We start from the raw sequence: 141,554 nt of genomic DNA, 5'->3' as shown, positions 1-141,554 counted from the left end.
TTGTAGTCCATTCTTCAAGTCAGATTTGTAGGCAATATGTTCCAAGTTAGAAGGGATGGCTCGAGCTCTGTCAGCCCGTGCCAGTTGAGGATGTGCTCGCGGCATCGCTCCCCACTTGGTGTGAGGATGTTGGGTGTAGGGCAGGGGGGATGGCTGGCAGAAAACGCGCTGCAGGCCTGTGGGTGACTCCCTCTGCCCCGAGACACAGGCTGACAAAAGCCCCAGTGTAACTAAGGCGTGGGCTGTGACACAGTCGGAGAGGGAATCTGCAGCAGACCCGGCACGGGAAGCGATCTGGGAGGGGAGAGGCTTGTCTTTGTTCAGCACAGCTGCAGCTGTAACACAGCCTCACAGACCAGCAACTGTCATCTTCACCCTTTGTTTTCAGATCTTTATTGACACGATCCCAAACGTCATGTTTTTCTCTACAATGAAACGACCATCAAGAGACAAACAAGACAAAAATATTTTTGCAGAAGATATTGACATTTCTGACATTTCTGGGAAGTCAGGTTCTGTGCCTGTCAACTTCTACTCCCCGCTTACCAAAAATCCAGATGTGAAAAATGCTATAGAGGGAATCAAATACATTGCAGAAACGATGAAATCGGACCAAGAAGCCAGTAATGTAAGGCTTTTTTTGTGCTTCATGATTCATTTCTAGCTTTCAGGTTGCTACATCTTACTTTTTTGGCAAATTATCCCTGTCTTACAAAAACACTCCAAGCCCTGGTTTGGCTCTAGCAGTGGATGGTCTTCTCCCCTTAAGGGAGTCAACAAGGAGCAACAAATAATTGTCATAGATGTTAATTGAATGTTGGATTCCCAAAATAATAGACAAGGAAAAAGTGTCAGTGCTAATGTTTTCTTATGTGCTATGTGAAGCCATAGAGATGGAGTGTCTGTGAGTAGGAAACCAGTTTCAAGAACTATAAGCAAGTTCCAAAACACATTTCTTCTGTCTCCCACTCAGGCATCTTGCTCCTGTAGTAAGAAAGATCCTACTGCTTTTGAAAACCCAGGAAGCAAGGCAAACTCCAAAAGCCTGGTAGTGTTATGTGAGACGTGTTAAATGAAACTTACAAATTATATTTCCAATTCTGATAAGGTTTTGTTTTATTCCTGAATACAAGTAGTCCCTCCAAATGAAGTATGTTATGAGCTACTCTGATTACTGACTTTTTCCACATTGCAAGCCAAAGGAAGGATAAAAGCATATAGAGTCACACATGGCAGTGTTCCCTAGGAAAACCCAGCTCTGCCTTCTTCTAGCACATTCAGTACAATTAACCCCTCTTTTATTTCAGCTTTCACAGCTCTTGCAGGGATAATTCAGTCCTCATACTTCACCTTCCTAGGTGGTCATACACCTCTCCTGTTGAGCTGCAGGCTAGTCCGAAGACAGGAGAGCTCTCTGAAAAAATAATTTGACCCACTCTCTTGAAAAGGAGGTGCTTCCTTCCCATGGGCAGGATTTACACCACAGAGTTTGTTCCTGTGACCAGATTCCTGGAGCATGTGAAATGGCTCTGGCTGTAGTCTCATGTTCCCCGTGACTCCTTTGCCTCTCTGCAGACAAATTGTTGTCTTCAGCAGGGCTGGCGTGGCTTCAACATCTCTGGGCTCCACTTCCTCCCTGGCTTACAAGGAGGGTCTTCAGGTTACCAGCAAATGCCCCCTTCGGAAGTGGAGCCCAGCCGTTTGTGTCATCTGGGCACTAGTGATATATCACTTCCAGGGCGTTGCAAAAGTCAAGCTCCCTAAATAAACTAAAGGTTGTGGCTTCTGAAGGCTATCACTTCATTGCATTCTGAGCCACCTCAAAACCAGTGTCCTCGAGATAAATTACAACAGCCTCTTCTACCTGTGGGAGAACCAAAGCACAAGCAGAAGGTGCTTTAGGCCAGCACATGTCACTCCTTCAGGTGGAGTTCCAGGGTGGAAATCATGAGCCCTGCTGTGCTTGGTGCCTTGCACTCTTCATCTTCTTATTGTGCTGGGTTCCTGCCAAAAGAAAAGGTACAGAGAAAACGGGGTTCATGGTGTCCCACAACTAGAAAAAAGACTAAGACTACCAAGAAGGTTTTACAAGGCATTAGAGTGTATGGAAAGCAGGGATTAGGGTTAAATGAATAGGAATTGCCTGGATATCCCACAAGAACAAAAAAGCAATGGAAAAATAAAAGTTATTTGGGTCAAACTAAGCATTTGGCTTTCAAGATTTTAAACTCTCTCTCAGAAGCAACAATTGGCCTAACAATTAAGCTTTTCAACATTTTTTTAAATGAAATTGTTCAGCAAACTGGCTGGGTTTCCTGTTAGTTTGGTGTTGAAACTTGTATTTCTAGGTTGCTTAGGCTTTCTTAACCACTGACCTGCTTCTCAGAAGAAAATGAGCAGTTTTTGCATAGCAATAATAAAGGCACTTAAGGAAGAGCCTTCCCCTTGTTCAAGACAGTAAATTACAAGAATGCTGTAACAAACAGGGCTCTGCACAGATTTTACCATCTCCTTTGTTTCTTTCTCAGGCTGCAGAAGAATGGAAGTTTGTTGCAATGGTGCTTGATCATCTCCTCCTTGGCATATTTATGCTAGTTTGTTTTATAGGAACATTAGCTGTATTTGCTGGTCGCCTTATTGAATTAAATCAGCAAGGATGAACATCAGCTGGAAACTATTTGCTGCACTGAACATCCCATAACCATCAGAATCTGGCCAGGTTCACTGACAGGAATCAGTAACTACTGGGAAAGAGCAGGGGTAACAAAATGTAAGGCCCCATACTTAGCACTTCTGAGCTTCTGCTCAGAAGCATTTAATTGTCAAACAGAAACACTTGCATTAGTGGTAAAATTGAATGGCTGTCAGTCAGGTTTTGATCCGTTTTACTCTTTATTAAAAATGTTAATATATTAATAAAACTGTCTGACTTTGTAAGCAACAGATACTATTCCAGTGAAGTCAATAGCAGTGTAATAAGCTTTAGCTGAGCTGTAAATCTGTTTCCAACTTTGGCATTCAAGCTGGATTTAATATCTGCTCTGTGGCTTTTGCATAAGCAGAGTCGCTCCTCTGATAACACTAGATAGAACCGTCAGCAATATCTCAAACTCCATCCTTAAGCACTTGATTTTCATGCACAAATCTGAACTGCCTGTCTTGCATGACTCTACCTGTAGAAGCTCTTGCTGCAGCAAAGAGGAGAGACTCACTTGTTCTTTACTGCGGGAAGGATCCAACCTGTTTCTAGAATAATCTCCATATTCCTGAGCGGCTCAGCGCTCGCTGCCAGGCACGGTGCGGCTCCCAGCCGTGCCCGAGCGCGACCCGGGGACGGGAGCGCTCCTCCCGGAGCAGCGCGGCAGCGGCCCCAGCTTCGCTCAAAAGTTGAGCAGCAGCTCGCTCTGGTGGCCACAGCAAAGCACTGCTGCCTCTGCCCAACACCGCCGCACTTTGTTTACTCCGCATTCGACGCAAGCTAGAAGCCTCTCTGCCTTCAAATAATGCCGTGTGTGGCATTATACCAGCAGCGCGGCCTCTTCTTCTCAAAAATAAATAAGGATAGGTGGGGCAACTGCGACAAGTTACTCATCTTTTCCAGCCGGTTGCTCAAGCCAAGAACACTGCTTTGCTAACAGCTGTAAACAATTTGCAGTGAGTTTAGTAAAATAATTCGTGTTATGTTAAAACGTGTCATGCTTGCAGAGGACAGGCATTTGAAGCACTAGAGGGAAAATGAGGCACTTGAGCAACATTCCCAGCATTGCGTAGTGTTTGCTGGACGATGTTTTGGTGACCTGCAGTCCTAAGCAAACAGTTTGTCGGGGGTAAGAGATAACTTGTAGCACTCTGCTCCGCTCTTACGGTTTAAAGGATGGTAATCTTTGCGTCCCTGGATGATCATTAACCCTGTAAGCGAAGGCCAAAGAGGTATTGCTGGGCGCCACCTCTGCTGACAGAGGGAATGTTCGCTGCGGCTGGCTTTATCTCCGGTGGGAGTTCCCAGCTCCCAGCCCCTGGGGGGAAGCAGCAGCTCCCTGCTCACGATGAGCCACGCTGCAGCCTAATGGTGTCTGGAACTTAATTTGAGAGCCTCTGATTGGCACTGAAATTGACAGAACAATCCTCTTAGAGCAGCATGTGGTTGAATCTTAGCATTAAAAATAAACATCAAGTAACAAGATTCATGGTGAGCACCCACATCTTTGTTCAGCTTCCCCAAGGCAGATCAGAGCCTTGGCCTCCAAATTCCCCCTATCTGTGTGCCAGAGTGAATGTGTGCACGCGTGTGCCTGCCTGCCTGCTTCTCCAGCTCTCCTTATACACAGCTAGGTACCAGTGCTTTCCTTCCACTTCCTCAGAAAAAGGTTTGAAACTATTTATTCAAAAGGTTTGAAACTATTTATTTATTCAAAATTTGTCATTTGTGATGGTTTGACCTGTTTTATAGGCATAGGAAATCATCTGCCTTTCTGTCACTTTGACTCTTGATGAACTACTTGTGTCTCAAAAGATGTGACAGCAGGCAAAAATAAATGCTAACAACTTCCCTTCTTAAGTTGAAGATTCCAGGCATTGTACTCTGACTCTCCAGAGTTCTCCAAGCATCAAATAAGCACGTTTTTCTTGCCTTTTTTTTTTTTTTTTTTTTTTTTTTTCTGCTTTGAATACTTGGACTGTACCAGCCTCTGTTTTCTCTTCCTAGATTACCTTTATGATACAATTTTCTCGCATACCACTTGCATACTGCTAAGATCCCCTGTTACCAGTATCCATCCACTGACAATACCCTTACCTACCTGCAGACTACCTTTTCTCAATTGCTACTGTCTTTCAATGTCAGCCCCTGCTAAAGTAGTAGTTTTGGAGCTTGTAGATGTTCTGTCACAGTCACAGAAAATCTGCTGCACACATGTAAGTATGTATAGTCTAATGATTTCTCATTTACAGCTCTGTAGCCCCCCCTTCCAACCTTAACACAAACTTTCTCCTACACGGGTTGGATCAGCAGCCCCAGGGAGATGACCCTGGATAATACTTTGCAACCCACACATGCATCTCTGCTGCCTCGTTGCCTTAAACAGGCATATTTCAGCCTGGAGCTTCAACTAACAAATCTCATGATAAGCAAAGCAAGAAACAGGCATCACACATTGTTAAATTTCTCTAACAAGTATAAAAAATAATGACACACAAACACCATGGTGCTGAAGTAAGCAGACCTCATTTAAATGAAAGCAGACCAGGGACATCTGGGTGGGAAGGTGCTGCTTTTAGGGTGATAGTACCTGGAGCAGTTAACTGGCATCTTCTTGCTACTAAAGCTGCTTTTGTTTTTTGAGCTTGTTGATAACATCATATTTATGTCCTTAGTAGAACAGCTTCCTGGAATGTCTCCATCTTTTTCAGTTTGGTTCTCTTTCCAGTTTTCAAACCATTTGGCAATTAACGTTCCCCTTCCCATCCATTTAGCTGACCTTAGCTACTCTCTACTGTGCCACGGATATGTTACTCTCAGAGATGCAGTCACTGCCAAATCTCTTTCCTCTTTGGCACTTGTGCCTTTCAGGAGACCTGACTCTTCTGAGAGGGTTATTTGAATTTTCACAGTCCCTTATCTCGTACCAGCTCCAAGGGAGCGGTTTCACCTCTGCATGAGTCTGTAATCAGAACAGGCTGCTGCTCTCCATCCTCACTAGACAGCTGAGCTGAACTCTATGTCCTTATTCTGTCTCTTCAGCCAGTTGGATCTCGGCTCTGTAAAATGTAGTTGAGCTGATCAAGAGAGAGAACAGAAAAATGACACTGAACACACCGAACTCCAAGCACTTGACTATGAGCTCGTGTGCCAGGTGTTATCATTCATCTGCCACCAGTGCTTGGGTCTCACAGCCTCCTTCAGTTTGAGAGTTTTTTAAAAATCAGATTGTTGTTTCAGGCAATTGCAAGACAGTTTAAGTACTCTTTTTTTTTTCTCCAGGATAAAAATTGCTGCCAACCTCCTTGCTGTGGCAGTCTCCCCAGAGAAGTGTGAAAGCAGTGTGAGTTTCATCAGCCTGCTGACTCAGCAGTTCCTGTTTCCACAGCTGAGGCAAGCCACAGCGGGTAGGGACAGCAGGGCAATAGAGAATGTGTAACACAGGACCCACATAAGTGCATAAACACTGTGCTGCTGCTGGAGACAGGGAGTACATTACCTCCCTGAAGGGTTTGTTTTCTGGTACGGGGACAGGCAAGATATCACCTTTAAAGTCACTGATAGTTGAGCACATCAGAAATGCTTTTGACTTTGGACACTTCTAGAAGGTTGCTGTCCTTGGCTCCAGTCACAAGACCTCACATTTTCATATGTTTACTAGTGCTAGATAAATTCTGGCACAGCCTCCAGAGCCCTAGGCATGCTGCTGGCTATAAATTACCTCTCTTTTTCTTTTCTTAAAAAATTGTGAATCTGATACAAAGTCTCCCAAGCTTCTGTCACCCGAAGGTTGTACAGATACTGACTTCTAACAAAACTCTAGAGCACTCATCTCTTTCTGGAATTTAAATCCCAAATACAGAAAAGGCAATCATGCACTGCTTTGCAGAAGATTTTCTAAAATGATCACGCTTCAGTCCCCGACAAAGTCTAAGAACTGACACAGCTATGGAAAAGAGCCAACCTGTAGACAGGCATTTCCATGCCCACTGTGAGAGCCATGCTGAGTCCTGCTGGCTGCAGGTGGGTTATCTAGAGCAAGGACAGGACAATTTCACTTGTTACCATGCAACAGGCCAGCCTGACCAGCAGGCAGAAGTCCAAAGGAGTTTGTAGGCTACTGCATTACAGTGATGATGGATCACTCAGTGGATTCCCCAGAAAGGGTCAGCTCTTTCCCAGCAAAGGTTGTCACTGTTTCCTGTCATCCCAGCACAGATCTCCCATTGCAGCACATCTTCCCAACTTCTAAAAGCTGAGCAGATCTGTATCAGTGTATCTATTTATCCCATATGGAGCCTGGATTAAACACATTACATGGTATTTCCCCAGCATGCAGACAAGAGGAGGCTGTTTACCTCTGTGTGACTTTTCAGCTAACCAATGACCCAAATACAGTTTGCCATGCTGAGGAACCTCATGTGGATCTGTGACCCTCTTTAGAGAGTTTTGGGACTGTAAAAACAGTAAACACAGAGTACCTGCAGTTTTATTATCTGTGAGCACTGAAATTTTTGCTTGCAAGCTAATCTGCATTTTGTGTACAGGTCAAAAAAGGGTACACATAAAAAATGGTACCAGTTTCTGTGTTTTCTTGTAATGCTCCAAGCACACAATGACACAGAAATGGAGACATGACCTACATAAAAGCCTGGCAAGGTTTACAGACTTCCAACTGAAGACAGCCCAGTAATGCCATTGCTCTTATGACAGCGTGTCTCACCATAATGCTGTGCCTTCAGGCAAGAGCTCATCTCCTGAGGAAAACATGAAAGTAAGTTGCAGCAGGTTAACTTAGCACACAGGTTACTCAGTCTTTGACCTTGCTGGGACATGTTGCTACACGTGAATCAGGAGCATATTTCAGTTCTCCAGGACACCTGTCCCTAACATTTTTATTTTAGATAACAGTGTTATATAGCTGCTGGGCTGGACCTTGTCTACACATGGAGTAAACAGAAACCATCTGAACACCTCCAAAATGTGAAATCCTACAGAGACAAAAGCATATGAGGTCAATGTTGGCTCAAATAGACACTCAGGACACAGTTCTTGCACTTCAAACCTTGTTCCTATCTGCACAAGCTACTCCATTACATGCACTTGGGCATTTTTCCATCCAAAACCCTATGTGTTGGACATAAAAACATTAACAGAAATTTCGTTTGTAGAAAACTTCGTCAAGCTGAGGGGGGAAAGGGAACAGAATCTATTGCTTGCCTGGCAAAGCAATCTCTGCATGAGTTAATTGAGGTATGAAACACAAATACCTTCTGGGGCATCCTGCAGAGATGGGTAATTGACCTTCCCACATTTCAGTATACTGCAAACCTTTTCAGGGAAAAAGCAAGCATCTCTTTCCCACTGTTTAATTACGTTTCTGCTCCACCGTGTGTCTCTGCCTGGTGCCTTGCTATTCCCCAGGCACCACTACCCGTTCCCCGCTGGCTGCCATCAAGGCCATCGAGGCAGGTCGGGAGAGCAAAGCGCGTTCTGAGCCCTGTGTGCAAGGGGAGCCCCGGGAGCAGGGCCGGGCAGGTCGGGAGAGCAAAGCGTGTTCTGAGCTCCGTGGGCAAGGGGAGCCCCGGGAGCAGGGCCGGGCAGGTCGGGAGAGCAAAGCGTGTTCTGAGCTCCGTGGGCAAGGGGAGCCCCGGGAGCAGGGCCGAGAGGAGCGGGGCTGTGCCGAGGGCCGGGCAGTGCGGGCGGCACGGGGAGCAGAGCAGCCCCTGCCGTGAGGGCACGGCCGTGGAACCGGGGAGCTTTGAACGGGATGTGTCCTCGGCAGAGCCAACGAAGTCAGTCCAGGCCCTCGGCACCTGGGGACCCGAGCCCATCTCCCTGGAAGAGGCTCTCTGACTGGTGTGAACTCCCACTGGGCACGGGGCACAGAAAGACGGACACGGCCATCACCGGCACCCCGCGCCAGCTGGGAAGGGCCATCCCACGGGGACCCCGCTCCGCCGGCCGGGCCCAGGCCACAGCGCGGGGGGCGGCCCGGCCCGGCCGCGCTCTGGGGGCCGGGGCATGTGCGGCGGCGCGGGCGGCGGGGGAGCGGCGCCCCAGAGCCGCGCCGCGCCGCTTCCTGCCGCTATAAATAGCCGCCCGGCCCAACATGTCCCGGCCGCCGCAGCGGCTGCAGCGCAGGCGGGACCCACCGTGCCCTCCCGCCGCCTCGCCCGCACGGAGCGCGGTAAGGGGGCTGCGGGAGCCGCGCGGGGCGCCCGGCGGGGCGGGGCGGGGGTCTCCGGGACGGGCAGGGCTCCAGCGGCCGCCGCGCTGGGGCTGCTCGGCTCCCCCGGCCCCGCGGGACGAGCGCCCTGCGGGTACAAGGGTCGGGAGCCGAGTCTCGCCTCGTGCCTGTCTGCTCTTTCTCTCTTTTCTTCCAGACTGCTCTGTCTTGGGCCGGACGCGTTCCTCCTGCCTCCCGAAGCCGTGCTGGCAGGCTGGGATCCCTCCCTGCTTCCCCTCGCATTCCCGCTTCCCCCGGGTTGGGCGCGTGCCCGCGGTGGCGGCTGGCGCTGCCTCTGGGCGCTCCCCGGCCCCGGGCAGCTCGGACCGTGCCTCTGCCCGGGCTGCCAGGGACGTCCCTGCTGGCATCCTTGTCCATCTCTGCTGCCTTACAGCCACGGCTGTGCAATCCTGGCTGGCGTGTCAGGGTGGGGAGAGCCTCGCTGGGCTGTGTCTCACGCTGGAGCCGTGGCACACACCGCTGCCTGCACGTGGGGCACCCACGCTGGGCATCCTTGTTTGGTCTCACACGCAGGTGTTCGTGTCGCAGCCTCCCTCAAGTGCTTTCGTCTGCAGCGGATGTTGATGTGGACCGTGTAGTTAGGCTGTGCGGTAGAGTCAACAAAGCAGGTCTCTGCCCTCTGAGCTGGCTCTCAGGGGCTTTTTGGAAGGAGTCAACTTAGGGAACCTCAAGTGACCAGTCTTCAAGTTTGAGCTTGTCTTGCACTTTGTTTGCCTCTGCTGCTCTAATGGTTGTATTTCATTTTCTAAAGAACGCCTTCTGGAGTGCAGGGCTATGTGCCTTCTCAGAGAGAGGTGTTACTCAGCTACCACATAGCCTGTTTGAGCAGCCTCTCTAAAGCAAACGTGATAACAGCACTTGTCTCTTGCACCAAGGTGTGCGTGTTCAGGAACCCACCACGAGGTACTCCTCGTGAATTACTCGGGAATTACTCCTTTACTCCTGAAGTGCGTTCTCAAAGACAGGGTTGTAATAAGCAGCTGCTCTCAGTTTTGACCTCCAGGGGATGGGCAGTGTGTTTTGCTTCTCATTCACACCCTTTTTAACTCTGTCAACCTTCCCCTCTGTTTCTTCTGTCCACTAGCTCTTCCAAGCCTAATTTGGGAGGATGGTGCAGAGACCCAGGAGGCCACGTAAAAAAAGAAAAGGTCCTCTCAGAGCCTCGGCTTGGGAGCCTTGCCTTCAGTGAAGGTGGGAGGCATGGCAGTGCACTTTTTCAAGTGCTGTAAAGCACGAGGCCAGCTGAGCTGGCATGTACTTTCCCCTCTGCTGTGAGGGGAAGGAGCAGATGAGGAGGAAATACAGCTGTTCCAGAGCACTTCTGCCCCCTGTCCAGCCGGAGCATGTGAGGGGGGAGGACCTACGCAGAAAGAGATTCAGGAAGAGAGTATGGGAGGTTGGGGAGGGGCGAGGGGAGGAGAGGAAAGCTACAAATGGGGAAGAAAAGCTCTTTATGTATGCACAAATGTTATTTAAAGATCTGTTTAGCTGAAGCGAGAGCAAATAGCCTGAAATTATGAGATTGTATCTCTTGAGTCCCTGTTATTGTTCCTCCAGAAAGTGCTGCTTTTCATTCCTCAAGTATTATGTGTGTCTTTCTGCCTTACTCTTCTCGGCTCTTCAGCATCCTCTGACCTCAAGCTGAGCAGGACGTTGCCCTAAGCTTCTGCCTGTCAAATGTGTAGTTCTGTGTGGTACATGAAATGATTATTCCCATAGTTGGTTAAGGCAAGTTTCTGAGGAATGTGAAGCAAGAGGCATGCCAGTCCTGTGGCTGGCCTTGACTGGAGTGCAGGCATTTTGGGACAGGGGCTGTGCCTGCTCTATGTGTTATCCTTGGCAGCTTAGGGATTCCTGCCTCTGCTCCTGTCCCTCCCACCCTTCCCTTATGTCTTATTGCTGCTCACCTGTTCCTCTGCCTTTGCTGCAGCTGCTTCAGCCTTTCCCAGTTATCTCTGGGGTTGTGCTGAGTAGCTCAGAAGTCTGAGTAAAGAGAAGAGAGCTGCTGCTCCCTTGTCTGTAGAAAAGTTCCCTCTGACTCTCTACTGCATCCTGCTTTGAGATCCCTCACCCCAACAACTGGGAATTAAAGCAGTTGAAACTCTCTAGCTATGTCCTAATTGCTGCTGCTGCCTTCCTATTTCTTCTGAAATTGCACTTCCAGCTTTCTCCAGGATTAGTTTACTCTCTGAATGGCATCAGGTAGTAAGGTATGGTCTTTGGGGGCTGCGTAGCTACGAGACCACTAAACCTTTTTTTTTTTCTTAATGGAAAACCCAGTCACCTACCCCAGCAGGGTTTCACTGCTTTTACCTGTGTAGTACAGGCAGAACTGAAAGTGTGCATCTAAGAAAAGGTATTGGCTATGGAAAGAGCAATTTCCCACCTGTGATAACAGTATGATCTTTACATCTGATGACATCCAGACCCCAAAAAGGCCACTGAGAAGCACAAGCAATGCTAAGCCCTTTGAGAAGGGAGCATGCTGCAGTATTTCTCTTCATTACCTACACTGCATAAAGTTCTAACAGCTATTTAGTTTTGTACCTTGCTTACATAAACACCCATCTGCTTTGTGGGGAGAAAGGAGTGTATGTTGGTGTTGTCTGACCATTGTGACATGACAGGAAGGCATAGGCTTCCTTTGGAGCATACGTGTTGTTGATGGTTTACATGTACAATTTAGTAAAATGTCTTTATGCAGCAGCTTTGGAAAATGTTCTATGCTTTTAACTACCTTGGGTGTTCATCTGGTTAATGGACTTATGAATAGAAACCATATGAAATAATGATACAGCAGAAGGGCAGGTTTCTTTAAAGTTTATGCTTTTGCCAAGGTAAACATATCTTAATTATGGTTTCTTTGCAATAATGAAGTGTTATCAAAATTCAAATCTAATTAAATACTTCTGTGTTCTTTCTACTGATTTCTCTTATTCTTGACTCCATTTTCTTTCTCATTTTCTTCATCTGGTGCACTCTGACATTTGGTTTATGGGATCTGTTATGAAAAGGACTGTTTGCTGTCTTGGTTCAGAGTCCATGGTGTTAGCTGTGTTTGAGTAGGGGTGTGGAGACCCAGTATATGGGGAAATAATTAAATTCTGGGATGGTAGAGCAGATTTTGGTAGTACTGAAGAAGTGGATACTATAAGTAGCCACAGCTCTTCACGGCAGCCATCTGTCCTGTGTGCAGTTAAGACCTACTTATTTAGTTCCTTACTTCAAAGAGGTATGTGAAAACCTGTTATTGAATAATAACTGCTAAACTGTTAGTTGGCAAATAGCCCAGAAAAGGCATTATTAAAAAGTAAATTTAATAAAGATGTCTATAATCATGCTTTAGTAGGCTGCTTTGTTTAAAGTAATTTGTGTGCTTGTGGTGACCAGGATGATAATGCAGTGTTCACCAGGTACACTCATGCATTTGTCTGGGTATCTGAAGAGCAGGAAGGAGAAGTAACAAACTGTTCACTATGTTAGTACTCTGTTGTGATCCTCTTGGGGACTGCTGCTGAGCTGAGAGTGAAATCTGAATAGTAAAAAGGTTATTTTTTTCAGTGGCAATAACCCTGAACATCAAGGCCCTGAAAGGTACTGGAGTTGCTCTTCATCCCTGCAGGCACACAAGTCTGCAAGTGCAGCTGTCCTTGGGCCTCGTCCAGCACGGCTCACACAGATCAGTCAAGAGTGTCTCTGAGGCTGGAGACGCAAGTGGCGGGGGGGGAGCAGTTTGGTCTAAATCGGAGAGATCAAAGGAATTCAGAATAGAAAGTTTTTCCTAATACCTGGAAGGAGATAAACGGGAAGCACAAGGAGTAGTTTGAGAGTCTGTTTTGTAACGCTTAACTCAGCCATGACTTCATTAGTGTTCTTCATTTGGATTCAATTACACATAAGTATGCTTTGGAGTTAAAATGTATAGTTTTGTAATTCCTTAAACTACTAATGTTGTGGGAGCAGAAGTTTCTGAGTTTTAATGTGCACCTCTCATCTTTGATGTGCTCAGTGTGTGTGTATGTAGCTCCCACCATTTCCTTCTTGGGCTAAAGCCCATGAGAAGGGCCCTCCTGTGTGCCCGTGCATGCTTTCATGAGAGCCCTCTTTCTGTTTGCACTAGGCTTGAGCACGTAAGTCCTGCTGAAGAAACTACAGGATATTCTTTAACAGGAACTAGTACAGATGTTAAAAGAAATGCTCTTAGCAGCTTCAGTGAGCCCAAAATAGCTTCTGCGTGTTTCTCTTATGATAAGGTCAGGAAAGAGGGTGATTGCCTCTCCTTCCCTCTCTGTAATATTTTGAGTGCTGAAATCCTCTTGCCATGAAGAGCAAGCAGTGTGGAGCAGGCTTCTGTGTATTCTTCTGGACCCTGACTTTAGGGCCAGAAGTGAGCCCTAAACAGAAATTGCATTCCTTGGCACAGTGTCCTGCTTCAAAGAAAAATTTCCACTGAGGTCCCTGGTGATGAGGGGGGCTAACCACTGAAACTGGTTGTCCAGAGGAATTGTGGAGTCTGTTATTGGAGATGGTCTATAAACTGGATGAGGCCTGAGCAGTCTGCTTGAAGCCAGGTTATCCCTGCTCTGAGCTAGATGAGATCCAGCAGTTCCTTCCAGCTGGCTGTTTGCCATGTTTGTGCATTACGGGGGAAGCATGGCTGCCTTTGTCTGTCCCCAAAACCGGTGGGAATAAATGTAGTCTTAAAATATCTGAAAATGGCCTTGAGAATTCTGAATAAAGACTTCAAAAATTGAAGTATGTAGAGAAGCATAGTGTAAGGAGGTAATTTTGGCGAGAGTCTCATAACAGCAGGTCAGTAATAGTGCTGGGAGAGGATCATAAATCTCCTGGCTGGCAGACTAGTGCCTTGGTAGCTAAAAGATTTTGTCTTCACATAAAACTACCTCCTTTCCCTACTCAACTATTTTCAGATCATTTGGCAACAGAGACTACACTTACCTGCTGAGAGATATTTTTTTTTTTTTGCCTTCTCAGTCATGTTCATAGGGAGTTTTAGTACTAAAGAAAAATGTAGTGCTTTGACTTTTTCAGAACGTAGAAAATTTGATCTGGAAAAGAATTTGGTGAAATAAATACAAGCGCTGCAAAGGAAATTTTTAGAAAGTGATGTTATTCCCAGTTAGTTGCACAACAATTAATCTCATATTTTTTAAGAGCAGAAAATAACAGACGAAGCTGTACACTGAATCCGAGTTTGAATCTCTCTTTGTTTAAAAAATAAAAATCACTTGAAAACTTCCAAAAATCTGGAAGCTAAGAAGAACACAGATCAGCATTTCAGAGAGTATCATGGAAGGAGTTAAGCTGTGAGTTAACTGCATCTGTGTTTCAAATCCAAATGCTACGAACAAGGCACCATTCAGATCTTCAGTTATAAGTTATGCTGAATTCGTTATGCTGCATTTTATTAAATCTGTTCAGAGGAGGAGAAAGAAAATCATGTCAGATGAAAAAAATCATTACTCTTGTTTTGGTAGCTTGTTTTTTAAGTGATGAAGTAGGATTTTTTTTTTTTTTCTAGCACTTATGCAGGTCATCTGCTAAGTATTAGCAGCTGTGGAACTGTGGAGTTGCATAAGCATAACTAAAAGTCAGTGGAGCCTTGCACCATTCTGCAGATCTGTCCATTGCTTATTCTTCACAACAACAGATCAATTTTGTAGCTCAGTTGACACAAATCCCTAAATGTTAAGAGGGCATCAGCGAGCATGGCAAGTTGGGAAATCCTTTAAGTCATGGAAATCAGATAGGATAATGCATTATTTTGTTGTTGCCACAACCTGCTGTCCAGTTAAGACATGTGCCTTGGTGTTCTGTGAAGAGAGCTATGTCAGAGTAATGCCCTGGAACAGCTGAGCCTGCCAGCTACATAAACCTGATTTGTCTGGGCAGCTTTGCTTGGAACTTGGGTATGGGTGCTATGCCTGGCTGCTGTGGGAGCAGGATAAGTGTGAGTGCTCACACATGTATCCCAGATTAGCCATGCTTCGTGATATGGCTGAATACAACAGTCTCTTTTAAGCATTAGAAAAGGCATCTTTGCATGTATGGAGCTGAGAGCCTGGAATGTCTTGGCAAGGGAGATAACCTGCAGTGCACATGAGAGTGTGTTGGCAGCAGCAGCAGCCCGAGGCTGGCAGGTCCAGCCTCTGCCCCCAGGTTTTTGATACTGGTTCAGCACATTGCAGGATTTGCTTAGCAGGGTGCGTTTTTTCCCACTGAACCTGAGGTTACAGAGAGCTTAATATCCTGTGGTTCTGACTTTTAAATCATATAATATGTAGTGATTTTTCTGATCTAGACTCTAGCTTTGTTTTCAGGTTTTTTTTTTTTTCATCTTTTCTTTTGCTGGTTTAAAGATCTCCACAGGCAAGAAAGACTCTGAAAGGGTAAGTACAGTGTTTCTAAAATATTATCCTTACAATACTTTTTCTTGGAAATTAAGGAGATAGAATAAGTTTCAGCAGATAATGTCCCTCTAGACCAGTCCACCTACCTGGTGGCTCAGAGCTAAGCCCTCTTCCCTCTTTCAGGACTTGAAGAGGAGTTTGGCTGAGCTCCCATTTTTTTCCCCAACCCTTCTATTTTTTTTCTCTTTTTTCCTTTTCCCCCACCCCTTTTCCCCCTGCCATTTTTAAAGCAGTGATATGAACAGTTCAGTGAGGATGCTTCCCCAGATAAGTGGTGTGTGTGCTGTTTGTGCTGGGAACAATGGGCAGTGCTTCATTTGCTCGCCTCACCAGCAGGCTCTGAAAATGGTGGGACCTTTAGCTGCCCTCCAGCTGCCTTGGTCCCTGAGGAAGCTGTAGGTGCTTGGAAGCAGATTGCAGCTCCAGTTGAAGTAGCACTCCAGAGTTGCAAGTGTGGCATGGATCAGGAGCATTCCTTTTCCAGTAGTCTGAACAGGATGGTAGCTGTTGAGCAGAGAGATGTGGAGGACAAAAAGTATATGGTGGTGAGGACAAGAGAGGATTGCTTATTCCCCCCCTTGCCTCCCACCTGAGGAAAGATTCCTCAGCTGGTAATTAAAGGGTACTATTGTTTGATGGTCTTTTGGTTCAATTTGATTTTCAGTTTGGCAAATGTGGACAGCCTCAGCCATGTAGTTCTGAGGTCTACTGTCCTGTCTTTGGTTTGCTCCAACTGATCAGTCCTCCCATGACCATCACGTCAGTCATTGCTCTCCTCATGTCCTGTCCTCATGACCCAGCAGTGACTGACCTCCTTTGCCTAACATATTCCCAAAACTGTTTTCTGGCATAGGAATGCAAAGTAGAGAATTTTCAATGTTACTTTCACATTTGAAGTTACCGAGGACAGTTCTCAAAGGAAGTATTAAATGTAAACCAACAAGGCTGCAGTGTTGTGTATGCTGTAAGTAAAGAAGGCACTTGCTCACTGTGAGTGAGCTTGCATGACTCAGTGTAGTGGTCTCTTTATGTGGATCTCTATTTGGTCAGGTGCTCCTTTGTGTATTTCATATTATCGAGTGCCTTGTCTTTAATTTTAAGGAATGCATTTGAGCAGTGCCCTGTAGAATTCATTTCTATTCCAGTGGGATGAAATGAAAAATCAAAGGATAGCAATGTGGTGGTATCCATGTGTGATTATTTCTATTTGAAAGAGAATGCCATTCAAATGAGGCACACAGGCAGCACCTACCAGTATATCATTGTTTATGTCTGCAGGATCCATTTTAAACCATTCCAGACCATTACTACTTTGAAACAGAAAAAGATATTCCTTAAAAGTTCTGCTTTGCCATTCAATAGTCATGATGGCATCTTGGAATCCAAAACTCTCAAATGGCAGCAGGCAGCCCCAAACCTTTGTTTTAATACTAGGCAGAAACAAAGCATATATAATTATCACTTGGAACTTCTTACTGTATTTTCAAATTTAAAAAAAATGTTCCTCATTTGATCTTAACAGGTGAATTAGGGAGGGACAAAATAATTGCTTCATGGCACAGTTTACTTGAAATAGATGATTCTTAATTGAATTGACCAATCGAATTGACCATTTATACCTTGGGTATAAATGAATAACTCATGTTCTTATTTGAAATTAAAACTAAACCAGATAATGCTTTTCAAAATGAAACATCTTACTCTGAGGAGTTGCTGCATACTTACACTTACTTGTACCCTTAGGTAGAGCTAGAGCAATATTTATTTTTTCATTTAGTGGTTATCCTTTTCCAAGCAGCTCTCTGCAGGATCAGTGTCTTCAAGTTTTATTATAGCTTTTCCTTTTTCTTTTCATTTGTGCATCCTTAAAAAAAAGTCTGCACGCTGTCTGGTGTCAAGAGGAAGACAGATTAACTTATGCTGCTATAGGGAACTAGAAAATGAAGTGTTCCATAACTGACAAACAGCTTGAGATGACTGGACAAGTTCCCTCTTTATTCATCTAAAATGTGCCAGTTGTTTAGCAGAACATCCCTGATAATGCGAGTGAATTGCAGGGTAAAACCCAGTTGGATGTCGTCATGTGCAGTACTTAAATGAGAACACTGAGGGATTTTGTGTTTCCAAGGGAAAGAATTGTCATTGTTGTCTTCTGTTTTGTGTTACTTGAAGTTCCCCAAGAAAGTTTCCTCTTAGGAGAAATAATGGAGCTTATAGTAAGAATGGTTTATGACTGCTCTTTTTTATTTAGAAGCTTTTGTACTTCTCAAAAAATGTTTGTTCATCATCCACTCACTAATTAGCCAGACTGGGGAGGCACTGAAGAAACCATAGAAATTATACCACATGATATCTAATACCAGAGCATTTACAGCTTTCCAAGGCCTTTGCTCCAGGCCATCCACTGAGACATGGGCAGAAGCAAATGAGAATATAATGGGGAAACTTGCAAGAAGGGAAACTAAAAAAAACCCAAAACCACCCAAAAATGTATTTTCAATTTTTTCCCTTTAGATAGAAATAAAGAAATGTCCCGCTGCCGCTTCTTAATGAGGCAAGGTTTTATGCCCTAGGAAGTGAGAACAAAGATACACAAAAAAATCCACTCTGAACTATCAGAGGGGTTGATAGGTGTAAGCTGGGCCCAGTGCTGTAGGTGCTCAGTTTGTGGTAATTGGGAGTGGGGCTGCTGCTGACCCTCACCCCCAGTGGGTACAGCTGTGCAGGACAGGTGAGTTAAATATTGGAGGTCATGAGCCCTGGAGTGCCCAGGTGCACTGACCACCAAAGGGAGCAGAGGGCACACAGGTGCAATGCATGAACATGAGGGGATAAAAGGCTGGGCAAAGAACAACATGGGCAGATGCCTGGAGCCTTCTGAGGTGGTATGGTGCCACTCTGTATGCATTGAAGCCTTCTGCTATTGTCTGGTGATATCTGTGTATTGTGACTGCGACGTGCTGTGGCATGTGCTGTGACACAGTCCTGCCCTTGGTGTGTGGTTGCTGTGAAGACCATTGCTGAGATGGCACCAGTGGAACAGGATTGCTCCAGACAAGGTCAGGACAGCATTTTTCAGGACTTTCCTTGGAGCTGTTTTCTGTTGGGCTTCTGGTAGAAGCTTTCTCTTCTTGTCTGGTAGACACTGCTGGTTATTTTTGGAAATCACCATTCTGAAGGTAGGATGGCTCTTCCTTCTGCTCTAAAGCCCCAGTGCCCTTGGCATCTTTGCTTTAAAGTTTTGCAGGGTCACTGTTATGTGATTGTGCTGAGGAGGAAAAAACTCAGATTATCTGCAGGCTTGTTGGGTGCATAAACCTGTTCTGTCAAGTGACATTGTCAAAAATTGCAGTTTAACTTTCTGTATTAAGTCTGGCCTGTGCAGGTTCTGGATTCTTCATTTCTCAATGAAGCATGTGACCCTTGGTATCACCATCATTTCCTCTAACATGCATTGAATCAGGATTTTAGACCTTTCCACTAGGGAATAATGTCTGGTATAGGACAAGTGTAAAAGAACTTTAAAATAGTTCTTAAGGGTTTAATTATGGATATAGCCTTTGGGACAGCCAAGGGTCTTCAAAATCCAAATTTCCCAAAGTGATGCAAAGTGCTGGCTTTGGCATTTGAGGCTGAGAGAATAGTCCTTGTCCCATTTACCAGCAAAAAGCCCAAAGTTAAATATGTCACAAAGTTCACTTAATTCTGAACTAGAAACATCAAGTGGATATATACAGCCTGTATCACAGCTTGTGTAACTGAGCTCCTGCTGGCAGCATGTAGTGACAGGGAACAGGTGAAGAAACACCTTTAGACTCCCACAGTGCTTGGGGATGCTTTGAGGCATTGCTGAGAGAGAGCCAGGAGTAGGAGCTGACAATTCATCCTCCATAAGGAACTGTGCTGGGCCTGCTGGGACTTGGCCCGCAGACCAACTGGAACCATTGGGCTCTACCAAAATGCCTGTGACTAATCTTTCCTACCCAGAGGGACCCATGTTTTCAGGCCAAGCAGGAGGGGATTTAGGAGGTCTTTGATGCTTTTCTCTGTGTTGTTCTCTTAGGTCACTGTCATGGTACAGCCTCTCAGGAAAGCCAGCCAGCTTTGCTGAATGGTCTAGAAATTGGACTGCAAGGCATTTCTGCTCTTTTAGCAGCACTTTTTAAAACAGCCATGCTTCAAATTACACAGTCTGGGGTTTCTGTTAAGCATAGGTTAATGCCCTTGGAGCCATAAGCCATAGACGTAGCTGTGAATTTAATTTTTCAGTTCTCTACTATATACTTGGCCTTTTGCTAGTGGGAGAGGAAAGAAGAAACAAAACACATGTAGAGGGGGATGCAGACAGATGATTGCATGTTCAGTTATAGTTGTGTATTGAACTTCTGCTAATGAGGGAGACCAGGTGCCGAGCTCTTTTGAGCCAGAATATCATACTACTGCCTCTGCTTTCAAGCTCAGCCTTCCCATTTGGGCTATTCTGTCAGTTCCCAAGTGTGTTATGGGAGTTTGTGTCAGAGGTCCAGCTCCTGGTATTTGTCTGGCTGTGGGAACAATAGGATATTCCCATACCCTTTTGAGGTAGAGGTGCTGGTTTGTCTTGTAACTGCAGTCTCCTGATAACTGACTCAGTTTCAGCAGTTGATTAAACCAGGTTTTAATGAATGGCATATAGGGTGTTTTGGTTTTAAATCTGCAGTTTACTCTCTAAGCCAGGTGAGCTGTGACTAGACATTGCTTTCTGTCAGATTAAGCATAGTCTACATGCAGTGAGTTGGTAACCCCAGGTCTGCAAGACACAATTTCCTGCTCAAAGTGGCATTGCATGACTTCCATGCTGAAAGGCATCATGGAGTAGTCAGACTGTCAGCAAGGATTGAGGCTGTTCCCTGCTGGCTAATGAGTGATCCTTTCAGACCAGGGCCAGTGGTGGGCACAGTGGTGTGAGCCATCACTTGGATGTGTCCCATGTGGCTGCCCCTCACATGTAGGTGAGATATGGGAATTCACAACAGGGCTGAGTTTTTTTCAGTGTCTAAGGAAACAGAGAATGTTAGTCTTCAAGGCTGTTATCTGGATGCTTTTCATGGACTCTGCAATACTCTGTCACTTTTTAAACTACTGCTCTCTGAAATCACAGTGGCAAGCTCTCCTTATTCATAGTAATTACACTGATAATTAAATAATAATGTGATATGCAGTGTATATACATATTCATATACTGAGCCTCCCTTTCCCCTGTTTGGTTTGTTGTTTTGTTTTTTTTTTTTTGGCAGACTACAGTTGTCAATAAATCTCAGTGAAGCACAAAGACATTGTCTGATCTTGTTCATGACCTGATCTTGCTCACCTTACTTGGATACAGTTCAAATCAGTATGGGATTGCTGGTACTTGTAGCTAAGCAAAGAATAAAATCTCCTCTGTTACACAGCAGAGAAGCTGATTCTATTTTATAATTACCCAGCAACTATGCAGAGACTCCCATCTGTGGCTATATTTGGCATCCAGTTATTCCTGATGTGAAATATACCACCCATGGGAAGAATGCAAGAAATAGACTAAAGTTCCCAAAGATTGGGGACTTGCTTTCTCTTAAAAAAAAAAAAAAAAAGGGGATGTGAACTTTGGCTAGGAGATTCAGAATGTAAAGGGGAAATAAACTAAGCATCAGTAACAGCTTGAAATTGTATGGCCTGTGAAAAGATGAAAAACTGCTCTTATCAATGAATATTGTTTGTGTGGCTTTAAAATGTGTGATGTTCTGGTAGATCATGATTTCCAAGGTGTAGATTTGTTTATTTGCATGTACATATATGTATCCATGTGTATATATATGTACACAGATGTTTGTGGGAAGTTTGGATATAAAATATCACTCCGATTCAAGTGTGGTCTTAAAACCAGTTGATGTTTTCTACTAAAATAACTAAGTATATAAAAAATTGTCATCAAATATTCAGCTGAATATTTGAAGACTTTCTGACTCATGTGAATAGCTGAAGACAAGTTGCTCAATAATAGATATATTTTAATTTTTCCATCATAGCAATGCTTATGTACTGACAAAAGGTACTTGAAGCCTAGGCATGCCATTGGAAAATACAGTAAACACACTCTAGAAAAACAGCTAGGCAGATTTTACTGGATAAAGAGTGTTGAAAATACCCTTTGGAAAGATAATATGGATTGTATGATATTCTTTGATAGGGCCAAAGAGCTTGTGTACCAAGCCTATTGTATAAATAAGCTACAAACTAAGAAATCGGGTTGTATGTGAAAATAAGTTTTAGAAGCCACAACCAGCAATCTGATTAAAACTTCCTTTTTTGTTCCTGAGAACATACTAAGGTCATTGGAAATAATCTACAATGATATGAAGGCACTTCCACACAAATAGTTCTCAATTTAGAAGTACACCTAGTTACCTATACATGTACATGTATAAATAATACATATGCACTGCAGAGCATTTCTTCAGGAATCTGTTAATGTCTATGTCAAAGGAGCAGGGAGGACAAGTAACTTTGAGAGCAAGGTTTGTCAGTTCAGCAGCTTTTGCTCAAGAAATACATAGGCATTTCTAGGCAAAAGTAAGTTTTCTTTTTTATGTGGCTGTCCTCTGAAGAGATAGCCTGTGGCTAAACGCAGGGGTGATGGCTGATAATGTCATCTCATGCACATAGCTGTGTAAAGTGCTTTGAGTTTGAGAGGGGGTTCACTGTTTTCAGACAGGACTGGAGCAGTGTAAAAACTCATCATTTTCCACAAAGACCTGACTAGAGAGTGGCAATCTGCCAGCACATTTTTGATCATCAGATTTTGTTCCCATTCCAGATGAGGGACAAAACAGAGTCTCTATTTTTCTGGTATGATTTTCCCCACCCCCAAGGAATGTGTTAATATTTCATCATTTTGAAGAAATGTAGTGGGCAGCATTAAATATTTACGTCTCTCTGAAGTCACACAGATGCCACCAGGATACCTAGCTCTACATCACACATGCTCTAATTCACCCCAAACACCCACTGTTTGCTAATCTTCAGCCCCCGTCGGTGCCGATAATGAGAAAGAGGAAATGGAAACAGCAGGGATTATATGCTACTGAGAAGTCCCAGTTTCTGGTTGTAATTCTTTCAACAAACTCTTGCAGACTGTGCTCCTGCTTTGAAGTTTGAACACCTCTGTAATAGTGCTTGGCTCTGGTGATTTGGCTGAGAGATCTGGGCTTGGTTGGTTTATTTGTGGTTGTAGGTTCACAGTTCCACGTGATGGTTTACTCTTGGTTTGCACTTGCCTGTGGTGTGCCTGCTCAAAGCTGGGGCCGTGCAGATTGTTTTGCCCAAGCACTGAGAGGTTAATTGCTCAAATTTGCTGGTGACAGATTCCAGATAGAAAACAGTCCTCACCATATCCACTGTTGTGTCTGTGTGTATAGTCATAGCCATATTGGTGAATGGGGTGATTTTCTTATAGTGAATAAATAGGGCCTGTTTTTATAAGGCAGAAAGTGTGTGTTTGTCTTGAATGCTGGGTTTCAGCATGCTCTGTTAGTCTGGGTCATCATGTCCAGTATACTCAGATGTGTGGGTAGTGCAAGTTTCTAATTTAAACCAAAAACTTCAGAGCCCATGATTGCCTTCTTATCCCCATAGCACAGGACAAGCAAATCATTTGTGTAAATAGCTTTACATCAGTTTCTCTTAACATCTTTTTGTGGCTATCTGTCAGGCCACTGTGGAACTTGTTATTGCTGCTGGGGTGGTCCTTTATTCATAAATCAAAACACTGTTTCATCTCGTGGCAAGTGAGGGGAGTCAATTTATGGCTTTAAAAACAACTTGTGCCATCTGCACGGTTACTAATACGTGTCTCCAGGAAGTACCCATGTGTACATAAAGGAGAGCTTCATGTGTGCTTTCCACTCAGAAGCTAAAGAGATAGTTTTGTCTTGTGTATGTGTATATATGTATGTATTTGGAAGGTGAGACATAGCCTTAGTTGCAAGTGGTTGGCTTACACATAATTACTGCCAAAAAATCCCTGTTGGAGCTCTGCTCCTCTGAAAGGTGCCAGCCAATAGATTCCTCATCTGTGACAAGGATGGAGAAATAAATGCTTTGTTTGCAAGGGATGAGATTTATCAGGCTTCAGATGTTTCTCTTCTTGTTTTAGTGGTCTGCAGTCAGAGCTGACAGATGCTCGGGTGTCAGTGGTGACTCAGCAAACCCCGCTGTGCCGGAGCTCTGCGGACACGGTGGGTCCCCTGGTGTCACACAGCTGCCCTCGCTGTCCCTGCAGTGCCTCTGCATGGCCCCACTGAAGGGCATGCAGCACTCTGAGCTTGGCTGGAGCAGCACCCTGGGAGGCTGTTTGCTTTGGGCAGGGATTAAAAGTGGCTGCGAGGCTGCTGCGAGTTACCTGCTGGGTGAGCAAATTCCTCCCATCTAGAACAATCCCAAGCGTCCAGGGGAATACAGAAGTATATTTGCCCCACCAGCAGCTCCAAGCACGGCTCTGGCACAGTCATTGTGTGTGACTAGATCCTCACAGAGAGACTGACACATTAAAAGTGACTTTGTAAACATCGCCCCTTCTTAAAATGGAGAGAAATAACCCATCTCTTGTCAGGGATCCGGGCTGTCTGAAAGCTCCTGGGGGAGCAGCTGGGTGAGGACAAAGAGGCAGTGTGCTGAGAGCAAGCATGGCCACTTCCTGAACTCTTCAACTTCCCCTCAGTGCCTCTGGAGCTCAGGGTCTGGCATGTCATGTCTCTGCACGCTTACCGAGGGGAAGATGCCTAAGCTGCATGAGTCTCACAGTGCTCTCAAGTGTCTTCCAGTGTAAATAATACCTTGGCCATTTGGCCCAAAACCTTCAGTGGGGGCAGAGCAGGTGCATCTGCAGACATGTGTTTGCACATGCTTTCCTACTACAGCTGCAGGAGCTCAGAGGTGCGTGCACGAGATGGGTGTGTGTGTGTCTCATGCAAAAGCATCCATTTTATGGGCTGGTTTGATGGGGGTTTTTCAGTCATGCACGTATTTCCTTTTGCATGGGTGTCCTATGCATGTTTACACATAACATACTTGTATCTTTTATTAGCTGAGGGTAATTTGTTTAAGACTTAGCTGCTGCTCTGTAAATCCTGTTGTTGCTGCCCCTTTGCCAGAGGTCACTACTCTCGCATCTCTGTGGATAGGAGGGATTCTCAAAACTATTGTTACTCTATTTCCAATTATTTTAACCCACTGATATAAATTACTGGAGCTAGTTTGGCTCATTTGATAGTAATGAACTAGTGAGAGGTGGTAAGAAGCCCTGAGGCAGCAGATGGGAATGTAATCCCTGGCTGGTGGTCACCAGGAGGCTGCTCACAACATTGATGTCTTCATCTGGTGCAATTTAATTATAAAGATGACATTTTGGTGGAAACCTCTTAATTTACGTAGAAATTGCATAGAATTCATCTACCATGGGCAAAGAAGCAGCTCTGATTGGCTTGCTCTGGGTCTCTCACTGGCTCTGGGTTTTGTGTGACAGCCTGGGCAGTGGCAGAGCCAGCTTCCTACTAGCACTTGTCTGGTTTTGCCTGAAAGTGAGAGGGGAAAGAAATCTTGTGAGCTTTTGACCACTAGATCAGCTCCTCAGTGTGATCCAGGGCACAGGCTGTGGAACCACTGTGCCAACACACTTGAGGCAGCTGGGGGGTGCAGTGGGAGAACTGAATGGTGGATGCAGGACAGCCACGAATGAGTGTTGCTGCCAAAAGATTTGCATCCCAAATTTGCTGCATTACTGTCTCTTCACTCTTTTCCTACCTTCAAGGTTTTCACGTTCACACTTAGGTACAGCTAAAGCAAATCTGTGCCCCAGCAAAGATCTTTGTAGTCGGTCTGTAAGGGAACCCCTGTGGGTCTGTAACCCACTGCTTTCACCCAGGCCTTGCCAGGCTGATCTGTTGGCAGGCATTGTCTGCTGACCCAGGCATTGTCTGTTGTTATTTCAGCTCTCACTAAATAAAGGTATGCAACATTTATCTTCACCCCTCCATTAGCTTGATTGATGAGTATTTAGTGTTTTCCACAAGGAGCCATCTACCAGCAGAACAGTATCTCCTTGCTGACTCTGGTGTGACCATTCTGCTTCTACTGGGACATGGTAGTCTTCAAACTTTATCTCCAAACTGTGTCAGTGCATCTGGTGGTGCACTCAGGGCTAGATTGCCTTTCCAAAATTTATGTCTCTTTAAAAAATATTCTGATAAAGCACCACCTATTGACTAGTCCTGGTAACATAGTACTCTAGTACAGGACTTTACTGTCCTTCCTTTTGTGGCGTATGTTCAGACCTGTTTGCCCATTGCTAGATAATAATGTGTGTATGTACACTGATACAACTGAGAAAATCTCTACTCTTCTGAAGACGTGAACTGCTTTTCATAGGACTCAAACTTCTGTTTACTGTATTCAAATGAAAGTATTTCTGAAAATTGCTGATGACTGCATCTGTTTGAGTTCATCAATTCACTACCACTCTGAGCATTTGATAAACAAATACCCTTGAACTGAAATTTCCCATGCCTGCAGTGTAATTACATTCTCCACTACTGCATTTGTTTCCCCTTTAAAAAAAGAGGCACACTGAGTATACTGTGGCAGAATCACATTCAGCATTTGGTATTAATATACAGCACAAAAAGGTCCATTGAATCATGGAGTGACTCAGAAGGCAGTAGAAGAGGGCTTTTTGGCTATGCAGAAATGTCAGTGGTTCAACATTAGATCAGAAATGTCTTTACCATGTTTTGGGGGACAGTTGGCTGTTTCATCCGATGTTAAAACGTAAGCAAAGCGAGTCTAGCAAGGTGCGGTGAGGAAGTGTGTGTCACATGCTCCCCCACAGGAAACGAGACTGGAGCTGCTGGGGAAGTTCAGAACTGGGTGACCTCCAACAGATTCAAATAGCACAGGTTAGTTCTCTTCAATCATCTCTTTAGCTATCCTGCAGGGTTCTGCACATGTGTTTTCTCTGATTTCTGGCAGCAGTGGATGAGGAGTGCTCTGTATGGCAGTTGTGGTAGCAGGTAGTAAGCAGCGTGGGATTTCAGAGCAGAACTCTACAGCACAGAAATAGGAAGCTCGTCTGTGGGTTAGCTTGGTTTGTGCAAAGCTTGGAGCCTGCCTTGCAGTACAACAGCAGTGTGGCCTGAAGTGTGGATGAAATCTTCTCCATCTTGTTAAGACTTCTGTAAAATAAGTTAAAGGTCTGGATTTTTGATAGGGGTGTTCAGTGTTAATAAATACCAGAAAGCACTTTTCCAAGTAGAGGTTTAAAGCACTGACTATAGTGAAAACTACTTTTAGTTTGTTTTGGCAGTACCAAATATGTAGCTCTTCTTTGATTTTACTGGCACAGTTTCTCTTTAAGGTTGTTAAGGTGTTCTTTCATTCCTGGTGATTTCTGTTGAGAAATTGCATCACAACTTTTCTGTGCTGGGGAGTTTCAATTCGGGAGCACATTGCATCAGGAATGAAATGAAGTTAGGTTGGTGCTGGAGAATTTGGGAGCTCTCAGAGGGAGACTCTTTAATGGGATGTAGGTTTTGTACTCTAGCACAAATATAGATTTGTTACTTTTAAATTACTGGGCAACTGTGATTAATTACAAATCTTAAATGCAAAGTTGGAGTGAAAGTTACAAAGAAAACAGCATGATAAAATGTATAATGCATAGAATCTGAACTAAAACTAAATCCTGGTGTGGAGTCCACGTGGTGCTGGGAGAGCGTGGGGAAGAGGTGACGGCCCCACGGCCAGCTCCAGCAATGGTGGCTGGAGGCCAAGGTGCCTGCTCTGCACCTTGGGTCACAGCTTGTGAGGCAGAGGGGCTTGCACAGGGGCGGTGGCAGCGATCTCACACGAAATGCAGCTGCTGGAGGTGACAGTGCTGTAACAAAGCCATCCCATGCATTAAAATCAGAGATCTGAGCGTCAGGCAAGAAGTCCCAAAGTTGCCCATACTTATTCCCAAATACTTAAAAATATTTTTCTGGTCATGTAGAAAATCAGACTGAGTTTCACAGCTCTCTCACCCTCTTGGTACCACCTAGAGCATTCATCCTGATGTCAGAGCAGAAACGCCTGTGTAAGATGAAGGCTCGCGCTGGGCCAGGCTGCCGCCGCCTCCAGCACATGGAGCTGGATGCTGCACCTGGCCCTGCTGCGGGGCATGGAGGGTCTTGGCAAGCTGGGAATAGCAGGGCCTGTTCCTGGGCAGTTAAACAGCTCTGTGCCTCAGCCTTGCAGAGCTTTGCTCTCGTATTTTGGGCTTCGGGGCTTTAAATGCAGAGAAGGCTTTGGCTTTAGCTGGGCTCCTCTGCTTCTGTAAAACCAGCAAGTTTTCATAGAGCCAAAGTTCTGCCCCAAATCAGCCCTTCTGATGTAGTAGGGTTTATAGTCTTTACTGGAGCACTGTTTAACTAGGAATGCGATTTAAAAGCAATTTAGTAAAATCCCACAGCAGACATTTTCATTTCAGCCTAATCCTGTCTTGTAGCGACTCATCTCAAATAGATTAGGAGTTGTTTTAAGCTAAATGTAATGGCTCGTAAATAATATATTTGAGCCTCCATGCAGTGGCTTGTGCCAGGTATTTGAAACAGAATTAGGAATGTGTATCAGTTTATTTTTTAAATAAATAAACCCTAACACTTCTGCTCTGCTACCAGGAGTGAACGTAGGCAACCAGGACTGAAAGAGCAGGAGAGTTGTTAAAGAGGGGGGATTTCTGAATGGGCCTTTTCCAGCAGCTTGTATTATGAAATCCAGGGAAAGAATGTTTCTTCCTCTAACAAATTAAAAAGGAAATCTGCAAAAAGAGGAAAGGGAATAAAAAGTACAGACTAAACAAAATGAATTAAAATTGCATTGGAATGAGAGAGAAGGAAACCAAAAAGAGAAAATAATAAAAAATAGAACCAGATGGGGAAAAATTCTGTGCTTAGGAAACAGGCTACTCTTCTCCTGCACTTTAGAAGAAGGAGAGACTGTGTACATGTGTCTGTGCATTTATAGAAGAAAAATTCCTTTTTCTGTGTGTTTTTTAAAATTGCTTTTGTCTTTCCCTTCAGCAATGCTAATATAGTTTGTTGATTTCAGGGTGCTTCAAATTTAGATTGAAGCGTCATTAGAGAATCTTTAATTCTGCAAATAAATAGAATAAGCCACTCAATGTCATCTTAATCACTAGCTGGTTTTACTCCCAAAAACTGTGGCTACGTTGCACTGTTGAACTTGTGTCCACTGTGCAAAGTGGACCATAGCACAGGGTTATTCTACTCTCTGCAAGGAGAAAAGTAGGAGTTAAGATGTGCAACACCAGCTACTGCAAACTGGAGCTGCATAGGGCAGCTTCAGAGAGTTTACAGCAGATCCCCTTGTGGGTTTCATTTTGCCACATAGCATATGCCAGGGTTGCATGGCTGTGAGAGACTGGGCTCTTGAAACTGATTTCTAAATTGAAGTAAATCTGTAAAATGCTGAATGGCTACTGTTCTTACATTTTATTTTAAAATTACTGATTTTTAAAGATTTTGTTGGTTCTAATACTGAATACATCAAATGGTCAAGTGTATTTTTTCTGGGGGTGTTATTTGCAGCACATGTGTCACATCTTCCAGGCTGTTGCCTCTCATTTTCTTCCCCCCACAGATTTGTTTCAGCCTTTGCACGTGTTTTCCTCTAAAAACTACAGAAACCTCCTAATTACAAAGCTAATTGTTGAACCATGTCTGTTACTAGGAGCAGCTGTTGTCTATTAGTCCTACCATCACATCCATGGCTTTTTATGTTTTTCTGTTTTCCTTCCACTGTTTGTAATGGCTTTTGCTATGTATGTGATGCTGAAGTTGGAAGAATGATCTTAAATTTGTTTGAGAATAAACTAGGTCCTCGGGCCTCAGTGAGCAATAAGGAGAACCCAGCCAGTGTGTTTTCCTGTTCTGATTCCTCTTTAGAAGGAGGGGGGTTCTTCTTTCAGTACACTGCCACTTTCTCATGCAGAATTTCTACTTATTCAAGGAAATACATAATGGACGTGTGCTCAGGCTCTGTGATCCCCAATGGTTCACAGAGTTAATAGTTCTTTTCCTTTCTTCTTTGCAGGATTGTGCATCCTGGGAAATGTTATTGCCATTTAACTAACTTCAGAAAGTGTGTTCTGGACTGAATTGACCAGACCTCCCATTCTATGCAAGCATCTCCTGCTGTGACCAGGTACAGAGCCTGTGGGGTTTGCACTGAGGGGTGGGAGTGGGTGGGAGTCATGGTGTGAGCAGCAGCACAGGAAGCTCCTCTGCTCTGTGTCACTCCTGGCCTGTAGGAGTTGGAAGCCACAGAGCCATCTCATGTCTTAGGTTGCAGTGTGACAGTACAGGAGCCATTCTTCTCCAGGGCAGATAAATGGCAGTGCCAGTTTACAGGCATGCTCTGATGTGCCACACCTTTCCTAATGTCAGATTTAGGTGCCTTAGGTCATGTCAGATTTTATGCCAAATCCATTAGCTTTTAACATGTGCAGTGAGTTATTTTCTGTTTGTTTTTGTGGGTTTTTTTTTTTTCCATTCCAGTAGTACAAGGCTAACAGTGAAGAGATTTAAGACTTAGCAGCTAGGTCAGGAGACCTAAGGTACAATATTACCAGGCAAAATGAATCTGTAGCTGTCATGAATTAGAGCAGATGACATGACACTTGAAAACTGCATAGTGAAGCCTGCAACGTTTACAGTTTGGTGCTAATGAATAGGTATAGTATGAAAAGATTCACTGAAACACATGGTTAATAAGAAAGAAAGAACAGTGTGTTTACTTGTTTTTAAATTTTAGTTTAATTAATTTTTAATTTAATTTTTGGTTTAATTTTCTTCTTGTTGCAGCAGAGGCTCCATCAGAAAGCATGAGCTTTAGAAAGGCTGCAGTGTACTGATCTAGAGCTGGTGCAGTCCAGCAGATCAAGTATTTCCTATCTCAAATGCTCTGTGTTGTAAACCCCAAGCATGGCTTCCTTATGGTTAGTGGGCCACATAGAGACTGATGCTGGCAGGGTGCCAGACTGGTTGGGGATTTTGGTTCTCTGTAGACATGAGCACAAAACCATTCAGGGTTTCTTCTAGATTAAGCCTGTAGCTGGTCCAAGTGGGTTGATACTTTGGTATAGTTTCAGCAGTGCACTTTGGAAACCACAGTCTAGAGAAATCTGGGTGCTAGGCTTGGGAGCTGTGAGAGGGAAGAGCTAGCCCCAGGAACAGACAAATGTCTCACTTCGTTTGTGAATCCACAGCTCTTACCAGGCATGGACTGCTGCTGGATGAGGGTTGGTGCAAAGACCAACCCTCAATCTCAACCAGTATTATTTGGAGGAATATTCCACAGGACTGAAAAAGATGATACCACTGTGTGCTCAGTAGTCAAACCTCCCTGTTTGGGTAGGAGGGGGTGGCCTGTTCAAAGAAGGGAGACATGCAGATAAGGAAGATACGAGTATTTATAAACTTAAAATGCAATACTGGGATAAAGATGGTGCATTGTCACTCTTAGCCATTTCACATATGATATGGGATTATGGAACAGCAGTGATGATGACAGCACAAATACCACCTGTGAGGAAAGATTGGAGGAAACATGACTGCTTAGCCCAAAAGAGGAGAAGTTCAAAGAGACATGTAACCAGTTTTCAAGTAACCATGAAGAGGAAAGGAATGATTTCTTTTATGCATCACTTGTAAATAGTATGAAAAATAGTAAATGAAATTGCAGCAAATGGAGGTCTAAATAAAGTACTGGGAAAAGCTTCATTGGCTGTTAGGATAACAAGATAGATGACAGGGACATTGCAGACTTTCCACCAGTGGAGATTTTTAGAGAAAAAAAGAGTTGAATACTGCCAGGAATGATATAATCTATGGTGACTCAGGGGAAGGAAGGGTAGCTGCCCTCTTCCAGCCCTGCTGTCTGTTTTTTTGTATTTCAGTCTCCTTATTGACAGTGACTTTGAATTTTTCTGGTTATTGATGAAAGCTGAATAGTTATTTTAAAGGCAGTAAACATTTCCATATGGATGGTACAGAGCATTTCATACTTCACCTTTCAGGGAGGGAATGGAAAATGCTGTTTCTGAGTTTCCTGAGGAGATCTTTCTTTTGGAAGTAAACAGATAAAATGAGTGTATTATACTCTGCACTGTGGGAAGGTATTGAGTTATTGTTAGCAGCTGGCAGGGTAATGACCAGGTCTGCTCCTGGTGTAAGAGGGGGACCTGGAAAGGCAGGCCCTGCTGCTTTCTCAGGTGAGCAGAAAACTGCTCTTTTACATCACACATCTCGGAAGTCTGGTACTAATGGCAAACTTCAAATTCATGCTGGCTGCATTTGGCTGTGTTGAGCAGCATTCCCTAATAGCAAGTTTTGGTGGATCAATGCTCACCTGAAGTGTTTGGCTGCAGAGCTGAGGCTTTCTTCATGCAGCAGCCCTGGTGCTGCTGTACCCTCTCTGTGCAGAAGCAAGGCTTTTTCTCTGAGTGGTGGTGCCTGGACTGGCTCTCCCTGTGACCCAGCCTCCTGTGAGCCTGCCTGCTCACAAGGGCCTTGGCAGATGTTGAAGAAGAGAAAGATCCCTGCACCATCATTTTTTCAGGACTGCCAGTCATCAGGACTGCAATTTAAAAGAAAGTGGACTTCATGAGAGTCATAATATCTTATGACCTGATAAAACCAATCCAAAGCTTCCTTTCAGCTGTGAGTTTGATCCAGATAATACAGCTCTCTGAGTTTAGGAAAAAAAATTGCTTTTCATTTGGAAGCTTGTGGCCTCAGATTTGAAGTAGCTCTTACTCTCCATCTAATTACAAATTCTGGTTTTGAAAGCAAAGATGTTAGTAGTTACAGGTCAGTCTGCCATATGTGAAATTTAGCCTTCAAATTTACTTAAAATAAGATTTGGTTTTACCCCTGCAAGCTCACCAAATCGTTCAGCCAGTTTGATGGGGGTTTTGGCCATATTTACAGGACTCAGCAGATGTGATGATAGCTTTAGCTGGGGTTCAACAACTGTGACAGCCACTCTCATTACAGGTAAGGGGAAATGGGTTGCCACCCTCCAGTACTTGCTGTTTCAGGGCACCTGCACCGGGCACTACAGCCTGCAGCTACCAGTTTCTTTTCTCTTCTGAACTGCTGGTAGACTGGCACTAGCAAGGAAAAATTACAGCTGTTCTTTGGAGTCAGAGCATTTGTTGAATGTTCTGAAGAGGAAATGCAAGTGCTGAATGATGGTATGTGGCTGCTTTTAGTTTTGTGGGTATGTTTTCATGGCAGTGGTATGTCATACATACTTTTTTTTAGCTTGAACTACACTAAATTACTACTTTCATGCAATAACCTGCATTTGGAATACCAGCAGGAGCTCAGCTAGACCTGCTATCTTGGGTGGAGGCCAATAACCTCCAAACCCAGCTGTTCCCTGGGTCCCAGTGAGTTCCTGTGCCACCTGTGTGGCAGGCTGCCTCAGAGCTGCCAGCTAACACAGAGGTGCCATGCTGGCTGGGCACCACTTCCAAAACAGTGCAAGAGCTAGGAGGTACTGCTGACCCTGGAGCAGCTGGATGAGGCACCTTGTCTTTCCTCAGGCAATGGCTTGTGGCTCCTGACGAGTTCAGGCAAGATGAGTATTTGTCCCTCTTGGCAGACTCACCTTCCTGGCACCTATTCTGGGCTGTGCAGTCACTAGCTGTGGCCTCACATGGGCTGTCACTGCAGTGGCCTCCATGCCCTCCAGGGCAGGCACCCACATGGCACACTGCCTTTGGCTACACTTGCTTCACAGAAATGTTTTGTTGTTGAATGTCTTAGAAAACAGTTAGAGATATAAATATTTAAAATAAAATGCAGATGACTGAGTGGAACCTCTTGGTTTTTACTCACCATGACTTGAGAAACACACTCTTTTGACATGTGTTGACTGAACCAGCTTCATAGGTATCAAGTGGAGGGGTGCTGTATGTTTCCAGCCCGGATAGCTGCAGTAAGCAAGGCAGCTGTACTGTTTTCCCTCTCAGGAAGGCAGTCCAGGACATGCCTTTGTGTAGGGGGAGATTGACTGGTTTGTGTCCTGAGCTGTGACTTTGCCCTATTTTTTTGGCAGAATCCATTAATAATCATTCTTTCCAGCTTCTCCTCTTTGCTCACTAGCTAAGTACTTGCCATGTGCAGCTGTAAAAAGTTGTTTCCAAAGAGAAATAAACTGGAGCAAAAACTTCTGTAATTGGAGATGGGGAGGAAAGCAGATGGGCGTTTTCAATTTGTTGTCCTTGGCTGCTTTTTGTTTCATTTGTGCCATGCTTTAAACCAGAGCCCTTTACAGGACTGTGTGCCCTCTTGCTTCTGCCATCTGTGCCCTCCCAGTCCTAGCTGGAGCAGCACCAATTTGCCTGTGTCCCTTGCAGGACCAGGGGATAATCAGGGCAGTCACCATCAGTCAGAGAGCCCTGTGCTTCATCAGCAGTGCCGTGATGTCAGTACATCAAGGTAGAAATCTCTTCAAGTCTCAGACTTAGACAAGACATAAAAGTAGTTTCCCTCTCTCTCTGTTTTTTTTTTTTTTTTTTTTTTTTTACCCAAACCCCTCATTATTAAACACACACAAATTTTAGTGCCTCTCTAGGTAGATCAGGGAATTTAAATTCCTGCATTGTCTTTCATGTAACATTAGAATTGCTTTGAGTTTGAAGGAACCACAGCCTGATGAAAAACAGAACTGGTACCTTGCCATCTATTAGATAATTGCCAAAACAAGTAGAGAAGCCTGTTTCATAAATGAAATCTTCAGAAGATTCTGAAAGCCCTATCTTTGCTTATAGGGCTTCCAACTGATCAATGAAACCTTAGATTAGTCACAGACAGCTGAACTGTGTGCCCTTACAGTAGGTATTTAAATTGGCATCACCTGCTGCAGATGTGTGCTGTGTACTTGGATGCATACCTGCGAATTTCATGGTCCCAGTATCATCAAATATTCAGCTAAAGGCCCAGGTGTCTAATCTGAAACCTCCAATTCAATGTTATCTCACCTATATTTCATAAACATATATATTGCATAAATATCAAGTCCTGCTGCAAAAGCAGATGGAAGAATTTATGTAAAAATGGCTTTACAAAGCTATTGTGAGTAAAATTTTTATTGTAGCTCTGTTCTAGTAAATGAAACAAAGTGTAATTGTGGTTGGTCAATACTTTGATCTCAGCTTGGTTTGTAATGATATAAATATGAAGAATATTAGTATTGCCTGGATTTTGTTCTTTGCATTTTGGCAGCTTATTTATGAAATAATTGAAACGTCTCTTAGCTGTACCTCTCTTTTCCAAGTGATTTTTGACATTTTTTTCTTGCCAAAAGGCAGCGTTGGAAATACTTAACAGAAAAATTCATCCTTGTATTACTCAGGATGTTTTCCAGATTGGGCCAAATGGAAATTGCTGGTGATAGGAACAGCACATGAGTATTGCTGGTGATTGCACACATGCAAATTCTGATGCTGAAGGCCGAGGTCTCTCCTGTGGAGAGATGTTCAGTGTGCTGTGGGTTAGATTTTGACTGCTTTGCAAAGAGACAAACTAAACCCAAACAGAGAAGGAAGAATTTCAGGTTTGTCCTTCCACTGCTTCAGCTGCAGATGGGAATCTGAGTGAGCAGTCACCAGGGCATCAGACTCCTTGCCTGGGGATATCTCTAAACCCCAGTCCACAGGTCCCAAAAGCCCCTGGGCTGGAGATGACCTTCTGCAGGGCACTCTGCAGGCCACCAGTTTGCTTTGGAGCTGCCCTTCCCTGGGAGTGAGTCTGGAGTAGGAGATCCTCTGTGGGGTTTCTGTACATATTTCCATTAGGTAGCAGGTTTTTTGTCCAGTAACTGGTGCTGGAGGCAGGAAGTGCTGGTCAGCTCAGAATAAGGCATATGATGAATTCAACACATTCATTGCTCAAGTGGAAAAAATGAATCTTTATTGTCCCTTTTGCTAGTCTGCTTTAGCCCTAGAACTTCACCTGGCAGCCCTCATCATTTATCATACTAAGATTCTCATTACTGCCTTAGGATTATATCTTCTTCTAAATCTAAGAAGACTTCTTAGGTCTGGAATGAATCCAGACCTGCTATCCAGATGATAGCAGTTCCTATCATCTAAGGACAGGTGGTACTTTTTTATTTTAAATGAAAAAATTACTCTTAAAATTAAGCTTTTCTTGTAGTTCCAACAGAATATCAGTTTAAAATTTATGGTTTTTAAAAGAGAGAAAATGATGGTCAGATTTAGTAGATTTTTATATATGATGCAAAAGAACCAGACAATGCCGAGATAATGACAACCTTCAGTCTTCTTTATTTAATGGTTCCTTAATGGTTATCTGGTCTGTTAGTTTTGTACAGTCCATCTAAAGGTAGTTTTAAGGTTGTCTTATTGAGCATTTTTTAATAGCAGTAATGTGTTGCTTCCTTTATCTATATCTCTGAAGTTGCAGGAGAAGTTTGCTGCTGGATTCCACCCAGACAGATAATTGGGTGGTGCAGGAGCATAACATTTTGGCTTTCTTTTTAATATGGATTAGAATAAGGCCTCATTTGCCAGGATATTAGGTGATCATGTAATTTCACATGTGCAATTATGTGTTTTCAGTAATATTACTGCTTTCTTTTTTGTTTTTAAATTGATCCTTTTCAAAGCAAAATGTGTATGATAAGATATTTGAGATTAATTTTAATCTCTTATCCTTGATTTACCTTCTGGTTGGGTTTTTTATTGCTTTGGATGCAATTTGGGTGCAAATCTAAAGTTGTGTAGACCATTGAGAACAGATCATGAACTTTTGGCCACGGTATCTTGAGTAGTTTGGGATGAGCTAAGATTGGCTCCAATGTGAAGAAGGAGCAGTTGAAGTCCCAGAGTTTGGGCAGGGGTTGTTTCCTCAAGAAAACCCTCTCATTGCTTCAGATTACTTTTTGTCCCCTCTTTTCCTTTCCCTTTATTATGTCCATCCTGATTTTAAAGTCTCTTCCACAGACTTGTTTTTATATTGCCCAGGTCCTTTAAAAATAATTACTGAAACCATAGCAGCCCACGTGGAAGCTTTCCGAGACACAGTATGAACTCTAGAGAGCCAGCCAAACCCCAGAGGCAGAACTCTTTTCCAAGCAAGGAAAATGGATACTGAGAGTTTCTTGGTGTTTGTGCAAACTGATGCTTTGTTGTCCAGCTTCTGTGTGTGCAGATGCCCAGCATATACTGCCCAGCTTCAGATACATCTGCATTTTGGGGGGGGTTGAAAGTGATACTCATTTATTACTGTAAGCTAGCATGTAAAATTTGTAAGAGTTTCATTTTGTAGCTATTCTCAGAGGAGGATCTAAGATAAAATACCTACTTTGGTAAATACTAAAAGTTTGCAAAGTAATGGTATATTTTGTGTATATTCATTTTTAAGTCAGTAAACTGAAAATTTTCAATGGCTTTATTGGAAACTTGTACTAATTCCTTAGGCAATATGAATTGTAAAAAAAAAGTAAATGTTTTGTAGCAGCTCAGCAGGGTCTACAAAGAGCTTATTTTTTCCTGGCCACATTGCTGAAATAAGCCTTTAAATGGCAGATCAGATGCTGGTTTACAGCCTTTTGAAGTGGAGGTCAGAGAAGGTTTGTGAACACAGGGAATACAGGGGATATGTAGAATGAGTTCTCCTTTAGTACCTACTCAGTTAGTAAGAAGTGGTGTGAGTTTCTGTTCAGTGGGTGGTTTGTGAGCAGGGCACAGAGGGTAAGTTATGGGGAGCTTGTCTATAGGCTGTGGACCTTGGAGACAGATGACAGCATATCTTGCTGGTTGTTCTCCCCAAGTTCATGGAGCAAGGTACCAGCAGTGCTGAGCACAGGGTATGGCATCTCTGTGCCAACTATGGCTGTGGGCCTTGCTCCACCAGCCTTCCTGATCCAAAGGATGGTGTTGTGGGAGTCAGTGCCAGCCTTGCTTGTTGACTGTGACACTTGTCAAATTCATTACTTATGTGCAGATATGATTTGGTGCCTCACAAATGATCTGGTTTAATGACTAACCCCGAGCTACAGTGCAAATCCCTCCACAGGAGAAAACATCAATGGACTTCATGGGATGTACTCTTCTTAATCTCTAAATGTGACCTCTAAAAGTTCAAATGCTTCAGCAAAGTCAGAAGGTACAATGAGTCTCATCCAGTTGCCTCTGAAAACTGGCCTGAGCCTTTCCATGAACTCTAATGAGAATAAATTCAGGCTCTCCATCTCTACCCAGTCCAGTGGAGGTTTCTCACCACTTCGCAGCCTCAAATCATTCAAAATTAACTTCAAGAATGGAAAATTAGATTTTTTTTTTTTAATTAAACTCTCTACCAGGCCTGGTTGCCTGTTTCTCACAAAACTGATTTATGGTTCTTGCTGCATTGAACTGAGGCTTTTATTGACAGTAAACTGGCTCTGAGGTGGTGGTTTTCTGTACTGTCTATGGTGGAGCAGGCTCCCTTACATTATGCAGATCTGGGGCTGGCTTTTGCTTTGTTTTTCCCACACTCCAGGCAGGTCAGTCTTTGATTGCTCCTCTAATGGCAGGTATTCAAGTTACTCTAATTTACGTCAACACCTGGGCTGTAAAAACTCCAGTGCACTCTTGCTTGTGCAGTTGGTCTTTCCCTGATGACTGCCCAGGCCACTTAGCTTTTTGTTTGGGCTTTTGATGTGAAATCTGAGCTGATCTCTGTGCACCATAGTTTTTCAACATTCTCATAGGAATATTGTAATATTTATAAGAGGGATTGGAAAACGATGCTTTAAATTCATTCCACATGTCTTGCCCTTATATGCCTCAGATTTCCCCTTTAGAGATACTTACTATTTTAATATCATTTTATAGATGCTGCCTTTAGTAGAACAGCCACAATTCACTGCATGTTTAATAAGACTTAGTTGATTGTGATGAAGAAAATGCTTGATATGAAAAAAGCCTATTTGAATGCTGAATTGAATTCTAAACCTATACCTACTGAGAAATGAAACAATCTTCTAGTGTGGGAGGTCCTTGATCCTTTTCTGTAAGTATCCATTGTTGTTAAATGTTTCTTGACTGCTGCTTCATGCCATCCTGTTGATTAGAGAAAGATGAATGAAGGCACCATCAGCAATGGTGTTGTGCAGGTCACATCATTATTCATTTAGTGCCCTGGGCATGGAGAGGATGTGGTGTGGGGTATCCCATAGCTCCCAGAATGTAATCTGCAGCTCCTGATGGGCTCTTTTCATCCCAGCCTCAGGACTTGCAGAGATTTGCCCCTCATTCTAACTACTGCTCTGTAGGGGACTGCAGCACACCTGAGGGGGGGGCAGCAGAAGTCCACCAGCAAAATCCCAGAGCTTGCTCTCCACATTTGATTACTTTCTTGACTTTTTTCTATGTGTACTAAAAGTTGCAACAGCTCAAACGTCCAAAAAACCCTACATTTATGGTGGACTAATTTATGGTACTTTTGGCCTGTTATGCTACAAAAAGTGGATAGAAGGGAGAAAATGCTCCAGGTTTCTGTCAATTTGATTCAAAGAGCAGGATTGCTGTCCTGTTACACAAAGTAAACAAGTGGTCAGAGTTGTAACAACCTAGAAATAAAAGTGGAGCAATAGGTGGAAAGGCAAAAGGTAGATATGGTCGTGTCAACATAAGCTGTTTTCCCATGGTAACAAGCTGGGGATTCTGAAGGTCAGGCCATCCCTTTCTGCTTCTGGGTCAGCAGGTGTGGCTTGTGGGAAACATCCCTCCCTGCCCCTGGCTGTTTGCTGCCTGCCAGGCCATGAGTACCCTGCCTGGTGAGAGATGTGTGGTGCTGTGTTGTGAGGATAAGATGGTGGGAAAAGTCCTGGTCTTAAGAGCAATTATTTCGTTCTGATTTAGGACTCAATAACCTGGAGGCAATACTCAGAAATCCCTAATTTCTGAACTAGCCTACCAACAGCTCCTTGAGTTGAAGACAGTTCTGGGGAGAAAGCTGTGCAGTGCTGAGCAGCCATATGGCATTGAGTGATCACTACTACAGTGATGAGACACTGGGAAAAGTAGCCCCATTGCAGAGAAGCTCTTGGGCTATATGCTAGGAGCACTATTTTGTGAACACAAAATGTGCACAAGGAAGAAGAGATGAGGGAATAAGCTGGAGAGAGACATCAGATCCTTACTTGTCCCAAGTGTGTTGTCCCTGTGTGGAGAAGTTGTCCCTGTGGCCTCACCAGAGCACTGGGAGTCAAGTGTGCCTTTCAAGTCACCTACAGCCTGTGAGAATCCTCCTTGGCTGTTCTGGGCAGTGCCTGGCTAACAGCCTCGTGTGTTGGTTCCAGCACTCACCTTGATAACAGGTGGGTGGTGGATGGTGAAGTGTTAAAGGCAGCTCTGCTCTGGACAGCTGAAGGAGAGCTCACAAACAGCTCATCCTGAACCATCACTCCTGTCTGGGAGAGAGGGTGAAGGCTTTTGCCCTAGGGCTTTCTGCAGAGTGGCTGGGGAAAGGGCCCTTCATTTTTTGGTGTGGGGGCACGGATGAGATGGAGCTGGCAGAGGTTGCAGTGTCTGAGCATGTGTCCTCCTGTCCTGAGGACTGGAATACAGCCCAGTAATTAGATTTTTCTGCTGGATTTGGCCCTGGCCTCCTGCTGAGGAGTGACACACATGTGCCTGTTTCAAGAAGAGTAAAATCCCTCTTGAGGTGCCTGGTGCAGCAGGGGCTTTGCTCCAGGTGTCCTTTCCAGTGCTGAGGTGCTGTTCCCAGGACCAGGTTGCTGTGGTGGGGAATGTGGCCTGACCCTTGTTGCCTGAACAGACAGGAGTGGTTTTGTACCACTCCTCTGGGCACACTGGCTGAAAGAAATGATAGGAGTGTGGATTAGATGTAAGCAATTTCTGTTTTCAGTGAATCAGATACTTTCTGCTATAGTGTGTTTGCTCTTACATTATCAGCTTTTCTGAAGTCTACATCCAAACACGTAGACTGACCAAAAGCTTAGCTGTTTTTTCCAAACAGGGACTATGTTGGTTACTAGAGGCAGTCCTTCAAAGTCAGCCATTGCATGTGATCCTCTGCATATCTTGAAAAGTATTTCACTGAAAAAAATAATCTTTTTCAAATACTTGGATTAAAACAACGTTCTGTCACCATAGCAGGCTATTTTTTTAGCTGTAATTTTTTATGGATGTAGCACTGCTGGATTTTCTCCATAAAAGTCTGAACTGTGTTTGACAGATAAGGTTTGCTGGATTCAGCTTGCTGTGGACCATAGGTGCATCTGGCTGTCACTGCTCTGGGCACCTGGGGTCATGTGCTGGCCCAGGGCTCTGTTGACTCACTTGTCACTGACACACACAGTAACTTGCTCTGTTACTGTATTCCTGTGGTGGTAGGAAGTAGATGCAAAGTGTTGAGGGTGTTTTAGGTCTCTGGGAAATTACCCAGTGTGGGCTGCAGATGATGCTGACCGGAGGATCACTGCACTTGGCTGGATGCTCTGGGATGAGGGAGTGAGCATGAGGAGTATGGAGGAAGATGGAGATACTGTAGGGTTGACAGAGCACAGGGGCCTGGGATAACGTGCATAGAGACATGAAAGCACCTGACAGCATCCTCACTTTTTTTTCCAAACTAGTCATGTCTTTTGTTTGTTCTTGTTATTATTTATCTTTATCTCCCTAGCTCCCCAACACCTGCACATTTTATATAACCTCTTATAATGGCATAACTGAGCTAAACTAACTCTGCAGTTTCTTGAAAAGGTATGTCCAAAACAAAACAAAAAATATATCCTCTCTCTGCAGCCTCAGTAGGGCAGGAAAAATGTTCACTGTGATACTGGCTTGACATGTTTCTTTCCCAAGAACTACCCCATTCACTTCTGCTAGAGACCCTTCAGGCTCTTGCTTTCCACTTCTCCCCTTTTGCTCCCTGCTTGCAGCACGATGGTGTTGCATCCCCCACATCTATCATTGCTGAATTGGAAAAGCTGCACTTCCCTATGGGAAATCCCTCCTGTGTGTTGTTCAGCTTGGGCCAAATCCTGTTTCAGGGCCACACACACCTCATCCACTTCCACATGTGCCTGTGAATAAAGCTTGTAATCCATCACACCTCCAATGGGTCTAGGCAGTAACTCTCCATCACTGACAGGTATACCCCCTCTGTCCTGGCATTTTCTGTAAGGGCTGGCATTTTTCAGTGTGGTGGAAAGTCATACTCAAAGTCATACTCATTCTGGGTACTGTGGAGTTTCCTTGAAATGCCAAAAGTCCCCAGTAAAGTAGGCTTCCTCTCTCTGGCAGCAGAATTTCCCTGGGTCTCAAACACTCATAGTAACTTCTCTGTTGGTCTCTCTTTTGGCTGTCCAGATCTCTGCAAATGGTTTTAGGGGTGAAAAGTTAGTGCCTCCTCTTGGTACCACAGCTTCCTCCAGACAGGATAGGACAACTTACATTCTCACACCCTTGTAATGTCCTGTCTCAAAGTCTTGTAATCCCTGTCTTCTCAGCCAAAAACTGTTCTTAAAAGACCACCACTGGAGTTAAAGGACTCAAAAATACTAACAGTAGCATTTTAGATGTCACTTTTTTTCCCTGGAGTTGGTGAGCTTCAGAAGTTTTATCCCAGTTAGGAGAATGAAAATCCAGGCTGTCCTGCTGAGTAAAAGGTTGTTATACAGCAGTCCCCAGTGTCTCAATTAAAACCTTTATCAGATAGGCTTTTCACTCCTCCAGATAGGCTTTTCACTCCTCCAGATAGGCTTTTCACTCCTCCAGATAGGCTTTTCACTCCTCCATGTGCAAGTGATTGAGGCCAGAGAGTCTCCTAAATATTTTTTCTTTACCCTATAGGGGAATTCTTCAGTATCTTCCAGTAACTTCAGGCCCAAAGGGTAGTTTGGTACCCTTGTTGAACTCTTTAGGCACTTAAACTCACCTATCTGTATATTTATTTATAGATTTATATATATATAGAAACTTTACTAAAAAGAGAAGAAGAAAAACACCTGATTCTTTTCAGGGAGGGATTTACAGGTGTGGTGTTGCATGGGAGGAGCACCTTCAGCATCCTCTCATTCCCACTGTGCCACACTCCTGGGCTGACACTTGGTGCAGGCAGCCCCTCTGGCCTTGGGATATTGTGGTGGTGGAACACGGGACATGTAGGCTTACTAATGACTCAGGTCTGCCAAGGAAAGTGGGAGCAGGGGGGTTCAAATTTCATTACATCATTGTAACTGGTTTTGGCAACAAAGTTTGATAGCTCAGTACTCTGTTAAAAAAAAATGATTTATGAAAAAATATTATGGTCTATATAAAACTGATTGTAAGTGATTTTCCAACTACTCTGTAATCTATTTAGGGTTAGCTGTGCTTTTTGTTTTGAGAGCTACCTTACTAAAGTGCTTGGTAGTGTAGCCCAATTTCCCTAAATTCAGATTTTAAAACAAAAAAATTCCCTTCTTTCCTTAGGAGAAAGTAATGGATTTTGAAAGAATCAAATCAACACTGATTTGGAAGTTGGGCCCTTTTGCATAGGGGAGCAATCAGCATTTTAATTGGCAACTTCAGGGGTTTTTCCCCTTAAATTTATATATTCTGTTTTATTTCTATGGTTGTTTGTTCCTTCCTCTTTTTTTGCTTGGAAATTAATCATGCAGGAAATGATTAACCACAGTGAGCTTGTCTGTCTGCCTCTGACTCAATATTTAAGAGGGAGGGCCTTCAAGCAGCTCAAAATGTCTGACCTGATACAAACCAAACACTTGCAGTGTGGTTGTTCACACTGTCTATCCCACAATAAAGGTCATGTTTCTTTTTGTTTCTTTTTAGCATTTGTAATGTTCCTGAAATGATTCCTGAAACACCAAATGAAATCTGAAGTGCCCAAAATGTGTGTTTCACTGCATTCAGTGCAGTGCCGTTTTTGCCCATTGCTCTTTAAGGCTCACTCCGCAGAGCAAGGGGCTCTTTGCAGAATGCGATGTGCATTTCCTCTCTAGTCTATTCTGATTTTTAAATGAAAGGAGTCTTGATCGTGATGCATTGCATAATATTTCATTTTGATGTATTTCCCGATGACGGCTGCTGCATGTGCCTGGTAGTTTGCAGAAACCAGAGCTTTCTTATGCAGGTTTTCTTTACTGGGCATTGTTGGAGCATCTCCAACAGTGCGAGCGGCTTTCTCCAGAGGCGGGCTCTGCGCTCCCGGCGGGGCTGCGGGGAGGCTGCCCCGGACCCGGGCTGTGGCCCCGGCAGGGCAGGCGGTGTGAGGATTGCCTGGAGGGTGCCTGCTCCGGCAGGGCAGGCGCTGTGAGGATTGCCTGGAGGGTGCCTGCTCCGGCACGGGCAGCCCGCAGCCAGCGGGCCGGCTCTGCGGGGCACGGTGCCGCGGCCAGCTGTGGGAGCCCTTCTCTCCTGCTGCCAGTCCTGACCTCGGGGCTCGCTGGCTGATGCTGCGGTCACTGCAGTCCTTTCTGCCGCTCCAGCAGCACTCGCCTAGACAGAACGTTTCTATAGAGCTCCTTAAAAGATGGGATAATTTACACTGGTGCCTCGAAAACACACTAGTATGTGTTTCCTGGAGTTTCAAGTTGCCAATACACCTTCAGCCTTGGTCTTTGGGAACCAGCTCCTTTTCAACAACCCTGCAGCACCAAGCATTATAAGAAACTTGGTTGTTAACAGATTTGGTGGGTAAAACTTATTACTGGTGGATTACTATTTCAGGTATTTTATAGTGTCAGTTGTTTGCAATTTAACATCATAGCCTTTTCTTAAATTCAGCTCTTTCCCATTGACCGAGAGCAAATAATGATGTGAATCCATTGCAGAAGTGTAGGACAGTAACCAAAGCTTTCCTCTAATGGCAGAGTTACACTTAACATCTCAGGACGACCCTCTGCTCTGTGAGAAAGAGTCATCCTGTGAATTGGTGAGGAACAAACAGCTGCAGAGTTCGAGTTCGGCATTGTGCTGACTCAGCTGTTTTGGTTCTGCAGCCCAAGAGGTACTCTCCCAAGGGCTACTCCCAGCACTGCCCTGTGCTGTCAGAGCAAGTCACCAGGTCACTGCATCTTTTCAGACCATTGTTACTCTTCATATAGGCTTATAGTGAGTCAGAAAGAAATAGACTGTACAAAATCTAACAACAGAACACCAAGGATGAGTTGGAGATTCAAGACAGAGGTGCTGTTTCTTCCTGCAATGTTTCAGCTTGAGTTTCTAAAAATATCTTTTTCATCAGCAGAAGCAGAGTCAGAGTGACAAAAGTAAGAGTGAAGAAGTATTGCAACTTTGGTTTTAAACTAAAATTTGACAATCTAGGGTGTTTTATGGGCTCTGAGTGTATGCATGATACGTTTTTGTGTGGGCAGACAGGTTTCTTAGTCACGCCTGTGATCTCTTTTCTGATGGCTCCTAAAGGAAGTGTGTGCTCTAGAGCCCCATGAGTAAACAACCCTGCAGGATGCTTGGGTTAAACTTCAGGCCAGTGTTGCCAGAGTTTGGTTTATTACAGAAGCTTGTCCTGTGCTTCCAAAATGCTTTTTTCCAGCCTGTCTCTGAGGGCTATAGGGCTTGTTCAACAGCAGCAAAATGCAAGCTCACCTAATTTCAATGGCAGCTCAGTTGAGAGTGCCCTTCAGTACCAGAAATACCAGCTAGTGTGCAGTGGTTGAGTACAGGAACATGTAAGATGGGACAGAGAAGAAGGGAACACCTAGTGCATTTCTCCTCACTGCCTTCTTGCAAATCATGTGTGCAGAGAGGGTTTTGGAGAAGCTGGACGGTCTGTGGGTAGTAGCTTCCCCTTAGAGAACTCAGGCTTCAGGCATCACCTTACTTCCTCTTTATGCCACCAATTCCTTAAGAAGCTGATCTAAAACAATCCAGTGAAAAGGGAAAAAAAAGTAGAACAGAGCAGCCCAAGAGGGAAACAATCTCTAACTGACAGGGAGGTAGCCAAGTATGGTATTTTACAGGAAGGGCTTCACAGACCACCTGGCTCACTTGCTGCATTCAGGTCTGAGCTGCCTTAAAGGATTCATTTAAAAGTCTGATATCAAACCAAACTGCCTGTTCCAGAAACTTTCCTCTGACACATGGAGTGCCAAAGAGACTGATGGTACATTATCTAGACTGCTTTGACTTCTTGGCAAAGCAGCGCAGAGAGAAGAATTTCTCTTTTTAATCCAATGAAGCAGTTAAAGGTTTGGTGAAATACCCTCATGGCACAGTTAAGCTAGAGACAACTGCAGCTGTGAAAAGACTTGTGTTAAGAAACAGGATGGTTGTGGTCTGCTGTAAGAAATAATTTTCCTGTTGACTATTTTTTTAAACAGGAAGCTGAAGAACAAAGCAGCATTAGTCTTGGTGCTTTTAATAGGTTTCAGATTTCAAATATTGCATTTAGAATATGCTGATTAGGAAAGGATAGGGCTTTGTGCAGCCTTTTATGTAACAGCTGGAAGCTACAAATTTGGGAGATGGGAATAGAACTAAATTCAAGTGGATCCTCTGAATAGGAAGCTGTTGTTTCTCTGGGGAGCTTAGGTGCTCAGTAATGCAGCAGAGGACTGATGAGAGCAGGCTGGTCTGTTTGCAGGCCCCTGAACGCCGGTGTTTGCACAGCACCCTGTAGGCTTGGCTTCACAGTTCCCTCTTTGCCAGTCACTCTGTCTATTCACCAGCTTCCCCTCTGCTTTGCTCTCTCTTTTGCAGTAACTGGAAACAGTTTCTGCAGTGTGGGAGAAGAAAACCTGCAGGCACTAGTGCCTTACACCACTTTGAACTCCATGACTTTTCTAGATGGTCAGCCAGAGCTATGGGTGATGTGTCTGACTCCTTCCTCCCCAAAGATTTTACACAAAATCCATTAAAGTCTTATTTCAGAAAATATTTCTTCTGAGGAAGGTAACTCAGCAATTTGAGGGGGAGAGGGGGGAGGGAAGGCGGGTTACATCTGTATTCTAATTCTTTTGAAGCATGAGCATCTGATGAGATAAATCTGTACTTCTAAACAGTTTTTTCTGACACACATATCATGGATCATGTCAGATGCCATTACAGACTTCGTAGGTGGTGACTCACTGCAAATGCCATTTTGTTTCATTCAGCACATTTTCATAATGTTCATTTTAACTGTAAAGGGTACTGTACCTGGCATGATGGTGATTTGACAGATACTGTGCTATTATACTTCCCCTTGGTCTCATCTAAGACATTTAAGTTACTTTAAAAAGTAAGAGCTGTGTATGCATGTAAATAACTGCCTTGGGGACCTCAGCCATCAGCCTGGGGTTGTCTGGAGAATTACCCTTGTTCCTGTTCCCACTTTGTTTACCTGTCTTATGCAAACATTATATAAATCATTGTTACTAAAGGTGGCTCAGGTGAATGGCCAGCATGGGTGAAAGCTCAGATAAAAGAGTAAAAGCACATGCTGAAATGTCACAGGGCTATTAGAAATGCTCCAAAGCTCCTGATAGGCACAGTTCCAGTAAGCTGTGTGCCAAAATGCCACAAAAAGCCCTTGTGACTTGAAAATATAGTTCTTGATACTTAAGTTTGGGTTTTTTGTTGGTTTTTTTTTTTTTTTTTTTTGGTTGTTGTTCTATAATTTGGTTGCGGTAAATCTCTGTATCTCAGGTGTGACCCTCCTGGGATTGCCCGAGGCTGAAAGTTCAGCTTGGGATGGGGAAAAGTGGGAGTGTGGTCTCTGGCAGGGAAGCTTGTGAAAGGCTGAGCTTTAGCAGCCAGGCTTTTCTGTCTGCAGCAGCGTGCAGCTGAGAGGCTAGGCTGCCTGCTTGCCCTTCCTCCTCAGGGGGAGTATGTCTGTGTGTGCTGCTGCTGAGGAGGAGGAAGGTGCATTCACACATGATGATGGACCTTGGGATCTTCAGAGCAAGCAGGAAGAGAGGAAGAAGCATAAGTCCATCTCAGAGCTCTGCTGTTCTACTCTACCCATAACAGTGGAGGTGGAGGAATCTTTTAGCAGCTGAAGGGACTTAACAAGTTGGCATCTCTTGCTGAGTATGATCCTAAAGTATGATGCCTTCTTGAAGTAAGGGCTGATGGTATGGCTTTGGGGCTATCCTGAAGCACTTCCGTGGGAACAAGATTGTTGGATTTTACAGAGTTCAGTTTGGTTACTGCATTTTGTGCACTGCCATAGCAATGCATGGATTGTGTAAGTGTTCAAAAATGGATGTATGAGTTTCTGTGGCAGTGGGGATCATGTAGGGAGCCCCTGTAAAAGATGTGTCTGGTTTCCATACAATTAAATATAAAGCGCTTTTTGCCAATTATTTAGACTTCAGAAATGTAGAAGATAAACCTGTTAGCTGCAAGGATGTTTTCTAGCTGAGTAGAAATTTATTTATTAAGATGTATTAATCTCTGGACTTTTTGTTTTGCTGTGCAGGTTTCTTAGCAAAAGCAGACAGAGCTCAGCCTTCCACCATGCCTGTGCCTCCCCCTCCAGCTCCCCCTCCACCCCCAACACTGGCCTTGGTAAGTTTTACAGGAGGTAAACATTTGCACTGTTCTCTGCTGCTGCTTGTCACTTTGAACAGGATGTCCAGAGATACTGAGATGTGGATGAGGGTATGCATGATATTTGGGGAAAGCTGTCCAACATATTGGTTATGGTTGATCGTTGATCCTGCAAGAACGACCCTCACTTCCACTACCTTCCAGTTCTCATGTGGATGTCACAATCCACTCCAACTCTCCTTCCTTTTATTCATCCCACACTAGTGGATGATCTGGTGGAGAGACAACAGCTTGTCTAATGGGACTTGAAGTCTTGCCTTTCTCCAAACTTGTACTCCCACCTTCTCTCTTGTTCTAGTCCAGTACTTCTGTGACTTGAGCCCAAAAAAAGTAAATCCTGTTGTTTAAATTGTTAAGGATAGCTCTTAGCTAGCATAGCTCCCTCAGCCAGCCTGTGCTATCAGAGCACAGGATCTGGCACAATGTGGTGAGTGAAACTACATCAGACCTGATTTAAACTGGGATAGAGCTTGTGCTGTGCTTGCCCTCCCAACAGTCAGTCACCTCAGTGACAAGAAGGAAGGCTTCTTGAAATGCCATTTTGAAGTACCTAGATATTTTCAGAGCAAAACCCTAGCTGATTACACAGAATGGGCTGTCTCTCAAGAGTCTGTCCTTCATTTTCCACTTCAAACAAGATACAGACTATACTTTGTCCCTCCGTGACAATTCTCCCCACCTTTCAGGAAATCTCCATAACACTGATCTGATAAATTAGAAGATGCTTCAGGAACCGTTTCCTAGAAGAAAAAGCCATATATATGTGCATAGAAGTGTATTGTTTGGAGTTTTTTCTTCTTTCTTGAAAAACTGTGTCACCAGAACATAAAGTGAAAAGAGAGGACCATTGAGACAAACCTCATATGTCCAAAGGCTTTATTTGGTCTATATGAAGAGGTCAATATTATTGAAGTAGCAATTGCCATTTTTAAGTATTTCCATCTAAACTAAATAGTAGGCAAAGGTCTGTCTTTGCTCTGATTTATCTAGAAATTGTATTTCACCTCAACTTTCAAGAATTTTCACCTTTTTGTATAATCAAGTTATGTGTATATTCTGTTCTTGTTCCATCTCCAAAATGGCACAGATAAGCCTTGGCTTGAAAAAACTGAGAGATTCTAAATAATGATTTCAAGAAAGATGAATTCACATAGAAGTGTACTGTTTCTAATGAATAATGTGCATGAGAATAGCAGCAGTGTTGGAGACTTTGAGTCACTAACAAGGCCAGCTACCTTTAATACCATTCTCAAAAGCAACATGGCATTCTACCTGCCCACTCCAATGCTGTTAAAACAGCCACTGAAGTCTCAAATAACTACCATATTTAAGCAGCAGTTTGTATCTAGAAGTTGTGGTTTATTTTGCCTCCTCATTTTTAATTTTTATTTTGCAGGCAAATACTGAAAAGCCATCCCTAAGCAGGTCAGAACAGGCAGGGCGAAATGCTCTATTATCTGATATTACCAAAGGAAAAAAGCTCAAGAAGACTGTTACTAATGACAGAAGTGCTCCAATTCTTGACAGTAAGTATGACTCTACATGTTGGAATTTCTGTGGGCATGAATGGTTCTACAGATCTGAAAGCAGAAAATTATTTTATATATCATCAGATGAATTGCCATAAGAGTAGATAAAAGAAAATGCCAGAAATTGGCATGCATAAAAATAAATTCTATTCATCATGAATGAACAGTCAGCTGAGAAATCAAGTACTGCTTATGAAATGTGAATGCTAATTTGTTTGCTAATTCTCAAAAAGTGATTTATTATCCTGTTTGCTTATATCAGAAAAATATGCAAGTCCTACCAGGAGTTCTGCTGAGGACGTGCAGCAGATCAGGCAAACAAAACCCCATAAGGAGTGAGGAGAGGACAGAGAATGAAGTGGAATTTCAGACTCTACTTTTGCATAAACAATATAAGAATAAATGAATGCCTGGTGTGACACCATTGGCTCCAGTACCACTTAGAGCAAAACCCGAGCCAGAAGCCACAGCTCTACCTGTGTGTCACTGCTGCATGCAGTTTTGCCTCTCCTGGAGTGACTCAGGGCTGCTATCTTTTCAGACAGCCCAGCAGTACTGCACAAGGCAGTGACTCCACTTACCTGAATGGAAATAAGGTCTCTATCCAGCTGTGCTGCTGCTGTGTCTCACAGCACATCTTGGCAGGTGCCAAGGGGAGGCTGGAGAAGCCTGTGTAGCAGAAGTATTGGGAAGGCAGAACAGAAACAAGAGAAGAGTGAGGAACACGGGCCTGTGCTGACAGAGGAACAGCATTCATTTCCAAAGGAGAAAAGACTCTTCTGCAGACTGCTTAGCAAATGTGATACACCTCAGTCTAGGTTTGGCCATGCAATTAAAGGCTGGACTGTGATAGGAACAGGATGACAAAAGAAGAAAATGCCCAGAGGAGTTTGACCAAATCAAAGTAATTTTTAAAAAATTAGATACAGTTCTGCAATCAGCTAGCTACAGTTTTTAAGGACTATCTCTGCATGTGAAGTTACATGTTCTAGCATAGCAATGAGCCGGAGGGGATTAAAGGAGGGGGTAAACAGTAAGATAAAAATGATGCAGCCTATTATCTTATTTACATGAATTAGCAAATCATGATGAAAGACTTAAACCATGGTAGCAGCATTTCTCCAGAGGTTCACACCCTATCTGAGTCAGAGCTGAACTGAGCTGACATGCTTAAGAAAGAGAAGGATAATGTGAAACATTCCCCCATGGATACACTATTCCTTTTTTCTTGGGGAAATTTTTAGAAGTGCTTTTCATCCACCGGTTTTAATTACTTTGAAGTCAGTGAAAATTTTATCCACCCAAAATTGTGGAAATCAGGATTCCAAGAAATTAAGCAAGTTATCTTAGCCTATGTGGTCCAGCATCTGAGAGCTGATCTCCACAGATATTCCAACCTGTGCACCTGCTGATTTTGCGGTGATGCTCTCAATAAGGTTCTTCCATGTATTGTAGTTGTGGAAACACTTTCATTTTACCTTTGGCAACTTGTGTCACAGCAGAAATATTGACATTAGAGAGCAATGGGAGAGAAAAGGGAGAGGGCTGATAAAATCATTCCTGCCTGTTGGAAACATTAACAGCTAATGATCCTGTCACTGCACTTCTGAACCTACAGAAACGGCATCTCCTCTGCTACTAGGCTTTCTTTACATAAGTAGATATGTTGCAATATTGTCAATAATGAGAGAGTTTTGTGCATTCCCAGCAGTGATTCTCAGAGACACCTTCAAGAGGAGGGACCTTCTGCCTTTTTCCTTCCTCCCCTTTTTCCCATGAGATTGCCCTGTCTCTGCTTATGGAGAAGTGGAGGGGAAGGGTAAGAGAGCAAAAGTAAAAAGAAACAGGAAGAAGCAACTGAGGTGCTAACAAAGACTATATTATGTTCTCAGAGGTCCCATCCATGCTCAGTTCCAAATTCTCTGCATCAATTTGCTCTGCTCTCCAGTCTAGAGCAGACTGAAGTAGTGATGGCATAATCAAACACAAAGGCTATAGTTATTGTGGTTATTGCACCAGCAATAACCACAGTAACCATGGTGCAGTGGTGGTGGTGATGATGGCAGCTGTGATGATCCAAACCTTGTTTGAAAGTTCATCCATTTTTTTCCCTAGCTACAAGCATTACTCTAATGAAAGAGGTGACTTTGCAGGATCAGTCCTGCTTCACTAATATGGGGGATCTTTTTTCCCAACAGAACCCAAAGGATCTGTTGGAGGTGGCGGCGGTGGCTTTGGAGGAGGTGGCAGTGGCAGCAGTGGGAGTTTTGGTGGTGGCAGTGGTGGCAGCTTCGGTGGCGGTGGACCACCTGGCCTGGGAGGCCTTTTTCAAGCAGGAATGCCAAAGCTCAGATGCACTGCAAGTCGAGATGCTGGTAAGAAAGACCTTGAATTTCCAGTGTGAAAAAATGGCATTGCTTAAAACCTTCATAGCTCTGCAATAAATTACCTGCTGGGATTGAGAAAGCCATCAAATATGGTAGGTTCTTAGGAAATGTAATTTTCAGCTTGAATCTTGTTTTATTCTTACTATTAGGTTTTATGAGGGAGAAGCCAGACTCCCTTTCTACCCATCCTCCTCATTACTGATGAAAGCTAAAGATCTTGGTAGTGTTGAATGGCTACCTGCAAAGTACAATCAGGCAAATTACTTCCTGCCTTAGCTGTTGGGTGTGCAGGACAAGAGGGGAACAGAGGAAGATCCAGGCTAATTAGTTCTTGTGCACCAGGAAAAAGGATCTGCTTTCCAAATGGAAAGTACTTGTGTCAGCTCCCCAACAGCATGATTTGCTGCTTAGGGAGTGCATGAGGCATCCCAGCTGGCTGGTACACACACTGCAGATGGAGGCTTGTCTGGAGTGTGCTTCTGGCTGACAAAACAGCTGCCCCAAGCCTCATGCCCCTTTAAATGAGGACATCTGGGGCCACTGAGTTTTTTAAGCTCAAGGACATAGGATTTCCTATTTGTTGAAGAAGGACTATGCTATGGGGATTGTAGAGTGTTACAAATATTACATATTTTATAGCCTAACATAACTTTCCAGCACATGTGTACAAAACAGTCTCTCAGAGCTGGTATTTTCTATTGTGTCACAGTCTATTTTTGGGAACTTGTAATAATACAAAAGTTCCTGGCATCACAGAACAGTACTTGTGAACTGCAGGGCCAGCTGCCTTCTTCCTGATGTGCACAACTACATCCTTAGATCACAGCTTCTAGAAAGGGCTGAAAAGAGCTTTTGGATGACCTTTTGTTGTTAAATGTAATTTAAAAGCTAAGATTTCTTTGCTCTCAGGTTGATGCTCTTCGGTACTTGTTCTTCACCATTTCTTCGCTCCCCGTTTTATTGCTTGCTGTATGATGGCTGCATCACCTGTGTTACTTTGTGGCCACTTAACTCGTGCCTCATTAGCAATATCAGGATGTCACCTGGTACTCTGGTTTCCCAATGGTACCAGCCTTGGGGCTGAGCCTCAAGGCAGAGGTGCCCCTTGCCGGGCCGCGCCCTGGCCGCTCGCAGACCCTCGGGAACCGCGGCCCCGGTGCCACGGCGCTGATGCTCCCTCTCCTGTGTCCGCAGACGCCGGGGGAGGCCGGCCGCCCGTCCTGCCGCCCGGAGGCCGCTCCGCCGCCGCCAAGCCCTTCTCCCCGCCGAGCGGCCCGCCGCGCTTCCCGGGGCCGCCCTCGGGGCCGCGCACCGCCGCCCCGGACCCGCAGAGGAGCCGCGTGCCACCGCCGAGGCCCGACGGCGGCTCGAAGCCCGAGGCGGCGCCGCCGCCGGTGCCCAGCACGCCCCGGCCCATCGCCTCCAGCTTGCACAACCGGGGCTCGCCGCCGGTGCCGGGGCTGAGCCGGCAGCCCAGCTTGGGGCCCTCGCCTCCGCCCTTCCCGGGCAGCCGGGCCGCGGGGTCGGCCGCGCCCCTCCGGCAGCCGGGCCCCGGCGCGCCGTCCCCCTTCTCGGGCCGGCCGCCGCTGCCGCCCACCCCGGGCCGGCCGGCCGAGGACAAACCGCCGCCCCCGCCGCCGCCCCCCGCCGGGCACCGGCCGCCCGCCGCCCGCGAGGCGTCTCTGCCGCCGCCGCCGCCGCAGAACAGCAAACCGCCCGTGCCCGCCGCCCCCCGGCCCGCCCTCGGCGCCCCGGCGCCCCCGCTGCCCCCCGGCAGGCCGGGGCCGCCCCCGGTCCCGCCCGTCCCCGCCGGCGGCGACGAGATGCCGCGGCTGCCGCAGAGGAACATCTCGCTGGGGTCGTGCCCGGCGCCCGGCGGGGGCCGCTCCGGACCGCTGCCCCCGCCGCCCGGAGAGAGACCGCCGCCGCCCGTCAGAGACCCGCCCGGCCGCTCAGGTGGGGAGCGGGGACGGGGACCGGGGAGAGGGGGCTTTGGCCGGGTCTGGTGGCACGGGGAGAGGGGGCTTTGGCCATGCCCATGCCAGTTTCACATGCGCAACAAACGCATCCCAGGATGACATCCCTGTTAGGCACTAGGAATTCTGCAGTTGGAAGCGAGGGTTTGTGTGCGTCAACGTGCATTACCAGTGTGCTCACGTGTACTTTTACAGATCTTGGTAACTTTCGTTCTAGTCACTGTAATTGGAGAGGGTTGCAAAGGGATTTCCCCATTATGTTCTTTGATGCAAAGCAGCTTCTGGTATAGTGACGGCATCTGACTTCCTGAGTCAACCAGAGTGAGTTAATGGTCGCGTTCTCGCAAGTGGAGGTTTGTGGAACCTGACCGTCTACGTGTTCAGAGACACAAACACAGTCAAATACAATAGCTTTAATAAAAGACTTAGCCAACAGTTGTTAAATGTAATAGCACTTGTTGCAGTGTGACTAAGTGTTGTTACTTACCATATGTAGATATCAAATTAGACTAAAAGTAGGATCGTCTCCTTTGACCAATTTCATAATGTATTTTGTCCTCTGTGACAACTGTTCATAATTTGAAGAATTGGACATCATAACTCAGCTCTCTAATACCTGATAGTTGTCTCTTTGGAGATGAGAGAATTTACCGGGCACAACTGAGCCCTCTTACATCAGGTGGAGAAAAGCATTGCACAGAAGATACTGCTGGGAAACTCCGTAGAGTTGCCTTTCATTTCATCCTTTGGCATAAACTCAGAAATCATCTCTAGCTTGCCCAGTCCTAGACAATAGAAATGAATGTCATGGGAGCTCCCACAGACAACTATGTTGCTTTCCAGCTCCTTGAACCAGTTTGGAGCTCCAACACCTACAGCAGCTGTACAGAAAATAGCGTAACTGTGCTTTGTGGGGCTGGTTGCCAGCCTAGAGGATGACGCAATGCTAGTGTAGCCTGCAGTAAATAAATCAAAGAAATCCTGTTACAATTAACCAAATTGATGGATCAGAGTTGCAGAGAGTGTCTGCAATTGTTCAGTCACTTCCAAGAGTTTGTTCTGTGGTGGCCTTGGATTCTACCAGTGCTTTCCTACTTGACCCTTTTCTTTGGCAGATGGTTTTAGCAAACCTGCACTAACTTTCTTCTGGCTCAATTCCAGCTCAGTAAGTAGAAGGAAGTTGTAGCAGTATATTCTAAACATAAATACACCTATTCTGTAGCAGTTCAGTATAGACAATAGAGTTTAGTTAGGTTTAGAGAGAGCAAGCAAAACTATTCTGAAAGTTGCTGAATGCTTCTCATTCTTTGGAACCATTCCCTAAAGGCAAACTTCAGTAATTTGTAAAGTAAGGGGAGCAAAGATACAGGAAATACAGCATGTTTCTTGAAATGTTTCAATACTTTTTGCTGGAGACACAATATCTACTGCTCTCTTTTTCAAAGTGCGTGTCTGTAGATAGATTTCGTCAAGAGAGGGAAGCATTTATTGAAAATTAACATAATTATCAGTTGCCCAACTGCACCAAACAGAGGTAGTGAGACTTTTGAACATGCGTAACTCTCCACACCCTCTGCTTCACCTTCTTCTGTCCCAACCACAGGCACTTCTCTCTCTGGCAAAAGCAGCTTTCCTGTCTTTATTTACTTTTCTTGTAGAAGCACCCTTCCCCTGCCCTCAGGACAGCCCTGGGTCTGTGTTACATAGGCTGTGCCTTCGTATTTGACCTGTCACGTCCATGCCAGTTACAGATACACAAACACTGGAAATGCTGGTCTATGTGTGAGGTCTGTTTCCAATTTCCAGGGAGATGGATATGCTCCAGCTACTGAAAACCTGTCATGCAGCTCATTTGTTTGTAAATGAGTGAGCTGATGAGCTGCTGCTTAACACAGCCCCTCCTGGGCAGAGCTGCCCTCTGTGCCACCACACCCAAGAGGGAACCACCCCTATGGACAGAGAGCCTCTGAAGGTAGCAGGTGTCTTCTGCTACACGTTCTCTTGCCTTGCAGTGGTTCATAAAAAGGAAATGTGTTATAGTTCAGCCCTCCACAACACCCTGAATTCCAGCTGTGACTTCTGCTTGTTGTGGCCACTGTTAATTTAGAGTGGTTTAAAAGTAGCTTCCAGGACCTTTACAGGGGTTTCTGTAGCTGAAGAGAATAGGAGCGTGGACACTGCAGCGTGTTTGTTTAGATATACCTGCTCCTCTGAGCTGTACTCTGCAAATCAGCACCAAATCCCGAGAGAGCCCTGGGGAGCAGGGAAGAGGGTGCTGAGGGCCATTACCCCTTGGGGCCAAGGGTCCTGAAGCAGGACTTTTTGTTAGCGGGGGGGCCTTGGGATGCCAGCAGTGGCTTTCCACTGGCAGTGTAACCCCTGGTGTTAACAGAATCTGTGTGTTGGCTTCTTTCCTTGCTCTAGGCCCGCTCCCACCGCCTCCTCCCATAAGCAGGAATGGAAGCACCTCGAGGGCTTTGCCCAGCACTCCGCAGCTGCCCTCCCGGGCAGGGCTGGACAGCCAGAGGGGCGGGCCACGACCGCCGCTTCCCCCCGACCGGCCCGGCTCGGCAGCGCCGCCGCCGCCACCGCCACCTTCGGCGGCTGTCAGAAACGGCTTCCAGGATCCAGGTGATGGTGAGCCATCCTCCTACTCATTGCCCTCCACCGAGCAGGTGTAGTGGCTTTTGGCCCTAATACCTCAAAAGAGGTTTGGGATAGAGACTTTGTTTCTAGTGGCAACCTTTGATTTCTGACCAGCAGAGGCATCGCTTGGGTCTCAATTTACCCGGGCAAGTAGGAACAGTATAAATATGTCATACATAGAGCAGAATTGCAAAGTCATCAATGCAGTCTCCAAAATAACCCTTTGAAAAATACCCTGTAAAAAGGAGGGAAATTGTTTCAGCTCTAATATGAATTCAAACCACAGCTACACCAATACTTAGGAAGTCAGAACAAGTTAGATGACTCAAAAGCTGAAAAACAGATGAGGGAAGAGATTGTCAGAATATTGCTGAAATGTCAAGTATCTATTTCTGCTATGTTTATTAAAAAGATGAGGTCCAAGATTGCTGTGTCTTAAAGATTTGTCATGCTTTTCTTTTTAATTGTTTTCTATTTGCATAGAATAGATAAATCCTTCAGTTAATCATGTGAGGCCAAAATTGGTATTCCTGACATTTATAAGGTTAGGAAGAAAAGCAGACAGGAAATGAAACTATAACTCATGCTTTTGAAACATCTTCACACATCAGGTAAGGCAGAAGGATCACAGGCATATTTCTTCCTACACAAGTCATTTGCAGGGCTCAGAACATGCAGCTTCTTTACTCACTGGTTTCTGATTGCAGCCATTGGAAGTAAACTTAGAAAAACTGGAACCAACAAATAACCACATGTAAAAATGCCAGGTAGAACTTGCTCGTCTGTTCATTCATTATGCAGTAAAACACAACAATATCTCAATAAAGTTCTGGTTGCAGAGTCCTGAAGCAAGCAAGTGAAGAAATGACAAAGTTTAAATTAGCCCACACTTTCTTCTTTAGGCTTTCAAAATCAGGTTCAGAACAGAGCTCTTGGAACATTTCCTATTATTTCAATGAGGAAACTGGTATGCTTGCTCTGTTTAGAATTCTATAGACTCAGTAAGTACAGCAAAATGGCCCCTGTAGTCTAAAGAGATTTAGCTTCAAGTGATATGTTTTTCCCATTTTTGACACTAGTTATATACAGGATTCTCTGTCATAAATTTTAGCATAATGGATATTTTTCTTCTTCCAGTATAAATTTTAAGAGAGAAAAGACAGTGCTTATAAGAGTGTGCTTTTAATGATGCATTTGAGTATATCAATGACATTTGAATATTGGTAAATTCTATACCAGGAACAAAATACTGTTCTGAAGTAGGAGAAACGAGGCAGTTCTGGTAGCACATATATATACATGTGTGTGTGTTAAAGAAGCACATGGAAGGGACAGTAAAACTTATTTTAGTGGAATTATGGCTGTTTTCCTGATCTGTAATTTTGCATTAAACTGGCAAAATGATTGGTTTGATAGAAATTTTCATTCCCAAATTAACCTAAAGCATCATCTTCCCTGACTTCCTAAGAGAATGCTGGTTCAGTACGCAGCTGTGTAAGCATTTTGCAATTTAAAACATGCATTAAACATGATGTCAGTGTCAATTGGCTTTGCTAAGCTATGTCAGAAAACTAATGAGTAAATTGCATGGGATTTCTTTCAGATGAATGGGAAAGCAGATTTTCTTTTCATCCGATATCTGATTTGCCACCTCCAGAGCCATATGTACCCATGAACAGAAGTTATCCCAGTAAACTAGCAAGAAATGACAGTAGAGGTAAGTTGGAATTTCAGTGTATTGTCCTAAAACCAAGTGCATGGGGAGAAGTCTGGATGCTGAGGTTTCCAGAGTTCTCAGACTAACAGTCTGGTCATCCTTCCTCACCACACAGGAAAAGCTAAATGCAAGTTCATAGGTACAAGCCCTCTAAAACTTTTTGAGTGGGGAATTGTTTGGTTTTTAAGTTGAAACATGTGCTGTAAGGGACCAACTCTGCCATTATAGTCAGCCCTTCTGCTCTAGGCACCCAAAACCACAAAATCCCTCAGAACTTTCTCCTCATTTCTCATCTAAATTCATGCACAACTCATTTATTTTTGTGCCAGCATCATCCTTGAGTTTAGTTTTCCGCTCTTCTTGTGTGTTAAACTCTTCATGTTTTTTAAGACAACAGTCTTATCCTCCTCTCAGTTTTTGTTTTGCTGGACTGAATAAATCTGAATGGATGTACTTCACTCTGCTTCCAAGCCATGTGCTCTGTTTAGCAGAGCTGCTTAGGTATACACTTCTGTTTGTTTTTGTCTTTTCCAATCTGTGTTACATGCTGTTCCAGCTCAGGTTTCAAACATGTCTTCTACAGCAGCATGTTTCCTATCTTTTTTGTGGTGGTGGTACAAAAAAGTGGTATTTTGCCTGATACACCCAAGGATCAATTACTTCTTTCACAACCAATGACATTGGTGGCTCATAGTTATCCTGTAATCATCTGTATATGCAGATGCTTCTCTCCTGTTTCCAGATGATGAAGTTTTGGTTTGAAGCAGAGATTCCTGTTAGTTTCTGACCGTTCACTTTGCCCTGTTAGCTTTCATCCCGTTTGTATTAGTCCACAAAGGAAGGCAAAGTAACATACACATTTTTTTGTGTTTCCTTTTGCAAGTTTGCTGTGAAAATTTTCATGTAGGGAAAAACATTAAGAGCTTTGAAATTTTACTGTATTTACAGCTTGCCACTTTTGTTGAGATTTGCATGTATTGCAAGTAGCACTGAGAATAAATTACTAAATAAATTAGTACAGCTAACAAGAACTATCAGTCTGGTTTGGGAAGGGGAAAATGGACCAAAATACATATGCTTTCCAATCATTAGGGATGGCATTAGTTAAAAACATTGCTTTACAGTGTTCAAAGTTCTGATGTTGTTTAATAAACTAACCAGAAACTCTACTAAGATTTGTTAGTTTGTAGGTTTTTTTAAATGGCCAGGCATGACAATTAGTAGATCTTCACCAGTTACTGAATTATTTGCTTGGATGTAAACTCCCCCTTCAAAAGGAGGAGTATTCCAGGAGGAGTAACCCAAAAAAACCTTCTTTCTCTTTTAGGTGGTTCTGTCCGAAAAGAAAGAGGTGCCCCCCCGCTCCCGCCTATACCGAGGTGAAATGGATTCTGGCCCATCTTTGGGTGACATCTGTTCTCAAGTTTCCTTCGAGTCAGCTCTCCTGTCCACATGACTGGAAAGCTGTCTGCTGTGATTGATTTCCACTTTTGGCTTCTCAGCTGGAACAAACTTCAGTCTCTATTACACAAGTAATAGATGTGGCTTATGAACTATAGCTGCTCAAAGCTCTGAATTTTATTCGCTTAAACTGCAGGCATTTTGTGGACCCGACCGAACGTATGTGCATCATGCTTACCATGTCCAACCCCGTCCCCTGGAGAGCTCCGTGGGAGGTCTGGCTTTGAGTTTGATAGAGCTTGAACAAAGCTGTTTCATTCACTTTGGGTACAGTAGCTGTATTATTTTAATGATAAAGTATTTGATGTTTAAAAAACAGTTGCTGGGTAAAAAGTGTAGCCAAGAGTCCCCTGGATCCTTCTTTGCATGCCTGACTCAGCCTATCTGCTTTTGCAAGCCATAGACCTACTACATGGTGACAAAGGGTTCATCTTTAACTTTTTTACTTCAGCTTAGTCAAGCAAATCCTAAACAATGCACAGCACATCCTGCCTCAATGATGGAGTATCCCTGGCCTTGTTTTTATCTGCAGAGAATCTTCCGAAGAAAAGCACAAATGAAGAATTCATCAGCATAAATGTATATATTTTTTTAACCCTCTTTCCTCTTTTTTTAATAGTGTTATGTGTTCTGTGACCTAATTCTGTCCTACTCTTATGTGGACCAACCCACATCATGTCATCCGTGCCTTGGATTGCTGTAATGCCCTCTGCCTGGTAGTGCATGTGAAGAGTCCTCAGAAGGCAGTCTGAGTGCAAACACAGCAATTTTTGGAGTTGCAGGCTCCTCCTGTGAAGCATCACTAATGCCAGTGCTCCACAGACTGCTATCCAGTTGTTTCTTTGGTACAACTAAATGATGGAGTTTGATGTTCCTCAGTGAAAGCCCTTTGATGTTGTGAGGGTGGTCCATGGTTTGTACATTCAAGTGGGAGCATCCAGAATTTGCTGTCTGCACTGGTTCAAGAGAAATGGAAAGATTTGGCTATGAAGCTTGTCCTTTCAAACTTTGCTGAAAGGAGTCTCTACAGAGAGCTGCAAGGCTTATGAGAGAAGAAAGAGTAAAGTATTCTAACATTGTGGCAAGTGGTTAATATGTTTAGTGGCTTTTGAGTTTTGTGTGTGAGAAAAGAGCTCATTGTATGAGTGAATTTTACAAGTGGGTTTAAGTGCGTATAAAGTGCCTTTGGAAATTAGAGGAAGATTATAATTCTGGATTTGAAATATTGGGGAATGATAGTTCTTTGTTAATTGGACCTCTGAAAAATATCCTCTCAGTCTCATCAGCAGCATGTTTCTTCAGTGTTTTCCTTGGGATCCCTACCAAGCCTGTATCAGCAGCTGTGCTTCACAGGGTGTTGCTCAAAAAAACCCAAAATAAAACATAGAAACTAGTCATGTAGGTTAAGAAAATGTTTCTCTAGCATGGGAGATATCATCCTAAGTACACTCTGCGGCTAGAATGAGGTCAGTCCTTGAAAATCTAGGGAATTTAGCCAAAGAGAGTCTGGACCCTGCTGAAGTGTCTGTGAATAGGGCTTTTTGCTCTGTCTGTGAGCAGGGGGGCAGATCCACTTTCTGCCTGCAGCCTGGACATAGCATTGAAGGGGATGAGACTAGAGTTGGATTTGGCCAGATCAAATTTAATTTGGTCTTTTCAGTGTTTGTTTACAAAATCTTGTGAGCTGTGACAGCATTGATTATGTACTTGTTTTTTACATTTTTGTATCTAATTACCTATTTTTGGTCACTGTTTATGGTCTTGAACCTGCAATGAAATGCGCAGGCGCAGGGATGTAGCTACATCCAGTTGCAGGATCCTGGCTGTAAGAGTTCCTTAAACAGATACTGGTGGGACCTCCATGTGACAGGTGCACCTTGGGATCAAACCTGGCACAAGGCTGAATTTGTATAGGTATTTTATGGATGTCATTTAAAGTGCCTGTCTCTTTGGGATATTATTTTGTGAATAGAAGTCTCCAAATAAGATTTTTAGGCTAATAACTTAAAGGATAAATTATTGTATTCATATTTTAAAACAGAAGCACTTAATACCTTTCTAAGAAACAGTAGTTTGAATTTAAGAATACAATATTTTCAGTACCTTGACTTGCCAAATTTTTGTTAATATCCAAATAGCTATGTAGCCAAAAAAAAACCCCAACCCTCCAGAAATAATATTTTTTTATAACTTACCTGCTTCCAACATAATGGTTTTACTTTGGTAAGTCAATGAAAATGCTGCCCAGTGTTCTTCCAATACTCTGTGTAATTCAAAATATCCTGTACTTGATCGTTTCAGCAAGGTTTTCTGACCAGAAATCTGGACCACTACCAAAGACTTGGAAAACCAGCTTCAGTTTCACTTTAAAATGTGCTGTGTAAAAGGCCCCCAGTTAACAAGCCAAGAGTCCTGAGCTGCTTAGGTTTTAGAAATTATTTTTTACTCTAGAAAACTCTTCAGAATAGATGTTTGGCTTAGATGTAAAATAGCTTAATACTGCAGAAAGGGGCATTTTTTTCACATAACAACAGCATTTCCATTTCTGTGTTTTGCTGTAAAAGTCCCTAGATATATTCCAGAACAATGCAGCATTTTATCATTCAATATATTGCTTCATGTAGCAGTAGCTATTTACAATATGATCAGTATTAAAGTATTTATTTCACTATGAAGTGTTAAAAAAGAATAATACAAAACAGGTTGAATCAATGGTGCCTTATGAATTTTTTAGTCAATTTTTCTGTGTCTCAGTAGAAGAATTAATAGACATTGCTCTTCCAGGTCCTACCTAAATAGTGCCGACAGTAGCATTTAACAGTGTGAGCCAAACCCTGCTGTTGGTGTGTGCTCCAACTGCTAACTCCAGGTGGAGCTCAGTGTATGGAGAGGCCACTGGATCAGTGTGTAGGTGAGGTGGATGTGGGCACTGGTTGGCTTCACAGTCAGTTGCTGGTATTGCTTTCAAAATTCAAACCTGTCCCAAAACCAGTGTCTGATGCTGCTGTCCACACAGCCCAGCTGACTTCAGTCAGTGTGGTTGCATAGGTTACAGAAGTAAATTTCATTCATTGCTTGCATATAAGATTTGCTGGGTTTGTTTCATGGCATTGTATTATAAACCCTCACGCCTCAACCTGTCTTCTTACATTACCACTGAGGCTTGCACTGCGTGACAATGACCACGGATGTTTGTTTTTGTTTCATTCAACTCCATAAATAAAATGAGAATAACTTTTGTACCATGTAAAAATAATTTCTGCTCTATATTTTTGGAAGAAAAGCACGTGCTTTGTTTGTTATGACTTTCTGCACCAGCCATTGGGAGAAGAGGTCGCAGTGATGAATGTTCAGATCTGTTAAAGGAAACTCAGCTTGTGATTCAGGAAGTGTATAGTTCTACAAATGAAATAAATAACATGGCAAAGTTCTTGTTTAAAAGCCAGCATTTCCCAGCACTAAAAGAATCATAAGGGTTGTGTTTTCTTTTCTGCAAGACAGCACTGTGAAAGAAGTTCCTTATATTGTCAGTTAAAAAACTGGGCAGTAGCTTCTCCTTGCAGCATCAGCTGTTTGCATGACACTTGTAGAAGATCTGTCTTGGAGCAAGGGAGAAAGGAGCTAAACTGCTATCATGCATTGCATGTATTGTAACACAACAGTCTTCTGTACAGAAGTATGGAAATAGGAAAGGTACTTTTTTTGCCTTGGAGGTAAAGAATGGAATTGAGTGATCAAAGAGATTTTTTTAAGTACTAGAGTAAAAAATAGGGTATAAAATGTGCACTTTGGAGTTCCACGTGGCAGTGGCGTGAGCACCTTCGTCTCACAGCGAGGTGCAACGACCTGATACAGCGGTACATTGAATCCATGGAACACAGATTGTGTGAGCCTTCATGTTTCCAACAGTATTCATTAGAAAATAAGGAGAATCTCTCACCCAAGATATCCAGGAGCACTTTAAGGGCACATTCATGGAATGGTTCTTCATGTACACTGGAAGAAAACAGGGATCTTGTAGCCTGTAAGATGGATGTTTGGAGCATTCAGTTAAAATCTAAACTGGAGCATTGGCAAAGAGGGGAGTATTGGACTAACTCAGGCAGAAGCAGGGCATGTATGGTCTCAGTGAGTATGCAGCAGGTGGGTATGCAGATGTAAAAAGCAAAAGTGGAAGCAGCATGTCTTAAGGGAGTAACCTTTTATGTATGTGGCCATTTTGAAATAGTTTGTCTGTGGTAAATATTTCTTAGTGTAAACTAATGCATGCAGAGGAAGACATCTAAATTTGGACTTCCAAAGCCACTATCTAAAGAGGGCTATCTAAAACATAAAACAGGCCGAGCAAAAAGTAACATTTCTATCAGATGCTTAAAGTTTGAGCTTTTTATAAAATATTAATCTAGTTCTGTGAATTTTTTTGCTTAACATTCATTTTGTAAGTGATTTTGGTATTTTTCTGTCCTATACCAAATAAATTTTACTTTTATTTACTTGTTGGTGCAGACTGTTACATTGAGGACAAACACAGTTACTTCTTTGACAAAACCACTTTGTTGGCTTTAGCAGGAGCATAGCAGTGAGCCTGACAGGAGCTGGAATGAGCTGTTCCCCTCCTCTCCTGTCTGCCATTGAACAGCAGCACAGCAGTAATTTTCAGAGGACTTTGGTCCTGCATACAATGAAGGACACCTGCAGATAAGGAGAAATAATGGGTTTACTTTAGGATAAAGAATGATTGAAAAGCAGTGGTTGGTGATGCTGTACTTGTAGGTTGCTGTTGGGTGAGGTGTGGCCATTGGCTCTTGTTAGGGCAAGCTAGGCACTTGCCAGGAGAAGATGACATGGAAAATCACTGTAGGTAAGTGTAGATTTTTATTTGTTGTGTCTCCACTCACCAGGCAGAAAGCTGCCAGAGAATAAGAAACAAATTAAACCCTCCTTTTAACTTTGGAGCCCTGTTCTTTATCATAGGTGTTAAGCTTTTCAGATAATTTGTACCAGGTTCATCAAAGAAAGACCCTTTTATCAAAGTCCACAGGAGGTTCCAATTCCGGCTGCACTTCCAGCTTCTCCTCAGAAGTTAAAGGGTCATTTAGAAAGCTAAAAAGTTCTGTCCTATAATTCATCTATCTTGCAAAGAGTTTAGCATCAGGTTTACTCTCATGCAGATTGTGGATCCTTTGACATCTCTGGGGACTGGTTTTTGATACCTTCATTTTACACACTGATTTCTTAGAAGACCACCAGCCCTTGTATAGCCTGCAGACCCAGCAATATTTTTTGGGCTATAGAAACAGAGAAACTATAATGGAGAGTGGGGAGAAGCTGGTGTGTTGTAAAGGATCTGGCTCAGCAGGCTGTCAGTGGCAATAACCTTGAATAAGAACACAGAGGTATGAATCTGATCATCAGCTATTAGGACTGTCTGTTGCATGTTTTACCAAAGAAATTGTGGGTTTTTCTGGTTTTCAAGAAATCAAATCGCTTGCTTGGCTTCAGAAAGAGGGAACTGAGCTGAGCACTCTGTGACCTTGTCATTAACCACAACATAGTCCTTCCTTCATTTAACTCAAAAAATGCTGTTGATTTAAAAGAAACCCATGGGCTACCCTGTAAAACAGTTCTGACTGCTCCCTGCAGTTGCAGGAAGGCTCCTGTGTTGCACACAGCACACACATAAATATGCAACTCCTTTGATGGTGGCTCAGCAGTTTCCAATGACCTTCCTGCCTCCCATGCACAAGCTGCTCCCCTCTGCCCTCTCACCCAGTCTGACTCCATTTTACACTGAACACAGTAACTTAGTCCCAGCAAATTACTGATTTCAGAACTAAATATTGGCCCATACATCTCTGTAAAACAATATATTATTTAGGTTAACTAATGAAATAGATCATTGGCAATCAAGCTCTTAACCTATCTAAAAATTTCAGCAGCAGTCCAAGTACAGAAACAATCGCAAGGAAAGGATGACTGGCACAAAAACATTTTGATTAAACATAGAGAATAAATTGGGTGGTTGCTGCTAACATTACCTTGTGTCCAATACCTATCTGTCTACTGAGCAACAGCATCAGATAATCTCTTTTTTAATCCTAGAACATATTTGTGGCTTATGATATATGACATCAGCAAAAGCTACATTCAAAATGTAAAATAGCAATCTATCATGAAAGCTGTCTATATGATACTGCAATAAGGCTCTTATCATTCCCATCATGTTTCTTCTTTCTTATTACCACTCTTCTTTTTCCTGCAGATAAAAAAGCTTTTTTTCCAAGAATGCTGAGATTTAGCCTACATAAATACATTTCTCATTTTCAAAAAGAGATTCTTCTTGGGTTTTTTTTTCTTTTTTTTTTTTTCTTTTTTTTTTTTTTTGGTGGAATACAGGAGATGCCTCTGCCTAAGCACCTCTAAATTAAAGGTGGACAGAGAGGGCTGTTGGTTGCTGCCCATCCTTTTCTCTCTGCAAAACAGGAACTGGTGATCTCTCCATGCAGCTGGGGCAGGGCTTTATCACTGTGCAGTGCCTTCCCTAAAGGGGACCACTTGAGCTACCTTTTGCATATACCTATGTGCAAAAAAATTAGGCTCCAACCTGGTGTGAACACTACATGGTAACTGTAACCAGTTCCCTTCTGAAAATGTTTTTGTATCGATGCAAAGATGGCTGTTTAAGCAGTGGGTGTTGGGTGTGACCCAACTTGAAGGAAGCATTCATGTATACAGGGATGTGAAAATGAGTCATTCCTGTCCTTCTCCTTTCTAGCAGAAATTTTAGTAAATTCAGAGTTACTGGTGAGCCCTCGTGTGCCCAGTGGAGCAGCAGAGCCCCTGCATCTGAAGGCTGAGCACTGCCAAGCCATGAGAGCCAAAGGCAGCTGAGCACTTTGAAGAGAGCAAGGTAAAGGCTGTGGGTGAAAGTCCAGGCTGAAACCCCAGCCTGTCGTAGATATTTCCATACTGTAACTAGGGTACCTGTAGGTAACGCCACTGTGCTGTTTGTCAGGGACTGCAGAGCCCATCAGCACTTTCTGTGCTGTCTCAAAACCAGCCCTCACTGCAAACTGCTGAAATCCTTCTGTTGAACTTTTTTCCTCTCCTCACTTAAAAACGAAACTTTCACTTCTGCTATTTTAGCAGGAGCTTGGGTGCCTTATGAAACCTGAGAGCCTTTGTTTGAAATCAGACAGATACATGATCCTTTCCTCTAAATAGATACTTTCATCTCCTGAGCTGTGCCTACAGGACTGCTGCTGTGCTTTCATCCAAGTGCCAGTCAGCTGGGGGGCTGGTGTGTTTGCTCCAGTTTATTGCTGATTTAGAAACAATACCCTGCTGTGTGCTTTAAGAGAACCACCGTATGTGCCAGAGCCTTCATTCCTCCCTCTCTCATACATATGGCCGCTTGCGAGCAAGGGCAGGAATTGAAAATATATTTTTTAACTGGGAACGTGTCTAGTCCACGTCCAAGCATACATCAGAAAATGAGACGCTTGTTTGTTTTTAGCCAAGCAGGCGGGCGCAGCGGCAGTGTCGCCGTGGCCGCGCGGTGTCGCCGTGGCCGCGCGGTGCCTCCCGCCCGTGGCGGCGGGACCCGGGCCGGGCAGCGGGGACGTTCAGCGCCGCCCCACGGCGTGCGCGATCCGCGACCGCGGAGCCTGCCCGGCCCCCGAGCCCAGCCCCGCAGCGCTGCCCCCGGCCGCGGCGGGAGGCGAAACCGCGCGGTACCGCAGGGGCCCAGAGCCCCGAGCGTTCCGGGAGGCCGCGGCGTTTCAGCGCTTTAGGAACAACACGCGCGGTTTCACCACCGCGGTTTCACTCCAGGTGCATCCGGCCCGACTCTTCACGCACTTACACAGTTGTTAGGCAAGTCAAATTCCAGTATTGGCAATAAATGATGCAACAGAATAATACACCTGACTACTCCATTGCAGTTCAACAGAAAGCAGAACGCTATTAGAACTAAAAAAATCAAGTTTTTAGCTAATAGTGTTTAACTGTAGCTGGAGAAGAAGCTAAGAATTAAAACAAAATACCTTTTTAAATTGAAAATGCCAAGTGAAAGTAACACAGAGCTGTAAGGAAGCTACTCGGTCAATATTGCAGTCTTCAAATCGGTCCTTACTCAAGTTGTTAAGAAAGGAAGTTCTTTGTATTGTTGTTGGCCATTAATTTAAATGTAGTGACAAACTGCTGAAGGTAATGAGGAGAAGGTGCAGTAGCTTTCTGCTGGAGAATGCGGGAAGAAAAGGGCTTGTTAATTCTGTGACATGAGTAGCAGGAAGGATTTAGTGGGGTAGTAGTGGTAAAATGAATATGAAATACATAAACAAAAAACTGTTGGATTTCTATCACAAGCAGCAATACACTTCAATCTGTGCATTTGATGGACAACATTTAACTTATTTGTGTAAGTAATAAATAGTGGTTTGCAAAATGGTGAGATATGGTGTGACCACAAATGGAAACTTAGTATATGGAGAGACTTCATGGAGATGTGGGTCACATTCTGAAAATATTTCCAAAGCTTTTAATTTGTGGTACCAAAATCGGTTTTGTGGGTTGTATGGGTAGGTTTGCTGGGTTTTTTAGGATGGGGGGGGAGTGGTGTATTTGGTGGGATTTCTTTACTAATCAGTTTCTTTCTGAATAAGCAACAGCTGCAGCAGGTCACACACCAGAAGCAGCTTATTTAAGCACTGCAGCTTGCTTTTAAATGGTTTTCCTGAGCAAAATGGTTTAATGGTTTTCCTTAGCAGCATCTGCTACCTTGTGTGTAGCACTAATAGCTCTCCTGGTTTTATTCAGTTTTTTTGGTTGGGGTTTTGGGGGTTTTTAAGGATTCAGGCCAAATTTGAGTAGTCTTCCAGGGAGTGAGCACTCAAAGTACTGAGAACATGTAAGTAATAAATTGCCTATGCCAAAATGGGTGAAAAGGTTTTCTTAGGTTGAGGAAGAGCTGTAACTCTTATGCCCTGCTCTTAATAGTTTCACCATATACTGTTAATCTGTTAGCGTGTGAAAATACTATCATATAAATATTATAAAAGTACTTAATATTTTAAGTGTCAACATATAGTAGATACAGTTCTAACCATAATATGAGGCAAATGGAAAAAACTTGATAATGATTTTCCAGCTAAAGCATTTGTAATCTGTAAGTTTAAATAGTGATTTTTTTTCTTTGACTTTTGCTTTTTTCCTCCAGTTGGTCTGGTTAGCAATGTAACTAATTTTTGAGTACTTGCATTTGAGTTTAGCACACTACATTCTTGCTGAGCCAAGTAAAATGTTGATGTCCTAGCATGAAAGATGGAATTTGTATGTTTAGGAGGTCTCTTCAACTTAGTTTTGGCTCCCCTGAAAGCAGTTTCAGAACAAAAACTTCTAGTGTTAAAATCACATGGGGTATTCTGAACTCTATTTAATTCCATGTAATTTAATTTGAATTTTTCTTTATTTTTTGCTTTAGAGAGGTGAATTTCACCATGCACAATATTTACTGGGCTTAATTTCTAGAGCAGTCTATTTCAACACACCTGAACATACATAATTATTGCTAAAGTCTTAGTTTGACTTTCTGCAATTTGTCTGTACCAGCTACACGTATTTTCTTTTGGCAGATACAGTATTTTGAAGGCTATAATTGTACCTTCAATTCTGTGGAATTGTCTCAGCCACAGAACAAAGTGGAAGTGAATGACTGGAGTACAGTAAACATGGTTTCAAAACCAGCTTGGACATCCAGGGTGTCTTACAAAAGATGCTATGTGAAAAATACCAATTAAGTTCCCGTAACCAACGCAGATAATGAGGTCGACAACTGCGAAATTATAGATGAGCTGATAAATTGCTTTCTTAAGAAGGAAGATCTTTTACAAAAGTGTTCCAAGGTAACTGAGGTGAATGTAAACATCCAATGAATCCCTCATCATTTCTGTGTTAAAAAGCTTCAAGCTTATGAGTAACATGTGGCATTCTCCTGATTTCTGTGTTATATTGCTTTAAGGACACTCAGAATTTCTCTCAGGTGTTGGATTTTTCTGTCTAAGCCTCAGAAGTTTTAGAAATTCTTTCATGGGACAAATGCTTTTTGTGTGACACCTCCCTCCAGGGACACAATGCAGGGGCCTATTTCCTGTTTACAGATTAATTTTCCTCAGGTTTCCCTTGTTGCTTAACTGCCTCATCAACCATCTGTGTATTGTACACCATAGTTTATTTGCCAGTAACCATGTGAGTCAGTGTAAGTGACCAGACACATCTAGGTATTGATAAGCATTTCATGGCCTTCCTGCACACCTACACACAACTGTAGGAGAGCAGACATCACAAACCAACCAACTTTCTGAACCCTGAACTACAGTTTTAGATAACCAAAGTTAGACATGCATTTTTGGATGGAGTCAGCTAAGAAAATTTAACAGAGGTCAAGCACGGGTCCCTACCTTGTGCATTATATAATCCATTTACTTGTTAAGCAATGAGCAGTATGAAAAGGAGTACTGGAGTTACAAAGCCACATTGTCTGTAGGTGTAAATCCAATATTCATATAATGTGTGGCTCATTGTCAATAACTAAGAGCATTGAGGAAGTATTTTTCCTGTGATTGATAAGGAGATTACCTAAGAAGTGCTAATGTCTCTATCCATTGCTGCAATTACTGTGTTGGTAAGATACTTGGATTTTTCCATGCTGTTGAAAACAAGGTACACAGCTGTCTGTAAATTTCCAGACAGATTTCATCCTGATGCATTTGCTGACATTCTTCTTGTCTTCTCATATTCTGTATTTTTTTTTGTATATTCTTGGAAAATGTATATTTTTCTAATACCCTACTGAGAGGTAATTTAGAGAAATTTTCCACATTTTAAATCAATAAAATAATGCTGTTTTGAAGCTCACCTGACACTTGCTACTGTAAGGCAAGGTTGTCTCAGTTATCACCACACCTTAACAATTTGACTACAACTTCCATTCTAGTTCCCTTGGAAAAAAAATTAAAATCCAATTTTAGTATTTTCAGAAACAAACTGGAGAATTGTACTTGCTGACAGTAAATTCTTGAGTGCTTTTCTTCAGAATACCCCATCATTTCAGGTTTTGCAACACGTGCTTGAGTTTCCCAGTGAAGTAGCCTTCACACCTTGCTATGTTTACCAGTGGAGTAGCCTTCACACCGAGTACAAAGATGCATTTGTGACTTCCCAGGAAACCTTTCCAAACTGGCTCGGTTGTGTGCCTTTGTAAAATTTTGTAAAGTTTTTATGTGGTCGCTGCCAGTTCTTGAAAGGGACATTGTCTGAAACCTGCTCTCCCTGGGAGAGTGAACCTCTCTCAGTTCCTGTGTGGGCCCAGCCTGCGTGGGTGTAATTGTTGCAGGGAAATGAGTGTGATGAAAGCCACAGGACAACTCATGTAATGCTTGCTCCAGCTGCTTTTCATTGGCTAAGCTGCTACCCAGATCAAAAAGCAGAAATTGTCTCCCATATCATCTATTGACTACTTTGGTGGCACATAAGTGGATAGAAACATCCAGTTTGGGTGAAAAACAACAAAAATCAAGGGGGAGAGTAGTTAATGATTATACAGTGTTATGTCATGTTAAGGGAATGCTCAAGAGGATTGAATTAAAATGTTGAGGACAAGTTTCAGTTTGTGTTTGTTTAGTGGTTTTTGGAAAGGTTGGCTTTGCAGGTGCAGCGACTGTTTTCTGTGATCCACAGTTCAACTGCCAGAGCTGAGCTGCCAGTGGCAGAGGGTAGCTGTGATCAAGAGCTGATGGCCTCTATAAACCTGTTCTCCCAGGAGATTGTACACAAAAAACTTGCCTTTCCCATGCATTATTTGCACTGTTATAGCTGTGGGTATAGTTATGTTTGGGGTTTAATTAATGCATGGGGGCTTTTTGATACTTCTGTGGGTTGGGTGAAACTCCATGAGAATTGATGTCCATGGCTGTCACCCCTAGTTTTCAGAGATCTTACAAGGAAAAAAAAATTAAACTCTACAATAAGGGCAGGATGTTGGAACAGAAAGATGCTCCATGGAACACAAGGGGATGTTCAAGGCCAGAGAAAACGTGGCTCAAAGAAAGTGCCTATGGAGGTTTGGTTGAGCGATGAGGGAGCAGAGAGCAGGTGTCAAACAGTGAGAAAATACTGTCCTTTGCTGTTCTGGGAAGCAGGACTTTGTATGGTCTTTGAATATGGTCAGGAGTATCCTGTATGTTGAATACTGCATTAGAAAGATTTCTTGACTTCAATATTAAGTTATCATTGCTAATTATCCAGGCTGAAAAAAAGCCAGAAAACCATGCTCCTAACATTTCCCAGCCAAGTGGAGAACTGGTCCTGTAATCTGGTGCTTGAGTTATTCCCAGTGCTGTTCTGGTGGCACACTGTGGTTAATAATGATTTCATGTTTCTTAACAGGGCAAGGGATAAGACCCTAGTGCTCTATCTTCATCTCGGAAGAGGCTGCATGTCAATGAGAGATAGTTGCTAGGCTGCTTATAATATGCTTAAAAAGATTAAAATCTGCAAGAGGAAATATCTGTATTAAGTCCTACTTATATACTTTTGTTTCATTTATTTAGACAGCAGATATAATCATTTTACTGTATTTTTTCACATGCCTTTGATACTACATCTTAATACTTTCAAGTATTTTACTTCTTCAAGGTTTTGAGGTTCTTTACTATTTACTTTTTTTAAGTATTACACTTTCAATTTGTTTGTGTTCCCCAAAAGATGACACAAGACTCAGGTCAAGTGTGCTTGCCTGATTTAGCATGCTGTGTATGCCAGAGTTCTGTCCTGTTACTGCTGATCCCTTGGGAAATCAGGCTGCTGGTTGGTGGATATCAATAGCAGTCAATGAGCAGCCTATCCAGCCAAATGTGTGCTCTTTTCAAACAGCTGAAGGAGTCTTGTATTTTAAATACTTTATTAAATGCTAAATCACTAATGATTTTTTCAAAGGGGGAAAAATGCATTCAAGAGAAGGGAAGGCATACATTTTTACCAAGAGTTCTTCGTATGGTCTGGTATTCCTCCCTTGCTACTCCCCAAAGCATGTCCTTCTGAAGTGTCATTTCTATAGGAAAGAATGAATGCCAGAAAGACAAAAAATCAAAGAGGCCTTATTATACTGTATTTCCAAAACCAAATCCCAATCAGTCTGAAAGTGCTCTTTGTCAGAAGCCAAACAGAGAAACTTCAACAGTGAAAAAATTAACAAAAGAGTCTTCTTTATGAGTGTTTGCATCAAAACAAAGTCTCACCCTGTTACCAGTGGGTGAGTGTTACCCAACAAGCTGCACCACCTTCCAGCTGTAAACATACATAATAAACCTTGGCACAGCTTTGGAATAATCCCTTGCTGATCTTTTGCTTGGGCTGTGTTGGCCCAGAGTTAGGACAGGATGTAGACAGGAATGAGAGGCAGTGAGGAGTCAAGCAGTGACACTGCTGCTTTGTGTCAGCTGAGGTTCTAGTAAGTATGTACACTACTAGTACAGAAAGAGAAAATTTAAGCATCAGTATCTTTAAATTGAATTTAAAGCAGACATATGATATCAACAATGTAGTACCTTCTAAAAGTTTCTAACAGCCATGTTTACCCCCACAGGTTTCTGTCCCTGTCTGCATTCTTTACAGGATTTTCTTAACTGGACTTCCAATTAATCCCCTTAAGTGTTATTTCTGTTATAATGCTGCTCTTGCTATATAATATAAATTTCTGGTAAGCATTTCAACAGTAGACCTTGTGAACAGAACTGACTATGGAAAAAATTCTTATCTGACACAGTGCTTCATAAATTCAATCACATACATCTTTTTTGGTTGTGATAATTCTCCATTCTGTTTTAGTCTTTTTTGGGTGTTACCTGAAAGAGGTTTGGGGGTTTGTTTGGTTGTTTTTTTCCCTGGAAGTTCCTTGCAAGTTTTTTGAGTATTTTTGAGGTTTTTTTGCTGGAAGTTTGGAATGGGAAGATACTGAGCACACGGACTGGTCTACGTTCCACCAGTGGGGAATGCTGCCTCGCTCCCCGCGGGTCACCTATTGCCGCCACTGAACAAGTAAGGCAGGCTGGTTGGAGTCGGATCAGGAGGGGACAATAAGCGACACTGAATTCTCACTTGCTGTCTCTGCAGCAGCAGAATCTGTCTTGGCTCTTAGGAAAAGGGCAGCTGGAACTGCTGTGCCCTCAGTTGCAGTACGAAGGGAAAGCCTTGAGAAAGCTGGGTCCCCGTTTTTTGCAAGACAATCTTCGGTTATCACCGGTCTTTAGTTTTTACCGGGGAAATTACTGCCTGGTCTGATCTGTGGAACCGACGGCACGTGGAAAGCACGGGGGTTTGTTTCTAAGCGCTCTGATCGCCGGGGAAAGTTGGAAGGGGAGTAGGAGGTTCAGGGACAGGCTGCCGCTATCGGGCCCGCCGAGCTGCAGGTGACGCTGGCTCGGGCCGATAACGGGGATGACCCTGCCCGGCCTCCCGCCCGCGGGCCGAGCGCCGGCCGCGGGCAGCTGGCGGCAGCCACGAGGGCCGCCCCGGGAGCGGCCGGGGCTCGTCGCGCTCTGGTACTCCAGGGCAGGCGGCTCCCGAGCGCGGGGGAAAGCCCCGGGGCCGAGGCGGCGGCGGAGACCCGCGGCTCCCGGGCCGCCCCCCGCGCGGCGGCAGCCGAGCCGCCATCTTGCGGCTGCTCCCTCCCCCGGCCGCGCCGCCGCGCAGCCCCGGCCTGCCCGGGGTCCGCCCGGAGCCCGCCCGCCCGCGGCGCTCCGCCGGCTGCGGCAGCGGGGCTGTGGCTGGCGGGGCGGGCCGGGGCGGGCCAGACCTCCCCTCCCTGGCCTCGGTACCGGCGGCCTCGGCCTTAGAGGGGTTCTCAGTTTGGCAGAGCGCAAACCCTCTGCACGCACCCCGGTGCGGAGGCGCCTACCGAAAGCTAAGTAGGTAAGCTGCCCGCTCCTTCCCCCGGCTCCTGGCGCTGTTTTCTACTGAGGCAGCTGTCACGCAGGGCAGTGCTGCTGGTTTTTTATCCTTGGCTGAAATGCTGTGTGCTCCTGGCGGGGATGACCATGGGCAGAGAGCAGTGATGGGCCGGGAAGGGGCAGGCGTGAGGCGTTGGTTTTGTTGTGGCTCTCTGCCTGCAAGTCAGAGGATTTTACATCCCAATTTGGCAAGTGGTGCGAGTGAGGTGCTTTTTAAAGGTGCTGGCACGAAAATGTTCTCTACCTTTTGAAAAATGTTTTGCTGTTTACTTCAGAAGTATGTATCTATTTGTTGACAAGCCCAAATGTGAGCTTAAGTGTAAATTAAGGGGAGGTATGTTTTTCATTCATTTTCTGAGTTGTCATTCGGTGCCGCTGGCAGCTCTTGCTTCATTTGGTGTTGTCTGAGCTCCTGCACTGCCCAAGTTTTTGTGGAGCTTGAAGCGTTGCTGTGTGAGCTGTGCCAGTCGTGTGCTCAGGGCAGGCCTCAGCATCCCCAGGTGTCCAGGGCATGCGGCTGCTGCACAGCCAGGGGCTTTCTTGGAATGACATCCCGGGGGAAGGATGGCAAAGGAAATGTGATGGTGAAAAACACCTGGCATTGTCTAGGTTTCCAGATATAGATGGCACGTTTCTTGTGCTAATTGCTGTTGCGATATTGTTCTCTATCTCTTTCTGTTTTCTTAGCCCAATAAAGAGAAAAGTAAAAATTGTGGTTAACTTTCAAAATTAGGAACTGCAGTAATCACTTCTCCCACTTACTTTTATCATTTTATCTCCCTGAAGTTGCTTCCTCTTCACAAATTTTTACATGAAAATGCATGTAGTACACGCTTCTCTTAGCTGAGAGCAGGGTAGTAGAGCTGCTGTGAGTGGTAGGTAACTCTTCCAACCCCAATTCCATTTTAATTTTCTTGAGTAAAATAATGTGTCATCCTTACGTTAAAGTAGGAGAGTTTCTGCATTGTATTGAAGTAGGTCATGCTGTGGGATATAATTTATGAGCAATGTGCACGGTCTTGCCAGTGTCACCATATTATCCTGAGATGGAAGCTGAAGAGTGAGAGACCAGAGGGGAGATGTGCATTGGAGTTATCTCTTTGATTGACTCATGCTGTCTTTGACTTTCAATGGAAAAAGAAGATGAAAGGGATTTTCCCCTTCCTTTGGTGAAGGAGACAATTTCTCTATTTCTGTACTCGGAGAGGAACCTGATGTTGCTTGACTCACAGCTGCTGGAGACTCGAGTTTCTGGTCTGGTGAATTTCAAGACTTTACAAATATTGACAACCTACAAGAGAAATGTTTCACGGGAAGTTTAAACTGCACTTGTTACTTGCCCTGTGTCTATTGTTGGTCTTCATACAAGGCTTCCTCTCGTGCAAGCTGACAGTCTGGCTGCAAGCAGCTGTGCTTGGCACAGTTGACAGCAGATAAGACAGCATTATTCCTAAAAGCTGTGTCTGTATTGGCCTCCAATTCCCAAAAATGCAGCTGTGGCTGAGTTCTCAAGGATTCAAATCTCAATCCTCAATCCCTGAAGAGATAACTACAAATTGTATGTTCTATGGAGTCAAAGCTAAATGCTTTCCCTTGCAACTGTATATCTCCTTATTTTAGTGTCATTTGTCTGGTTAATTTGCTACATCTACTATAAGAACAAACTAATTTCTGTGTAGAATATGTCAGGTTTTGGGTTTACATGAGATCATTACTTCTGATTTCATTAAGAACTGTGAATTGATAATAATTTCTCTCTTGTGAGATGCTAGTTTGGGATAAGCCTGAGGTGTAACAAGGCTGTATATTAAATCTGCGATTAGTCATTACATAATCTCACAACAGTTATATAAATGTTTGTATCCTATAGAGCAAAAAGTGCTGAGATGTACTCACTGTGTTAAGCAAAATCTTGCATTTCTGGAAAACACAGCTTGGCAGTAGATACTCTGTTGAATATGAAGGGTTTGGGATGTGCATGTCTCTTGACCTGAAGAGACCATTCACTGTCAAAGCCCTCTGAGGAGTGCCAGTAGCAGCTTTTACTGCAGTGGAGTTCTTCTCTTTGAAACTCTTGTGGTTTACCAAAAATTAGTCCTGTATGACTTGACAGGGTCCCTTGTAATGAAGTTGAAGGTAGGCTGAAGGAAGGCTGCAGGAATCTGTCTGTCTATCTCTCTATCTATCTCTCTATCTGTCTCTCTTACAAAAGATGGTTAGGGATGTGTGGGTGTGTATCCATGTCAGTTTTGATCTAGTGAGGAAGATACAGGATTTAGTAGGTGCTATTGACTGATACAACATAAGAGTCAATCACATTTAAATTCTGAATTATGAAATGGGGACAAGAGTGCTTCTGTATTTTGTAGCAATTTTGTGAAGAGAAATAATGATTTTAATATAGAAGGAAGAGAGGCTTGTCATTAGCCTTGAATAGGAAGGCACAGGAGAAGAAATGCTAGAATTTAGGGATAGATGGGGCTAGAGTACACTCCCACTACAGATCAAATGTTGCATTTGGTCAGAAAAGTTTCAGCTGTATCTTATTGCTGAAGAAAAATACCTTGAAAGAGCAGTGAGTAGGTTGAACACATTGCAGTGCTGGGAGCCTTACCTCTATGCAGTGCTGTAAGCTTGGAGAATTTGACGTGGGGCTGTGTTTTTTACCTTGTAGCTAGTGTAGAATGTTGCTGATTTTTTTCAAGAATTCAGTGTTGGAAATCTGCCTCTGGTCCTCTTTTGGACATTTTGCAAATTACAACAACATTGTTAAGTTTTTAGTAGAAGAAATGGTTTGTTGTTTGCTTCATTTCTTGCAAGTGTTCCCATTGTTCTGTAGCAAATAATACATTGAGCTCCTGGTCCAAATAAATCTAAGCTAATTTATCATCTATATTATAAGAAAGTACAGCCTTTAAAATAAGCCCTACCCAAGTAGGAGTGAGACTCATTTTCCTTGGGAGAAGGGATAGCCTGGGCTACTGGACAGATTTGGATGATGCAGCAGCTCAGTCCAGATGAATTACCAGAGCATCATAGAAGTGCTTACCAGAACCCTCAGGCATAAATAAAAGTCATGAGTCAAAGAGTTGAAGCTTGTGAGTATGTATATGCTGGATGCCAGGGTGTGAAACAGACCTTACACGACCTCACCTTTGCACTGACTAGATTTACTTGCTTATTTACCTGGCTGCGGTGTTCTGTGTTCCTTGTGGGTAGGATACAAAGAGGCTGGGAAGACTCTTAAACCAGTTGCTAATTTGCACAGATTGTGCCATACAAAGCATTGCTTGGGACTTGGCAATTTTTCTTTACCACTGATACATTAAATAGTTTAGGGGAAATCAGTTCACCTTTGCCTTAGTTTCTATCCCTATAAAGTGAGGTAAGTCATCTTAACTTCCTAAACAAAGTACTTCAGGATTTAGTCATGTCAGAAATTTATGTGCAGTCACTTGATGGACTGCACAGGTGTCAGAGCTATACTGCCAAAGCCATATGTGTTTCTGGCAGGACCTTGCTATTGACCAATGAATATTTGTGTTTGATGTCCACTCTCTTCATCTGATTTGCAGACTTTACGTGTCTGCTTGCATATAGAACCTGTGTTGTCGTAATCAGCCCTTTCAAAGGCAATTGCTGCTAACAAGTGAGGAATGGGGGTCAGCAGATACTTCTGTTGCACATAAATGTTTCATGCATGCTTAAATTTCCCTGCTCCAGACCTAAAGAATTGTATGTAGAAATATGGGTCAGCTCTAGTGCAGTGAATTAGATCACTGGCTGCTGTGTCATCTGTGGATTCTTTGCTAACTAAAAAGTCTATCATTAGCACATGATATTAAAATGTTGGGAGAGGTCAAAGTTGCACAAAGCAAGGTACAAACTTCAAGGGTGATATGATAATTTAAACTCTAAATTTTTCTGGAAGGTAAAGAGGACCTTGACAAATGTTTTTGTACCAGAGTGGAGAAGCTTTGATTCTTCATCAAATTTATCTTTCTTTCCTGGTGCTCAGTTCTTGTAAGGGCTATTCCTGTTGTCCATCCTGTAATAATTTAGGAGGGCATAAACTTGTATGTAAAGGAATAAAGTTAATAAATGTACTTTTGTTCCTTTTACAGATGAGATCATTTCACACTCTTCTTTTGGAAGAGGTGGTCAGAGGAAATGGATAGCTATTCAGACTTCACTGCAAAGAACCTCTCATCTACAGCTAATATGTCTCTTTCTTTGCCTGGACAAGCTGGACTCAATACCACCGGTGGTCCCCCTTCTATGTCAATAAGCAGGCTTTTCCCAGCCCTATTGGAATGCTTTGGAATAATTCTTTGTGGCTACATAGCTGGAAGAGCCAACATTATCACATCAACTCAGGCCAAAGGACTGGGAAATTTTGTGTCCCGTTTTGCACTCCCGGCTTTACTGTTCAAAAACATGGTGGTACTTAATTTTTCTAATGTGAATTGGTCCTTCCTGTACAGTGTTTTAGTTGCCAAAGCTGCTGTGTTTTTTTTAGTCTGTGTTTTAACATTGTTAGTAGCCAGTCCTGAGAACCGATTTAGCAAAGCAGGTTTGTTCCCTATTTTTGCTACACAAAGCAATGACTTTGCGCTGGGATATCCAATAGGTGAGTATGTTTTCTTCTTTAAAATTAATTGTCACTGTTCTAGACATGTTTGCTTTTATATTTCCCCGATTTGAAATTGACTTATGAGTTGAAGTTCCACGTGGTTGAAATAATTTCTGAAGTGCCTCTCAAGTTCTCTTTGAGACTACTCATCATCTAGGAAAGGTTAAAAACTAAAAAAGAGATCAAGTTGGTTCCAGCAAAACAGAAACTAAGATGTTTGATTACAGAATTGAAAATACAATTACAAAGGCAATGTCAAACATGCAATTCCAGATTATATGTAACAAGTAGATACATATTTTAGATTACTTTAGAAGTTAACAAAATCTTTCTCTTTATTCTAAGGCAGCAGGTTCAGGAGAATCCTCAGGTTTTTTTTATTCTCTTCAAATTTGCTTCATATGTATAAAATTTAGACAAATGCAATTACATACTCTTTTTTTAGATGAAAACACTGTGTTTCCCTCAGTTACATCTGAGATTTATTCCTCTTGAAGAAATCAGAAGTATGCCACAAATGGGGCTGTGAGAATTATATATATATATATATAGGGGGTCTCTGAATGTATTTTCATTGTATCCTGGTTAAAACATTATTTCAGCTTTTGCTTTCTTGTAAGACTGCATATTTCTTCATGTACTTCGTGATTTATAAGATATGATTTATATTTTTTCTGTGTATGATATTGACAAAATCGACACCATTTAGAGGTTTACTGGAATAGTTACTGCAACAGAAACATTGTAGGCTCATGAGGTTTATTTCCTCTTGTCTTTTTCCTTCTCCCATCTCCAAACTTTCACTGGTGTTGGGTTCATGCTGTCACCTGTGCAAACTTTTTGCTGTTAGTAAAATATTACCTAAGCTTCTCTGAAGTGTTTGCAGGACTGGTCAACAAAGAATGCCTTGCTGTTTTTGATGTGGTTGAGGTAGTGTTTTAAACAGAGCTTGATCTTTTGATGAAAAAATATTTTTAAATGCTGGAGTGGAAATTTGTAAAGGAAAAAAAAAATCAATATTGACAAATTGTGCGCTAAACCAACACTATTTAAAAAGGCATTTTGAACTCTTAATCATTCCTGAGTCTTCATCCTATGTAATTTCTTTAATGCATTACTATTATTATTTATTATTTCTTTACTATGCTCTTTTTTGCTGTTTGAAAAGATCTGCATATAGCAAAATCAAAATGCGGGTCCAATTTTTTTAAGCTTATCACTATTTTTCTATTATCATGGTTATGATAGTTCTAGATTAAAAAGTGATATTGGGATGAAAAAGAACCAGCTGGCAGAGAGGTTTTTTAGACACCCATAATATAGTTAGAATTACTATGATAGAAAGTTTTGGGGTTTTTAATTACAGGGTAATAATGATACAAGTCTGGCAAACAGATTCAGGTATTCTCTAGAGCTGTGTGTTAAAGCACAGGTGTAGCAGAGGTGCTGTGTGGGTGACAGTCACTGTGACTTTAATCATACTCATTGCCTTAAGCATGGACAACTAGTGTGTGATTTATATGTACTTTTGAGCAGCTGGGACATGGAGAATTTAGTTTTTTAAAAATTAAAGTGTATTTGATTTCAGTTTTTGTTACCATCAGCAAGCAGGCACCGTGATTTAAATAAAAAGAAAACTTTTCATCAGTGATAGAAGTTGTGGATTATGTTTACTGTCTTACTTTACTGTCTTAACGATTCTGTAAGACTGATTTCTTATTTTTTTTCCACCCACTGACTCAGTAATCTAACTCCACTTTTTGTACCCAGTTAAATGTGACATCATACATGATTTAAAATACTTATAGACCTTAATTTATTGTCTTAAGTATGCAGCTTCACTTTACCAGAATGTAAAGGTTTTTAAAATTTTTCACTCAGACATTAATTACACATGACTTGGGTGGAGTTGTGTTCGAGTGACGTGGGCATTCTTTATAAAGCAATATGAAACATCAGTCTCAGGTTTGAGGTTTTAGGAAAAAACCTATTTGCATAAAAAGTGTCCAGCATATTTAAAGTGGTTTTGATTGCCAGGTTGTATTTCGTGCTTTAAACTGGTTTGTTCAATGCAGTAACGAACCCCAAACTTGGTACTTCTGTTCAGCAGTCTATTTAGGATTTTATACAGGTGGTTCTTCTACATGTACTGTAATAATGGCCTGTAAAAGTAAAAATGCCTTTAGTGCCTTTTTTTATATATGTAAGAAATAAGCTAGTTGAGATCAGTTTATTTGCTCTAAAGAGGAGACTGTTCAAAGTGAGTGCTGATTTAGCACTTGGAAGTTCCTGTCATTCCACAGGCTTACATAATACAAAGGTAAAACTCTTTTGGATTTGAAAAATGTAGTCACAAGGAAAACTTTTTCACAAAGAGGTTAATAATGTTATTATTAATAATTATGAATTGCATAGTATATACTAATACATAGTGTATGTAATAATTATGATAGAATTAACTCTATGTACGTATAATTGGCATACTATTAATAACTATAGCATATTATTGATAATTACTAATAACAAAAATATTAAATATAACAATTATAAGTCAGGTAAAAGAGAACATTCTACTTTTAAAGCATTAGGGGTTTTTTAATTCACATTAGAATTGAATCTTTTGTATGTTTCTGAAGTATTTTCATTATTTTGGCAGTGCTTTTAGTACAAACTTGAAATAAGAAGCAGTTCTACTTTGACTCAGAAGTATGTAATAGTAATGAAAGCAGAAGCTTAGGATTTAGAGTTCCTTGAGGGACCATAACTATGGCAGTAACTCTTGTCCTAAGTAGTCCCAGAGAAGGAACCAATAATTATGCCGTAAACTTTTTTCCCAGTTGTTGCTTTGTTGTGTTGTATTGGATCAATGTAGAAAGATCACACCTGACTTACCCATTGAAAACTGATTAAATCCCAAAGAAGTGAGACTCCCTTAGGGGATACCCTTGTATCCTGCAAAGGTGCATTTAATTCTTCACAACTGTCATGTTTCTGGGGAGGAAAAGCAAGTCAGAAATAAAGCCAAAATTTTTCCAGCATTTGGGATGACTCAAAGGAAACGTGGAATAGTTACATTGTTTTCTTTCTTTTTTTTTCTGTAAATGGTGGCTAATTGTAGGATGATTGAATAGCATTGGATAGTTAATCTTTGGTCTTTGCTGTGTTCTTTAGATAACTGTTGTCTAATACGATAGGACATACTTCTCTTCCTGCGTTATCTTCTATTGATTGTTAATTAAATGGATTCCTTCAGTTCCTTCTGGGGGAAACTTAAATAATTTTCTTTAGTTTTCAGACAGCAAAATTTAATTTCGGTATTGCAATGTATTTTTCTGCTGAAGTGTTATCACTCATAACTCTTTGTTTCCTGTCTTCTAGTTGAAGCTTTATATCAAACCACTTACCCAGAGTATCTCCAGTACATTTACCTAGTGGCTCCAATATCTCTTATGATGCTAAACCCCCTGGGGTTTATCTTCTGTGAAATCCAGAAGTGGAGGAATAATCGCACTGTGTCACAGAGCAAAATCAAAATAGTGGGCCTAGCACTCCTTCGAGTTTTGCAGAACCCAATTGTATTCATGGTCTTCATAGGAATTGCCTCAAACTTTATTCTTGGCCAGAAAATTCCTGAATACCTTGAAAACTTCCTGGATGGACTGGGCAGTTCATTTTCTGGCTCTGCACTTTTTTACCTCGGACTGACTATGGTGGGACAAACGAAAAAACTGACAAAGGGTATGTTTGTTGCACTGATCCTTCTCATCACAGCTAAACTGTAAGTTCCATTTATGGATTTTTATACTTTTGTTCTCTAGATGTTTTAAGCTCTGAATACCCTGGTCAGATGGCTTTTCTCTCAAAAACATTATGATAATAGTACATTTCACACCCAGTATTTTGAGTGAGAGCTTCCCAAACTCTTTGATAAAATACAACTGCTAATTCTTCAAGGAAATTTAGTAGACTAAAAACCTGTTGTCAGGCTCTGCAGAGAAAGGAAATCAGGGGTGCTGTGCCTTCATGGACTGCCCACAGGCCATCTGTCATGAAGTGGGTATTTGGGGAATTGGTAGCTTAAATCAAAATTTACTGAATAAGTAGTTAGACAGTAGTGAGTTTAAATATATTTGATTGGTATTTGTATTTTATTTGGCTTAAACAATGCATCTCCAAGTTAGTTGGTTTTCCTGACTTGAAGTCTTTGAAACAACTATACTGGAAGAGTGTAAAAATGGTCCCTTCATGCTCTAAAACTGCTTGACTTTTAAGCATGAGTAAGTGCCAAGTTCTATAACAAGTTTAAAACTTATACTGTCATAATTTTCCCTTGAATATATTTCAGGGAATATTTATTTAATATAAAATATTTTATTTCGTACAGAACTACAATTACCATAACAGAGTGTTTGGTTTTTAAGTTTATATTGTAAAATTTGAAGGTGCATTTCAGTATCAAGTACAACTAACCAGCAAAGCTAAAAACCTAGTCAGTAAACCAGTTTAATGACAAATTTTGTAATGAGAAAAACATTAAAACCCCTGGATTTTAATGTTACCACTTTGCTTTACTGTCAGCCTGTGTAAGGCTTACATTGAGTCTGTGTGAGATCCGGGCTATTACTGAAATAGCCTTGATGCCAGTGGTTGGCTGGCCAGAACTTTTGGCATGGGACACTTAAGCTTGAGCCCTTATTATATTTCAGACAGCTTGTAGAAAGGTGCACTGAATTTCAGAGCTGCTGACTGCTTACAACTGTTACTGTAACAGTTGTAAAATGAAATGGGTTTTAATGTCTTGCCATTCTAAATTTGAAGTTTGTACAAAGAATGTGTCTACACAATCAGGGAAGCTGCTTCTATACCTGAGTTTGTTATCATGTTTGTCCTTTTTTATTTTAATGTAATTTGTGATGGAAGATTTTTAAGCAGCTGGGAAATATTTTGGTAACAAAAAAAGCAATCATTCAAAGTGATGTCAGTATTTTGCTTTACGTAAGTAGTATTCAAACAAGCCTTACATTTCCTTTTCATTTGTTTTCTGGGTAAAGAGGAGTCTGTTGTAGGTTGAGTAATATTTTTTCAATTACCTTTTCCCTTTTCTTTCAGGCTCATGTTGCCATTTCTGTGTAGAGAGATGGTGGAGCTCTTGGACAAGACTGACAACGTGGTCAATCACACCAGTTTATCAAACTATGCATTTCTTTATGGAGTTTTTCCAGCAGCACCCGGTGTTGCAATATTTGCAAGTCAATTTAACATGGAAGTAGGAATTGTATGTAGTTAAACTTTTCCAAATATTTCCTAACTTGGAGCTTAACTTATTTGATTAAATAAATAAATAAGTAAGCTTGAACAATTTGCTTTTCTGAAGTATAGATATCTTAGAATTACTTGTACTCCCAGGATCTTTCCTGATGTCTTAAGTGTCTTGATAGTCCTCATTATTATTTTTTTCATTTGTGGTTCTAGTAGAAAGAGATAGGATAACTTCAGCTATAAAGAACTTGTATCTTTGTTGTTTTTTGGGTTTGTGGGTTTTGTCTGTTTTTTTTTTTTTCCACGATCTTATATTTGAGATGTTTTTGTAGGGAAAAAAGAAATTACAATACTGACTTCAGTAAGAATAGTGTCATAGCTGAAAATTTATGGAAGATCTTAATCTTTAACTCATTCATTGTGCTGCTCTTCAGTTACATTTTGTGATAGAAAACATTTTACTTTTTTTTGTATGTACATAGTAGAGGGTACCTTTTCGACTTTAAATAGAAATTTTAGAATTGTTTCTTCCACCTGAAGTGACATTAACACACTTTTGTTGATTTTCATTGTTTTTAATGGTTTCTATTTTGGAGTTGTTTAGTTGTATTTGTTTTTTTTAAAGAAAAAAGGATAATAAAAGTAAATATTGCAAGATTGAATTTTATACTCTACAAACTTAAGAAATTTCTTTAAAGCAGAGTCTCTAGTGAGTAACAACTCTGTGCAAATTCGAGAAAGTAGAAAGACAATGAGAAGCTAAACTAGAAATCACTTGTAAATATATATGGTTTCTTCTCATGAATTGGTGCATATTAATATTTGCATAGCTACATGTATTTTTTTACTTATTTATGGTGTGAATGTTTATATCCAAAAGGAAATGTGACAGTGTAAATTTACCCCTAGACAGCAGTCATTAATGTATTTGACACCCATGAAAAAGCTCTCTAGAAATCTGCAGCAGGAAACTCTCTACTCCTGCTATTTCAGAACCTTGTTAAAATTTTCAGTTTAGCTCTGTGTAGAAACCTTTCTGGCTCAAATTCTAAATAATTTGTTATAGAAACAACTCATTATTTGTTAAAGGTGTAGGTATGTTGAATTCAAAGGTCCAATTTTGCCAGTTGTTGTATTCCTGAAAGCAGAATATTTAGCTTGAGATGTGATTGACTCTGTGGTTGTTTCCATTTGACTCTTGGCAGATTACCTCAGGCATGGTGATAAGCACGTTTGTGTCTGCCCCCATCATGTATGTTTCTGCATGGCTGCTGACCATCCCTTCCATGGACCCAAACCCCCTGGCAGCTGCACTGCAGAGCGTCAGCTTTGACATCAGCATCGTCAGCCTCATCTCTCTGGTGGGTGCTGCCCGGCTGGGGCACAGAGGCGTAAGCAGCACCTGAGTCATTGCAGGAGCTGTGCTTCCTCATGACAGGGAGGAGGAAGGAGTTCAAAATCCTGATTAAGCAGTGGGTCTGCTGCAAAGCTGCTGTGCAGAAAGATGAGTGACTGAATTAGAGCGTTTAGTGCAGAGCTTGAGAGGTTTTTTTGTTAGGTTTGTTTTCTTGTTTTAATAACAGGGTGTGGGGGAATTAAAGTACTAGCTTACACCACAGAGACTAGTTACATCAGCCAAGTGAGGTGCTTGGATATCACAGTAATGAAGGCTGTGTACAAACTTCAGCTCCAGAAATGTCAGTGCATATTTGTTAAATGAAGTCTTAATGAGAATTGAGACTTAATGACTGCAATAGTTTAACCTGAAAAATTTATGTATGTTTACCAAATTCTTTACTAGAAATTATTTTCTTGAAAACTGAGTTGATAATCCAGAAGTCCAATGTCAATTTTGTTTTGGTTTTATAGAAAGTACAGATAGTATGATTATTTTATTTGCTTTTTAAAAATAAAAACATCCATGTTGGAAGGAGTTGGAATTTTCTGAAGTTGTTGTCTCACTGAAGTCCTCTTGTCTTGAAACTGTGCCTGAAGGGAAGCCAGAAGTGAATGCTGACTCTCGCTGGTCAGATAATTTTGGGAGATTCAGGGGAGGTGGGTGTGGGTTTTGAATTCTAAATTGCCAGGCCACACCATGGTCATTTGTGTCCTGAGGAACTAATAGGTTTCTTCATGCTCCAGGCAAGTGCTTGGTCTTTACTGGAAATACTTCACTAATGTGAGAACACCAAGATGCTTTTTCTGACCACAACTGCTGAGGCAAAGGGGCTGGTGACATACTGTAGCAGTCGTGTTGCTAAGATCTGTTGTATATTTAATTTCACCATCATCCGCCAGAATACTCATCTTGTTCTTTTAGATTTTGTTTTATTCTTAAATTAATTTTTCTTCTTGTATGTTACAGACCTGGTCTCTTACTGTTGTTGTTCTGAGTAAGAAATACAAACAGATTCCTCATATGATTACAACAAATCTCCTTGTTGCTCAGGTCAGTAGTAATGAGAATGCTGTTGTGTGAGGTTTAGGTTTTAAGTTTTTAACAGTTTTGGAAGTTTGATTTTTACAGTGAGATCTTTATAGCAAACTGTGGAGGGCAGGTGAATCTAATGTGTTACTTGTCTAAACAATTTCAGTGCTGTGAAATACACCCTGGAAGAAAATGATAGTTAATGTGGGCACTGTGATTCCTAAACAGAACTATAAACAATCAGAACAGAGAGTGGCTTCTTCTGAGATGTTTTCTTAGTTATTGCCCAATACTGTTTAGAGCACTTTAGTTTCAATTATGCTCATCTGAAGTTGGCAATACCAGGAGCAGCAGCCTGTGTTTGACTCTATAGTAACCCTATTCAAGGAGCTAAATAGAAAACTAATCCCTGTACTGGTTTATGTCCCTGAAGCTCTTGCAGAGAGATCAGCAGGTGCAAGTGCTGGTGCAAGGATGTGTGGGAATGTATGGCTGGTGGCTAGGGAAGGCCAAAGCCAAGTGGCTCTGGATTAATTTTAATTGTTATTTGATCTGAGAGAGAACTATAGAGTACATGCTCCTTATTCTCTTGAAGTCAACTGCACAACTGGAACAGCTTGTGCATGTATAACATCTGTGTGGTAGTGCTTTCTGAAGTGTCCTGTAGTTGTTTTTTTTAATCTGATTATGGAGTCACATTTAAAAATGTCATGTATGGGAACTGCAGGTGCTTCTATTCTGTACCATCAAAGCTAGCTTGCATCTTTAAAAAATAGAACTATTTTCTTACTGTTTCCACAATACTTCAGCCTATCTTTTCAGATTACTTCAGTGTTAAAATTATCATATATGCAATATCACTGTGTGACAACTGGTGTAATTCTTGGCTGAACAAATACCTGTTTACCTCAGTTTCATGTGCAAATAATTTCAGGTAAATGGTTTGTACTTGCCAAAAACTTCACCATTTACTTACTAGAAGATATATAAAGTTTACCTGATTTGCCTTACTCCTAGTTTATATGAGCTGCATATTTGTTGTCAAAAAACCCCACCTGAAAATAATGTAGCATAGTCAAGTGACACAACTGTAATACTGAATTTACTGTGCCAGTACTTTACTGCTGAATGAAGTATCCAGTTCATAAAATCACCCTCCAGTGCATCTGGGGGTAGGGTTTAAAGCTTACTGCAGGTGTATAGCTCTCTGTTCAGGTTTTTGGTTTTTTTTTTTTTTTGTCTTTCTGCTTTCCCAATTTAAATGATGGTATCTTACTTTTCTTTCCAGTTTATTGCTTGCATTGGAATGGTGGCATGGAATTTCACTGTTAGAGAGAAAGACATCACCATCCAGATCCTCGTATTTATATTCCTCTACAGCTCACTTTACAGCACCTACCTATGGACAGGTATGATTTTCCTAGGCAGAGCCCAGGTACTGTAATGAGAGATTAATGTCCTGAAATAACATTAATTATATTCTTCAGAGTACTTGTTCCTTTCACTTGTTTGTGGTTGTACAAATGGGGATACCTGAAGTTGTGCTGAGGTTTAGTGTTAGGCACTGCTGCTGCTGCTGGAAGCTTCTGCCTGGGCAGGTGTGGCTTGCCATTGCTGGATGCAGTAGCCTGGCTGGTGTGTGACAAGAGACAAGAGCCTACTCTCAAGGCAGAAGCAACTTCAAATAGAGTGAATATGTGGGGTTACCCTTCAGCTAGTCAAAGTCTTAATGATGCCTTTTAATTAATGCAGAGTTCAGATTTTAATTATTCAGCATTAAGTAGATTTCAAAACTGGTGCAATGAAAAAATAAAAAATACAGAATGAAGGGAAATACCCAAGTAGCTTAAACATCTCTTTCCCCTGGAAATTGTAGTTTCTAAAAACAATATGTGTACATAAGATTAATGCAGGAATTGAAATAGAAAGAATGGAAAGATGCTTCAAGAAGCTTGGAGAGCCTTACATATATGAAGAAAAGAAAGAGACTTTGGGTATTCAAGATATTTTTGTCCAGAATCTACAGATTTAATTCCTGTGGTGTTTATCTGGAGTGAGTTGTGTTTGTTTAGCTGGCGTACATAGCTCAAGATTGGTGGGGCCTAATATAAATACTAACTTTGCTTCCACATGAGATTGTTGCTGAGCTACTGAGGTGTGAGTAGGCTAGGCAGTTCCAGAAGATACCCCAAAAGAGTTAGATATGTTAAAATACGCTAAACTTTTTAGTTAAATTTGTCATTGACTTTACAAAGGACTAGTCATTTTTTACAGAAATGTTATAACTGAATGCAACACTATTTGTTGGTTGCTAAAGAGTGTTAGGATAGAAAACTGCTGTTAATACCTAAAGAAATCAGTTACTTGTATCTTAAATGTTCTTATGACATCTTTTTTAATCTTGTGAACCTTTCTTAGCATTTAGAAGTGAACATTTAATATAAAAAGTCCTGGAAGTTTTTCAGTGTTTCACTATTAACATGATGTTTTAGGCAATGGGTATTTCTGATTTACTTTTTTAGAATACAATCAGACAAATTATTTTGTAATACTGAAAGGTCTGAGAAGAATATCATAAGCTATTGAGCAGGTCATATCATAGAGTTTCTAGGGTCTGTACTTTCCAGTGTCCTTTTTAATAATAAACAAGGCATTTTCTTTTGGATTTGTTTGGTTTTTTAGGTTTTCTATCTTTTTCTTTGTTTCTGTTGAAGAAGAGAGAAACAGTAAAGATTCCCATTGGGTTTATCATCATAGCTGGATGGGGGTAAGTTAATTCAAATGCTTCCCTGCTGAATTAGTAAGAGCATGATAAATATGTTATGTACTTCCTATTTTGTTCTTTCAGAGTTCCAACAGTTCTGGTAGGAATCTTACTCATTGTTGGTGAACGTAACAACAGTAGTATTGACTCTGCCTTTTTTTATGGAAAACATCAGGTAGGAGTATGTTCTGTCCTCATCACTTCAGACTTCTGCCATGCTACCTGTGCAAGTAGCTTTCAGTCAAAGTGCAGGCTACTGTAATAAAAGTATCATTGTAGAATGCCTATAGATTGGTACAAAAATGTATTTCTGTCTTGAGCCACTAGGAACATTTGTTTGGAGAAGGACCTTCATGTTTAGGCAGCTATAACTAAGGAAAAAAGGGAGTAGGCTTCTTAAAGAAAAAACTTAGGAGTGGTAATGAATTACAGAGCTCTTTTCCTGATGACTAATTTGCATTCTAGCATGATAGTTATCTAAAGTTATTATTATCCAATATCTAATTAATGGCTTTTGGTCTGTATTAGATAGGATATGCATCACCTGTGTAGCAGTAACTGCTTGCACTATGGTAGGCTTCTCAGCACAATCATGGGTTGAAAGACCCTGAACTACCATTTTTTGCTGAACTACCAGCAAATAGCTCCTCTTATCAGAGGATATAAAGTGTACTAGCATAGGTATTTGTCATGTTTTCTCCCTCTCTTTCTTACGGACAGAAAGTCCATGAGTCACTCAGGATTGTTCATGTGGCACTTTCACAAGTAGGAAATACCCAGAATCCTCTCTGAGGCTATCAGTGCGGATGATTAGAAGGAAAGGCTAATTAATAGGGTGCTCCCTGTTGGCTAAAGAATGTAAATTAGAGCACATTCCTCTTTGGAATGAAAGGGTACCTGAGCAGAACTTAACCCAGAACACTGGTGATCCTGAGAGGAAGGGGGAAAACAGTTGGATTGCACGGGAAACAGGGGTCCACACTTAAAAAAACAAACAGAAAAGCTAAGTAACTCAGGCAAGGAAAATTAGTCTCTTTCAGTGCCATGAGGTGCAAGAGCAGTAAATAAAGGAAACATACTCTTTTTCAGACTCATTTGTAAGTGTATTTAGGAGAGTAGAGAAGTCAGAAAAACAGACATATGCAACTATTTTCCTATATTTAAGTGCATTTTCTTTGCTTTCTTAACAGATAATTACCACAGCAGTGGTGCTGTTCATCAGTATATTGTTGTCAGGTATCTCACTGATGTGCATGAACAGAAATAGGCAAGGGTCCAGCTATGGGGTGTTGAACCCATACTCACCACGTAGCTCAGTGGAGGAGGTTGAAGTGGAAGGGAGTGGGCAGAATCACAATTCAGCCACTATGACTCAGTCTTCTCCAGAGTCTTCTGCACAATCTTCTCCAGAATCTTCTGAACAGTCTTCTCCAAGATCTTCTGCACAGACATCTGCAGAAAGAGGTAGACAAAGTATATTTGCATAAAGAATAATTGGCTTAGGGTGCTATGAACTAATATTTCAAATGTAATTCTGACCTGAAAAGGACAGTTTACAGCTTCATGTGTTAGATTAGGACAGGAGAAAATCTAGATATTACTGCCTGAGTATTTAGGTTTGTGTTTCTAAAGTTTGATTGTTACCATTGTAAGAGCTGTGTAAGTGGCCAAGAAGAAAAGCCTGTGGGTGATTTTTATGTAAGTAGTGATACCTTGATAAGGACGAGATAAATGCAGCCCACTAGGCATCTTAGATTGTTTGCCTACTAAATTGTCTCTCTGAGAATGAATTAAATGCCAACAGAAACACTAATCCTTTTTTGTGTTTCTAATCCTTTTTTGTATGTAGCCTTTTTGATCACCTCCTAGTTTTTTGCCTGTAACTAAAATTGCTTCTGTTGCTTCAGTGGTAGTGTAATGTTAAACTATTAGTATTAGTGACCCATTTACCCTCTCAACAAATTGGAAAAATTAAGTCTGTCTTCTCCTTTTGGGTTATGTTTGAGCATAATAGTAAAAGCTGCATAGAATATATTGTTACACCTGGAATGTAAATTATGGTAGTGAAGAAAGCTAACTATCCCATTACTGGATATATTTAATAGGTTGCTGTTCTTGTCAAACAACAAATGGTGAATTATCCTGTGCTAAAGACAACAAAGCAGTGTCAGATGCTGTTGAAAGCAAGATTCCTCCAATTGAGACAGGTAAAGCAGTAGTATCTCCTTGTTTTAATACTGCAGACTTTTCACCAACATCTGTATGTTATTCTCACAAAGAAACTGTTGGAGCTATTGTTCTCTCAACTCCACCTGGATAACTGATATTTTGTATTAAATTGAATTATTAGGTAATATTACAGCTGTTTGTTCTCTTCTGCTGATAGTTGTTTCTAGTCTTTCAGTGCTCAAGATGGACAGTTGGTTTGGATGTCACTTTTTTACCACAAAGCTACTTTGGTGTGTTCTGAGCATTCAGACTTTACCTCTCCATTGTTGTCTTCTTTGGATGCTGGAAAGTTGAATGCATAACCCTACTTTGCATCAAGCTTTTAACATAAACCACTTTTTTGCATCCTCACATTCACATCTTGCATATTTTAAAAAAGACTTTGTTATAATCAGGGACAGATTTTGAACACTAAATAAGATCTAGAGGAACAAGTGCTTACTGCAGATTAGATAAAATGTCCATGCTGCTGTGTACTATTTATGTCTAGAGAAGAGAGATGGAGAAAATCGACTAAGAGGGCCTTAGGAGTCACTAAATAGAAAAAAAATGGATGAACTGACTGTTCAACACCTGTCTGAAAACTGCATGCCCAGTGCATTCTCACTGCACATCAGTGTCAGTAATCAAAGCTAGTTGCCAGTACAACTTTGCTCTTTTCCTTTTTTTTTCCCTTGTTTTCGAGCATTCTTAACAAGATGATGCTATGTTTGCATGCAACATAAATTTCAGTAAATCTAAATATTTCACACTGAAGCATACTTCAGTTATGTCTCATCTCACAAAATGCTCCTTTTCTGCTTATTGCCAACTATTTTATCTATTAAGTAATTCTGACAAGCACCATAAGAATGTCTTCAAGAATACTGGAAGGCCAGTTTAATTTTTTTATCCTAAAAGATAAGGTAGAAAATACCTTATGGTTGAGTGGAAATTATTTCAACCTCCTGAGTGAACTCTTCAAAACTATAAATCAGTAAAAGCAAATTGTAATGCATACACTTGTGTAACCTTGGCTGCAATAATTACTAATTCTTCTACTATCTCACTGAACTACTTCGAGTTATCTGGAACCAATTCCTTCATAAGGCCTTGCCAGGAAGTTTTTCACTGCCATCTAGAGGAAGATACTCAGAATTTTTTAGAGTTCTGTAGCTGGAAGACAAGCATCTGTTCTCTTTGTGTTTGACTCCTTTCATTGGTAGAATTATGATCATGTTCTGATATACTGGGTTAAAAATACAGTCGCAGACCTGAAGTAAATATGGTTGCCTGTCTGATGTAGACATAAACAACGCTGAGATGCAGAGTAAAAACATTAGAGCTGACAGTATATTTGATGTTTTTCAGAAATAAATTTAACATTTAAAAACTGTTCAGATAAATATTTTTTCATTGTTTTCATTACTTCTGATAGTGTTTTCTCAATGTTAACCACACATTCAGTTTTAATTAAATCTTTGAAAGAAAAATTCTGTTGGAAAAGCTTTTATTGTTTAAGGAGCACCCGTAAACTTCAGCTGTTTTATTTGAGAGTAGATGTCTGAACAGGTTATTGTCAAAGCCAGTATTAAATTTTGTGTGTGTCACTTCAGTAGAGATACTTAACAAGGTAATTTGACTCAGCAAGTTACATTAACAAGTTTGTTCATGGAGTTCTGAAGATAGAAGGCTGATGAAGAATTTCTGCTTTGTTTTTCAGTGGATCAGTGTGTGAGTCACTGCAGTGCTCAAACGTGTGTGTTGGCTCAGGAAGAACAGCTTCTACAGACTGGAGACAAACAGCTGGCCAGACATGTGCTGCTCTGCTTACTTCTCGTTGTTGGCCTATTTGCTGTAAGTATTCTTTATCCCCATGTTAACTCTGAGGTAGAATGGTTTTTAGGAAAGCTGTGTAGATAATCCAGTAAAAATCTTCCAGTTGCTTAAGTAACAATTCATTAAATAAAACAGAGGCTATATTTTGCTTCCTTACTGGAACAGGGATGTCATACAATTAGTTTTTCTTGCCACATCATAAATTAAATGCAAGTTAAGACTGATGATGTTGAGCAAGATACTGGAGAGCCCTAAAGGGGGAAAAAAAGTGAAGTTATACCATTATATCATTCAATACTATTGCCCCTCTTCCCAGTTTTCTCAAGAGTTGGTCTTCTTCCCTAGACAATTATCAATTTAAAATATAAACTGAATTCTGCTTCTGAAGGAGACTACAAAAATTGTTCTATCTGATCAGGCTTATATTGGAACTTGGATTTCTCTGAGGTGTTAAAAATAAGATTATTTTAAATGGGAAAATGCAATTTTGTTGTTTTTAGTGGTGTTTGGAGCAACGTTGCCAAGTTAGTGTTGCCACTCATCATTACTAACTCTGAGATGTGTTGGTGGTTGCTCCTGTGTACAAGTGTGAAATACCAGAATGTAATGCATTGGGGATAAAATTTTAATTTTTAACTGTGACAAAGGCAAGAAACTGCTCTCTGAATGTAATGCTCAGTTGTGTTTCTTGTGGATGTCAGATGGGAGAAGCATTTTTATTTGAAATGGAAAATACTGTGGCACAAATATATAATAGTACAAAGCAGGACAGTGCAGCACAAGTGTGGGTTAGTAGCTACTGCTGTTGCTTTTCAAGTTCTGTTAAATTACAAAATGAAATGTTTCCCTCTCAATTTTCCTGTATCAACTATTCCATGCTAGTATTTTTTACATCTTTTATATGTAAGGGATACCCTAACTGTCAGCTAAAATACCTTGTATTTTAGCTGTATCTGAGTGGTTATGTAGGTACTATGAAATAAGATCAGTTACTTTAAAGAATTAGCCTTTACGTCCAAATGGGTTAACTTTGGAAGTTTCCTCCTTCTGTCAGGCATCTCAAATAGCTCAAGTGGTATGTGCTTCACCTTAACATAATCCTAACTCTGCAAGAAATATGTAGAAAGCACTGGCCTCAGCTAAGCAGCCTTTAGACAAACACTGCAAATCTGTCTGGGCTCATATTGTCTGTGTTATGTTGAAAACCTAAGTATGCTTGAGGCAAGTTCCTTCCATAAACATGTAAAGAGGCAGGACCTCTTACACTGCTATCTTCTGCACTGTTATGTTTAAAACAGCCAAGGTTCTCCCTCCTGCCAAGCTATTAAGCCTAACTGAGAAGATGTTTTAAGGTCCTCTTACTTGTCTTTATCTGAATGATTTGTTAAATAGAGACCATGAACATTGTGCGAGGATTATTAGCATGTGAGGAGAAGAAAGCTTTTGATTTTTAACAGTCAGGTTATGTTTGTGGGTTTTGTTGTTTTTCTGTTTTCTTTACAGAATCTCTCCAGTTGCTTGTGGTGGCTGTTCAACCAAGAGCCTGGAAGGCTGTATGTGGAACTGCAGTTCTTCTGTGCTGTGTTTAATTTTGGTCAGGTACTTCCCAATGTTTGTTCTGAAAATGACCATGTTGGTGGGTGTTGCAGCAGATAACACACATCTTCTATGGCCATGAACACTTTCAAGAGTGCAAGTGACAACTGAATGCCAAATGCTCATGGAAACTGATTAGGAATTCAGCCTTATTTGTTCCAAAGCTTCACTGGTGTCTCTTCTGTGGCGTTAGATCAGTAGCAAGGCAGCTCCATGGATGCTTTCTCTGTAAGGTTTAAATGACTGTCTCTGGTTTCAGTGCCAGCACCATAGCAAAGAGCTGAAGATGGATGCTGGTGCTGGCTGCACCTGGGCTGTTTCAGTGCTCCTGACACCAGGCAGCTTTGTCACCCATGAAGGTGAAAGCCAGGCAGTGTTAAAACACACACTGGAGGAACATTTTACACAGCCATGGCACGTGTGCCTACAGGATGCACTGCAGTATCAAGGAATGATAGTTCTATATAAAAGCTGCACAGAAAAATGAATCAAGTAGAGAGCATTCTAGCACTTGAATTACAGTAAATCTGTTCTTTCCTTGGCATCAACAAAGACAGATTCAATACCTGGCTACATAAGGTTGCCAGTTATCCCAAAGTGTCAAGTGGCATCGCACTAGTTTTACTGAACTAATTCTTGAAGGTTTTATATGATAGACTGTTAGGTATTGATATGTCTTTTTAAGGTCCAAATGAAAAATCAAAACAGAAACAAAATGAATTTTGAATGATATTTAGAAAAGAGGGATACTTTGCATGTGTACATGAAATGTATTTGGCACTGAGTTTATAATTTCTGTTCTATAGAAACCACAGAACATGGTTTGCTTCATGTTGCTTTTTCTAATATTTTCTTTTTCTCCAGGGCTTCATTTGTTTTGGTATTTTTGGCTTAGATAAGCATTTAATCATTCTGCCATTCAAGCGAAGGTAAATAGAATCTTTGCACTTACACCTATAAACCTAATTATTACTAATAATCATTTTTGAAGGGTGTTGAGTTTTCAGTGCTATAGTATTTGGTTTCCTATTTCATTCATCTTCCAAATTTCTTTTCTCTCCCACTTATAGAGAGGTTGTTTTGCCATCCTAATGACCCTTTCAGAGACATAAGTCCTGCAGGCTCCCTAGAGGTGAAATTTTTGCCAAATGAAGGATCTTCAGAAATAATTTCAGCTGATAAACTAAAACTTAGATCTGGATGCTGAATCAGAATGTGTCATCCCTGTTTTAAAGGGCTGTGTCCATAACCCCATGCCAGTACTTTGTGTGGACAGGCCCTTCCACAGTGGAGGAGTGAGGGTGCAAAGCTGCCTTTACCTTAGAGGGAACTGGCTGCCCTGAGACTCCAGCAGTGAGAGCTGACTCCCAGCTACTCTCTGGCTTTCCTTCTGCCCAAGCCTAGAATAACACCTCTATGTTCAAAAGCCATACAAATATACTAGAAAGATTATATGTAAAGTATTGGGCACAAAAAGAGGTTGTGATAAACTTTCTGGGAGGTCCATTCTGTTATTTGCAGTTTTTGCAGTTTCCCAAAAGAATGCCCCTGCTTGATTTGCTGTCTTGAATTTTTTTTTTTTCTTGTGTGTGTTTTCTAGACTTGAGTGTTTCTGGGGTGGAAGAGAAGCAGCAGGACATACAGATGCCTCTGTACCTGAGGAAATCAGGATGACCTGTCAACAGTTTGTTCGTTATCATAGAGACCACTGTGTCAAAAGTATTGTCAAAGGCAGAAGGTAAGGTCCTTCCCTGCCCATGTAACCTGTTACAAAGCACAGAGCTCATCTTTGAAAACAATGAAATGCAGTTAATTTCGTGGGTGATTCCTGTTGTGTATATTTATTCAAGCCCCAAAATAAGGATTAGAAATTTAACTGTAACAGAAATGTTTCTAGCCTCACACGGGAACATTGGGGCACAAGTTATCATATTATCCCACCTGGGTTTTAAATAAATTATAAGTTTTATATTTTTAAATAAATTAAAAAGTTTTATATCACTAAGGGATTTCTCCAGGTTTTGCATTTAACTGGAGTTCAGAAGATAAAATCTTTCTAAAAAAATGTATACGATAACACCTATAGAAATGCATTAAGACCCTTTGTTTTTGTTTGGTTTGTTTTGTTTGTTGTGTAGAGTAAGACGCTGTCTGTATTTGTAACTAAATGTTTACTAATATGTAGCTCTTATAGGAGGCAAAACTGTTGCAACTGATTCCAGTGTGTACTGAGAGGCCACTCAACATGTGAGATTATAGTGGGTTCAGGACTTTGACAGCTTCTGAGTTTATATAATTTCTTTTACTCATACCTCTAATGGGGCCTAAACTTCAATTTATGAGACCAGTAAAGATTTCAGAGGCAATTTACGTTACCTAAATCAAGGATTATGCCTTCAGATATGTGTAGGTAGAGGAGAAGAAAAAAGCAGACAGAAGCAGCAGGAACAAGAAAAAGATTCTGCCTTTATTTAAATATATGAAATGGAGACATGAATTGTTCTAACAGGACACTTTGAATGTTCTTGTAATGTGAGCTTTTAAATAGGACAGGGCTGGGTGGTCTTTTAATGGTCAGGTAGTCCAAAACCATATTGCAGAACTGTTTTAGACAGCATCATGATTTTGTACAGTCTCTTCAGAAGTCAGTAATGTTCCATAAGAAAGATGTATCAGAAAATGTCTTGTGAAATAGAACAGGTTTTACAGTTGCTTTTCTGGTGCCTCTGCTGCTATTGTGGTTTTTTTGGGCTTAGGGCTGTTCATTTAGTTGTACTTTGTGGTTTTTATTAATCACATCCACATGAGAATACATGACATTATGACATTTGTTGCCTTATTGTTGTAAAATTATGTTTGTGCAGAGCTTGGTTCATGTCTTATTTCTCCTTATGAATTAAAACAATGCATTTATCTTTTAAATTGTCATTTTAAATATTCATCTAACTTGATCATATCCTTTTTGATTTAAATGTGCTGTAACTGAGATGTTGTAACCATGGATTTTAATTTATTTTCATTTTTGCATCTGCTAATACATGTTAACACTTGCTCTGTGTTACTGCTGCTTTTAACTTAAAAAAAAAAATAGGGAAAAAATGCTGTCTCTTAGCTCTTAACCACCTCTAGAAATCCTGTGCTTGGGTTCCACATAATAGATTTTAGATAACCAGAAACATTCATTGCTGCAGGTTAATTTTTGCATGGTATGTCTGCTGAAACTAGGCAGATGATAACATCATTGCCTCATAAATACGTTTAAAAAATAGTCTTGTTGTAAAGGTTTTGTTTATTCTTAGTACTGCATGTGTGGTCACTATTTAACAGGATATGCAAGTTATAAATGGGCTTTGTTTACAATATGTGTAAGCAGTTAGTGTCTGTTTAAAAGTGTTCAGAAATTATGAAGAGAATTAAAATTCAAACAGAATCCCTGTTGCTGGGGTTAGGTTGCTTTCAGGTCAGATATTTTGTTGCTGAAAGGGTCATGGTAAGAAGTACATGGGAAGTATGCAAGAAGTAGAATTACACTGTGTGAGTTTTCAGGAAAAATGCTCCTGATGCCCACTGAATTTTATTTACAATTTGAATTTTATTCAACTTGTGAATTCAACTTTCCTACAGACGTTTCAATGAGAAGCAATGTGGACTTTGTATGTCCATATTGCTTCTCATTGAAATGTCTGCAGGAAAAGGTAGTGAACATTGGCATGTCCCGAATATACAAAACTTGCAAATTCTTTCCTAACATGCTCTTAACTATCATGATGTCTCTCCTTGTTTCCTGCTGTTTTTCCTTGCCTTTCCCCATCGTGCAGTGATACCAGATTTACAGAACATGTGGGTGAATCATTCCTTTGACATACAGGTGTGGTGCAAAGATCTCCACTGGCATCTTCTTTGGCTGTGACCTGGTGAACTGGCTGATGCAGGTTGGCCTTGCCTCTGACCGTGGAGAAGCTGTGGTGTATGGGGACAGGCTGCTGAGAGGAGGCGTGGTGCAGCACATAACCAATGAGTTTGAGTTTCGCGATGAGTACCTGTATTACCGCTTCATTCCCAGGAAATCAGCTGCAGCTGAGAGCCACTGACTGGGCAGGCAGGCAAAGCACAGGTAGCTGGGGTGAGTGTGACCACCTCTACTGCCCTCACTACTGAATTTGGAAGCATTTCTTTCTCAGAGAACTGTGTCATTCTCCCTTGTAAAATTAAGAGATGTGGTTCTACTCGTGTCTATTCTGACGAAAATGGCAGAAAGTTATATTTAGTAGTGTTCCAGCCAGAATGCTACAAAACAAAACCAGATGCTCTGGATTTAGAACATTTTTTCCATTTTGAGCAAAACAAATTTTACTAAATGGTATGTGTCACTGTTGTATTTTAGAGGCATTATTGCTGCAGCTTTAATACTGAGGCCCCAGTGAGAAAAAAAAAAAACCCGTGAAAGGTTTTTTTCATGTTGCTGGATGTTCTCCACATTTTAGTGTGATAGAATATTGATGCCTGTTTTACAGTCAGGCTTCCCCCTAACTCCACAGAAGTAGGATTTCTTCCGTCATACCCCAGTTTTTACTTCTCTGCTCCTGTCTAACACCAGGAACATTTTTGAGCTGCTTACACCTGAGATCAGGTGGGTTTTTTCCTCCCTTAAAGACAAAATATTCCAATTAAAAAGACAGAATTGCTGTGACAATGTTTCCAATATCAGGGGATTAAAGCTGGGCAAATACCGAGTGGAATAAGTAATAAGTAATGGTTTTGTACAAATCTACCAAATCTTAAAACCATAGAAATATTCAGCACTCTCCCAAAATAGGAAATTATATAATGGAATAAACAATTTTGCCTTATGGTGGTAGTGACAGCTTTATCAAGAGCAGATTTTTACATTCTGAAATTAGCCTTTACAGTTTAAATCAGAAGTGCCACCCTCAAGTAAAGATTTTATGGAAGCCTAGGTTACATGTGCAAGTCAAGACAAAATTCTTTTACAAATTATAAAACTTTTAAAATTAAATTAATTACTTTTAAGTCTAATATATAAAGAATCCTAAATAAACATCCGGATTAGGGTTTAGAGTAGCTAAACACCCTAGATTTTAGTTGATTGCCTAACACAGGTTTCTAATAAACCTCAGGTATCCTCCTACAAGTTACTTCAGTGTCACTCAGATTCCTGTGCACTAGAGGCAGAATCTGGGGACCTGTGTGTCTTCTGCAATGTTTTGAAAAGGCTAAAGACAAAGTATTGTATCTGATAGCCATTATGCTGCCCTTTTAAAACTGCAAGAATAGCATTTATATGTCTAGATAAAAAATTTATGTAGTGAGGGAAAGGAATCCAGGTATTAAAAATTATTTGCTCAAGCATATAAATAGGTCTTCTCACCCTTTTTTAAAAAAAGGTCTTTCCCTTCTTTTTTCCCCCTTTTTTTTTAAGTACAGATTTTTATTACAGCTACTTTGGCATCTATTTTGTATTAAGAATTAACAGTGATTTTAGCAGCATAAGCTACTATTCAACAAGCAGTTGTTTTACAGTTGCCATAATTTCCTGCAAGACTTAAATTGAAAAAATAATTCCTTTTACTGTCAGTCTGGTTGCAGTGTGCACAGAAACATAACATCCTGCTGCTTGTGTATGCTGTATAACCTGGTATATTTTAATGTTTTCCATCCACAAGATAATTGATGTTTGTATCAGGCTGTGGCCACAAAGGAAAACGTTTGTGTATTTCCATTATGAATGTTGAAGACAGCTGCATCAAATATTTTGGGATAATTAGATTTATGTGACTTATGAGCAGAAACTGCAAGTATGTCTGGCTTCTAAATACTTCAACTTGTCAATAAATCTGTTACTTGATTTCAGAGTTGTGAGCTGTGATGTGGTGTGTGAGGGTTACATGTGCCTGTCAAGGTTTATGGCAAAAGTGTTTTTCTGAGAGATTTGTTAATGTGGCTCTTGGGTTTCAGTCCTGGTATTTCTTAAATCCATCCTTGATCCTTTACAAGTAGGCAGAGCACTTCCTAATGGGTGTCCACCATGAAGATACCTCCATACTAGAAGCGTGCCTCATTCTCATCTACTTAGCAAATACATTTTTTTTAATTAGTTCCTCAGACATTGAAGAATTTGATCTTAGGGCAGTTTTACAGTTCTACCAGTAGTCATTGTTCTTGCACTCTTGTCTTTCTCATTTTCATCATAGAAGTCCTGCTTCCCTTTTTATACTGGTTCTGCTTACCTCTAGATCTGAACACAACATACCTGTTTTAAATAAGAAATTGCTCAAATTTCTGCATAGAAAAGGCTCTGTTTCAAATCTAATACAGAGAACACCTTTGATTACCAACCAACACCACATTCTCTTAGATTTACTGCTACAATATTGTGACTGCTGATACCATACCCATTAGTCAGATGAGTCTGTGATGGTTAATAAATAAAGAAGCTAGGAATGAAATACAAATATTTTGTTTCTAAATCACTGGGTACTTCTGGAAGCCAATAATAGACTTCAGTTTTTCTTGGAATTGCTTTCTAATTGTTTTAGAAAGTTCAGTAACCCTTTTATCTGGTAAATATTTGCTTCCACCAAGGAGCACTGGCAAGTTTTGAATGGTTGACAAGCTGATGTTCTGTCAATAGTTGATACACTGTTATGTGGATTTCTGGTAATTAGAAACAGCTTTGCTTTAAAGAAGTGGTTAACTGGTGCAATGACTTCCTTTATTTTGAAGATGGGTTAGTTTGGGATTAATCTCTTGGAAGCTAAGTTCCATGAAAACATCTATTGAACAAGTATAGAGGAACGTCCAGTGAAAAAATGGATCTTTTTTCTAGGACTAATCTCAAAATAATCGCCAAAATGAACAGGATGTCACACTTAGTTTTCTAGTACAAAATTCTAGTACCTTTTTATTTCAATAAGGATTCTTCATAAAGCTCTAGACCTTTTAAAGATGCATTCCTAGGTGAAAACCCATGAGAAGATTGCCCTCTAGGGGACATTCTGATTTTTTTTAATTTTTTTTTTTTAATATAAGGTTGTGGGAGGGATGAATATTTGTTTCTCCTGATCCCATCTTGATTTTCTGTTTTAACACTGCATGTCTTCTAGGAGAATGAAATCCCAAGGAAAAAGGTACTGAAATATCCTGTACTCTGTTGGCCATCGCTTTAAATGTCTCCACACATTACATTGTTTTTACTTAGTATCCCTGCAGACCAGGAAGGAAAAAGCAACACATACATAAGAGGCACAGTTGGACTGTATCTGCCTGCGTTAGGACCGGACCAATGTGCTTAACCTCATTCACTGCCACCCATGATTAAGTGGCCAAGAAGTTTGCCTAAAGGCCTGCTCCAGCTTCGCTGCTCTTCTTCCTGTATAATTTCAATCTTTGCACTGTAGCATAAAACTATTTCACTTGGTCTGCTATGCTGCCTGAAAACTTGATTCATACCTTGGTTTCCAGCACAGCTTCACCTGGAATTTACTGATGCTTTGAAGCTATCAGTGTAGAACAGCTCATGATCAAAAAAAGGAAAAGATATATAATTGTTAGATATGGACATCCCATAAGGAAAACAGATAAATACAGCAAAATTTTATTCAATCTATATTCCAGTTATCAAACTGGACTATTGAACTTCTGTATTGAACCACTGTGCTACTGAACTTCTAAGAAATTACTGCCATGTGCTACACATTAGGTCACTAGAAATAGAAAGTTCATGAGCCTAAGCCAGTAGTTTCTTGCTATGAATCTGAACACAGCATCCCAAATTCATTTATACTCTTATTGCAGGATCAGAAAGAATAAATTTTACCAAGCTCTTAATTTTCATATTAATTCTGCAAACTTCATTGTCTATCTATTCTTCATATTTAACTTTTTTTAACAGTGGTGTATCGAACAATTTACAGAATGAGAAAGCAGCATGTGAAAAATTGTCAAAGGATGATCTTTCTGTGGTTTACTGTGTCTGTGGGGATGCAGTGTCATGTCCCACATTGCTGCTGTAGCTCTAGTGCACCATTCCATATTTTCCTCTGAAGGTTTGCAGAAGTGCTGCATTTTGAGTGGGTTTTTTTTGTTGTTGTTTTTCCTTACAGTCATGCTTGTTATCCTGACTTATTGATCATGAGGTAAAATCAGAGTCTTCCTTGTTGTTTGTTTAGTTTGGCCCCTGCCACAGATAATAAAAGTGGTGTCATGTATTGATCATTACTTTTAAACAGGATCAGGAAGGAAGAGTTTCTGGTAGGGCAAAAAGTTTGATTAAATTAAGTCCACAGTATATAAACTCTGGCAAAAAAAAGTCATGGATTAAAAGGCTTTATAAATTTGATTTACTTTTAAGTGTCCTGCTGAGTACATGTATATACTAGTGTAGCCCAACCTCTTCCTTTCCAGTTGCCAAATTTTAAAAAGTAACAATTCAAGAAACATTTTAGAACTCCGTCATGGTAATATAAAGTGCACTGTAAAATTAATTTTACAATAATAATCTTGTATATAAATAAGTTTATTTTTCACTATCAAGGTGGGAAAAATAGACAGGAAAGTGAAATCTGTGGGGAACTTAGAGGACGCTTGCACTGCTGAATTCCATGTAGTAAGATTTCACAATCACTCACAGCAAAATATTATTATTGTAACTGTGATTTGTTTTTAATATACCTTGAACTCTTAGCCTCATTTTACATTGAAGGAGTAGAAGGTCCGTATATGAAATGTATCTTAAAATGGTTTAACCAAACGACTGAGTATCAATCTTACTTGGTTTGTGTTGCTTTTGTTTTTCTTCAGGGTTCATCATAGCTTCTACATTTTAGAAAGTCTTCAGCATGGCCATTTTAATTCAGGTAGTCTGAAATTCTGCTACAATTCTCCTGACTATAAAAGCTACGTGTGTGTACGCTAGAACTGCGTTCTCCAGAGCTGGGTTAGTGTTCCTCATTCAGAGATGGGGCTGTTCACCAATTTAGTCAAGCTATTGCATTCTAATTGCATCTGTTTATTGGCAAAATCAATCTCTGCTGAGAGCTTTGTGCCATGTACAGTGCCACTGCCTAGCTCTTAGGAGCCTTTCCAGCATTCTTCTTATAATCAAAAGCCATTTGTCCTGAATATGAATGTGTATCTTTAAAACTGTCCATGCTATGTGACATACAGAAAACAGGATGTTAATCTATATAGCTGCTTCATTAGAAAACCCAATTATAATCCAAATTTTACCACATTCAAATAATATTCTTATCCATATATTTTGAGTTCTTCTTCTACACACTGTGGAAAAAGATTAACTACTTGTTTAGTATCAAGGCATCCATTTTGCAGGATTGATTCCATTTGACTTATCTTCTGTTTCTCCAACTCCTGTATCTCTTTGAGCATTTCTTTACCTTTGTCCTGCAAAAAGAAAGATTTATTTCACTAAAAACTATACAGAGCATGTAGCAATCACCCTAACAAAATTCTGTTCTACTGTCCTTATTTTAATCTTAAAAGAGTTTCTGGGGTCCACATTTATGTTGGTAGAAATCAGTATCATGACAGGTTTTCTTAGATATCTTTCCTAATATCTAGCACTTACTTCATCTTCCTTGTCTGATACATTGAGGGAATATTAAAGCTCCTTTAGGTATTACTTATCCAAATTTAAGTGGGCATATGACTTACTTTTAAGAAGATGTATCTGTGAATAGCAGAGATTTTACTGCTAAAAGTAAGCAGCTACCTTCCTGCTTCACGTCTGTGTTCAGCTATCTTTGTCATCTTGTTTCCTTTCCTGTCCATCCCGAGCAATGATCAAAGGCAAGCTCTCCTTTCCACCTGAGACCAGGGGCCTGAACAGCAGTAAGAACTCTTGGCAGGAGCTGTGTATTTGCCTGTGGCTGCTGGGGCATTTCCCCATTATGTGACTGGTGAGGGAGTCTGTGGGGGGCTGCTCTGCAAGGTGAGCACACAGCTCCTCGCCTGGGGCTCGGCCTGCCAGCACAGCACAGTGCTGGTTGCAGTTTCCAGTGTCAGGAACACGTGCCTGCCAGATGCCAACACACTGGGCTGCTGGGGCACTGCACTGTTCTTTGCAATCCATCAAAGGGCATTAACTGCTATCGCATTAACAAAATGGGAGCAAGGACCTTATATAAACCACCTGCTTGCATTGAAATCTAATTGAATCAACGTACCTTGCCAGTTTCCATAACTACAGCAGCACTTTCATGTTTTTTATAGAGCTCATGTCTCCGATCTGGCTTACTCTGAAAACGTGGTTGCTTCTTAACTGGATCATCATGACCAAACGTAGGGGACATAGTTTTTAATAACGGAGTAATACCGGGCACAAAAATGAAAGGCTTGAATATAGATCTAGGAAGAAAAAATAGAACAGAGATCCTCTACTGACACCATTTTGTTAAAATTGTTGAGTCAGTAAATTGCTGTATTTTTTCCCATTCTTCTACTTGCTTCTTTTAAGAAAAAAGTATTAAAAACCCATCTAATGGTGTTAAAGTCGTTGTCACAGCAGTGTTCCACTAAGTAGGTTGGAAGATACCATTAATATACATAATGTGCATTTATGTTCCTCCTACATTTTGATTGTGCTTTTTCAGGGGGAAAAAGAAAACCAACCCAAAGCAAAAAGGAATATAACTAGGCAAACTGCAACACTTTTTCATTTAGATATTTAGATTTTTTTCCAATTTATTTGCTGCTACATCACCTGGCAGGATCTGGAGTTCCAGTAAAGAAGTGAATACAGGGCAGATTAGGCTGCTGAGGCAGTACAGACACCATGCTGCCAGTTGTCATAAATCCACCTTCCATGTTAATGCCACTCTCTTTGTCACGAAGAATTTCCATCATTATTTCAGAAGTGATGGATCCTATTCAAGATACAATACAATTATTTAGCCACAGAGCTAATATAATGCCAACTGAATGACATGTTCCCTACAACTGACTGCTTTTGGCAATGCCAGTTTTAGTTTGTCTGTTTTGGCAGGGGAAAAAAATCATCCTAATGGCAAACCTTAATATGGAATACACTTGTATTGCTTTCCCAAAAGTATTTATTTCAAAGAGAGGTGATAAGAACATGCCTTAAAAATGGGGAGTAGAAATACAAATGGTATTTCCCAGAAAGGTAAATTTCATAGGGCTAGCAAATGGTCATTCACAAAGTAACTTTTCTGATGAAAATTAGTAGCTTGGATTAAATGCTGAACTTGGAGCACTCTGTGGAAGTAAGATAGATCATTATAATACTGGTTGATATTTGAACAGTGTTAATACCACTATGTTCCTTTGAAGTTCTAAAAATAATAACAGCCATGCATGGATTTTGTGTAAAACTCTGAAAATTAAACACCAGGACTGTTACTTGTTTTAGGGAGTTTTTTGGTGAGTGAGTTTTTTTAATTTTCATCCTTTTCAAGGAGGCACTGGAGTGGCATTACATTCTATGCTCAGAAGCCACAGTAGTACATCTATTTGTAGAAAAGTCTTTATCAGCAAGCTGTGTGAGGTTTATTGCCAAGTATCTATGAAAATTATTCCTGCTCTGGAGGAACAAAACCCTTTCCACATCTGCCTGTTCAGAGATTTCACTGTTGCTGTATAGTGTATGCTGAAGCTCAGATACTGGCATGGTATCACCAAACCATCCAATATTCTAACAGGCAGCTCATGCAGGATGGTTTTCTTTTCACATTTGGTGTACCAGTAGAGGGTATGCTTATGGCAGAAAAATATTAGTTCACTCAGTCTTTATTTTATTGGAAGGTATCGTCTGCCACTTTACTATTTTAGTGTTTCCCTTACTGAGTTCTAACTGCGGAATTTTTTTTTTTTTTAAATTAACTACCTTACTGTTTCCTCTTAGAAGAGTTACTCTGCTGCTAAGTTACATGTCTCCAATATTATTTTTTCATACATGACCCGGGTTGCCTGTAGACAGGCATGTAGCATGTTTCAGCAAGAAGACACACTTAAGTATTCCTGTAGTTGCCTGGGAAGGTCAGAGAATTAAAGAAATCAGCAAGCTAGATGAATCAAAGAAATTAAAAGAAGCAATGGTCATTTTGTCAGCTACAACTTTGCAACCTGTCCAGCAGGGAAAAAAGGTACTGCTTGTTATACACTAAACTTTTGTTATTCAGTATGCCTGAAATACATTCCCTATATTTTGAAATGTGAATAACGTTTCTCTAAAAATGGCCCTCACAGAGTAGGCAGCCTGGAAAAACCCAAGAACTGTAATGCCACTGAATGAAAAAGCAGGGAAGAGTAGATGAAGAAACCAGTGATTTTACTGATACTGTAAATCAAATAGCTTTCAGTTAAGGCACCTATTTAAAATAAATCTAAACAAAGTGAACCATATGAGACTGATAACCTGAACACCTAGTGGGATTTTTAAAATGGCTCAGGTAAATGCCTGAAAATGGGGATTTAGAATGGAAACACAGATACAATCTCAGCATTGTTATAATACAAGTAAATACAGGTATTATGAAAATGCTTTCAGTATTCAGAACCTGCAATTCCCAAAATGAATGCAGGATTTACATGATCACTAGAGAAAGACAGCAAAAGTAATTCACTTTGATGCATTAACTAAATGCTAAACCTGGTCTGGCAGAGTTCAGCCAAATAAATAAAAGAAACAAAGGGGTGCAATGTAATCTAGATTCAGATTAATTACTTCAAATGAGCATGTGAATACAGCTACAGCAATAACCTGCTAGATGGATGCAGTTAGAAGTGAAGTAATAGGTTCTTTCTTTAGGAGTCCAAAGAGTAAGTGTTTGAATTAGTGACTGCTTAGAGTACAGAAAATGATTTTGTTCTGCTCTTGGTGTGTTTTAGTAGACTACACAAGTTTAGAGTCAGCCACAGTGAAACAACAAAGATTTAAAAATTAATGTCAAAAATGAATGCAAGGTATGTATCTGAATGCTGTGCTGTTGCCTTATACAAATGATACCTGACTGAAGCTGTTCATAAGGTTCTTTGTGGCTGCAAACTGCTGGGAATCTGTTTTAGCCTCTAGTTTTTTTCCTTAGCAGTACAGTAATAATATGTAGCCTATCAAAATGTTTCAGAACAGGTCTTACAGGGCATTTAGTGGCATGGTCATAATGTGACCTCTCAGTGTTGTTACTGTAACTCTGTATGTTTGATATTTGACCCTTGTTTTAAGTTTTCCTCCTCAATAAATTACCAAAAAATGGATAGAAACTTCCAAGTTCAATGCTTCTCTTTTAGGCAAAAAAAATTCTAGTAAGTTGTGGTTCACCAAGTCATGTGAATGATTGCCTGCATCAGATGTATATTAATTTATGATTTGAATTAACTAGCTCACTAAATATTTTGAAAAAAAAATTCAAAAGAATACCTTTGTGTTTGTTCAGAAGTTTATAGCCTTCACAGTATCGGCCTCCAGATGTGGTCATTCTGGCAGTATTGACATAAGAATATGTGGCAGCAAAATCAAATTCCTTTTCCCCATCCCACCAGCCATTGCTTTTGGCATATTCCTTCAGTTCTGGGTGTTCTCTGTCAATCTTGGTAGTGATAGAGAGCTGGTTGGAAATATTCCGTACGCCTCCTGTTTGTAAGTTGCAGAAATAATTGTTTTAATGCATTGAATGATTTTTCTTGTTATTTTGTCTAAAATTAACTTAGTAAAGCAAATTAGCCCTGAAGAGTTTCCTGGAAGATCTTCCTACAAGATCAGTGAGTCTGGTGGTTTATTTCTGGCCCTGTCTCCCCAGCTACGTGTATTTTTCTGATTGAGTTTTCACCGCCACTCATTTCTGACTCATTTGCTTTTATGGCCAGCATTGTATTTCAAGTTCTGTCCTGATTATTCCCACCTTTACATTCTTCTTCTGAGACATCCAAAGATAGAGCTTGTCCTCCTAAGTCCACTGGAAGAATCAGCCACTTCAGGGCCCAGTACATCAATCCTGTCCCCAAATGAAATTGTCATGGATTGCTGCCATCCTTAAGACCACACGTACTGCTGTCATTCTCATGCTGACTTTCTTGCTGTCCTCTGTTTTCCAAGTGCAGGAGTGGTTACCTCTGGCTCTGAAAAGGCCTCTCTCAGTCAGCTCCTCTGACAAACTACCACTACTCCACACTCATGCCCCAGGAAGCAATGCCTGCTGTTTACAGGCACATGTATACAGCTCGAGGTTAGTTTGATGCCTTAATGAAACAGTAAGTGAAAACTGGAGAACTCCAAGGGGTCATAGCACTTGAAATGTTTAGAACAAAGAGTATCATCCATACCTTCTACTTTTTCTGCTGCCCAGTATTTTCCTGATGTCTCCAGCACCCACGCTTCCTTTCTGTCGGCTATCAGAAAACTGTTGTAGTATGTAAATGCCATTTTGCTCTCCATACAGTTTCCTCCCTGTCCATATTTTTCCAGCAAATCAACTATGACACTAAGAGCCTTTTCAGCTGTGTCTGCTCTCTCAAGTCCAAGCCTAAAAGAAAAGGAAAATATTATTTTTGGAACTATGAACTCCACATAGGACTATTCAGCCTGAGTATTCCAGTTGACCTGGAATGATATTTCTATATGCAGCTGCCAGTTGTATGATCTGGTAAGGGAAAAACACAAGTCAGGTAAAGGGCTTCTTTGAAGTGGGTCCTCTATGAATTTGACATGGGGAAAAACACCAAATGGAAATACAGAAAGGCAGGGAGAGGGATCCTACAACATGCTTACAAGTCCTGGGCAGATAATGGACTGGGGGGAAACTACCAGAATTGACTGACTGCTCTAGGTTAATGGAATTTATGCTGGCACCTGTAGTGTAGGAACATGAACTTGTTATTTACATGGAAATAGGCAGCTGAGACCAGAACTTAAAAATAATGTACGTGAAAGATGGTGGAATAGGAAAGGAGTACAGACCCTAGGAAAAGGCCCAAACAGTAGTGCCTGAAGTCCATGCACCTGTGCTCTTGAAAAAGTCTTGTTTCTGTTCAGTACAAATTTTATAAAAAGAAAAACGTTTGCTGATTTCTTTGACGAATTCTGGTCTAGTGTCTGATACTTCTAATGGGCTTCTGGCAGAAATCTAGCGCTTGTGCCAATAAATACTTTTAACCGTGGCTAGAACAGTGGGAGGAGTGTCTTCTGAAACTGAAAGTACTATTTCCCCATGTAACTCAAACAACATGGTTCCACGTAAAGTCCGAATCCGGTACCATTTACCAAAAAAGGGGGGGGGGGGGGATAAAATCCAGCTTGTGCACACCTTACGAGGTCCATGCCGAGGAGAGCTTCCCCACCGCAGACCTCATCCCTGCCCCACACGGCCTCGTTGCCGATGCACACGCCGTGCTCGTTGGCGCCCATCTCGGCCCCCCAGAGCCAGGAGGGGCGGCTCAGGACCACGGCGTGGGTCCTCTCCACCTGCGCGATGCTGATGTAGGTGCACTGCAAGAGGTCAGAACGCACATGGAGTCACCGTCCCCGGTCCGCCGGCCGAACCGCGGGCTAAGCACGCAGACAGGGGCTGACAGCGGCGTTCTCGCTCCTGCCCCGCGCTCTCACCTCCAGCGCGGCGCCGGGCGGGTGCGCGGCGGCCGGGAAGTGCACGACCTCCTGCACCTCATCTGCCGGCCGGTCCGAGTTCTTCCCGAACACCACGCGGCCCCCGGGCGCGGCGGGCGGCAGTGCCACGAAGGTGTCGCAGGAGAGGGGCGGCGGCCGGGGGCTCATACTGATGGCTGAGAGCTGAGGGCCCCTGCGCTGCGCGGGCCCGTGTCGGACAGCGGCAGAGCGGGCGCGGGGCGGTGCCCGCGGAAGGCCCGCCCGCCGACCCGGAAGGCCCGGCCGCGGCCGCCCCGGAGCGCCGCTGTCGCTGTCCCTGTTCCTGTACCTGTCCGTGCCGGGGCCGGCGGCTCCCGCTCCACCGCCGCCGCCATGGGGAAGTCGTTCGCCAACTTCATGTGCAAGAAGGATTTTCACCCCGCCTCCAAGTCCAACATCAAGAAGGTGAGGGCGGCCGGGGGTGCCCCCGCGGGGACGCGTTGCCGGTACCGCAGCGGCCCGAGTAGTGCTCCTCGCCTTCCTGGGTGGCACCGGGGCTGGGGCACAGAGGAAGGAGGAGGCAGGGAAATAGTTAAGAAATACTTGGAGCTTCGGGTTTTCTTGTTCCCACGTGTGTATGACTGTCGCATTTTCCTGGCTCAGGCTTTTCAGCACCTGATTCTCAGAACAAATAGGCGCTGTGCCCCGTCCAGGAAAACCGCACCTGCCACGATGTGCCCTTGCTTTCCCAGTGTTTCATACCTGCCTGAGCTGGCTGCAGGTGCCCTCTCCAGAACCGTGGCCCTTGCCAGAAACCCCCTTGGGTACCTGGGGCTAGCGGTCTGCCGAGACTTCGCCGAGCAATGGTCGCTACAGGGAAGAGAGTGGCACCCACTGGGTGTTTTCTGAGCCTGCTTTTTCCTTTGAGCTACCACATTTTCTCCTGTCTTTTCAGTGTGTAAGTGTGTGAAAGTTAGAACTTTCTAACTTCATTCAAGTTAGAACTTGAAGTTTCTCAAAATTACTGTTGTGGGAAGTTCATTTGTTAAAATACTGGATGAAAATAGTGCGTTTTATGTGATTAGAATGGTGATCATCCCTTGTTAAGCATTTTCAATTGGGTAAAAAAGTTTTTTATACACTAATATATTTTGTAATAGTTTTTGTATTTAAGTGGAAGCTTAATTATTTTAACTAGGTATGGATGGCAGAACAGAAAATCTCATATGATAAGAAGAAACAAGAAGAATTAATGCAACAGTATCTGAAAGAACAGGAATCCTATGATAATAGGTGAGAATTGGCTTAAAATTGCTCCCTTCTTCCTCCTGTCTTGTTTTCATGGTAGTGAAGGTGATACTGCTGTGAGCAATTTGAAGAACTGTCTCCATTGACTGTAGTAGTGGGAGAGGGCAGTGATCCATTAAGTGATGTCTGATTAAGAAGTCACAAGAAGTTCTTTAGTGGTTTGTGCCTGTCTTCTGAATAATTTCAAAATGTGCTACGTTTCACAGAACAGTAACCTTGTATAATTATACACCTGTATCACAGAGAAGTCTGTTTTTCATAACTCTGGACATACTGCTTTTCAGCTGAGATTGAAATGTGTCATTTTTGTACACAATGGATCATGCAAAGTCCTTGACTGGTCTCTCAGGTTTTTTGATACTCAGATTTTATTACTCACATTAACAAATGAAAAAATGCAAGTTATCACAACAATTTCATACTGGTTTTTTGGGTGTTTTTGTGAGTGTTACCAATGTGACTGTTTTGTGTTTTAACACCCCAAACTGCCCTTTTTATTTAGGTTGCTTATGGGTGATGAGCGTGTGAAGAATGGTCTTAATTTCATGTATGAGGCACCACCTGGAGCAAAGAAAGGTATTGCAATTTCCTGATTGTGGGCAGATAGTACTGCATAGCTAAAAACCTTCTGAAGAGACAAACACAATGTATTTCATTTTAAAATAACACATTTGTGGTGAGATAATGATAGGAGGTGTGATTTTTTAAAATTATTTCTGTGAGAATGTGCATAGATATATATAGATAGATAAATATGGGTAGATATATATATATATCTAATACAATATGTAATAATTTTGATCTCGCAAAGCTTTAATTTCTTTCAAAAAGAATGGTTGGGGGTTTTTTAAGCAACAGCTCAATGTGAAGGGAAGACCAGATAAATATCTTTCCAGGCAACAGCATAAATTCTGTCCTCAACCAAGGATGCTTCTTTAGCCAATTATAAAGGCATTGGATGAGGAGGACTAGGCCTTACCAGGGCAATGACTCAGACAACACAAAGCTGTATTTTGGCCTGCTCTCTTTTACAGAAATAGCAGGTTGCTTTTGTTTAAGTTACACCCATAATTTAGCTTGATGCTTGTCAAACATGGGAAATACCAGAACAAGAAATTACTTATCAGAAGTTACAAAAATAATAAATGCTGAAATTCAGTAGTCAGAAGTGCTGCCTGACCTGTGTCTGGTGAGTCTGTGGCTGTTTAGTAGTGTTGTAAATGGAAGTTTCTGAACACCTGGTGGACACTCGTATCAGTCACTTAATTTTAGCAAGATCTGAATGTAAGTAAAGAACTAAGAAAATGTATTTCCTCTAAGAGAAAACATGTTCCCTTTAAACTGCATCTTTCCCATTTGCATGAAATCACTTGGAAATGCTTGGATGGACTCATTCTTGTAGACCAAGTTTTGCAATGATTTAACTTTAGAAGCTCTATTAGTAACCTCTTAAGCTTAGAGGAAATGCAATTTCAAAGTAGCAATTATTGCTAAACTTTCTTTTTAATATCTTAAAAGTAAGTATTGTTGCTACTCTTGCAAAAAGTGAAGTTTTTATTTGTGTAACAAATCAGCATAAATTTAGAAAGTGATTCTGGATTTACAGGAATGTAAAGCTATATACTAGAGGCTGGTTATTTGTGAGTGCACTCTATTTATATAAAGCTACTTCCTGACTATTTGCGCTATTGATTAGTATAAACCATAAAATGTTTTTTCTTTTGCTTGGGGGGAACACCATCTGGAGTTTACATATAAAATTAATGCATCATTTGTTTTCTTTGCATGCTTTCTGAAAATTCAAAGAGGAAACAAAAGAGGTATTTCATTACATTATTTCTTTATGTTTTCTTCTTGCTTGCTTAAAATGTAAACCTCTGAAAAATTTCAAACTTACGATATTTTCTGTTTTATAGCAAGAAGGAGAGACTGAATACAAATTTGAATGGCAAAAAGTCGCTCCTCGAGAAAAGTAAGATATCTGGATTTTTTCCATATACTTTTCTTTTTGTCCCCTTTTTCCCCTGTTTTATTTTTGAGCAGGTCACTTGTGTGATCTTGTCACGTCCTGACACTTAATTAGGAAAACCCATTAAACTGGAACTATTTCCTTGCTTTGCTTTATTTTCGTGTGATTTTGACATCCATATTTGAAAACACATTAGAACAGTGTTTACAGGAATGATACCTCTGAAATGGGTGCATACTTGTCAACAAAAGGTAGTTTTGTATCTGATGTCTTTTAAAAAATAGTGGTGAATGGAGTATTTGTGTTCTCTTGTGTTTGCTCACAGATATGCTAAGGATGATATGAATATCAGAGATCAGCCCTTTGGTATCCAGGCAAGTTACATACATTTCACTCTCTGGGTGTATGGGGTGTATTTCAAACATTGTCTGACTGCAGAACTTTCACATGGACTCTCTTAATTTTATCATCTCTTTTTCAGTTGGTTTAAAGGCTTCTCTTACGCCCCTTGGTGACTAAATGGTGTCAATTGGTTTTGTTGCCTTTAGGTGCGGAATGTGAGATGCATTAAATGCCACAAGTGGGGTCATATAAACACTGATCGAGAATGTCCCTTATTTGGCCTCTCTGGAATCAATGCAAGTTCAGTCTCCAGTGATGGCTCAGGTAGGCAGTGAATGGTTCTTAAAGTTCTGCTTAGACATTGTTGGGGGGAGCTTATTATGTTTCTTTTTAGAAGGTTTCAGTTTATCATATTTCAGAGAGTTGATGAAATCTGGAAAACAGTGAATTCCAATTGAAGGATCCACAAGTTTGAGTTAGTTATTTCATATTGCAGGGACCTAATCTTCTAATTAATAACCCATTTAAAAAAGATTCTGTATTGCTTTGATCCTATCTGGGCCTAAAACTGAGAAGCTGCAATTAGACTGTAGATCAGAATACAAAATTTGTGTCATCAAAAAAGTGAATGGATTGTCAAAGACTGTCCCAGTTCAGATTTAAGGAAACTGCTTAGATAAGATGGAATATATCATTATATCTTTGTTAATCTCTTGGTAAAAAAGGAGAGGTTTGTGGGCTTTTTTTAAAATATGTTACTGTGTAACTGGATAAGCAATTGAAAACTAGATTTCCAAATGTCTGGTTTCCCTTCATCTGACTTATTTTTGCTTCTCAAGGTACAATTTTTTTTTCTTCTATTAGCTCTCCTGTCAATTGAAGTCACAAAGCAGTTAGTGCTGGATTATGTTTGAATAAGTGGTTATAAACATTCAAATTGATTTTTTTTTTTTTGCCTAGAGTACGTTTTTTCTGTGAGTTGACCCAAGTTGTAAAACAAGTTTCTTAAAATTGGGGCATGTTAAAGAAACATCAGGTAGCATGATGAGTCTTCAGCCTTGCTGTACTGTGCTTTAAAGTCAGAATTGTGTCTTGGATTTTGCAGGGATACCATTGCATCGAGTTGCACACCCTCTATGGTTTCTGCTTTTCTTCTGTCTTCCTTCAGATTATCTATTTTTTGTAGCAGCTCCTAGTTTTGTTATATATTTAGGCTGACAACAATCTTGTCTTTTCAGAATTAGGTCACATAGATCCATAGTTTCTTTGGGATGAGTCCTAGAAGAGTTGAGTTAAAGGAAATGGTGCCTCTTACTCTCCTGTCTTTTTAGGCATTGTCTGATGATTATGCCATTGTATTGCTCATCCTGTAGTTGACTTGCTCAGCCTTTCTGTTCAGTTGGTTATCAAGTTAAATCACTTTCTTGCATGATTCTTATCTTAGAAAAAATTTGTGCTTAGAGCATTTGTTGGTGGTAGAATTATATTGTGTAGCTCTTGCATGTCAGAGATGCTTTTGTGCTACAGAACTCACTGTCCACACCTCAGTTCAAATGAAGTGGGTCAATTTTAGGGGTGTTTGGTTGAAAAAGCAGAAATTATTTGTTCATGTTTGCACAAATCTGAATATACATTCCTTATTATTTGTTACAGTGTAATACAGACACTCTGCAGTGTCAGTAGAAGAATAACTGCTTGTTTCAAACCTTACTGAACTATCTATATAGGTGTAGGCAACGTTTGACTGCTGTGGGTGTTTCCCACTTGAAGAGATGTCCCCCAGATGGCTTTTCAAACCATCTTTCTAAGCCTAAAGAGAGCATTTAGCATATGTAATGAATTTTGCATGAAGGAAAATGGTGTAAAAGTACTTAGATGTTCTCAGACTGCACCAGTGCCCTCTCATTTTCAACTTTGGAACTTAGAAGACAGTGTGCTATGCTGAGCTTAGACTCAAGGATTTTTAGGGAGTAGGGGTGGGCGACAGATCAGGATTTGTATATATAATTTGTAAGACACTGTACTTGAATTTGAATAGTCAGCTGTAATGATACTGCTCCTTTCTCTTTCTTGCAGGGAAACTATGTAAGAACACTGTAGGTAAAGTTTAAAGTTCTTGATTTAATAGCAAATACAAGGCTTAGAGAAAGTGGTAATATTAATTACAACATGAAATAAAAGGTTGTCTGCTTTTTCTAGCCTCAGGAATACAAACCTTTCATCAACTTTTCTAAAACTTCGTCTGATTTAATAACAAGTTAAGTTACACTCCTTTGATGACTTCTGGAAATGTGTGTAAATGAAGCACTACAGTTAAGTGACACCACAAACTCTTGAATTCACCGCTTCTCTTAAGACTCATAATTCATCCACATGATGTGCTAAAGTGTGTGCCACATGTTTTTTAAAAAAGTATGAGGTTTTTTGGTTTTGTTGAAACCCTGACAGTAGTGCTGTGTTGACTGGGATGGGAGCAATTACTTTGCATTGCTGAGAGTTCAGCCCAGTTGTTACAGTGGTGCAGATCCACAGTTGGCTCTGCTGCCTCTGTTTCCACCTCCTAGAACCTTCTTCTGTTGCTCTGTGCAATACTCCTCCTCAAACTCTGTTTCTTCCTGCTTCTCTTTATCAGTAATTGCATGCACTCCTAAGCGGCTTTCTAGACTAAATTCCTGATTGTTTTTTATTGCTTCGTAGTACTGCAAAAATGTCCATTGCCACACTGTTCTTTAGGCTGGCTAGAACTCCAGAAAAAACTACTTTGGAAGGGACAGAGACTTTCAATGAGATCATCCTTTTATGAAACTGTTCTGTGTTTTGTGAACTGATGATTGAAAAATCCTTTGCACTTGAAACAAGTTGAATTGCACATGAATTGCTTCCCAAGCCCCCCCTCCTCCACATATCACAAGTGTCTTCTCATGATTAGAAAGCTGGTAAAAAACCATGGAAATAGTCCACAGTTTTCATTTTTTTGGTTGTCACCAACAGGAAAAAAAAAGTGCAAAACACTTGGCTTCTAAGGCCAGGTAGAGTTTGTTCAATTTTTCTGAAGCTGTTTATTCATTTCTAAAATGTAGAGGTTAAAACACATGTCTCTGAACAGAGCAGTGAATAGGGATTCCAAGGATAGGCAGTGATTACTGCTAGTATACAGCAGATCTTGGATGTGTGCTAAATTTATTTACCTGGGCTTTTTAATAACTCAGTGTGTAAAAATACATTTGCAGTGAACTCTCAAAAAGTTGAAAAATGTTTGCTAAATGCTAAATGTTTGCTAATGCTAAATTATTAGAGTATATAGTACTTTAAAAGGTTAGGAAGTATTGTCATATTTAAGAAGTAGAGGTAAACTTCTTTCAAGCTGGTGTTTCAGGAAATTGAAATATTAATATTGCCCCATAAATGAAAGGGTACAGCTAAGAAATACTGGTATAACGAGGAAAATTTTAGTACAGTAGTCAATGTACAAGAATTCCAATTAGTTTATGAAATTAATTGTATTGAAAGGACCAAATTTAAGTTCTAAATAACTAAACATTTTTTAAAGAGCAAATCTTTGGATTTTTTTAATGTTCTTTGGAAACAGCTCTATTGCTTTGAAGTTACTTACTTGGTAGTGCTTTATTTCTTCTGATTTATAATCTTTTCATCCTAATAGAAGTCAATCTTACATTCTTTTCATGCAAATTGAGTGGAATAATTTTTTTTTGGCAGTGCGTGGTAGTTGCCCTAACTAAATTTAGGTTAGAATTCTTCCAACTTTGCAAATACTCTCCCTTGCTGGAGCACGCCATGCATCAGCACAGTGCTGGAAGGCTCTGGTCCATGTGCTGCTGAGCATCCTGCCTGGTGATGAATCTCTGCCCAGTCAGGCTGTGGGAATGTTTGGCTTTGTGGTTCTGAATCTGGTGTGCTAAGGATACTGGCATCACTAATTTCTGCAGTAGGAGGTTTTAAAAAATGGTCTGGCTTCCCTGTCAAAGGTTTGTAGCAGGCCTTGATACAAGTTCAGTTTTTGTTTTGTTCTAATTTATTCCTGCTTCAGAAAGAGTGAAACAAAATGTCTTGTGTGTACTCATTATTTTTTTCAGCATCAGGGGAAACATTTGACTGCAAGTAAATGAAACTGAAACTCATGTCTGATTCAGTTGACTTGGCTAAAATTCCTTCTCTGTTTCTCCATAGGGAAAAAGAAAAATAATTAACTGAGATTCCCCCCCCCCCTAGTCATGTCCAATATAGGCTTTTTCTCTCCCATAAATCTTATAAGCTGTGATTCTGTCATTTCAGCAGAAGAATAGCTGTCTTTTCTTGTGATGTGCAGACTACATTGTAATGTTCCTCTTGACACATAGAACTGGTTGGCAATTGCTGTGTTGGATTTGGTGTTGAATATTTTGTGTGCAAAGACCAGTCACAGCCTTCATTTTCCTCCAGTGAAACCGCTGCAGGGCTCAGGGTGTCTGTGGTACTGTCTTCTGCTGTCTTTCAAGATCTGACATAGATTGCAGTGCTTCAACAAACAAAAATAGGTACAATCAGTACCTTAACTTGGGCATGGTGGCTTGGTTATTTTGCTTCTGGGACCATTTTACTAATCTAGCTGGTAATTCATACAAGAAAAATAATAACCTTACCATTAAAAAGCACCTATTGAATAATATCTCACCAGTGACTAGAGATTATTTTTTCAATAAGGCAATTTCAGTGGATGTGGTTATCATGGGATAATCACACCCCTGGGGTACAGCCTTGTCTGTAATCTCCCAGGAGTGTAATTATTGCATGATAACTGCACCCCCTGGTGTTGCATTATTTCTATTATGAAATTCTTAGTTTTAGATATAAAGTAACTTTGATCACTGAAAACTGCAAAGTACTGTTTGAATGTTCCAGCTGTGAGGCTTACAGAGACCAACTTAGAAGATTTGCTTCTCCTTTACAAAGGTAAATTAGGCAATCAAAATTCTTCTTTGGGCTAAACTGATTTACAGAGTGTTTTACTGATAAAATCCTAACTTTCAAAGTTCCCTCCAGATGAAAATATCAGTTGTGCTTCTGAGTTTACGTGCCACTGTGTACATATGCACGTAGAAAATGTAGAATGCATACCAGTAAAAAAACCAGCTCACTAGCATCTCAAAGTTTGCCTGTTTTTACAGTCCTTTCTTTTCATTAACCAGGAGCATCTGTTGGGGTTTGTGAGGTTTGTGAATCCTGAAAAGCTATTAGCTTGATTGGAACAGAGATCATTAGGTGTCCTGTGCAAAGTGTTTTGAAATAATACTGTTATTTCACTTCAAAATTGCCTGCAACTTTCTTGGTCAGGTGAAGTTAAGACAAACTGAATATTTTTTTCCTTTCCCTTCTTTCCTGCAAACAATCTATCCTGTTCAGTGATGGTTTGGGCAGATGGGGGGAGGAGTTACTGAAAAGCTGTGAAAGCTTGAATGCTTACAACTTTTATTGTATGGTTTTTAGAACAAAGACCCCAGTGTCTGTTCCTTTCTTATGAAGAAAGGTATACTATCTTAGGAAGTGAGGCTAATGTCTCAAATTGTATGAACAGCATAGTTAGAAGTGGGATGGTAAGGTTAAAAGATGTTCTTGCACTCTTGGCCTATGTAAGCTAAGCCTGGAGAGTGTGGGGCATCCTCCTCTGCTGTGGACTACTTTGCATTTTTTACAGCTGACTGGCTCTATACGTGAGCCATGCCATGGAATTACTAAGGAAAAAGTGCTGTAAAGTGCTTAGCACGCTCTGGAAAATTCAGGCAAATGAAGGTAAAATTCGAATGGAGCAGTGTGTATGTGTATCTAGTGTCTTATGGTCTACCAAGATAAAGCCACTTCAGGTATAGCTGTGCAGGTGCAGCCTTCTAAAGGCTCATTACCCAGTTCTGGGGTTTGCACCCTCTCTTTTCATCTCCTGAGTGCCCCTAAACTAACTGTGGGTGTTGTTTCCATCTGTCTGTGACCTAGTGTGTTCCACTGATCTTAAGCTTTTAGGTGAAATACCTTTCCAGAGTAATCATTGAGATTACCAGTCATGGGGAGACAGCAAAAATGAAATCTATGTTTATGTTACATTGTCTGCGTCTCACTGCAGTTTCCCAGTGACAAATATGGTACCTTTTCTCCCAACTGAGAAAAGTCTGCATTGTATGGGGAATGCAGGATTTTTTTAAAAATATTCTTTTGAATTTGCCATAACCAAGAAAAGGTATTTGAATATATTAACTGTGAATATTTGTATAAATGGTCATCTGTAGAAAGGTACAGTGTGTGAAACCTTCCTTTATGATCTGCAGCTGAGACCTTTGATTGTGAACAGTAGGAATCTTAACTAAATCTTCACATAGTTTAAGAACTGTCACATTTTAGAATAATCCTCCATTTATGTTTCAAAAGCATTGGTATTTGTTGTGAATGCATAAGATACAGATTCTATTAGAAATCTTGTGCTTAGCATTTAAGTGATAAATATGGATTCCAATAGCAGTTTGATAATATTAAATGCCTTTTACTACTCCAAAAAAATAAAAAGGAAACTCAGGTTTCTCTGAAATACCATCTCACAAAAGCATGGCAAATTACACGGAAATTCTGTGCTAAAGTGTTAAATACAGTTAAACTGCAGACCCTCTGAAGAAGAGCTAATTAAAAGCCAGAGGTTTTAGTCATTGATTTCTCTCAATGCCAACTGCAGCAGTTGCTTTGAAGTGTAAATATGGTCTGAATGCACTCATCTCTGAAATAGATGAAAAAATTATCAGTAAAAGATGATTGATTCTGAATTAGTGGAGGCAGCATGAACTTACTGTGTGTCATGATCACATAATTTTGATTATAGTTCTTTGTCCTGTAGATAAAATAAGTGCCTAGTCTCATCTCTATCACAACCTCAGTAAAAGTTCACAGACTATGGAGTGTGATTAAGCTCAGTCTGTAATTTTTTTACATTTTTGCTCAATTTCCATATTAACAAAAGCCATAGAAAACTCGGTGGACAGAACAAGAAAGTATATGGATGTATTGACACAACTGTCTATTCTAATTTTAAAGTTAATTTGTCTTTTAAAGCAAGACCTAAAAAGCATTGCATCATATGTTATGTCTTTGCTACTACCCAAAAAAGGTAGCATTCTGCATTCAGAGTATATTTATCCTTCATGTGGTTGTGTGCAAGACTGAAACTCGCCATCAGAATATTTTCAAAAGCCTAGTTAATTCTAAAGAGGTGGTTTTGTACTCTGCAGGTGTTTATGTATCTACTTTTCCACAGCAAAGCATGGCTTTAGTACCACTGTTGTGTAGAAAACCATAAATAAATTTCAGTTTGGAGGAGGTATGGCCTCACATGGTCCAAGCTGCCTTGGAGAAAGGATGGTGACAACATGCTTTAGGCCTACTTTGCTAACAAAAAATGTGTAGTCAGAAAAGAGAAGCCTTGAGAGTATCTTGTCCTTGATTCATGAATTAAGTTTTAAGCGTGATAGCATGGAGTTTGCTGACTGTGACATAAACTGGCAAATTAACAGCAGATACACAAGTTTGCTATGTTCACATTTTCATGTAAATTACCTCTCTTACCAAGTCAGAAGTGTGATGGTGTGCTGATGGTGATGTTTTTAGATTAAAATTATCACATTTGTAACCTAAAAGACATCCCATGCCAGAACACATTTTCAGAAAAGGAGAAAATCTTGTTCTAACAGCCATATTCTAAATACTGATAATATGCAAAATGAAGTAGTTAAAATAAAGGTAAATCCTTGGAATTAAAATGACACCATGAAGAGCCTACTTTTCCCAGTATTTTCTACCATTTTCCAGTAACTTTTATATAGTGTACTCTATTTAATTTTGTAACAATACATAGAATACAAACCAAAATATACATACATTGTTAAATATCAAATAGTTCTGTAACTGCAGCCACAATGTAACTAAAACTGCTTACTGTCATTTCCCCTGCCAAAGATGGCACGTTTACAGTGTAATTGTTTCTTATGTCTTTGCTTTCCATTTATATTCCACAATAAAAATCCATTTAAAACCTGATTGATTGTAAAGAATAATTCAGTTTGCTTATCTGCACTGGTGACAGTAGTGAAAGCTTTTATCAGTAAATTGGGCAAATACTGTCAAGACTATGCATCATGGGTAGGTGGAAGTAGAACTGCTATTTTTGGTGATACTGGCAAACAAAACTTGATGGTCTGTCCTCACTGCCCCTGAAGCTATTGCAAAAAATGTGGTATTTAATCACAGGAGTCATGACAAAGTGTTTTAGCATACTGCTCCCTCATAGTGAATAATTAGAAAAAATGTGCTTTGTGTGCTGTAATGGAGGCCTGCTAGATGGTGTGTTACAGCTGGCATTGCTCTCCTAAGGGTGCCCCTGCTTCCCAGGGAAAACATTCTGAAAACAAGAGTCTTATGTGCACTCTGCATTTGTAGCATCAAGACAAGTACAGGCAGACCAGAGAATTTATTGCAGCTGTAGGTTTCTCTGGTTTCTGGGACAGGTGTGGGGCAGTAATGTGGGGTGGGAGAGCTTGCTGTAAGGCAGGCACTTAAGTAATTGAAATCCAGAACTGTATTCCCTTCCTGATGGCTTCATAGAAGCAGAACTGATTATGTTAATTCACGTCAGTTGTGTGATGAGAAATTGGGAGTGCTCCTTGTTCCAAAAAAACAAATTTACAATATGTTATGGAAACCCTATTCTTCTGCAATCCAGTGTAATCGATGCTCATATATACCTGAGAAAAAAAACTAGTTACATCTCTTCTTTAATGTAATTTTATAGGTATTATAAAGATGCACCAAAAGCTGTCAAGTTTTTGGGTAGTGTTTTGTGAAGACTCAGATCTTCACACCTATTGCATGTTTTGAGTTTCTAGATTTTGTACCCAACTCTTTGAGTCAGCTGAGCTATCTGAATTGTATCCTTAAATAGTATCTTGAACAGAAGATAACAGAGAGAATTAGTGCAGCAAGAATTTCTGTGGAAAGTAAGAAGCAGGAAGAAACTGTAACCTCTTTGCATGACAACACTATTTCTTGAGAATTGCAATAGCCAAAAAAAAAAACCCTTTAAAAATCTGTAACTATTTAAGGATGGAGACTTTTTGTGTAAGCCCTTGTATAATGTTAAGTACTTGTAACTACAGAAAATATAAGAAGTTGTCAGTTGTCTTAATGCATAAAAATAAATGTCACATTCACAAGTAGTTAATTACACTATATGACAAAAAGTTTTTCCAAGACTACGAATTAGTTCTAAAGCAGATAAATGGTTTAGTTTTAGCCGAGTGGCATCTGGGAAAGTTTTGAAGATCTTTTTTTTTTTTCCCTATCAAAATGCAAATTTCAGAAAATAACCTTAACAGTCATATTCAAAAATAGCAAGGTACTGTATTTGACTTGTTTCAGGAAGAATAAGAAACAGATGATGAAACAGTGTAACTTTGAACTTATTTTTAGTTTACTGATGAAAGAATGCTGAGGGACTAGTTGTCAGAAGTCGTAGCAATCAGCTATTTTTATAGGATTCCTGTATCAAAAGTTCTGCTAGCTCATGGTATAATATCTCCAGATGTTTTCACCTGCACGAGGTCACAGAGTTAGCTTCTCAGGCTGTCTCACAAGTGTGTGAGGAATGCCTATATGAGGAGTTTGATTTTCGTAACACGTAAAGGATTTTTGTGCCTGATGTAGGAGTGAGTCTGCAAGTTGATGGATGCTGTTCAAAAATAATAAGCTATCATCATAGCCAAAGATTTTAGCCAACTGAGAGCCTCTCAGCTCAGTCTTACCATCTGTTTTACTGTTAATGACTCAGCTGGAGCATAGGGCTGCCAGGTATACCTAGTACTGCTTTCTCTGACAGTCTTGAATGGTGAAGACACAGTTGTGGTCATAAGCCAAAGGCAGGCTGAAAAGATTTACCACTTTGGGTTACCAGGCAACCGAGGTGTGAAATTTGAAACATACCAAATTGTAGACACTGGGGCCTAAAGACATTCATTAATTGTGAGCTTGCAGTTACACTGTAACACATAAAAAGAAAAAGCACTTCGGATAGAGTACAGAGAGGATGGGAAATAACCCCCTACTTAAGAAAAATGCAAACTCAGGGAAGACTAAAAGGTATCTCATTTGAAAATTCTTTTGCCTGGAAATTAATGCAGGGGCTCCTTAAACCATTTCCAAAGTTCTGTTTTATTCCTGCCTGCTTTACATGTAGACCTGTTTGTTTCTGTAATGTAATATACAATATAGGAAAACTAAGAAAAAGGTTACTTCTTTGGAGAAAGTGCTATATAACTTGGCATATATTTTCTATAGCAAAAATCTCACTTTATTTTTCCTTACTTTTCTGAGTTAAAATCTCTGAGTGTTGTCAGTCTTGAAACTAAGAAAGTCTTTAACCACAGAGCAGAATCAGTACATTTCATAAGGCTAATTAATCTTATCATTTACAGTAGTTTACTGAAGCAATAGTGAACATGTGCTCCATGCCCTTTGTTACATTCCTTTTAATTTAGATTTACCTTACACAGTTCATTGACAGTAAGGTTACTGAAGGAACTGGGAAGGAAATTTACTGAAAGTGACCTCACAAGAGAGTGAATATTTAGGGTGAAGAAAAAGTACCTAATCAGACAAGTACACAACATTATGATGATCACAGGGATTCAATTAAAGCATAAGAGTGAGTTACAAGGTTTGTAAATTATGCAGTCAAGTCTGAATGATCCATAATACATATTTTACTCCTTGTTAGATTCTTGCAAAGAACAAAATCATGTGCCTAATGCCAACACCTACTCTAATGAAAAATACAGCATGTTTTTTAAGTTAATAAAACCAGAAATCTCTAAGGAGATAACAGTCTAGAGGCTACATATGTTTGGAAATCCCTAGAATAAGTAAGGACATAGATACTTTTCATGTGTTTTCATATTCCATATATATTTTTCTAATGTTTATTTTTACATTGAAGCTCAAAAATTTGTGTCATTGTGAAAAATGAGTTAGTAGTGACATATTAGAGGCGCGTTATCTCGTTGTTTTAAAGAGAGGAGGTACCTGAGTCTTATTTAATATGCTTTATTTAGATCTCCTGTGCTTTTTTACTATAATAAAAATATATTACTAGACTTATCTAATATATTGTTTTCAACATGACAAAGTTACATAAGAGAATCCCCTTGTACTTAAAGAAAAATGCAATTATTTTCCATTCTGAATCTTCAGACTGCTGTTTTAGAAAATCATATCTGATTATTTGCTCAGCAGAAGATTATTGAGTTGATTTAGCTGTGATTTTACTTAACAAAGCTTCAACTGAATTCCTACTGTGGAGTCCAAAAAAGGTAGAGAGATATAAATGATACATTCAAACTGTGATTTTTGTGAACAGGGCCATCAATGCACCCCTCGGAGCTAATAGCGGAGATGAGAAACAGTGGGTTTGCACTGAAACAAAATGTACTGGGGAGAAACTTGACCGCAAATGATCCATCACAGGTAATATCTTTTTACCAGTAAGCTGAAAATGTCTGTAAATCTAAATGTGATTGCTTGTGAATTGTTACTTAATGTTTTCAAATATGCATATCCATAGGAAAGCTGAAGAGCTATATCAGTAGAAAAATGTCAGAAAACTTAGTTTTCCAGCTTTGTTTTGTACAGAATGGTGAATCATAAATTACTTCTTTTTAAACCACATATAATAAATTAAATCCCTCTTCTGAGAGACTAGAAATTTAATTTTTCGTAATGGGGTGGTTAGGGCTTCTGCTGCATGCTTGTAATACAGTGCTACCCTTTGGATGAAGTTTGAGGCAGTATGCACAAATAATTACTGCCAGGAGTGCTATATCTGAAGGGTTTGTTTTACTTAATTCACTATTCTTCCAGTTATTTTTTCTGGGAGTGAAAATGTACTTAGACTGCTCAAAGTATATTACTAATTGAGGTGCCTGAATAAAAGTGTAAAATGAAAGATTAATATACACTCCTTGAAGTAACCTTTGTTGTTATGGCAGTATAGTCAAACCGGTAGTAAAGAGGGGATGACCACAAGCTGGTCTTGAAATCTTCAGTAAATCAGCAGTTCATTGTGTCTCCACAGACAGATGTACCTTTGCCTTTAAAAAAAGCTATGTACCCCCAAAAAAGTAGCATATGGGCACTGTTAAGTGAATCGTATTGATATCAGTATGTTTGCTTTATGTTAGGTGTGCTGGGGTTTCTTTGTAAGAGCTTTTTAATCTTTATTTCTTCTTTCGTCTTCTGAGTACGGCTAAAATTAAAAACATCGCTGTGGAGAACTGTGGTGTACCAGATGCACATAATTTGAGGAATTCAGGGTCTTCAAAGTAGTTTTGCTTTGCTGATTGTGTTACTGTATGTAGATTATATGATTACAGTATTTTGCATTGCTAGAAGACTTTGTGCACATTTAAAGACTAATAACACAACAGTGAAGTAGATGTGTTACCCATTTTCCTAATGACTAAACCGAGACAGAAAAGTAATTTGCTTAAATTACTCTGAGTTTGAGCAGGACTAGTGTCTTGCCTATTCATCCAAGCATGATAACAATGGAGTGACTTATCCTGGGGAATCGTGGGCTTCAAAATCGGCTCATTTTTATTAACTGTTTGAGAAATGTTTCTTTCCCTAGCAGTGATTTTTTTTTCATGTGTTAGTAATAACTCCTGTTGTATAGCCCCCACATTATAACACCTACTCAGCTCTGAGAGAGAATGTCGGGGTTTTTCACTTGGTAGTGGGTATTCTGTTCTAACCAGTGTCTTTGGCTGACTTAGTAATACAAATATATTTGTGTCTGTGCAATAATAAGGTACATAAGGGCACCACTTTTAAAACAGAAATCAGAATGAATATATTCTTTTTATCTATAAGAACCTAATGTCTTACTGCATTTTTCTAGGAGTTTGTTACAAGTGAAGGAGATGATGATCCAGAAGTTGAATTTTTAAAATCACTATCAACCAAACAAAAACAAAAACTTCTAAGGTAGGTCTGGTACTTAATGGAGGGGATATGTATCACCAGTAGTTCTTATTTACATCCATGATTGCCACTGTAAATCTTTGGTGCCTTTTAGCGCCATCAGTACAGAAGAAAATCAGCTTAGTTTAACATACACTTGACCACAAATGGCATTATGTAGCATGATTGTTTAAACTTGTTTTATTTTATTGTTTTAACTTATTTTATTTTAATCTAATTTTGATGCCTTTGACTGGGGCTCATTTCCAATTTAACTGGGATACTGAAAAACTAATTGGCTCACTAGAGATGCTGTGCTGCTAATTTAAAATACTATTCTGCACTCTGTTGTTTGCAGTATCTTCTCTTGTGATAAAAAATTCTGTGCTCTTGTTCACTGGTTTACAACTTGACAAAGTTTATCTTCTCCCTGTTGCTGAACTGAACCTGACCCTGTACTCCAATGCCAAGGCTGGCCCAGCTGAACCCTGTGCTTGTGTCAGGGCTTGCAGCTTACTGTTCCCTGTGGGTCTCAGTTAATGAGGTTCCCATGCTTTGTTTTTATCCAAATAATGTTGTGTGCCAGGTGACTAATGGGTTTTTTCTCTCTTCATTTGCAACGTTATCCTGACATCATCTCAAAAGGTTTAAAATCAAAAATACTAACCACTGGCAGGTAGATCCCATAGAGGCATGCAGCTAAAACAAGCTTTTAGGATAAAAGATGTCACGTGTGTGGGGAGTGGAAGGGGAGGGGGGAAAGGTGAATGGCTAAGCAGGTAGTAGGTAGGTACATATGGTATTCACATATGTAATAATTCTCTGAAAACAGTCAACATGTTTTATGTTCCGTATAAGTAAGGAGTGTGTATGTAGAGTAATTTAAAATGTTATTTTTGTTTGAACTTCTGCTGGCCCAACACATTGAAATTTTTATAATCCTTTATATTTTAGAAGTTGAAGTTTAGTAAATATTTGGGTCCTTTAGGCTTTATTAGTCTGAAGGGATTTCTTTTCATACACTGGAAGCAGTTTCACTATTCACTATTCACTCACTGATTTTCTGAGCATAAATACAGAAAGCAAAATAAAAACTACATGAAAGTAGTCGAATAGTATGCATGTGCATGATGGAATATTGTATACAGATAGAAAATGTAAGTTTCTAGTCATGAAAAAAAGAGGTTACTGGAAATATCTGTATTATTTGTCTAAAGAACTCTAAAGACATATGTTTTAGTCTCAGTTTTCATCATTAATAGAAAGTGAATACTAATTGCATTTTTTCATTTTCAAAACACCTTTCTAAAATGCATAAATAAAAGCAGCAATGATTTTCTAAGTTTCCAGAGCAGCCTGGCAAGGAGTAAAAAAGCACTACTGAATGTATTTATTCCTAGTTACAAGGCCTAAATTGTCATCTCTTACTTATCTTTTTGAAAATCAAAGAATTAAAAAATAATATTATTCCTGTTTTGAGGGAGCTGCTGTGGTTTACATACTATGGTATGCAGGTTAGAAGTTTTAAAATGAAACTGCTGAAAAAAGAAAATAATTCAATGTGTTTTTATAAAAATGAATGTATTTACTGTGTAGGTCATCAGAAGTAGTGAACTTTAAAAGACAATGACTTTGTAGTCTACTATATCTTAACATGTCTGATTGTGCCACTCTTTTATTTTGAAAACAAAAGGAAGTTGGATCGTCTAGAGAAGAAAAAGAAAAAGAAAGACAGAAAGAAGAAAAAGCAGCAAAAGAAAAAAAGCAAAAGTAAACACAAGAAACATAAGATGAGATCCTCTTCCTCATCCTCCAGTGAGACTTCAGTAAGCAGCAGTGACAGCGAGACTGACAGCAGAGATAAAGCAGCACAAAAGAAGATGGAGTCTAAGAAAAGAAAAAAAGACAAGTTTTCAGAGGCTAGCAGCAGCAGCAGTGATTCAGAAGGAAAGGCAAAAACGAGGAAGGAAAAACTTTATGAAGATCCCTCCAGTAGTCACGGTAACAAGGACAAAGACAGGGAGAAGTACAAGCTTTTAAAGCGAGATAGTTCTGCAGAGAACAACAAATGGAACTCCTGTGAGGGGGAAAGAAAGTCCACAAGCAGATACCATAGCACGAACACGAGAGACACTGAAAGAAAGGAGAAGGATAGTAGAAGCCAAAACATGAATGAAGGGAGCAGGAGAAGCCCGTGCTCAAATCACAGCAGTTCCAGGCAAAGGCACATAAGAAGAAGTCCAAGTCAAAGCCCTGGTGGAGAGCGGCACAGGAAAAAGGACACCAGAAGCCCCAGCACAGATGTACACAGAGAGAGGGGAAAATGTAGAGAAGGATATGGGGACAAGTGCAGTAAAGTGGAACACAGAGAAAGAAGCAGACGCAGTAGAAGCAGAAGCAGAGAGAGGAAAAAAAATAGATAGTATAGGGGACAGGTGCAAACAAGAATTTCTCTGGGTTTTGATGAATACCTTTAACAAGGGCTCAGTTACATACTGCTGTTCATTTTCCAGCCTCTGGAACTAGCATTTCCTGCATAAAGCCAGCAGCTTTATGTATGGTTCAATTCTATTGTGTTAGAATATTTGTAAATTAGCTATAAACGTTAAGGTATTTTTTTACTGTCTAAGTATGCTTATTGGCAAATACCTCTTGTATACATGCAGTAATTCACAAACCTAATTTAAGGATTTTAAAATATTTAAAAGCAGTATGTGATACTCTTGTTTTCATCCTTGATTTCTGTTTAGATGCAACTGCGATGGGGAGCAGAGAAAGCATTTGAGATAGTTCTGGATAAGATCACTGCTTTAGATATCAAAGCATTGTCTTGTAGAGGGTTTTCTTTTTTTCATACTGAAACACTTTTCCTAAAGTTCCCTGTAAGAGATCAATTTCATGAGTCAAAACAACAGAGAGACATAGTTCACATAAGTGTATAGCCAACATTTTTTGGCCTCCTGCAGTGTACAGCTTGGTCAGGGCCATCTAAACATCTTGAACCCCTGTTGGTATGTGTCAGTACAATGTCAAGTTATTGTTCAATAATCTCTCAAGACATGAAAGGAATATTTACTGCTTCAACTGTTTCAGGTATTTCGTTGCTTGTGGTAAGTTAGTGTAAATAGTCATCCTTTTGTTTTCATGAACCTTTTTGTGTTTTTAGTGATTGTCAGTCATTTTCTGCACACGTTGTTATGAAGAGGAATTTCCATAATAAAATACCTTATTCTTTAAAACCATCTAATATTTGCCATCTTCTTCAGAGTTCTGAGTCAGTACAAATGCACAAGGCAACACTTCACAAGGTTTTTATTGCAAAGGAAAGGCTTCTCTGCTCTTTCAGGTTGGCAGATGGAAGCACATTCATTAGTGGACACGTGAAACAGTCACTGTGCTCAGTATTCCAGCAACTTTCTTACCCTCCTCACTCACAGGACAAATGGGACTATCTTTTATTACCAGTCCACTTCCACTTCACTCAGAAGATTTTCAGCACTGCACAGAGTATAATAATACATGGTGAAAGTGACCTGGCTTATCGTTTAAGTGCATGTGAAGAGTTTGAAAGGGTGAACCATTAAGAGATGTCACCTTTTCAAAGTGTCTGCGTTCGGTTGCTCTGGGCATTCTTGCTGAAGTGGCTGGGAGTTAAAGAGCCCCTGCAGTAGAGTCAGCCCCCCTATATTGATGTGTGGAAGCTCTGATTTAGAAAGAACAGGAGGAGACTGCAAAAATGCCTGTTTTAGTAATCTAAACAAAACCTCTGTGTAAGAGAGGACAGAGTAATGTGATAGGGGAAAAGGCATATTCTGGTATGAACATTTTTGTGTTAAGTGCAGCAGGAAAGAGGAAAAGCTGGAAGGTGTCTCCGTTTCAAAGAAGGGTCTCTCCAGTTGTTTTGTGTTTAGCTCAGGAATCATGCCAGCTACAATGCAATTGACTCCCACCTGAATAAGAGTGGACAGCTCGATATCCCCGGCTGTATGCTCGTTTGTGGGCTCTGCACTTTACTCCTTTCCATGTAGTTAAACAGTGTATCCTGCCTTTTCGCATAGGAAGAGACGGCAGAAAAGTCATGAGACTTTGGATGTATCTGTCTTACACTGCCAGGGGAAGGTTGCAGTGGCCGCGCAGGCAGTGTCTCGCTCCGGCTACCTTCCCTAGGCCAGTTTGTGTCCCCTCACCGGTACGGAAGCGACCCTCGGGGCCCAGAGGCCGGCTGCCGCGAAGTGGGGCAGCCCTCGCCACAGGGGGCCCGCCCGAAGTGCTCGGGGCAGCGGGGGTGGGCCGGGCCGGGGCAGGCCCGGGGCGCTCTTGGCCCGCTGCCCTCACGGGCCCCGCCGGCACCGCCCGCGGCGCGGGGCGGCTGCGCGCGCCCGGCCCCGCCCCGGCCCGCGGGGCCATGGGCCGCCGTCGCCCCGGGCCGAGCGCGGCGCTCGGCAGAGCCGGCGGGGCCCGGCAGGAGGTGCTGTCGCTCCGCGGATGGAGGTAAGAGCAGCTCCAGCGATGTCGTTACTCCCTTATTTATTTATTTATTTATCTTCGTAAGAGCTGCGGAATAGGGTTAACCTTCTGCGGGGCTGGGCAGCGGGGGCCGCGGCGCCCTGAGGTGGTTCCCTCAGCCTGGGGAGGGCAGGACCCGTGGCAGGGACTCGCCGGCCTCGGAGCGGGGCCCGGCAGCTCTCCTGGGGCGAGCGGGCGGGCGGCTCTCCCCGGCGCTCTTTTGCGGCTTGGCCCGAGGGCTTGGGGCTGCGTCGGCACGGGGCGAGCTGGGCTTCCGGCCCCGCCGGGCGGCTCTCGGTGCGGGCCCGGCGGCGGGGAGCTTCGGGCGAGGGGTCCCGGGCCTCTTTTCGAGCGTGCCGCCCCGCCGGACCCATGGCTTAGAATTAACGCCTACCAATAAATTATTGCTACTCCGAAAGTAAATAGACGGGTTACTCCCAGATGGGGCTCCTGCTCAGATCGGTACAATAAATATCCCTGAAGGAAGCTCTCTATTTATGTTGTCATTGATTAATTCTCGCTACCTCATTTGATTTCGATTTAGAACGATTTGATTCTAATTTAATTAGCATGTAATTTGGATGTACATAATTACTGTAATTATGACATTCAGGTGAGGCAGCTTTAGGCTGAAAGGCAATTTCAAATTTTCTAGCAGCCTACTTTGTGCCGGGGAGCGGACAGGGACCCCGCGCCCTGCCAGCCAGGTACCAATTAGCCCATCTCGGGAGCAGCGCTGCCGCTCGTTTGTGGAACAACAGCGGCGGCGGCGGCGGCAGAGCCGCGCCCGGGGCCCGCCGGCGGGTGCCCGCCGGGAGCCGCGCCCGGCAGCAGGTGCGGGGCCGCGCGGAGATTGCGGAGCGGTGACCGTCGAGGGCCCGGCCGCCCCTCCGGTTGGCGGCCCGGGGAGCGGCGAGGCCGGGCCGGCTGCCCCGGGCCGGGTGTGCGCGCGGTTGCTGCGGGCCAGTCCCACCCCGCCGTCTCCCATAGAAGTGCACGCTAGCCCGCCCGTTCCCAGGGGCCCTCCCCAGCCGCCGCTGCCCCCGCGCTCCTGCCGCCGGCTCCTTGCCGCTGCCCGGCCCGCGCAGCGCCGCCGCCCCCGCGGCCGCCCCGGCCGCGCCCCCGGCCCGCGCCCGCCGCGGGAGCGCCTCTAGGTGGCGCCCGGCAGCCGCCGTGCGGCCCCGCGCGGGGCAGCGCCGCGAGCGTCCCGGTGTGCGCGCTCGGTCTTGCTCCTGCTCTCCTTTTTGTAATGTGTGAAGGATGTTATTCCTTGAGGAAATTTGTAGCTAAATTATTCTCACTTAAAATAAACACTTAGTACAGCAATTACTCAAAGGGGCGGGCTGTCTGTTAGCTTCCCTTCATCTGCGTTTTGGAAGGGTGGGAGAGGATCCTGGCGAACAGATAATGGCTGCAAATAAATTACAGCTCCCGCAGATAAAGTTTCCATTTGAATTAAAAGACGCAATTAAGAGGCCGTCCAGGCACGAGATCGGGTGTTTATATATAATCTCATTAGAACAAAAACATTAATGTTACCTTTTAAGTGTAAAACGAGCCGTTGGGTCTGTAACTCACCGCGGGGGGCAAGGGACGCGCTTCCTGCGAACGGGGGACCTAGCGATCGAATGTCATTTAGTAGATCATTTTTCCTGACATTTTACTGTCTCCCGTCTGTAGTGGTTGCCGTCGCTGGCTGGTTGTTTGTCGTGTTTTAACGGGCTCTCGGAGCAAAGATGAAGTTGCTGTCCGCGAGGTGTGGAAATGGGCAGCAATAGCTGGACCGGGATTGTAAATGGGAGCTAGGCTCAGCTCACGAGCAAGCCCGGGGCGAGCGGGGCCAAGGCGGCGGGGAGCCCGGCTTCCCCTGTGCCACCCTTCCCGCCGGGGCCCGAGAGGGCACCCTTCTTGTTCCCAGTGCTCTCCTGCTCTCGGGTTGGCGTCCTTTTACTAAAGAAGCGAACTACGGATTCAAAGACCGAAATCAGATTTGTTTTTCGGGTTCTCACATCGTTTGTTCTTTAGGGTTTGGTTTTTTTTTTTTTGTTTTTTTTTTTGGTTGGGTTGGTTTTTTGGGGTTTGTTGGTTTGTTGTTTTTTTTTTTATTTTGTGCAGAAGTTCCCCAGACCATATAATTATCTCCAACATTTACGAATGAATGGTGTCATTTATTTTTTAAAAAGGTGACACGCTTTCTATTTTCTTGGTTAAACGAACCGGCACTGCGGCCCAGAGCTGCTCCCTTCCTCGTTTCTGGGGAGTCTGAAGTGATGGACGTTTTCTGACCCGAAGGGGCAAAGGCAATGCAAAAAGGTCCTTGATCACTGAGCTGAGAATTGTAACCCCGGCCTGGCAGAAACTGGACCTGCATGGTGTCCTTTGATGTGTTTTATTATAAATCGAAAACAAAGCTGACTTCTGCCCAGCACCCCGCGCGGGTGCATTCCTGCGCAGCCCCCAGGCCGCCCGGCAGGGAGGAGAGCCGGGTCCCGCCGCCCGGCCCGCTCTGTGTGTTACCGCCGCCCGAGCGCGTCCCCCGCGCCCGCTCCCCTCCCCTGCCCGCCGGGAAACCTGCCGGCACCCGGCCGGGACGGCAGGGAAGACGCCTTGCCGGGATGCTTTTGGCCAGGAAAATTCCGGAGCGGCTCTCGGGGAAGGTGCTGCCGGCAGCTGTGATGCGAGGTGCCTCTCCCGGGAGGCTCCTTCCCCCCAGCCCGCGGAACGGCCCGCCGGGCTCCCGCCGCCGCCCCAGGGCACAGGCGGTGTCGGCGCTGCCCGGCCGCTTTTGTGCAACAGCGGCGCGGAGGAGGTGGGACGCGGTTATTAGTATTCACGGCAGATGTATTTTCTTTAACGCAACGTCTTTATTCCAGTTGGTGGCCGACAGCAGAATCCGTTTCTCGATGCTATTTGCATTCCCTGTTTTATGGAGGATTAAAATATTTGTATTCATTCAATCTGTACCGGCCAGAGTAAATTAACTTTTTTTTCCTCACCCTCTTCTTCTTCTTCTTCTTCTTTTTTTTTTTTTTAATAACACAATTATCTCATTTAACAATTTGCCTTTAAAAAAATACTGTGGCTGTTAGGTTGGTGGTCAGGAGACAAAGGGAGTGAAAATAATTTTCATTTCAATAATTGCCTTCTGGTCAATTTAACTGTGCCTTATTTTGAAAGAGCCTGTCTAAATGAGATTCCTGTCCCAAATGTGTTCCCAGGCCTTAGCCCAGCCTTTAATTATTCCTGAGTTTTTTTTCTTCAGAATAAGACGCTGCACTGAGTAATCACAAAGAAGTCAGAGAGCATCCTTGAACCTTTTCAATAGCAAAGCCACTGATATTCAAATAACATGCAAGGACCATTTGACTGCATGGGGACATAAGCATTTCCAATTCACTATTTGCATAGATCAACTGTCTTTGAAAAGGAAAGGAGCAGTTGTCTTCCATAACATTAAAAAGCCTAGTTATCAAATCAAGTGCTTAGTTTGGGGCTTTTAAAACGTTTACATTTTATCTTAGGTTGCCCTTTACCGTTTGACATGCAAATTTGGTGCAGTTAATTTGGACAATTAAAAGGATCTTCAAGGGAGCTTTGTCACGGAGAATATTCGGAGTTTTCCCCGTGGACCAGCTGAGATAAAGTTGGCCAGAACAAATGATGTCTAGGAGATTAATTAGATATTTGATAAGACATGAATCCCTAATAAGGGAATACAAGGCACAGGGGGCTGCTGTGTGCTCTAAGTCAAAATTAATAACATTTAACAAGATTTTCATTTAGGCATGAAATGTCTTTTCCGGAGTATTGACTCTAGCGATTTATTCCCTCGAGATCACCTCCCAGTCTAGGCTGCCTTGTGGCGCTGAAGGCTTTTAAAATTAAATAAATAGTTCCTCAACGCAGTTTGTCTTCACTCGATTTTGGGGACGGTTTCACTATAGCCACTTAGGTCTCAGCATGGTTTCCAGCTGTAGTAGGGCTTGGACTCGGTTAAAATTTGTTGGTTTTTTGTTTTGGTTTTCTTTAAAAGTAAATCAAAGCAAAGGCGGCTTGAAAAGAGCGAGCAGAGTGGTTTAGTGCGCCTTGCTCAGGGGCTGGTCCCATCCCCTCCCAGCTATATCATTGCTGACTGCATTTTTAATCATAGTGACTGTAAGGACGATGGAAAGGGGTGCAAGGGCTCCTACTCAAAAAGTGACCCCTGCGAGGACTGGGCGGGGGGGAAGGAGGGGACACGAAGAAGAACAAACCCGTGAGTATATTGTTCAGAGTCCTTTAATAATACCAAAATGAAAATATGTCAAGATTTTTTTCCATACAGATAAACGCATTTAATTTCTTTAAGAGACCTTAACTTACGTGTATTTGAGTGAAGTGTTAACTCAACATTTTAAATATCTTTTACATATATACTGACTTCCACAAAGTGCATCAGAAATTTATAATTAAAAAAAAAATCAAAACCCCAAAACCTCCCTGAATTTCAGGAATTCACCAATTAAAAAAAAAATCCCCAACCCCCCTATCAGATCAACATTTACAAGAAAAATAAGGAAACACGATCTGGTTTTCTTTTTTTTTTTTTTTTTTTTCCTGTTTTTCTTCTTTTTTGAACCCTATTTATACAGATGTTTATGGGATACAGAGGGACCGTCTCAGAGTTGCAGCTGTATTTCTCACCTTAAGCCTCTCTTAGGATGCTTGCCTTCCAAGAGAAAGAGAAAAGGGAAACGGAAGAAAGCGTCACTCGGTACCTACTGGCCGGGCGGGAGGGGGGCCGCGCCTCTCCGGCCCCGCCGTCCACCGGCCCGCCCCCGCTGCGGCCCGGGGCGCCGTCGGCGGCGGGGCGGCTCGCGTCCCTCCGGCCGGCGCGGGGCTGAGTCCGAGCGGCTCCGGCGGCGCTGCCCCTAGGAGTCGCCGGGGCCCGCGGTAGGTTCCTTGCCCGGTCCGCGGGCGGCGGCGCCCACCCCCTCGTGCAGGATGAGGTCGGGGGACTCGGAGCGCGGCGTTTCCAAGTTGCTGGCGTCCGTATCGCTGTCGCTGCCCTTTTTGCCCCCGCCGCCCCCGTTGTGCGTTTTGATGTGTTTGCTCAGGTGGTCGCTGCGCATGAAGCGCTTGTTGCAGACGGGACAGGCAAAGCGCTTCTCGCCCGTGTGAGTCCGCAGGTGCCGCTGCAGCTCGTCGGACCGGGTGAAGCGCTTCCCGCAGAAGAGCCAGTTGCAGACGAAGGGCCGCTCGCCCGTGTGCCAGCGCAGGTGCGCCTTCAGGTGCGAGGTCTTGCCGTACACCTTGCCGCAGCCGGGGATGTGGCAGCTGTGCAGCCCCTTGCGCCGCAGGCTGGCCCCCGCCGGTCCCAGCCGCTCTGCCTCCTGGCAGTTGGGGCAGTCGCAGGTGGCGCGCCCCGAGTAGCGGCGGGCGGAGCGGGCCGAGCCGCCCCCGGCGGCGGCGGCGGCGGCGCCCGAGATCATGGCGCTGGCCGCCGCCACCGCCGCGCTAGAGTCCGTGTAGGAGGGCAGCACGGGCTTGAAGCCCTCCTGGGTCAGTAGGTGCTGGCTGGTGGAGAGCAGGTGCGAGGCGGCCGTGGAGCCCAGGCCGGTGGAGCTGAAGGCGGAGTGGGTGAGGGAGCTGAAGTCGGGGTTGTAGGTGCCCAGTTGGGAGTGCAACGAGGCCTGGGGGGCGCCCGAGTGCAGCGAGCTCTGCAGCCCCCCCGCCGGGTTCTGCACCTCAAGCCAGGAGCCCGGGTTGGTGTGCACGTCCCACCAGGAGGAGGCCGCTCCGTTGGCCACCTCGCCCGCCGAGAGCGTGGAGTGGAAGCCCGACTTGTACCAGGACTCGTAGGGGTGCGCCATGCCCACCCGAGGGTAAAGGCTCTCGGCCGCCGAGCTGTGCACTTTGGAGATGAAGGCCGACTGCCCGCCGGGCTCCTGCGGGGACACGCCCGCCGCCGCCGCCGAGTTGGAGAAGAGGCCGCCGTAGTCGCTGCTGAAGGCCGAGGAAGTGGGCGAGGTGGAAGCCAGGCAAAAGGCGCTGTTGGCGGTGCCCGTGCCACTGGCCAGTCCGTTGGAACCCCTGCTCGTGGCCACCGTGAAGCCCGAGAGGCTGGAGCCCAGGTTGCAGCTGGAGGTGGAGCGTTTCCAGGGGTGGAAGCCACCTTTGGCGAAGGCGCTAGACTCGGGCAGGGTGGTCAGGGGACTAGTGTTGCCGATCTTGTTGCAGGTGGCGGCCAGCATGGCCAGGGGAGTCGTTCCAAATCTCGGCTCTTCCTGCGGGAAGAGACAAAGCCGGCCCGTCAGCCTAACCCTTGCCGCCTCGCCAGGCTCCCGCGGAGACACGGCAGCGCGGGTAGAACCGCGGCGCAACGAGCGAGACCGCGGAAAAGTTTTCTCTTATTTTAGAGGAAGGCTCCAGCCCTGCCACGCTGGGCACAACTCGTTTTCCGACGGAGACCGGTCTCATCGCCCGAGAGATTTACCTCGCAAGCGGGTCCCGACGGGGACAAGCGACACGCGTGTTCCGAGAGGGCTGCTCGAGCCTACCGCCGTTAAACCAAAAATCCCGTGGGAACGAAATGCGGCGTCTCCTCGAGCAACCGTACAGGAGCGACGGAAAAAAAAGAGATGGCAGCAAGGCGAGCAGTGTGCGGAGCCTTCCGACTGTCGCCTCGTGCAACGCCGGGCCGGCGAAAATCTTTGGAAATCGAGCGTAGGTAGAGTTAAAAAAACAAACAAACAAAAAAAAAAAATCCCAAACCAGATCAAGAACTAGACAAAAGAAAGCAGAAGCAGCACAGCTTCTCTCCGGCCCAGCGAGTTTTCAGGCTAAACTCTTTAGGAACGACCCGATGGGCAGCCCGCAATGAAATCCCCCGAGGCGGGCCGGGATCACTTCCCATCCGCGGGCCCACGCGATTTCGGCAAGGGGCAGCCGCAACGCGGCTGCAGCGACAGTTTTTCCAGGAGGAAGCCGCGAGGAAGCGCGCGGTGCGACTTACCCCGAGGATAGACGTAGCCATAGCACGTCCGTGGGCTGGGCGGTGGGGCGGAGGGGACGGCGCTCGGTGAGCGCCCCGCGCTGCCCGGCGGCACTAAGGACACTCCGGCGCGGCGGGGCCAAACTCTGCCTAAGTGCGGGCAGCGCCCGCTTTGAAGTACCGCTGGCGGCGGCGCTCGCCCAATGAGGGCGCGGGCGGAGCGGCCCGGAGCGGCCCGGCAGCCAATCAGGCTGCGCGGAGGTGCCGGCGCCGGGGCGCGGGGCGCGTGCCAGTCAGCGCGCGGGGAGAAAACTCCCCGCTCCGGCCCGCGGTGGCGGCGGCCGCGCCGCAATTACCGCCGGCCCCGGCGCCCCGGGCCGCGCCTCCCGCCGGGCCGCGACTCCCGCCGCCCCCGCACCGCCTGCCCGCCGCGGGAGCGGGGCGAGCCGCAGAGGGCAGGAGTCGAGAGCGAGGTCAGGGCCGGCGGAGAGCTGGTGTCACGGCTGAGGCCGCTCCGCCGTCTCCTGTAAACTGTGCAGGAGGTGTCCTATGCGCGCTGCTGCTGGTGTAGTCACCTGCGATCCTCGCGGCCCGTAAACCATACCTGCGTCGCTTTTATTCAACAGGCCCTTTATCTCCTTTTCAAGCCATTTGGGAGCCGTCCGTGTTGGATACAAATACCCTAACGGCGCCTAATGACATTCTGTGAAAACACCTTAATTTTTTTGTTTTGTTTTGTTTACTAAATGCCAGAAGTGATTTCGTGCGCAACGTATTTCTTGCTTTCATTGCAAAAAGAACTGAGGAGGCTCTGGGGTTATATAAAGTGCCAAAAAATTCCAAAGTCAGGGAACCGCCAGGCATCTCTTTGCACTTGTACCGGGGCGGGAGAGGGGACGAGGGGCATTTGACATCCTGTCGCTTAAGACAGAGGACGTTATTTTACAGAGTAATCGCCAGCAAAACACTTTGAAAGTCAAATTCGCAGCCTTCAGCACGTTTCTCAAGCCTCATATACAACCGTGGAAGCAGTGCTGCTAATGGCAGAAAGCTTGTTCCCTCCTAGCAGTGCTAGGGCGCTGCTGGAACAAGCCGCCCTAGCACTTGCCTGTGGCCTCTGCACTGTGCACACTCCACGCACCCAGTGAGCGACAGAGACTATACCTGCTCTCTGCATGTGCAAAATGTAAGTCCAAACCTCGGCTCCTCAATGTCTTGCAAGCTAGTCCCTTTGATTTGTAATTATTGGAGGCTTCTTAAGTAATTGGCTACAACTTGCCCGTACTGTGCCCGCGGAAGATCAATAGGCGTGCAACTTTTCATCATCGCGGTCGTCTCTGTGAGAATGGGAATAGGAGCTTTTCCCCTTCCTTTTTGCCGTTCCCAGTGCAGCTGAGTACAATTCTGAGCCAGAAATATGATGAGTGCGTTTAGCAATGCAGGGCCCTTGCTCTCCATTTCAGTCAATATTTCCTTCTCGGTGCCGCCTCAGCCATCCAGTGTAAAACCTCCTAGCAGATGCAAAATAGGCATCGCTTAGGAGCAAGATGGAGAAACCGGGAATTTGAGATTATGATTTTGCTTTTCTTCACATATTTACATATATATATATGTGTGTGTGTATGTGTGCTTAAATAAGGTGGGCATTGCGGTTTTTTCTACATTGTGTTATGCAATCTATAGGACGACTGCCATGGATGTCCCTGGAGATTATCTTTTATTTAAACGTCTAAGGCTATTTTCAAAGGGCGCTCGCCTTTTTGTCGCCGAGTATTAAACAGAGTCGGGGCAGTAGGTGAAAAAAATACTGTTCTGCGCTTAATTCTTTCCACATTGACTCGCAGCCGGCGCAGGGGTCCGAGTAGTGCATGGCAAACCCTTCCCTCGAAAGGTCTGCGCGGAGCAGATCCTGAGCGGCGGCTGTACCCAGGGGGGCTGTAGCGCTCGGCGGGTGGAGGCGGCAGAAAGGCGGTGGCGGGGGGAGCGACATAACCCCCACGGGTGAGGCGAGGAGTCCGACAGGGGCACCCGGGAGCCATCGCCCAACAGGTGACTCCTTCCTTCCCTCCTTCCTTCTTCCTTTTTTCCGGGGGAAACCCGCTCCTTCCCTTCCCAGGAGCCTGCCATGGTGGTCGTCAAGTGGCAGCGCGGCGCTTCTGGCCAACCCCAGGACGGCGGGGGGAGAGGGTCTTTCCTCTCATCCTGGGGAAAGTCATCAATAAAATACGGCTGGAAGGCTGATCGAGAGCGTGACGTTTAAAAATGTTGCCTCTACATCAGCGAGTAAAGGCATCCGCTGCCCGCTTGCGCTCCCACAGCAAAGTAGGGATTCTGCTGTGCCTG

The 141,554-nt window shown here is 42.2% G+C and overlaps 6 protein-coding genes across 10 annotated transcripts in view; 4 read left to right on the top strand and 2 right to left on the bottom strand.

Annotated features, from left to right (window-relative positions):
- Positions 1-3,186, top strand: part of CHRNA1 (cholinergic receptor nicotinic alpha 1 subunit) — a 9,373-nt gene extending 6,187 nt beyond the window's left edge. The window contains exons 8-9 of the mRNA XM_009088010.4: positions 389-628; positions 2,529-3,186. Of these exons, the coding sequence (XP_009086258.2) occupies positions 389-628; positions 2,529-2,660 (372 nt within the window). The 3' untranslated portion in view covers positions 2,661-3,186. The remainder of the gene's footprint in view (positions 1-388; positions 629-2,528) is intronic.
- A 5,602-nt stretch (positions 3,187-8,788) lies between these two features.
- On the top strand, positions 8,789-64,259 carry WIPF1 (WAS/WASL interacting protein family member 1). Of its 4 annotated transcripts, none has more exons than XM_050976868.1 (9): positions 8,789-8,888; positions 29,543-29,653; positions 47,920-48,008; positions 49,447-49,576; positions 51,778-51,954; positions 53,161-53,922; positions 56,367-56,573; positions 58,192-58,305; positions 59,633-64,259. In XM_050976868.1, exons 3-9 carry the CDS (start codon positions 47,958-47,960, stop codon positions 59,686-59,688), a joined length of 1,497 nt encoding a protein of 498 aa, XP_050832825.1. In that variant the 5' UTR covers positions 8,789-8,888; positions 29,543-29,653; positions 47,920-47,957; the 3' UTR covers positions 59,689-64,259. The 4 variants fall into 4 exon arrangements, with proteins under 4 accessions (XP_050832825.1, XP_030096736.1, XP_030096748.1 ...); XM_030240876.2 differs by having other exon boundaries at positions 56,367-56,579; XM_030240888.2 differs by lacking the exon at positions 8,789-8,888 and adding an exon at positions 23,607-23,634 and having other exon boundaries at positions 56,367-56,579.
- Positions 64,260-74,587: 10,328 nt separating this feature from the next.
- On the top strand, positions 74,588-101,369 carry GPR155 (G protein-coupled receptor 155). Of its 2 annotated transcripts, none has more exons than XM_009088009.4 (16): positions 74,588-74,733; positions 78,896-79,401; positions 82,783-83,182; positions 84,514-84,679; positions 85,869-86,024; positions 87,029-87,112; positions 88,380-88,500; positions 89,774-89,858; positions 89,940-90,030; positions 91,046-91,319; positions 91,961-92,062; positions 93,787-93,920; positions 95,406-95,501; positions 96,363-96,427; positions 97,099-97,236; positions 99,367-101,369. In XM_009088009.4, exons 2-16 carry the CDS (start codon positions 78,942-78,944, stop codon positions 99,587-99,589), a joined length of 2,595 nt encoding a protein of 864 aa, XP_009086257.1. In that variant the 5' UTR covers positions 74,588-74,733; positions 78,896-78,941; the 3' UTR covers positions 99,590-101,369. The 2 variants fall into 2 exon arrangements, with proteins under 2 accessions (XP_009086257.1, XP_018767100.1); XM_018911555.3 differs by having other exon boundaries at positions 99,317-99,505.
- A 1,728-nt stretch (positions 101,370-103,097) lies between these two features.
- Positions 103,098-111,366, bottom strand: SCRN3 (secernin 3). The gene is made up of 7 exons (XM_009088007.4): positions 111,097-111,366; positions 110,798-110,979; positions 109,818-110,017; positions 108,916-109,128; positions 106,240-106,402; positions 105,704-105,884; positions 103,098-104,921 (listed from the first exon to the last, which is right to left on the bottom strand). The coding sequence occupies exons 1-7, from the start codon at positions 111,262-111,264 to the stop codon at positions 104,766-104,768; spliced, it is 1,263 nt and encodes a 420-aa protein (XP_009086255.1). The 5' UTR covers positions 111,265-111,366; the 3' UTR covers positions 103,098-104,765.
- A 31-nt stretch (positions 111,367-111,397) lies between these two features.
- Positions 111,398-130,974, top strand: CIR1 (corepressor interacting with RBPJ, CIR1). Its single transcript, XM_009088006.4, has 10 exons — positions 111,398-111,540; positions 112,274-112,368; positions 112,886-112,959; positions 114,190-114,203; positions 114,300-114,355; positions 114,678-114,726; positions 114,901-115,018; positions 126,132-126,238; positions 127,671-127,756; positions 129,426-130,974. Exons 1-10 carry the CDS (start codon positions 111,469-111,471, stop codon positions 130,153-130,155), a joined length of 1,401 nt encoding a protein of 466 aa, XP_009086254.3. The 5' UTR covers positions 111,398-111,468; the 3' UTR covers positions 130,156-130,974.
- Positions 130,975-137,148: 6,174 nt separating this feature from the next.
- On the bottom strand, positions 137,149-139,253 carry SP9 (Sp9 transcription factor). The gene is made up of 2 exons (XM_030241770.2): positions 139,233-139,253; positions 137,149-138,504 (listed from the first exon to the last, which is right to left on the bottom strand). The coding sequence occupies exons 1-2, from the start codon at positions 139,251-139,253 to the stop codon at positions 137,149-137,151; spliced, it is 1,377 nt and encodes a 458-aa protein (XP_030097630.2).
- Between the last annotated feature and the right edge of the window lie 2,301 nt (positions 139,254-141,554).

Source organism: Serinus canaria, chromosome 7, assembly GCF_022539315.1.
Source record: "Serinus canaria isolate serCan28SL12 chromosome 7, serCan2020, whole genome shotgun sequence".
NCBI classification, from domain to species: Eukaryota; Metazoa; Chordata; class Aves; order Passeriformes; family Fringillidae; genus Serinus; species Serinus canaria.
This window is presented reverse-complemented; position numbering and strand designations above follow the sequence as displayed.

Coding starts and splice junctions, on each gene's coding strand:
- GPR155 (XM_009088009.4), top strand. CDS start 78,942: ATGGATAGCTATTCAGACTTCACTGCAAAGAACCTCTCATCTACAGCT. Junction 83,183..84,513: donor CTTCTCATCACAGCTAAACT/GTAAGTTCCATT, acceptor CTTTTCTTTCAG/GCTCATGTTGCCATTTCTGT. Junction 92,063..93,786: donor GATTCCTCCAATTGAGACAG/GTAAAGCAGTAG, acceptor TTTGTTTTTCAG/TGGATCAGTGTGTGAGTCAC.
- SCRN3 (XM_009088007.4), bottom strand. CDS start 111,264: ATGAGCCCCCGGCCGCCGCCCCTCTCCTGCGACACCTTCGTGGCACTG. Junction 110,018..110,797: donor CTCGGCATGGACCTCGTAAG/GTGTGCACAAGC, acceptor CTTTTCTTTTAG/GCTTGGACTTGAGAGAGCAG. Junction 104,922..105,703: donor TAGTTATGGAAACTGGCAAG/GTACGTTGATTC, acceptor TTCTTTTTGCAG/GACAAAGGTAAAGAAATGCT.
- WIPF1 (XM_030240876.2), top strand. CDS start 47,958: ATGCCTGTGCCTCCCCCTCCAGCTCCCCCTCCACCCCCAACACTGGCC. Junction 51,955..53,160: donor CACTGCAAGTCGAGATGCTG/GTAAGAAAGACC, acceptor CTGTGTCCGCAG/ACGCCGGGGGAGGCCGGCCG. Junction 56,580..58,191: donor CTTCCAGGATCCAGGTGATG/GTGAGCCATCCT, acceptor GATTTCTTTCAG/ATGAATGGGAAAGCAGATTT.
- SP9 (XM_030241770.2), bottom strand. CDS start 139,253: ATGGCTACGTCTATCCTCGGG. Junction 138,505..139,232: donor TGGCTACGTCTATCCTCGGG/GTAAGTCGCACC, acceptor CTCTTCCCGCAG/GAAGAGCCGAGATTTGGAAC.
- CIR1 (XM_009088006.4), top strand. CDS start 111,469: ATGGGGAAGTCGTTCGCCAACTTCATGTGCAAGAAGGATTTTCACCCC. Junction 115,019..126,131: donor AGTCTCCAGTGATGGCTCAG/GTAGGCAGTGAA, acceptor TTTTGTGAACAG/GGCCATCAATGCACCCCTCG. Junction 126,239..127,670: donor CCGCAAATGATCCATCACAG/GTAATATCTTTT, acceptor GCATTTTTCTAG/GAGTTTGTTACAAGTGAAGG.